Source organism: Microtus oregoni, unplaced genomic scaffold (assembly GCF_018167655.1).
Source record: "Microtus oregoni isolate MIOR12 unplaced genomic scaffold, Mior012 000041F_ref0000270, whole genome shotgun sequence".
NCBI classification, from domain to species: Eukaryota; Metazoa; Chordata; class Mammalia; order Rodentia; family Cricetidae; genus Microtus; species Microtus oregoni.
In genome coordinates, this window is record NW_024543208.1 from 14,868,345 (window position 1) to 15,012,523 (window position 144,179).

At 43.1% G+C, this 144,179-nt stretch overlaps 1 protein-coding gene across 1 annotated transcript; it reads left to right on the forward strand.

The window, feature by feature from the left end:
• Window positions 1-12,879: 12,879 nt before the first annotated feature.
• Tnc (tenascin C) lies at window positions 12,880-94,873 on the forward strand. Its single transcript, XM_041632451.1, is given in 30 exon segments — window positions 12,880-13,101; window positions 34,852-35,430; window positions 37,302-38,711; window positions 40,257-40,520; window positions 41,352-41,467; window positions 42,266-42,422; window positions 46,609-46,878; window positions 47,527-47,712; window positions 47,960-48,049; window positions 49,725-49,988; window positions 55,046-55,318; window positions 55,798-56,070; window positions 56,637-56,663; window positions 56,666-56,724; window positions 56,726-56,897; window positions 59,472-59,747; window positions 61,923-62,195; window positions 68,763-69,035; window positions 70,541-70,813; window positions 76,824-76,946; window positions 78,232-78,375; window positions 80,525-80,644; window positions 82,706-82,849; window positions 83,553-83,683; window positions 86,405-86,537; window positions 87,104-87,255; window positions 88,219-88,315; window positions 89,146-89,307; window positions 91,635-91,798; window positions 94,129-94,873. Coding segments are annotated over 29 exon segments (6,594 nt in total). The 5' UTR covers window positions 12,880-13,101; window positions 34,852-34,973; the 3' UTR covers window positions 94,240-94,873.
• Window positions 94,874-144,179: the final 49,306 nt, after the last annotated feature.

Sequence of the window (144,179 nt, forward strand, 5' to 3'; positions counted from 1 at the left end):
TCTGCAAGATGGTTTCCATAAAGCTTACTAAGTGCCCAGTGAGCAGATCCCCAGATACCACAGCCACATCTGCCAAGGTTGTTGATCTTAGTGGAAAACCAGAGAGAAACTGTATAGAAAGATCAGACCTGTTGGCTGTTTTCAGAAGTACTAAGGGACCAAGAAGCCATCATGGTACCACTTGTTCCTCCCAAATCCCTTTTGATGTTTTCCCTGGCTATGAAGGGGCAGACAGATGTGTGAAAAGTTCTGACGCAATATGTTAGGACAGTTTGTATGGTTATATGAAGCACTAGACCAGGACCTTTCTCCACATGGGTACTGAGTCAGGCTAAGCAGACATGGATGCAAACCTCTGATGTGGAAATAACCCTCTGTATACTATGAATTTGTTGTATTACCATTGGTTAATAAAGAATCTGCTTTGGGCTTATGGAAGTGCAGAATAGAGCATGGTAGGAATTCCAAGCAGAGATCGAGAAGAAAAGAAAGCAAAGTCAGAGAGAGACCCTGTACCTGCTGAAAGAGATAGACACCCCAGAACCTTATCAGTAAACCACAAGCCTGTGGTAAATTATAAAATATTAGGAATGGGTTAATTTAAGATATAAGAGTTAGTTAATAAGAAGTCTGAGATAATAGGTCAAGCAGTATTGTAATTAATATAGTTTCTGTGTGATTATTTTGGGTCTGGGTGGCTGGGAAAAGAACAAGCACCCTCCACATACAAATGGTGTGCCAACATGGGCAGGCTACATTTACATAAAACCTGAGAGAGCTTGAAAAGCTAGACACAAAACAGAGCTGAGTTAACCATGGCTTATTGGTCGTAACATTTTATCAAGTGGACTCTGTTTGCTAGAAGCAAGCAGAACCACAATTCCTTTAAGAGAAGCCTTCCCGTCTCAGCAGTAGTGGCAAAAAACTGTGTGGTTCCTTTAAGAATGCTTCCTGGTTTGTGCTAGTTGCATGAATAGCTCTGGATCTTTCAGGAGGCCAAGCACTTGACTGTGGGCAGTGTGCTGCAAGTTACCTGGTGACATCATGGGCCAACTGCTTACCAGAGTTGAAGTGGTAAGGATGTCCTCTACCCAGTGGTCCCAGTGTTGGCAGTAAAAGTACCTTTGCCATTCTGAAAGGCTAAGAGAGGCAGAGACACCATCCAGGGCCACTACAACCAGGCTGCTTATCATTTTAGATCACTCCTGGTCAGAAAATGGTTACAGATACACAGCAAAGACAGATTCAGACTTTTAAAAAAAGACCTGTGAATGGGTCACAGTGTTGGATAAATGTACATAGGCTTGGGGGAGAGAATAAAAAGAGTACAGATAGTCATAAAAAGAAGTAGTTTTAAAAAGATAAAGCAATGTCTTTAAAGAGACAGACAGTCAATGATGAAAGGGGTAAAGAAAAATAAGCCACGTAAAGATGGAAAATACACAGAGAGTCTGGATTGTGCATATTATTGTGTTTTCTTTAAATTTTTTGACTGTGAATGATTTAATCGCAGAGAGACATTATACTGTATGAACTGCTACGCTAAACCAACATATACGTTCTGAAGATAGATCTACTTTAAAATTTCGGTCTAAAGTTATGTTGCTTTGAAAAAGAGGTTCTACTTTTGTTTCCACAGAAGATAGAAAGCTTTGTATTCCTTACCACCTAACATAATTTGATCATGATTTGAGCAATGGCCCAGATGGTCTAACATCCATGACATTTTCATGACTGCTGACTGAGATAGACCTACCATACAGGATACCCCATGATAGACCTGATTAACAGTGCCTCCAATCAGCAGGATGTAGTCTACAGAACAACACCCAAATTTTCTAAATGATTGTTTACAAATGTTTGTTTATATTTAAGAAGGGATATGCTATAGAAATAAATACTTTGCATTGGTATGGATCTTGGTTTATTGATACAAATTTAAGGTCAATTCTGTTATATGTATATTTCTGCTCTTGATTAAGGTATTGTGTTTGTGAAGTTCATTTAAAAATATACTGTATAATTAATAAATACAAGACAATAAATATTTATCTATAATAGTCAATGTTGTAGTCACGTTAGCTAGGTTTTCTAGATATACAGAGATTTATTTCAGATGAATAGATATTATTCAAACCTTTCAAAGACTTACAGAATATGGCATTTAAAAAGTTTTAAGAACTTTTCATGACAGTGATACATATCTGTTTCTGGCAGTACCAATTACTTCAAAGAGGTTGATGGACATTGAAGAAACTTGTTATGAAATTTGCCTTCAATGTGATAAGGCTAGCCTTTTGGGTAAGAAAATTCCCTTGTTTGGAATGCTTGATGGTATGCTATATAAACTGGACATGCAGGACCCACAAAAAAAAAATGACTGCTCAACTTGCATAAAGAAGGTGAGATAGTCCTTCAGAGATCCTGCTTGATGAAAGAATCTGCCAGACGTTCTACAGGATACAGAAGAAAGTTACTGACAAACTGTGAATATAAGTGGAACTATCTTTCAAATCCTGCTTCATGAAAAAGATACTATGGCCCTAGAGGCTGAAAATGGATACCCCAATGTTACAGAAGAACTTAGAGTGACTATCCAGGCAGCAAGTTGTCTCTGTTAATTCTAGAGTTTTGGAATCTGCTCACTATGCACTTTCTGTTTACTTAGGTAATGTTATATCCTTCTAGAGTCTTTCATGGAGTTGAAGAAAGATAAATATAATTATAAAAGATAGATTAGCTATAAAACTTTAGACTCACAAAGATAGGAAAAATAAAGAGTATTTTCCTTAATTTGTCAAATGTAAATGGGCTAAATATTGTAACTATAATTCTTGCTTGATAACTGTTTGGTTGTATGCAATCTTGCTATGTTAAAGTTAAAACCTTCCTTTTTATTTAGAAAGAGAAGGGGAGGTGATGTGGGATTGTACTCTGTATGCTGTGAATATGTGGTTAATAAAAATTTTACTTTGGGCCTATGGCAATGCAGAATAGAGTAAGTGGAATTCCAAGCAGAGATAGAGCAGAAAAGAAGTCAGAGTCAGAGAGATATCATGTAGCTGCCAAAGAAGAGAGATGCACTGGAACCTTACCCATAAACCATGAGCCTCATGGTAAAATACAAAATAATAGAAATGGGTTAATTTAAGATGTAAGAGTTAGTTAATAAGAAGCCTAAGCTAATAGTCCAAGCAGTGTTATAATCAATATAGTTTAGTTTCTGTGTGATTATTTTGGGTCTGGGCAGCCAGGAAACAAATGAATGGTCTCCATCTACAGGCCTCAGCTGTCCCACAGTGTGTGGGATCGGTAGGCAAAGCTTTATGCCTCACTTTCCTGTCTCTGGCTTGAGCATAATCATCTCCTAGCTCTTCAGTTTGACAAAAATGTGGAAGAACCCTTACAGCTATTGATGAGTGTCCATTCTGATAAAGCCTACACCTCTTGGAATCAGACTGCCCCTAAGATGATAAGGATGAAATCTGTTGGTCCAGATTTCACCTTCTTTTCTGGCCTAACCCAATTCACGCAATACTGCAAAGCTCCTGCATCATCAGACCACTACAAAAACTGTCTGAGGATGAAGGTTGAAACTCCCAGGGAATTTTTCTGTTCTCTGTCCTCTGGACCACCCCATTCAACTAGCTTAAAGGAGCTGAAATAAAAGGGTATTTAGGAAAATACAGATTTGTATCATGAAACTGCATGCATGTAGAAAAATGACATCCCAAATTTCAAAGAAGATTAACACTATCTCTCACTGATAATCTCAGACAATCCAAGAAATGACCATAGCCCTTCTGTGCAGAAGACAGAAATAACACCTCAGCGATACTGTCCTTAGATTCATCTCTATTTGTGCCCTATCAAATTATCCCCAAATTTAGTGAATTAAAACTGTAGAAATTATTAAGAAATGTCAGGGTATAGGCATTGGTCATAACAGATGCCTGCTATAAATAGCTCTCCAGTAAATATGTGTCAAGTCTCAATGCCAGCCATCAAGATCATGGCCTTGTAGAGTAAGGAGGTGAGGGAAACATGGTGGGCAATGTGATAAAAATGAAAAACGACTGTGTGAGTGAGCACAGAGCAAGCAGTCCTTCTGCCTGGATGCGAGCACTCTGGAAATATTCTCAGAAAAACACCACAGAATAAAACTTAAAAATGTAATTTATCATGACAGTAAAACACATCTCCTCTTAGCAAATTGTATAGACAAAAGAACTCAGGCTTCTAAATTATCTCTTTAAATTTCAACTTTGATTTGAGCTTCTAATATCTTTAACAAGTGCCCATTTGATATCAAGACAGCAAGCTAGTGGGTGGAATAAATATGCCCAAAGTCACACAGTCAATAAACCACCCTGGAGCTTGAACTCAGTATCAAAGTTTGTTTTAGGCAGCTTCAACCACACACCTGACTTGGTTAGTTGTGAACCTGACTTATTCTATTGTGCGAGGCAAGCTCCCGTAGGTCTTCTTTCTCATTTGGTAACATCTTTGAGGGTTTGAGTTTTGCTTTTTTATTGATTTGTTGGTGGTTTTCTTGCTGTGTGGGAAAGTGAGAAGAGGTGACCATCAATAAAAATAGTCAAACAAGGAGGGGAAAGTTCACTCTAAGTGATTACTTTAATTGAATGACCCTCTGCATTGGATCTGAGCTATTTCAAATTATTTGAGAAGACTTCTGGCCACTGTAGATTCACAAGGGGCTTTGAGAAGAGTTCTGGCATGCTGAATGAATCCCAAGATAAAGAGGATGAGGCTAGGGGCAGCAGAGGGGAATATCATCACAGTCGGGAGCCAGAGAGGCTGACAGAAAGTGATCATTTGAGTTCCTCAAGAAAGCTAGTCCTGGCCGACATTCTACTCACTGTCTGGTCCATCTGGGAAAAATGTACTGTGCATAATAGACCATTAAAAAATAAGAATGACCTCACCTGGGGCAATCCTCCATACTCTGGTCTCCAACCACAACCTCCACCAGCAACTCATGAATGAGAAGCACAAACAAGCAATAACAAAGTCAGTCCTTAGCAGGAATTATTGTGCAGAGGGGGTGTTTATAAGCCTTCATCTTGCCCTCTCACATGGGAAAAAATGCTCACAGTATGGGGAAGGATATAACAATGCAAGATCAGATGGCAAAAATCATGGTGTCCTTGCCAAATGGGAAGATAAATTGCTATTAATTTATATGAGCATCCTCTGCCTTAATGCCTGATAGATTTTGGAGGCTCAGTTCAGACTGCAATGGCTATCTGCATGTGCAGCAGCCATGCTGGCATATGGCTCATCATTTCTTCTTGCTGAGGCCCCTTTCCTCATCAGTGCAATGAATGTGATGGACATTATAATCCAATGCTTCTTTATAGGTAAGGCCTAATTATAAAACATAGTATTTCAAATCGTCATGTCCATTCCATCATATATTCAAGAACTATTTCCTGAGATTCTGCAATGTCCACAGTCTTTATAAGCACAGAGACAACAGCCCTGATCACAGACCCACGGGAAGCCTGGGGTCTGGGAGGGAAAATTAGACATCCATGTGTAAGACTGCATCACTGCATCATGTGGAACTGACGAATATACTGATAGAGCTGAGCTATGTGATGGAAGCATTTTTGTTGTTGTTTATTTTTGTCTGTTTGCTTTTACAGAGTTTACTAGGTGATTTTGTCAACTTGACATAAACCTAGACATATCTGAAAATCTTAATTGAGAAAATACCTCTATGAGATTGGCATATAGGCAAATATTTAGGATATTCTCCTAATGACTGATGTGGGAGGGCCCATCTCACTGAAGGCAGCACCATGCCTCAGCTGGTGGTACTCTGCACTATAGGACAGCAGGCTGAGTGAGCAGTGGGAAGAAAGCAAGCCAGTTAGCAGCATTCCTTCATGGAGTCTCCATTTCTACCTCCAGGTTCCTACCTTGAATTCCTGCCTTGGCTTTCCTCAAAGATCTGAGTGTGACCTGAGAATGGTAAGGAAAACTAATCCTTTCTTCCTGTTAGCCATGGTGTTTTATCATAGTCACCAAGACAGGCAGAATCTCACCACATCACCCAAACTGCCCTGGGACTTACTATATAAAGAGGATGGTCTTTAACTCAGAGGTTTGCATGCTTCTGCCTCCTGAGTGCTGGGATCAAAGGGATGAGACAACATACCTGTTTTGGAAACATTTTTAATAAATAAATCTATACAGAAAACTTCAAAGTAAAATAGGCTCAGAAGCACATGACAAATGGTTGTGAGAGACAGACATGAGCAGATTAAATAAAGTTCAGCACAAAAAAAGGCTCATGTCTTGGAGAGCACATGACCCACACAGACCTATATTCCCAGAACAAAGGCTGAAAAAGGAAGCTGATGGCATTAGATGGCTATGATGAATTCCTGCATATCAAATGGAACAATTAGTTACCCCAGGGAGTCGACAGCATATGGTGCAGGAGAAAATCCTCACCAGCTATTCATCTTACTGGAAATAAATATCCACAGTCTATGAAAAGCTTAAACACACACAAAAGCAAATTCAATAAGGAAATGTGTTTGCAGAGGGCACTTGTTCATTTTCAGCTTCCCAGATCCAAAATAATCACTCAAAACCTGTATTAATTAAACCACTGCTTGGCCTCTTAGCTTGTGCATATTTCTAGATTACTCTTATGTCTTGAACTGACCAATTTCTATTTGTCTGTGTATCACCACATGGCTGTGGCTTGCCAGCAAGGTTCCAGCATGTCTGTTTCTGGTGGCAGCTACATGGCTTTTCCTGACTCTGCCTTTTTTCTCCCAGCATTCAGTTTAGTTTTCTCCACCTATCTCTGTTCTGCCTTATCACAGGCCAAAGCAGTTTCTCTATTCATTAACCAATAAAATAACACATATACAGAAGGACTTTCCACACTATTTTCCTTTTTCTGTTTAAATAAAAAGGAAGATTTTAATTTTAACACAGAAAAATTGCATATAACAAAACAGGTATCAAGAAAGAATTACAGTTACAACATTTATATCTACTTTACCTTTTATCATAACAAAGGAAAACTATAATTATAACTACTTATTATTTAACACCATCAAAGACTCCAGAAGGATATAATAGTACCTAAGTTAACAGGAAGAGCATTGTAAGCAACTTCCAAAGCTCTAGAACTGACAGAGACATCTTGCTGCCTGAACAGTCACCCAAAGTTGTTCTTTAACATTGGGGCACACATCTTTAGTCTACTGGCCAATAGTATCCAGCAGACTTTCCCATGAAGCAGGAAATTTCAATACAGGAAGTTTCTCCTGTATTGGCAGTTTGTCAGTCACTTTCTTCTGTGTCCTGCAGAATGTCTAGCAGATTCTTTCACGAAGCAAAACCGAAGAACCATCTCACCTTTAGGCAAGTTGAGCAGTGGTTTTTCTGTGGGTCCTGCATGTCTAGTCAAGCAGTTCAGAAAAGAGCAGTTTTTTGCCCAAATGGCTAACAAACTCCACAAGGAACCTCTTTGATGCCTGTCTTCTTCTTAAAGTAGATTGGTGCTGCCAGGAACAGATGTGTCTCAATATTATGAGAAGTCCCAAGTTCTTAAAACATTTGAAATGTCATATTCTGTAGTCTAACTAAAATATAACTCTATACATATAGAAAACCTAACTAACATGACTATAAGCTTGACTATTATAGATGACCCTCTATTAACCTATATTTCTTAATTATACATTACATTTCTAAATGAGCTACACAAATGCAACACCTTAATCAAGAGCAATATATATATATATATATATATATATATATATATATAGAGAGAGAGAGAGAGAGAGAGAGAGAGACCTTAAATTTGTATCAATAAACCAAGATCCATACCAATGCAAATTATCCATCTCTATAGCATATCCCCCTTTAAATGTAAACTAACATTTATAAACAATATTTGGGAATGTGGGCATAGTTCTCTCCAAACTGCCTCCTGCTTTCTGGTGGGTGAAGTAACTTTTGGGGTGTTCATGGTGATCTTTTGGGGGGTCTTGTCAATCAAACCACATTAGTCTGGACTCAAATTCTGAAGTTATGATACCTTTAAAATATATAGGTTTGTTTAGCTTAGCAGCCCATACAATGAAATTTCTCTCTGTACTTAGCTCCTTGATAGTCAAATAATTTAAAGAAAACACAATAATATGTATAATCCAGACTCTCTGTGAATATTCCATCTTTATGTGGCCTATTTTTCTTACTCTAGCTATTACTTTTTCTACAAGTTTATTATTTATTTTATTTTCTTTAATCCTTTAATTTATGACTGTACTCTTTTATATTACATTTACTGTCTCTTTACTCTTTTTCTTCTCTCTCCCAAACCTACATACACTTTTTCAACATACTATGTCTCATTTAGAGGTCTTTTATGCCTGAATCTGTCCTATTGTGTATCTGAAATCCTTTTTTGTCCAGGATGCCTCTTAAAATTCTAAGCCACATTACTAGATCTAAGATTGCTTTGTCTTTTGGCTCTGGCCAGTCCAACATAGCAGAGATATGCTCACTGCCACTGAGACTTCCAGGTAGGAGCCATGCTCATGCTGGCAACCAGTTGGCCCGTGCTGCCACCAAGTAACTTGCAGCACACTGCTCACAAACCCTATTCAAGTGCTCAGCCTCCTGAAAGAGGTAGAGTTTGTGCTGGCAGCATGGACCAGAAAGTGTCTGTTTCAGCTGATTTGATACCTCACAGGTTTTTTTGCTTGTTTTTTTAACCACTAAATCAGGAAGACCTCTCATTAAGGAATCATGCCCCTGCTTGCTTCTAGCAAACAGAGCCCACCCAAGAAAATGCTGCTACCAAAAAAAAAGCCATGATTAACTCTGTTCCTTTGTGTGTAGGATTGCCTTTCAAGTTTTCTCAGGTTTTGCATAGATTTATTCAGTCCCACGTTGGCACACCAATCTGTAGCCAGAGACTACCTGTTCATTTTCAGTTTCTCAGACCTGAAATAATCACACAGAAAATGTATTAATTAAATCACCGCTTGGCCTATTAGCTTATGCATATTTCTAGATAACTTTTACATCTTGAATTAATCCATTTCTATTCATCTGTGTATCACCACATGGCTGTGGCTTACTAGCAAGGTTTTAGCACCTCTGTCTTTGGTGGCAGCTTCATGGCATCCCCTGACTCTGACTTCTTTCTCCCAGCATTCAGTTTAGTTTTTCCCACCTAGCTCTGTTTTGCCCTGTCATAGGTACAAGTAGTTTCTTTATTCATTATCCAATAAAAGCAACACATACAGAACTTTTCATACCAGAAATGAGAAAAGGAGTTAAACACATAGTTCCCAAAAGAAGGAGCAATTAATATATTGGAACTGTTTAGCCTCCTTCACTGTCAGGAAAACAAACATCCACACTGCTCTGAGAATTCATCTGAACCCAGTTAGAATGGTTATCTCGAGAAAACAAAACCCAACAAATACTGACAAGAGTATCATATACCTAGTGGAAATGTAAATTCAATTGTCCAATAACTATGAAAATCAATGTTTGTTGACAGAGGTTTCTGCAGCCATTCGGTCACACACACACAAAGAAAAAAAACCCACAGAGGTCTACATTAATTATAAACTGGTTGGCCTATTAGCTCAGACTTCTTATTAGCTTTTATAGTAGCCTATAATTCTTGTCTGTGTTAGCCATGTGGCTTGGTACATTTTATCAGCGAGGCATTCTCAACTTGCTTCTTCTATGTCTGGATGACAACTGCAGACTGACCCTTTCCTCTTCCCAGAATTCTCCTGTTCTTGTCATCCTGCCTATACTTCCTGCCTGGCTACTGGTCAATCAGTGCTTTATAAAGCCAATACAACTGACAAATCTTTACAGGGTGCAAGACCATTGTCCCACAGCAAGTGTGTGTTGGGGAGGGTCACCAGTGAACTGAAACTAGGACTGCCATATGTTCCACATGGCAGTTAGCACACATCAGAGTCAGCTTACTGTGGAGATACTAGAATAGCTGCAGTGCTGACAGAACTAGTCATCATCCATCTAAGTGGCATCAACAGATGAGAGAATAAAGAAAAGGCCCAGTGGAGTTTTATTTAGCCAAAAAGCAGAATAAAACTGTGACATTTGCAGGAAAGTCGATGGAACTGGAGGCCACCATGTTAAGTGAAATATGTAAATCGAGAGAAAAAAAAACAAGTAAAAGGAGAAATATCAGGGATATTTGAGGACAAGGATAGGAAAGGCATTAGAGGGCTAAATATCAAAGTACAAACATTACTTGATAAAATTACCATATGCAGAATTAAAAATGGCCCAAGGGGACAGAATGAAGCCTAGTCTGTGTCTTCCTCACTTCAAGGCCAAGATATAGCTTTTTTCATCGCTTTTTGGAAGAAAATTCTTTTCGTTGGTGGGGAAAGGGTTTCTTGTTTTAGTTTGTTGTTAGTAGTTTTTTTTGTTGGGTTTGTTCTGTTTGTTTGTCTTTAAGAAAAGGTTTCACTCTTATTACCCAGGCTGACCTCAGACTCATGGTGATTCTCTTGCTTAGACCTCTCAAATGCCAGATTTACTAAAGAGTGAGCCCCCACATCCAGCTGAAAACACATTTTGCAAGTAGACTGCACTAACGATGTGTCTATGGTATCGTGATACAACTCTGTGGCAGCTGATGGTTGTATTCTTATGTGTCAGGGTTACTGGCTGTTTCCTTCCTCAGAATGAGTCTGGTCACATTACATTTGCTTTCCTGTGATTGGTTAAACAGTTTGTAATTGCTCTGAATCAATGATTGATTATAGAACAATAAGAATTATTGGGAGCTAGGGACCTGGGGACTGAAACATTCTGAGAAGAAGCCCTATTAATCACCCAGGGATTTTTTTTAGGAGACTCTCTCAACTTATTTAAATGCCTTGTTCTAATATATGTCATTAATTACAAATAAATTGAGTATGTATTTGTGTAAACATAGCTCATAGGACACATGGCATAATACACTTACAGCACTTTATTTGCTAACTGAGAAGACATAGCCCTGGGTCCAGAGGCACAGAAGCATTCACTGCTGGTGAAAAGACAGGCACATGCTACTGAAATACGTTTTGGCTGAAATATGGAATGAAAAAAACTCCCTAAACAACCAACATTTGAATCAGCCAAAATGGTTCGAAAGTTCAAATGAGTTCAAAAGTTCACGTGATTTATGACATAATGATTTATGTGCTTTCTTGCTGTCTGCGGGTGGAGGGTGAGTGGGTAGCTTTTTCAAAAAGTTCTAGAATCCTGGAGTCAATGCTAACACAGGGAAAGCCCAATCTTGATTTGCCTTTTTTCCACTGGAGAAATTGAGACCAACTGCTATGATGAAGGCTGAAGGGTGCTATCAAACAATATTACAGGTAAGTGGATTCTTGAAACCTCCATTACTAATTCTTAATTAAAATATAAGAAGTCTCTTCGAAATTACAGAACAAAGAAATGCATTTTCAAAGTTCAACATGGCAGTGGTGTCTGTGCTAATGTGTGACAATCTCCTATTTAAGTATCATCACTCACTATTTCTGCTCAGTAGTGGGTCATAGAGCCACGAGTTGACAATCCGTCTTAGGCAGAGACCACCAATGACATTGAACTACTGTCATAAATAAACCCGTGAGGGCAGCTTCTCTCTCCCTCCAACGCCTCCATGTGTCCTGTGGATACTCTAACTTGCTGAACAGCAAGGCCAGGAACGGCTTAGAAGCAATCTTCGACCTTAAAGATAAAGTTGTTACCATTTGAAAAGTATTAGTGACTTTTTTTAAAAATTTTATTTATTTATTAAAGATTTCTGTCTCTTCCCCGCCACCGCCTCCCATTTCCCTCCCCCTCCCCCATTTAAGGTCCCCCCCCCCCCCCCCCCCGGCCCGAAAAGCAATCAGGGTTCCCTGTCCTGTGGGAAGTCCAAGGAACACCCACCTCCATCCAGGTCTAGTAAGTTGAGCATCCAAACTGCCTAGGCTCCCACAAAGCCAGTAAGTGCAGTAGGATCAGAAACCCATTGCCATTGTGCCTTTTACTTAGCAGGGTCTCTTGAGTGTGGCTTCTGAGCTCTCAGTGCCCATAGATACTCAAAGTCACTGAAAAAAGTCTGGATTGAGTATCTATGGGCACTGAGAGCTCAGAAGCCACACTCAAGAGACCCTGCTAAGTAGAAGGCACTTAGCACTTGGATAAGTAACAGCAAAAAGTGGCTCCTGCAGGACAGGACACTGGGATCCGAATAATGATTCCTCTAGGCAGCTGGGCATGGCTGGCTCCCACTCCTCCAAGCTTCTAACATGGTCCCCAGCTGCTGAGAACTGATCTTGAGTTATCTCCTGGGGCCAAGAGAAACCTGAACTGCCTTGGGCTTGCGCAGCCCTCTACCTCCTCTTTCCAGGAACTGGACTCAACCGCCGGGCTTTTTCTGAGGTGTCACCCCGCAGCTGCTGCCCGGAGCCTAAGGGAACCCAGGTCGGGTTTCCAGCTTGCTGGAGTCCAGGAGCAGAGCCAGGATCCCGTTCCCTCTTGCTCAGCTCCAGAGGCTTCTGTTTCACAATTAGAATACTTGTTTGTGGAGCAAGGCAAAAATCACACTTCTCTAACAGCTATTCTGCGGAGGCGGAGGGAGCTGGAATTCCTACTCTTTTTTTTTTCACTATAAATTGTATGCAAATGGTCTGTTAGCTGGCTGGCTGCCTGGAGTGAGAGCGTCTCTCATGAGCTAACTCTGTTCCGCTGGGAGGGCTGTTCCTTTAACTTGAAAACTGAAAAGGAAAAAAAAAAAGTGGGAAAGGATGTCTGGAGGCGAGGCGTCCCATTACAGAGGAAGGAGCTCCCTATAAAAACCAGGCAAAGCTGGCTGCTCTGGCCACAGCCTGCCTACTGTCGCACGCCTCTCCGGCGCAGACACACATCCCAGCCTCTGGTGGGCACAAAGACAGTGGCTGGGGAGAGGCTAGGGACTGCGCCCGCCCGTGGGAACTTGCCACGGTCTCAGCCCAGGTACTTCTTCAGGGAGCCTGTGAGCCCAGCGACCTAGATTTCTCCGACCTGGAAAAGGTGAGTCTGTTGACCCCATCACTCAGGGTCTTCCTGATGTGCCCTTGGCATTCCTGGTACCCAGTAAGGTGTGGGTTTATAACTCTTGTTCTGTTTCCACCTCCGGTAACGGAGTGTTTCTCTGCATGTGATCCGATATACCCTAGTTATTTCTTGCTTGCCTTCCTCTTCTATTGTATTTGGTGTTGATCTGTCAAAACTAACTATTCAGAGAAACTTTTGGTAAAGTTTTTGTCTCTGCCTTTTTTTGGTGGCAATGTAAGACTTTTTCCTCTTAACCCTTTACCTAGTTGATTCTCACCTGTGGATTTTTCCCCTATTGAGTGTTAGAAAAATAGAGTTTGAAAGTGGCATTCACTCACAGCCACGAGGTTGAATGACAGAGAACATAATTGTATATTTAAACAATCTCAGTACTACACAGTATTCAGCTAACCCCCCCCCCATCCACCCCAATTTGGTCCTCATGATGTCCACTCTGTGGAAAAAAATAAGCGTTGGGATACCAAATGAGGCTATGAGTTCTAGGCACAGATGAACAACCTACAGGCTGCAAGAATAGACTTGGAGCAAGGTGCTAATCTCCAGTGGGAGGCTCCTGATTCACCGGCCTCAGGTGGGGTCTTGGCATGGTTAGAGGCTACAGGGCTATCCAGATCCCATGCTGCTCCCCATCAGGCTCTCTCCTCACTCTTCAGAGCAGGAACACCCATTTAACATCTTCCCAAGACATGAGAAGCCACCTTCCCTGTTCTGGAGTGTTTCTGCTTATCCCCACCCCCTAGGCTTTATCATTTTATCTTGCCAAATCTGAGAGTGCCTGCTAGCCTGGCAGGTATTCTAGAAGGAAGAAGTTGTGTTGGCACTGTTAGGAGAAAAGGTGGCAAACTGGGGCTGGATGCGAATGTGGAGTTCTGACTCCAGAAAGTCCTTGGGCATTACAGGCTCACGTATTTGGCTATGGGGTGCTGTGTGGCTAGAGATTCTGCTCTGTGTCAGAGGGCAAGCTGGACAGGGCCCTCTCTTTAAGGTTGAACATTTCTTTTTAATGCTTTTGTGGACTTCTTTTTCCTTACTTTTTAGAGCTTCCCCATGAGCATCTTAGAAATGAGAGCTGTTCCCCACCCTGGCCCCTTCTCCTAAGAGCAGGCCACATGGGGACTGGGGAGAGGTTTGTTCAGCCTAAATAAAGTGATGGGAAGCACTCCTGTTGTATGAGCGTGGGAAGCAGTGCGCCTTGGCCTTGTGCATGCCAAAAATCAGGAACCACATCTGGGCAAAGAAGGGGGTGCAGAGTGGGAATATTCTCTGGGTTGCCCCTGCTTCTTTCAAATGCCTACCTTTGTGCTCCCAGCCCCTCCTTACCCTGTCTCAAGAGGTGACAGAGTTTCTAGCCATGAGCTTTGTCATCACACAATGTGGGTGAGGAATTACCTCTCCTAGGCTCTGTGGCACTCACCTGGTATAGACAGGCTGGCTCTTAGAGGTGTTTCTATTTGTCTGATTATCAGTTCACAGACAGCTTCAAGATTAACGTTCTACAAACGTATGTCGAGTTTAACAATGGAAGTATTTACTAATAGAATTTGGAGAATATTGCAAGTTTCTGACAGGTAAACAGGAGGCCACTTGGGCCGATGTGAGGTTAAAGGGTCCAAACCTTACTGCATTGCTTCCATCCCCTGAAACATTTCACCAGATTGCAAACAACAGGGCACACAGCTCCGGATCTCACAGCCAGGCAGTGCTCGTTCAGGTTGGAGCTCTGAACTCCAGCAGCTATGGGAGTAAGGACAGGTCCCCAAATGAAAGAGGAGACAGGAATTTTAGAGGCAGAAGAAAGCCACTTATGTTAATCAATTTCAGTGATGGACATTGCCAGCAAACAGTTAGCCCAGTGTGTAAACTATAGGCTCCTGATGCCTCCTTGGGCATCACGGCACCAAAAGGCCACAACCTGTCTCTGAAGCATGGATGTACTTATGAGACAAAGAGACTCTGAGTGCATAGAGATTGGGTCTTAGAACTCAAGTGATGGGGCCAAAATCTAAGCCCACGTCTCTACTCCGAGGCATATTGTGCCTCTGCTGTGTTCCTTTTCAATGTGTCAGCTTCTTGCACAGCCCTCAGAAAGAAAGCACTTCCCTTGTGACTAAGTATGCTCCTGCAGGCAGACTGTGGCAACCCATAAATACAGCAATAGCCTGAACGTATAACAAGTATAGAAATTGGAAAGGGAAAGCAAGCTGACAGAATGAAAAACATCCCCCCGAATCCTACCCTTTCTAGTGTTCACAATGAACTAAAAACACCTCTTAGTCTCTTTGCCTGTATGTAATTCTATGAACTTACAAACTAGAGTTTTTGATGGAATAATATCCCCAGCTTTCACAAAACACAAAGGCTTCTCCATACAGAGGCTCTTTCCATTTGAAAAGAACTTGAGATACAAATATTTAGTTGGCTCTCAATATACAGTTCCTCTTTGACGATCAAACACAGACATAAACTGGCTGCAGTCGGGGCTAACAACATGAGACATGTGTGATGGGAAGGCTATGTATGATGACTCACCCAATTCTCAACTACATGAATTATGAATTAAAAACTCCATTTAATGGAAGGAGAAATTAAGGCTCAAGAAAATGAGTGGCTCAGCCAGTGTCATTCCATAAAACAGTCAGAATTGGCTGCAAACCCAAACTTTCTAAGGAAAACCCACTATTTTGTCTCTTGTGCCACATTGCCTCCTGATGTCGGGCTTGGCTAACCAAGTGCAGAACCCTACATGGTGTCCTTTGGGGAATGGCCAAAATAGCACAGAAGACTCCCGCTGGCATCGGAGTCTCTTGATGTCCCAGAGGAGCCCTGCAGCTATCATTTTTCATGTGCACAGGAAAGGTTAGCCGGGGGCGGAGCAGCTCACTTGACCGCCTGGAAACAGAAACTTTCAAGTTTCAGCTAAGAGACAGAGAGGGGAGGAGGGGAGGCAGCGAGAGGTAGCGGGCATGTCATTTCTAGTGACATGCCTGTTAGAAAAGTCAGCACACACTTTCCCAGACTGTGGAGATGGGACTTTAGGGTGGGAGAATGGAAGAGAACTGTACCTGAATCTTCTAAGGCTTTGTTGAGCTGAATGTGTGGCTTGAAAGAGGCTGCTGCGGAGGGGGAAAGGGCTATGCCAGGCGTCTGAGGATGAACCCCAGGACAGTGGGGGAGCAGTTATAGGCTCCAAGTTACAGATTCTGCCAAAGCCTCAGAGAGGAGGTTGTGATTCAAGCACCTCTCACTGTGGGAAGATAGTTGGGAATCCCCTTGAATCCCATCCCAGACCAGCCTGAACACCTTCAACATGTGGGAAACATTAAATGGAATCCCCATTCCAAGAAGGAAAACCCCTTAAAGTATAGTGAGCCTAGCTGCCTGCAAACTCTACTTCTCCCCAACACAAAGCACACTGGTGGCCTTGCCTACTATAAAATCTGCACACACTCTACGACTTTGTGTGGAGGAGAGACCACTGCATAGTAACCTGATTCTAGCCCCGGTGGCCAGACTTTTGCTAAGTTGTGCCATTAAATCTAGTAATCTTTGTTCTGTTTCCTTCCCCTCTGCTATACATACTTCCTAGACCTGAAGAGCCACCTAGAGTTCAGGGCTCTCATTGCCATCTTCGACCCTCCTCTATGGAACAAAATGCCTACGCTGAAAGTAGGTTGTGAATGGAAAATCCTTTCCATCTGTATTTTCACTCTGTTTGTGAGTGGAATTTTTTTAATATTATTTCATTCCAAGCCATCTCAGATGTTTGAAATTTCCTGACGTTCTCAAGTTATGAAATGTGGGCACTGTAACTCAAATAGCTTTGACTGGTCCTTTAACCTTCCTTGAACATAATGCCAAGAGACAATGGGTCAACGGTCACTTCCTACCCCAAAGGAGGGAAGGTGGCTTCTGCTAACAGCTGTAAAGATGTTCCAACATGTCTGTGACAGAAACGAATGAGGGATAATTGGGAAACTAACTAAATTAGTTACTTCGTTCATTGTCACAGCAACAAATATCTGTCAGAAAGCAAGTTGACAAGGAATGGTTTATTTGGCTTACAGTTTTCAGGGAAACAGTACATCATGGTAGGGAAAGCATAGTGGTAGAACCTGGAGCTGGTTAGTCACACTGCATCCATGCTCAGGAAGCAGAGAGTGAGCAAACCTCGTGTTCAACTGAGCTTTTCCCTATGCACGAAGTGCGAACCTCAGTCAATAGGATGGTGCCATGCTCACGTAGCATGGGTCTTCCCATTTCAACAAACCTGATCTAGAAACTGACTCTCAGGCATGCCAGAGGTTTGTTTCTAGACCAGTTTTCAAGTACTATCAAGTTAATGATCAAAATTAGCCAGCATTTGAAATTTTGCCCTATAGTCTTCCAATACTGTGACATTTTAGCACTTTCTATTATTTTCAATATCACTGGGACTCCTCAGTTCAAATGGTTGGAATCTGGGCTGCATCAGTTTAAGCAACTTACTCACTATCATGAAGACAGATGATAGGGAGGACCTCAACCCAAACTCATTTCCATGTGTCTAGAAGCTGGCAATGATCATTGGGGTAAGCAAGCTACGCCAGGCCCCATGCTTCAGCTTCTCCTGTCTTAGGAAGTTCACTATCTCCAGAGTCTATGTGCCTTCTGCGTACATCAGACCCTCAGAATATAATGCCCATGAAGGGCCATGCTATTCCCAACACAACAGGCGTTGGCTTCTAAAGGTGTGATGTTTGTCTCTTTCACAAGTCTGCTTCATGATTTACAAAGTTTCCCTATGAGCAGGACAGGTCTTCACAGCATGATATACACATGAATTGATACATTGTTGAAATAATTCTATGCAGATCACCTCATGCACTCCTAGCATATATAGAAGACTTTGCAGGAAGGTAAACTGAGTCTTTGTTAGTTGCATAAAGCAGAAAGTAAAGGCATTCAGAGCTCCTTCCCAGTGTTTCTCTCACTGTGCTCCATAGATTCTAAGGAATTAATCCAAGTTTCCGGATAACAAAAGCAGCTTAGAAACAGCTGGCTATTTGCTAGATAAATATTTACATTTTTAAGATTTATTTTATTTTTAATTATGTATGTGTGTGTGTGTGTATCCATCAGGGTAGGTGCACAAGGGGACAGTTTCCCTTGGAGGTCAGAAGAAGGTGTCAGATCTCTGGAACTGGAGTCACAGGCATTGTGAGCATTACTGCTTAAAGTCTGGAAACTGAACTCAGGTCCTCTGAAAGAGCAGCAAATTCATCTCTGTAGCTTATACTTGCATTTTTACAGAAGTAGTTAGATAAAACTACTTCTGTAAATGCTTAGATTGATGAGTGAATTATGGATGAGGGACTTTAGACAAGTATGTGGATACTGTGTAGGGGGAAGAGTCAAATTTTATCACCCAGTAAATGTGTAGGAGAGTTAAGATAACACTCGATGGGTTAAACAAAATGCAAGAAACTATAGACTGTGGGGAAAACATTAGTTCTATTCAAAACCTTAAGGTTACAGACACAAGCATGGTGTCAGGAGAGCATGTCACCTGCAAAAGCAACATACTGTGACTGGAAGGAGACAGCTCTGTGCCCTGCTGGATCATCTGCCAGTCAGAGACCCTTGCAAACACTAAATGTAAGCACCAGTCTATGAAATGATAATATTTAAAAAATAGAAACCTGTACAGTGGATAATAAAGCTACCCAGGGAGGTAGAGGTCTGAAGTTAACTACAAAGGTGCTTTGACATAGCAGAGGGAGTCTGCCGCTGTGGAGGACATGAAGCCAGGACAGCTCCAGCAGTGGGCAGGAGCCACTAACATCATACAGAAGTGGTGGGATGCAGAAATGTCACAGGACAGTGCTCTTGCAGATAGGTTACTTTTGCTAGAATTTACAGAATACCAAGCTGAAGAGGCTGGAGCTTACAGCTCGGGCCCCTAGGACCCTGGGTGATTCAGACAATGCCATGGAGAGGTGGAGAGGGACGGCAAAGGACCACATCCAACCTTACTTCAAGTACTTTTATCTGTTTTGTGCATGGAATTTCCACGAGACATAATTTGATGAAAGGTTTCTCTAGCACAAAAAGAAGAGGAGGAGGGGAGAAGGAGAATGTTTGTACAAATTGCTGACCTAATTGACATATTATTTTAAAGATGGTGAAGCTGAGATATGAAGGACAGAGAGCTGTTTCTAAGATGTCATGCCAGGTGGCACTAGGTCAGGGAAGAATCTTGGGTCTTCTGAATTTTTTCTTAGAATATAAAACTCTGCTGTTAACACATTCTCTTACAAAAGATGAGCTGTTTTATTCTCCAAACAGTGTGTGGAGTGAGCTAATGGCCCTATTACTTATTCACTAACCACAAATCAGTTGTCATAAAAAAAAAAAAACAAAAAAAAAACAGAAATTCCTTAAATGTCTTTTGGTCATTTGAGATGCATCTGTTGGGAATTCTTTGTTTCAATCTGTATGCCATTTTTAATTGGATTATTTGGTATTTTGGTGTCTAATTTCTTGAGTTCTTTATATATTTTGAAGATCTTCCCTCTGTCAAATGTGGGGCTGGTGAGGATCTTTTCCCTTTCTGTAGGCTGCCATTTTGTCTTATTGACCGTGTTCTTTGCCTTATAGAAGCTTTTCAGTTTCAGGAGGCCACACTTATTAATGGCTGCTCTTGGTGTCCTGGAGCTTAGTTGAAGAGAGGGAGGAAGAATCATATGAGCAAAAGGCTCAAATAATGATTAGAAAATGACAGAGAGAGTTGATCCGAGCTAGTGGGAGCTCATGAGCTGTGGATTGCATGAAACCAAACTTAACCCTCTGAATGTGGGTGACAGTTATGTAACTTTTGGGGGGACCCCTGGCAGTGGGACCAGGACTTATCTTCAGTGCATGAACTGGCTTTTTGGAATCCCATTCCCTATGGTAGAATACCTTGCTCAGCCTTGATACAACAGGGAGGGGCTTAGTCCTATCTCAACTTGGTATGCCAGACTTTGTTGACTCCCAAGGGAGGCCTTACTTCCTCTGAGGAGTAGATAGGGGTTAGAATGCGAGGAGGTGGAAGGTGGAGAAGGTGAAGGAGGGGAAGTGGGATTAGTGTGTAAAATTAAGAATTTTTAAAATAAAAACAGAAGTAATTATCTTATGACTTCTGTAGCTCTAGAATCAGAGCACAGATGAGCTGAGCTTTCCACATTCATGTGTTATTGCTGTTGGCCTGAGTTTGTTTCATATCTTAAGGTTTGACTAGACGGTTAGATTCCAGACTGCATTTATTACCTGGCTTCTACTCCTCATAGTTTCTAGACTACATGTTTCAGTTCCATGCTCTCTTAATTTCTTCTCATATGGGATACTTCAACAAAGCCATCTAACTCACCCAAGCCAGTGATAGAAGAGGAAGAAAGAGGAGGAGGAGGAACAGGCAGAGGAGGAGGAGCCGGAGGAGAAAGAGCAGCAGGAAGAGGAAGAAGAGAGAACACAGTCTTTTATAAACAGAGATGACTGTTTAGCTGTTTAGTTTTAGCTGAAAGGAAATGGTTAGGCTGTACCGCAAGGCAAGGCAATTCCACAAACATAAGGCTTGGGGGCAGGATCAGCGCAGTCTGTTTTGGGGGGCAGGATAAGTGCAGTCTGTTTTGGGGGGGGGGGCAGGATCAGAGCAGTCTGTTTTGAGTCAGCCTGCTGCAGTCTCTAACTATCCAGTGTCACCATCCCCTGCATCTTATTATAGATGACAAATTTATTCATCCAACCTTCCCTCCTATTAATGGGCAATAAGTAATTGTGACAACCACTAAGGTGAATTGTGTCTTAACTTTTTCAGCCATTTTTGAGGTAGTTATCATAGATCATTTAAGTATCCCAGATTTCCTTCAAAAACTAGATTTTTCCAGGACAATAATTTCAAATTTATCAGTCAAAGTTCTCTGAAAGAACAGAACTGATTAAATATCAAAAAGAGATTTGTTCTATCTATTGGTTTACAGGATGTGGTCGGAGAGGTCCAGCAATGACTGTCTCACTAGAGGGGCTGAGACTCCAGTAGCTGTTGAGTTTGTAAGAGTGGATATCTCAGCAGCCTCTCTGGTACTGAAGGTCTAGAGCATCCCTGGAGAACTGCCGGGCCTCGGTCTGTGCTGGAATCTCAGAGAAGTTGATTCTACTATTGGTAAAGGAATGCTTCGGATCAAAATGGCTGTATGTACCAGAAAGAGAGAGGATAAGCAGACAAAAAGTCCAGTTTTCTTCTCCCATGACCTTCCATGTGGGCTGCCACCAGAAGGTACTGATGTCAGATATAACAGGGGCAGGGATGCCTTCCTTCTTCAGATAATCTAAGAAAATTCTTCACAGGAATACCCAGGAGCTTGAATTTTAGTTGATTCCAGATTCAGTAAAATTGACAGGGAATAGGTGAAAAAGTCTCTTGAGGCATGCTCGATCTTCTATTGTTGTCTTATAACTTAAGGGGAGATAGTCTCTGTCCTGATGTCCTGAAACTCTGAAACAGTGAATCAAGATGAACTCTTCCTCCCTTCAGTTGTTTCTGTTGGGAATTTTGACCAAATCAATGAAAAAGTAATTAGTATAAGCCAAGCACTTCACTGCCCCACCCCATACCCTCCATCAGAGACCTCCATTCTCAATTCTCATTATCTTATAAGATTTATAATGGATCATTTATAAATGGGTCAGTGCAACAAATTCCTACCTAGGCCCCATGATACATGCATTCCCCTTCCATTTGTGTCACTATTTAGGATTATAAAGGTTGAAATATCTATGCCCAAACATTCCCAAGTAGTTCTTTTCTACAAAGAAAATTAACACCCCGAATTGACATTCAAGGTTTCCCATGATTCACCTCCAAACAGACTCTGTGCCTCAGCTATCACCATACTTTATACACCCAACCTCGATATATATTTTTTCTTACATAGAATTGCATTTTATGTAAGACCTAACTCAACTTCTTCAATTGTTAGTTCAAATGCCACCTCCTCCAGATACGTAGATATTCCTCCCCATCTCCTTTGCACAATTTGACCTTTTCTACTACCCCGTGTATCAAACTGCTGTTTCTATCCCACAGACCAACTCTTCCAGCAAGGCAGAGTTCTTAAGAGGAGATTTTTGTTCTGGTTCACCTGCAACTCAACATGACTTAAAGCTAACCTTAAATACCTGACTAAAGTTCTTATTCCTAAGACTCAAAAATCCCATTTCACATGAGGCTCATTTAGAAAAATTAGTCAGAGGTTATTTACAAGTTTCGTTTTTTGGGCTCACAACTACACAGGGTGATAAGATACCTTATGCCTTGAAGAAGCCATGCCAGTTCTGAGACAGGAAATCTTGTCAGGACACAGACTTCAAGGATTGTCTTTACTTCCAAAACTAGTCCCAAAAATAAGTGCTGTCATTACTTGGGGTTTAGGAAAAGCCAGTACCAAGGACAGAGGGCATCTGTCCAGGGCTTTGAGACTGAGTCAGAGAGGCTTTTGTAATAGTATGAATCAAACAGCAACTAGTGGGAGGAATAGATGGTCTCGGGAAAGAGATAAGGACAAAGATCTCCTTGTCTTTGGACATGGAGAAAATCACAACCCGTGCGAAGTGATGAATCATGATTAAGAGTGTGGCTTTGGCATCTGAAGGCTCTGAGTTCAAAATACTTGTGCTTGCTGTGCGAACTTTATTAAATAACTGCTCTAAGTTTCACTTTCCCAATATATATCAAACTGCATACACACACACACACACACACACACATAACAACACCTATTTCAGAAGGTCATGGCAGTTATTACATGTATTGTGCCTTATATTGCTTATCAAAGAAACTGGCATGTGGCATAAATGGTCATGGTCGTGGTCATGGAGGTTGGCACTGTTTTTGAAGCAGTTCTTAGTGCTAAGACCCCACTGGGTAAGCAGTTCTCAGATTGTGTCCTTTGAAACAGATTCTCATGAGAGTCACTTAAAGAGTGTTCTGTGACCAGTGAGCTTGAGAAACACTTGATAACATCCTGGAAATTTAGGGCTCATGCAGTCATTTCATTGTAGTGCTAAATGCTGACAACACAGTAGCAAAAACAATAAGGCAACAACCTATAATTCATTATGGAGGTGTCCTATCCTATGTGCTCCTCTATGACAAAATTTTGTGTACTAGGCAATGTGGAATCAATGGAAACCCACTTTCCTGGAAACTTTGAAGTCTTAAGGATAAAGTATCAGTAGATTGTGTGTATTGGGAATGCCCACATCCTGGTACATAGATTAAGATTTACAGCTGAGCCTTCACAGGATGGAAGAGACTAGGAAGCTCCCTAAAGCAATGTTTTGAAGGACATTGATTTCTAAACTGATGGGAGCTCTGACACCCTTTTCCATATGACATATGTCTTAAAATGTGTTGGACCATAATCTGGAAAACTCTACACCAGAGTACCAGGCTCCACATACTCTTAAAGGAACGTTAAATTTGTACACGTACATCTAAATTGACAGTGAAAAGCCAAACAAATCACTTGAGCCAAAACAGGCATGCCCTGGTCAGGAAATCTAACTAGAGAGGCAGAAACATGTAGAGTGTCATCCCAATTAGCAACTCTTTCTGGCTAAGGTACTCAGTAATCACAGCCAGACCTCAGAAGATTCTGGAACCCTGTCTAGGCCAAAGGGAACTTGCCAACACATACCCAGGAGCTAATAACCACTTGCACCTTGGCTTCAGTGTCCTCCAAAGAAGAAGCATGCAAAGTGGGAGCACCAGTCAGAGCTCAGAGAGAAAGGCACAGGTCAAACGCTCCAGGTTTACACACGGACAACACCAGACAGTTGCTAGGCGTCTGGGAAGTGGAAGGTGAAGGAATTCTTTTTCACTCTTCATAGTTTTCCTTACTGAGCAGCTCAAACTAAGTTTACACATTTTTAATAACTAAAGAAAAGTGTTTGAGGAGCTACCCCAGTGTGGCACAATGTAGTTGAACTTTCATATTTGAGATCCACAAAGAGGGCTTCAAAAACTGCTCCTGTTTCACAAACCAGTTCTTGAGCTACACCAGGTGTTAGCTTGACTTCTAAACAGGCAACATAATGAAAAAAAGGATTTATTCTGTTCACAATTCTGAAATCATCATTTTAGGAAAGTCAAAGCAGTTGGTTACATTACATTCAAGGTTAAAAGAAAGGAATTGGATCTAGGTTTGCATGTCTGTATTCAGATCACTTTCTGCACTCTTCTGCAATCCAGGATACTCTAGCTAGGGAATGACATAACCCATGATGGGCAGATATTTTGTCTCAAGTAACATAATCAAATGAACAAACAAACCCACAACCTCATCTATATAAAGTCCCTCACTGAGATTTTCTTCCTAGGTGACTCAGGACTGTGTCAAGTTAACAACCCTAATCTGAAATTTTTTACTCTCAGAAAAAAAAACATTCTTTCTTGCTGTTCTGTTGCTTTTGTTGCTTGTTTGGTGGGTTAGTTTGGTTGTTTGATTTGCTTTTGTTTTTTGTTTGTTTTTTGAGAAAGAGTTTCTCTGTGTAACAACTCTGGCTGTACCGGAACTCATTTTGTAGACTAGGCTGGCCTCAAACTCAGAGATCCTACTGCCTCTACCTCCCGAGTGCTAGGAGCTGATTTTGAAGCTCCCGTCGCTGGTGCTTCTCACTTGATCACCCTCTCATTTATTAACCTTCTCTCTGGGCCAACTGAAGCAGGCCAGACTGCTCTCAGCAGCTCTAGAGATCTGCCGGAGATTTCGACATTTTAGTTCACTTGGCTTTGTGCCCTCTCCTCGAATAAACAGTAAATGAAACCACCATGGGTACCCCAGTTTCCCAACTTCATTCTTCCTCTCTGTGGCCCTAACAAGTGCATTCACTTAATGAAACTGAGTGTGCCTCCAATATATGTTAGTTAAATATTAATACCTTAGAGCAAACAATAAATCTTCTTTCAAAAAAATAACGTAGTAGAACAAAAGGAACCTGAACTTTGGCATCATGAGACGGTGCCCTTGATTCTGATTCGAGTAGCACTGACCTGATAACTCCTGGACAGTCTCAAGCCTGCTTCTGAGAGCAGGAAAATATGAACAATGTTCCCAGACTGCCTAAGCTTGGATCATGATGAGAAGGTATTTGGAAAGGACCAAACACCAAATAAATAATACTGATTTGTTCCACTTTAGATGCTGGGATTTTTTATCCTGGCCAGGTGGAGCATCATCTCTAGCTAACATATGAGGTACTGAAGAGCGGCGCTCTAGGTTTGCTCTGGCCCAGGACTGGCCTCCCTTGTGTGCCATCAAACCCAATCCTGTGACGTACTTCAAACACAAAAGAAGCAAGTATGTTTGGGAAACACGCTATAAAGAATCTTTGTGGAGGTTTCCACAAACACATAAAAGTCTCTGGAAAATCCTGAAGTAAAGAAATATGCGTAATTTGTTTGCTTTAAAATAGCATTGGCTTTAAAAATAGCCTTTTCCAAACAAGATTAACTAGGAAATACCTTTTGCTTAGCAGTAATACCGCTCACATGCCACAGATTACATGTTAGGGAACATACTCCTGTGTTTGGAAAGCCTAAGCCTTAGCTTACACTTATCTCTATTTTTCCGGCTCCCATGCAGCTTCAGGAAGACTTTTTCCACTGTCAATAGTATTTTTGAGGAGAGCCAAACCCTGGATTCCTTTGAAGTTAGTCCTTTGAACTTAGTCATGCAAAGCATCCTTTGACATCACTAAATTGCTGCGAGAAAACTGAGGGTTAAGAAGCTGCCCCTGATTGGTGAGTCACTTCACCTGGATCTAACTCTGTGCTGCCCTTTTTTCTAGCGAGGTGGCCTCAGTTTCCTTATCCTTGGGGAGCAAAAAGTAAAGGAAACCATATCAGGGATCATAGCGTGGAGCCAGTGGAATAGCCCGTATAGGGCACTGGAAGCACAGATGTTTCCAATCAGTGCTGCTGCTATTATTGTAGCTTTTAGGTGATCCCATTTTGAGAGAGGAAAAGGAGACTCTGTGTGTCTGCATGCCTTTTCTAGGACCACACTAATTAATTACTGGAGTGGACTTAGTTTTCCATGGCGTCTGGTTTCTTGCTACCAATCTTAGAGACCTATTTTTACTTTGAGAGTCGTCTGCTCTCAAAGTGTGTCAAGGCTGGTTGACCTTGATGCTTCCCGGGTTTGCTAATTGTCAGTGTTTCTCCCTGGCTCCATCTGACAGCAGACCCCAGTCCAGCAGAATTCCATTCATTCAGATACCAGGACTACCATTTCAGAGAATGTTTCTAAACATTCTAGTTCCCAAATGCCAAATAATGAGCGCATGTATCCACACTGCCCTGTTCCTGGGTTGCACTTAATGGCCTGTGTCTCCTGAATAAACAGATTTAAGTTTTTACCCCTGGCTCAAGTATTTGAGACCTGAGAAAGAGCCAACTGCATTTTTTAAAAAAAAAAAATCTGGTGGAAACAGAAAATAGAAGAGTCTATTGTTCCAGGAAAAATAAATTCAAATTTATTTTTGAAATGCTTTTCCAGAATTTTATAGGAATCTATAGTATTGCCATTCGATCAGACCCACTTATTTTCTTTTATGTCTAGGCAAGAAGCACAAGACAAAATCTACTGCTTTGCAGAAATTTTATTTCAAAAATTGAAACCAGACCACAGCAAGGTAGCTTGTGGTCTGAGTGCATCAACGGATCTAGTCATTTCTCATCTGGGCTGTTCGTAGGTATACTAAACCACAAATATGAATCTCATTATTGTGCCTAGATGGAAACATTTTATGGATTAAAATTTGGGGATTTAATTTGGTTGGTAATGAAACTTCTTTTCAAGGAGTGGGAGGAGCCACAAAATACCACCAGGGATTCATCCAAATCCTTTATGAAATTCCTTTCATAAAGTCAGTATACTATTTGAGTCTCTTTGTATTTAATATTGGCCATTTTGCTTGAGTCTAAAGTAGAAAGCTAAATCTGGTTAGACAGAACTACTGCCAAATTAGCAGCAGTTCACAGATCATTACAACCTAGAGACTTCTAAAACTGGGGTTCACTGTACTCTAGGTACAATCTTTGGTGTTGAATATACAGAACTAGATTTCTCATATGACGGCCCTTGCCTTCATTGAACCAAAGTCTCTATATAGTCTAACTCTATATGGGCAAAGTGTAACTATATCAGCCTAAATAAAAATAAAATAGACACCAAACTCTCTCAAAATCTTTTCTAAAATAGTACTACTCAGCCAAAACGGCAGGACGGAAGACAGCCAACTTCCAGTAATGGAGGTTATTTTAGTTTCCCTTGAAGGACAGATTAAGTCTGTCCACTCAAAAGTGGGGAAAGTGGGCTTTCTAGAAGTCTTTGAGACACCAGGAACCCTCTCCAAAAATAAGTTAGACTCAGCAGCATCTCAAGGGTCCCCATCAGCTTGCTTCACTGGGCAGCAGCACCATCAGGCTCCACATCAGCACCACAGGGATTTCACATACTCCCCTTCAGCCTGCTGTTGGTAAGTCAGGTTGGCAGAGCAGCGGCTGCTCTCACTCACTAAGTCCCTTCTCTGGTCTCCAGGGCTAAGGGGCATGAAAGGTGAAGAACTCCAAAGGGCATGGGGTCATACCTTCACTCCTTAGTGCCATCCCAGTTTGCATGTGACATAAATTAATGCCTCCATTTCTTCATCTGCAAAATGAGTATAAAATTTTTACTTTGTGATTCGGAAAGAATTTGAAATTTTGTATTCAAAAGGCTTAGCTCATATTCTGGGAAAATACAGTCAATAGCTAAAACATGATAATCTTTTGTACTTGTATTGTCATTGGTATACTTCTTCCTGATTTCCAAAGCCTCTGCAGTGAGTATTTGGTTCACTACACCTTTCCTCCTCCAGTTAGCCCTCCATAAGCTCCTTAGTCAAGAGCACCACTTCCTTCCTTAACTCTTTTACTGATACTGGTGCGGTCTCTACCGTGTTCATGCATAATCTAATTTCCACAATGAGCTCTGAGAACAGGACACAGCTCTTTACTCTGTCCCTCTTCCCCAGTGTCCTGCACACTGTGAAGCCCACAGCGAGTAAGAAGAAATTGTCGCTGGAAAGAGTCTCATCATACCTGCTCTTTCTGTTGACCCAGGCCCATGCAGCATGTTTATAGAGGTGCTTGAGAGTATTGTAACCGTTTAAAACAGCAATGCATGGGTTTAAATCAGTTACACTTGTCACTGTTCAAGAGCAGACTTTGAACTTTCTCATCATAGAGAGCACATTTGTGTGGGCTCCAGTCGTATCACTAATGCTTAACTCAGGGCACGGAACATGGTAGAGATTTGATAAGGATGGATGGGGGATGGGATAAAGTCATACAGAATCAAGAATTCTAGAAAGTTCTTAGCATATTAGCCCTCCCAGTTTCTTTCCCTGATATTTGTCTCCAGAGACCATTAAAATGGACTTCAGCTAAGCATTAATGGGAACTTTTCACATGTACTTCCTTGTTTTTATTATTTGTATTTGGTTTTTGAGACTATAATTATAATATTTATCCCTCCCCTTTCTCCCTTCAAGTCTTCCCATATATGCCTCCCTACTCTCCTTCAAATTCATGGCTTTTTTCGCTGTAATTTCATGCATATATGTTTATATACATATATATATATATCACACATTCCTAAACACAGCCTGTTCAGTCCATATAATATTTCTTACGTGTATGTTTTCAGGGCTGGCCTTTTGGCACTGGACAACCAATCAGTGCATTCTTCCCTGGAAAGGATCACCTCTCTCATTCCCAGCATTCCTCAGCCTTTGTGTAGGGTTGAGGCCTCCTGGGCTTTCCTTGTCCTCTTTTTTGTGGTCATTGGTGTCGTCTTCATTCAGCTCACATTTGGTTAGTCCTGTTGGTGAAAGTTTATGGCTCTAACTTCTGATGTCACTAGAAGACACAATCTCACAGCAAACTCCTCTCTCCTCTGGATCTCACAATCTTTTTACCCCCCTCTACTGTAATGTTACCTGAATCTTATGTGTGGGAGAGTTTTGTAGATAGAGCCATTAGGACTGGGTTCCACAACTGTGAATCTTGATTGGTTGTGGTCTCCATCTGTTGTAAAGCAAAATTTCCTTTGCTCTATTTTTTTTTACTTTTCCCACTTTTACTGAGGAAGAATTGAAAAGCATTGATGTATAATGTGATTGTTAGATAGAAATATTACCAGTTTAAATGTAATAACCATATCCACTACCCCACATAGCTGCTTTCTTTATATAAAATCTACTATCTTAGCAAATTCCAAATATACAATATAATCTTACCAATCCCTTTCACCATAATGGTTCCCATAAATAAGTATATGCTATGGTAACTGTATATGACCACTTAGGGTAATATATGCAGCATGACAAGGAAGTCATTATTCATCAGCAACATCTGCATGTGTACCATGTGCTTGGGTACCACTGTTTTGCCACCTCTAGGCTCAGTGATCATCTACTGTTGGTTGTAATCTCTTCTCAAGTGTGATTTGGAGTCTATAACCTCATTTCTGTCTGCAAATGGAAAGCACTGTAAGGCTGGGCCAAGTGTTTTCCATTAAGAGAACAGTTTTTGAAGGACTAAACCACAGACAGTGTGTTCTGAAGAAATTGCTGGCCCAGTATCATGGACAAACTTCCCAGCAGCAGCTCTCAGCCTCAGAGAAGCCTTGGCCAAAGTTCTGACCTCCCAGAAAAGAGCTCCACCCAAATCATTCACTCCCTTGTTTCTGCTACTGAATTAGACTAAGGCTAAGGGAATCCTGTAGCCACAGTCTTTTCATTCTTCTAAGGTTTCAGATCGTCCCTGATGCTAAGCTAGCTGAAACGCCGAGGGCTGTACACTCAAGTAGAGGAAACCCCAGTGGAAGCAAGACAGATGATTCAGTAAGTAAAGGGGTTTACAAAATAAGCCTGGCGACCTGAGTTCATCTCCATACAAACCATGGAAATAGCCAGATGAAATGGCAACAGTATGTAATTCCAACACTCCTTCAGCAGGATGAGAGACGGAGGCAGAATTACCTAGACATTCATGGACCAGCTAGTACAGTATGCTGAGTGCAGCAGAGAAACAAGAAAAACCTTGCCTCCAACAAAGTAGAAGTTGACAAACGGCTCACAGAAGTCAACCTCTGCCTACCACATGTACACATATGCATGCATATAGACACAGATGCACAGTTAAATAATTTTTTAATAAAGGAAGAAGAGCAAAGATAAAGGAACTGTGACCTTTGGCCATTTTCACATTTATATTTCCTTCCAGTAGAAATCTGCTTCTATGTCTGCTTCCTTGCCTGACATGTGACTTCATTAATAGCAGTACAGAGATGTCCATCACTGGTCTCTGAAACTCTACTAGTCCTAGGCTATCCCAAGGCCTATTATCACATTCAACTCATCTCTATTGAAAGAAAGAAAAGAACAAGTCATTTGTAAATAAATTAAGTGACAAGTCTCTGGGACAATTGGCAGTTCCGCTGACATATTCTTGGGTGCCAATTAAGGCACTTGGACCATATCTCAAATTGATAATGACTAGCCAGTGCTGAAATTTAGAGCCTCGGCATTCAGAAGGGTTTTGTCAGTTCAAATTTTATTTCTAGGTTTTTTTCACCCAGAGTGTGCTGGACTCACTCAAGGGAGGGGGTTAGATGTCCTTTGAAAACAAATCCAAACTAAAAGTTGTTTCCTGACTCCTAGTTCTTCCTAAGGAATTCATGGATGTTGGGAGGGACAAGTGGTGAGAAATTTGTAGACCAGTTTCAAAGCCTGTGTTAGCAACCCCGTGCTTGACTGGTCACACACAAGAACCTTCTCTCCCCTGTAAGCCAGAAGAAAATTTTCCTGTAATACCTTAAGTCATCAAACTGATGTGGAAGCAAATTATATCTGCATTTAAGAAATATGGAAGCACCTTTGTCTATCCAAGTCAAAGATATTCCATGTTTATACCTAAGTCAAAAACACATTTCATGAGCTACTAATCATGATGCCACCAGTAACTAATTCAGAAGTGTGCCTCCAATCATGTAAGGCTATCCAGATAAAGATGATACATGCCTAAAACTGAAATCCTGTGTTGATTATTATCTAGCTGTGACCATGGAAAATATTCAAATATTAATTACTTTACCTCACAATGATCTTCGGCCTATAGAGAGATATCTAAAAATAACCCTTAATTAATCCCATGCTGAGTCTTAAAGCTTAAAATCTCCATGTTCGAATGTGAGCATTCTTGTCACCAACTCTGCCATCCATCAGGTACAACAGCACTTGTTTCTTTAGGGGCATGAAGACAGCCCCACACCTGGGTCCCTGAGCTTGATTTAATATTGGCTTCCACAGCTATGAATAAAGAAGCACAAGTCATCAGCCTCCTACAACACATGATCCAGGTCCTTTATTACTAGTTACTTCCCATAAATATAAGAGTCTAGGTGGCTGGAGAGATGATGGCAGCATTAAGAGCACGTGCTGCTCTTTCAGGTGACCCAGCTGTGGTTCCCAGCTCCCATGTGGCAGCTTATAACCATCTACAACTTGGGTTGTAAGAGTTACAACTCCCTCTTCTGGCCTTGATGGTCAACAGGCATTCATATGGTATATTGAGGCATTTGGAGGTAAACATTCATGCATGTAATAATTTTTTTCAGTGATAATCATCTATCTGTGCTTTTAGGGTCTTTGTAGGTTAAATTGTTCTTCCTGAAATTATGAAAGCACAGTTATCTGAACTTGACCCCCCCCCCATGTCTAACCTAAATCTCTCAAACTGCAATCTCCACTAATTTCTCCAAAGCCTGCCTTCACAGGAGACATAAACCAGCCAGTTGTTGGTATGCAGAACATTGTGCTTTGCTAACATCATTATTTCTCTCTATTTCTACCCCCTAGACAACATATTTCTACTTTCTAACAAATTTACCTGCACAAGGCTTACTTTCTCATACACCAGTGATTTCTATAACTTTTCTGATCTAGGTCCAAGTTGCCACTGAATTTAGACTGGATTCCACTGAGAGGTCAAGTTTTGGCTTAAGCAAAAGGAATTATTGGCATATATTCTTGCTAGGTTGTGATCCCAAGAGTGCAATAGAATGACAGAATGACATGTCTTCTTGCATAAGTGTTTATAATGGGCCAGACAACATGCTCAAGCTCCAGTACAGATCTCTAATCTTTAATCCCCTCTGGTGTGTGTGTGTTTGTGTGTGTGTGTGTGTGTGTGTGTGGTGGTGGTGGTGGTGGTGGTGGTGTTGGTGGTGGTGGTGCTGTTATTGTTGCTGCTGCTGCAGAAGAAGCCAGAAGTCAATCTCAAGTGCCTTCCCCAGTTTCAGTTTCCTCAGGAGCTCTGGAACTTGCCGATTAGGCAGGGTCTCGGGGATCTATAAAGATGTGCCCCCATGCCCAGCTCTGGGGATCAAATTCAAGTCCCTGTTCTTTCATGGCAAGTACTTCACTGACTGTACCATCTTTGAAATCATTTTGACCCCTATCTTATAAATGAGGTCATGGGTTAGAGGATAGCTACCTTGCCCAAGTTACTGAGCTTGAAAGAACTTAGACGTGTTTTCTACAACACTAGAGCTGTGATTGAGCTTTCACAGGTCACAGAAGCATCCCAGTCCTCCAAATCCTCAGAGCACCATGAGCTGATGTGAAAGGCACCCCTCAAAGGCATTGTTCCTCGGCTACACAGTGTAACAGCCTCTTTCTTCCCACATTATCCTTAAGTCTTAATTTGGGGCCTCAATCAACAGCTCAGGCATATGCCTTAAGCAAGAAAACCACAGGTAACTTTATGTCAAACATAGATATGAAGTTATGTATGTGAATCATTATTTTTAAGTCTTAAAATCAGCCTGAGTTTAGCTAGGCACTTATATTTTCAGTCAGTAATTCCTCAACTACCTTTGACAATTCCCCGCTCCTATCTCCTGTCTATACATATGAATGGCAATGTGACAGGTGAAAGTTCCCCACTCCTATCTCCTGTCTGTACATACGAATGGCCATGTGACAGGTGACAATTCCCCTCTCCTATCCCCTGTCTATACATACGAATGGCTATGTGACAGGTGACAGTTCCCCTCTCCTATCTCCTGTCTGTACATATGAATGACTATGTGACAGGTGAAAGTTCCCCACTTCTATCTCCTGTCTGTACATACGAATGGCCATGTGACAGGTGACAATTCCCCTCTCCTATCCCCTGTCTATACATACGAATGGCCATGTGACAGGTGACAGTTACCCTCTCCTATCTCCTGTCTGTACATATGAATGGCTATGTGACAGGTGACAATTCCCCTCTCCTATCTCCTGTCTGTACATACGAATGGCTATGTGACAGGTGACAATTCCCCTCTCCTATCTCCTGTCTGTACATATGAATGGCTATGTGAAAGGTGACAATTCTCCTCTCCTATCTCCTGTCTGTACATATGAATGGCTATGTGACAAGTGACAATTCCCCTTTCCTATCTACTGTCTGTACATACGAATGGCTATGTGACAGGTGACAGTTCCCTGCTCCTATCTCCTGTCTGTACATATGAATGGCCATGTGACAAGTAAACGAGAAAAGTTAGCAGCCAAACTGCTTGAAGATAACTTTCTCCACATTTTGTCTCATATTATCCTCACTACTTAAGTCTCGCCCTTTCCAGTAATTCACACTCTGTCATTCCTTGGACACTTCCTTTGTTTTTCACAGCCATAAGCAATTTACTCCTGTACCCAGAAAACAAACCATTGCCATTGTTGTTCATTGTTTCCTAAGCACTGAAGGAATCATTCCATTTTCTTCTTAGTCCTGCTGCTAAGTCTGAAAAGAGTACACATTTGGTCCTCCATTTATTTCTACCACCCACAGAACTTGGGTTGCTAGAGAAAGTCAGTATAAATTCAATCAGTACTGGCCAGTCTGAAGCCCATGATGCTCATGGACACTTGGTACTCCATCAAGCTCTTCTAAAGCCAAGACTGTGGGGTGAGGAGACAGGGATCTCAGGTGCACAGAAGGCAGGCTATGGAAGAGCCACGTGACTAGGAAGAAGCAGTTAGAATTAAAACCTCATTTTTCCTCTGAGTTCTTCTCCTTACCCTATGTCTCCCGTGACAGAGAGAAACAGCACTGCTTACCTCAGCTTGGAGACTTCACTGAACATCTCCCGGAGCTAAAAGCCTTCACAGCACCATAAAAATTCTCTCAGAAGGCATGACTGGTAAACACTGAGAGACAGTGAATGGCTTCTACATAACGTTCTCATTACATCAGTCTTTTAACCCTGCTGTTGGCCATGATTTTCAGTGTAAAAGTGAAATAAGGCTGGGATTAAATAATTCACCCAAGTGCCTAGAGCTACAGGGGAGACACAAACCCATGCCCGCATTATTCTAACATTTTCTCTTGTTTTTTTATTCTCTACTGTCTCCTTAAATTTCCAAAAGTTGAATAATGACTAACATTCCTTAAAAATTATAAGATTCTTCTAGAGGACATAAAAGCTTCAGACACGTGAGACATTAAACTAAAGTTTACCTGGAATTGCAGTCATTCTACAGCATGCATTAGTGGCAGACACATGTAACTATTGTTTCCTTTATTTACAGATCGTTCTTCCAAGAAGACTGGGGCATCCAACTGTATTCTGTTAAGTACATCTAAATATCAAATCTATTGGAAGTTAAGAATCCTATAGATCTAAGGACACTTAGCCAATCCAAACTCCATCATGGGGGCCATGACCTGGCTATTGCCAGGCGTCTTTCTAGCTTCACTTGCCCTCACTTCTGAAGGTGGGGTCCTCAAGAAAGTCATCCGGCACAAGCGACAGAGTGGAGTGAACATGACCCTGCCAGAGGAGAACCAGCCCGTGGTGTTCAACCACGTCTACAACATCAAGTTGCCCGTGGGCTCTCAGTGTTCAGTGGATCTGGAGTCACCGAATGGGGAGAAAGACCTGACCCCCATGCCAGAGTCCAGTGGAAGCTTCCAGGAACACACAGTGGATGGAGAAAATCAGATTGTGTTCACACACCGCATCAACATCCCCCGCCAGGCCTGTGGCTGTGCCGCAGCTCCTGATGTGAAGGAACTCCTGAGCAGGCTGGAGGAGCTAGAGATGCTGGTATCGTCTCTAAGGGAGCAGTGCACCATGGGTACTGGCTGTTGTCTCCAACCTGCAGAAGGTAAAAGCTGGGGTTGATTGCCCCGTTTCTGTGCGAATGGGGGGGAAGATGAGCATAAAAGGATCTGAGCGGTTTCTAATGCTGGTTTCCTGAGAAACTAGACAGTCAAGGTGTTCATTAAAAACATAGAGGTCACGTCAATGTGGAGAATGCAGCCATCCCTCTTCTGCTCTTCAAAGGGTCATGGTAATAATAGTTCTGCATCAGTTTTCCAGTCTTTGAAAAAATCTGCTTCTTAAAACCCTATTTCACTTTAATTGTATCTTTTAGGTTTAATGGTCTGGAGAGTTGGCTCAGCAGTTAGGAGTATTTTCTCTCCAAAGGAACTAGGTTCTATTTCTATCACCTACACGGACACTCACAACATCTGTAACTCTATTCCCGGGGCATCACCATCTTTATCCAACCTCAGCATACACCAGGCACTCACGTTGTACATGCGCATGCATGCAGAAAAAGCTCTGTCTACATACAAAACGATAAAATAAATAAATCTAGATGTTCAAATATTTATTTATTTTACTATTTTGTGTGTATGTCCCCAGGTGAGTGTGTGCACATATGTGTGCGTTTACAGGTATGCACTCTCATATGTGTGCATTCAGGCCAGAAGAGGGCATGGGAAACCTTTTTTTATCACTCCCTGACTATTCCTTTGAGTCAGCATCTTTTCTTGAACCTTGGGCTCTCATTTTCTCAGCTAAGCTACAAACCAGCAAGCCCCAGCGCTCCCCCATCTCTACGGAGAGATGAGATTATGGGCATATATAAGACACACAGCTCTTAGGCACTGGGATCTGAACACTGCTCCTTGTGATTACATGGTAAGCACTCTTAAATGTTGGGCCATTTTCTCTTCAGTGCCCAGTTTAATTACATCTCAGTCAAACATGTTTGACCCTGAAATCTAATTCTTAGTTACCCAAAAATGTCTGAGAAAACACAACATTCCTTCTCCCAAGGGCACTCTCTCCAGGAGACTGCAGTAGCCTTGACAATTCATTCTAGCCAAGCAAAGGATACCAAGGGGGTGAGGTTCTCAGGGTCCCGCTGAGTTAGGTCTTAAAGAATCTTCCACCGCCCTGTGTTCTTACAAATGCACGTTTCTACCTGGGTGGGGCTGAGTCTGCCCTCATCAGAAGACAGTGTTGGAAGGTGATAGGAAACAATCTGACGAGGTGAGGGTGGTTTGGTCAACGCTCGTTTATGCAGCCACCTCTAGCACTAAACACGGAGAGTATCTTGTATGATCTTCCAAACAACCCTTCAAGATAAGAGTTATCATCCCTCTGTAAATAAAAGAACTGAAATTTTAAAAGTTAACCGGCTCTCACAGGATAACTCGATGACAAAGGACAGAGACTTTGGATGTTCCTGGTTACCTTCACTTCCCTTGAGGGATATCCTGGGCCATTGTGCGTCCATTCCAGGCATTCTGATGCTCTGAAGTTATGTTATCTCCATTCCCCAAGGTCCTTAGATCTACAGAAGCTTTAACTTCAAATTAGATATGAGCATCTGTTTCTACCACTTAGAAATACTATCAGAAAGGACCTTGATAATGATTTGAAGAAGACCTGACCACCATAGGCAAGGAGTGTTGTGGGACTCTAGGCTCCTAAGGCAATTTCTAAAAATTTATCTTTAATAATAAACCAATTAATTTTCCAGCCATCAACTCCCCTGGGGGGAAATATAAGCAAGAAGATACAGTAGGTTTAATGAGAGTGTGGTCGAATGTGAATTCCATATTTTTCTCTCCATGCCAGTTGATGCCTAAGGATGCAGTGAATTTGGGTCAGGGTTTTCCATGTGAGTACAAGAAACTGCTCTGATGATACTCAGCTCAATGCCTGTTATCTTCACCGCAGGCCGTCTGGACACCAGGCCCTTTTGCAGTGGCCGAGGCAACTTCAGTGCTGAAGGATGTGGCTGCGTTTGTGAACCAGGCTGGAAAGGCCCCAACTGCTCTGAGCCCGAATGTCCTGGAAACTGTACCCTCCGAGGCCAGTGCCTCGATGGACAGTGTGTCTGTGACGAGGGCTTCACTGGTGAAGACTGCAGCCAGCTGGCCTGCCCCAATGACTGCAATGACCAGGGCAGGTGTGTGAATGGAGTCTGTGTGTGCTTTGAAGGCTATGCCGGGGTGGACTGTGGCCTGGAAGTCTGCCCAGTGCCCTGCAGTGAGGAGCACGGGATGTGTGTGGATGGTAGGTGTGTGTGCAAAGATGGCTTTGCTGGTGATGACTGCAACGAGCCCCTGTGCCTCAACAACTGCTACAACCGTGGACGGTGCGTGGAGAACGAGTGCGTGTGTGACGAGGGCTTCACGGGTGAAGACTGCAGTGAGCTCATCTGCCCCAATGACTGCTTCGACCGCGGCCGCTGTGTCAATGGCACCTGCTACTGTGAGGAAGGCTTCACGGGCGAAGACTGTGGTGAGCTCACCTGCCCCAACAACTGCCAGGGCCGTGGCCAGTGCGAGGAGGGACAGTGTGTTTGCGACGAGGGCTTTGCTGGTGCGGACTGCAGTGAGAAGCGGTGTCCCGCCGATTGTCACCACCGTGGCCGCTGCTTCAATGGGCGGTGCGAATGTGATGATGGGTTCACGGGGGCTGACTGCGGGGATCTGCAGTGTCCCAATGGCTGCAGTGGGCATGGCCGCTGTGTCAATGGGCAGTGTGTGTGTGACGAGGGATACACTGGCGAAGACTGCAGCCAGCAGCGGTGCCCCAATGACTGCCACAACCGGGGACGCTGTGTACAGGGCAAGTGCATCTGTGAACAAGGCTTCAAGGGTTTTGACTGCAGTGAGATGAGTTGCCCCAACGACTGCCATGGCCATGGCCGCTGTGTGAATGGCATGTGCGTCTGTGACGGTGACTACACTGGGGAAGATTGCAGAGACCGGCGCTGTCCCCGGGACTGCAGCCAGCGGGGCCGCTGTGTGAATGGACAATGCATATGTGAGGATGGCTTCACTGGCCCTGACTGTGCTGAGCTCTCCTGCCCCAACGACTGCCATGGCCATGGCCGCTGCGTGAATGGCCAGTGCATCTGCCATGAGGGCTTCACTGGCAAAGACTGCAAAGAGCGGAGGTGCCCCAGCGACTGCCACGGCCAAGGCCGCTGTGAGGACGGCCAGTGCTTCTGCCATGAAGGCTTCACAGGACTGGACTGTGGGCAGCGCTCCTGCCCAGGTGACTGTAACAACCAGGGACAATGTGTTTCAGGCCGCTGTATCTGCAATGAAGGGTACACAGGGGAAGACTGCTCTGAAGGTGAGTTTCAGCGTGCTGGCATCAAGTGGTCCTGATTCTGTATACACCTGATGCCTGTCAGACAATATTTGGTTTTATCAGCACACCAATTCTTTTTATGCATCCTATTAGTGTATTTCTGATAAACATATACTCTTTCTCTGACTCTTTGAGGAGGTTGTGGTCCAACTCTTAGCACAGGGAAATCTGGGCTCAAAGGCTCAGAGAAGTGGTATTGTTCTCCAAAGGACTCTGAGCTGGTACTTAAACTTGTCTACCTCATCTGTATTGATTCTCCCATCCAACGCCCATTGCTAAGTGTTGGCTTCCTTTCCTTCTAGAACTGCCTTGAGGGGAAGTGATAATCAGCTGAACTGAATAGACGTTGCTGTTAAATAAGGGGAACCTGTTAATGCAGCCTGCTAAAGAATAGTTACTGGTTACTTGGGAATTAGATCTGTCCCTTAAGTTTTCTTGTGTTACTAGCTTTATCCAATGTCTGTGAGCATCTCCCAAAAGAAGATTGTTTCTAGAAATTAGCACAAGCAGAGAGCTAACATGTACAGTGTGTGTTGATGAAACATGGGGTAAATGAAACCCCAGCAAGAACAAAAACACCCATGGTCCATGACAATCTCTGTTTTTCTCTCATCCTCGTATCATGACAGAGAACATCTGCCAAATGTAGATAGGAACGAATAAATAGTTTCAACATCTAGTATGGCTGAACTGTGCAAACTTAGCAAAGAGATGTGAGCTCCAAATCTGATGTAGGCAACTGCAGGAAAACCTTTGGGCCTCACTGCTGACATCTAAGGAACGAAAGAGTCTGGTTAGACAAGCCCTCCAAGACTACTCACAGGAAGCAGGCTGAGATGCTGTCCCATGGTCTAAGTCTGAGCGTGGCCTCAGAAAGTGGAGAAGTGGGGGAAACTACACCACATGCCGTGCTAAAAGCAACACTCTTGGTCGTCATGAAGACAGTGGACCAATGGGTTACAAAGCTACTTCTGATGGCAAACCCACCAGATCTGCAAGCCCAGCCACTACAGAGGCTGAGAGAAAAAGATCTCAAGTTCAGGAAAGAGAGGAGGGGAATTTGCTTATAAAGAAAACAACAGAGCTCTTTTAAATATTATTGTAAATTTATTTATTTTATTTTAGGTGTATTAGTGTTTATCTTACATTTATGCATATGCACCACATGTGGGCCTGATCCTGCAGATGTTAAAATAGGACATCTGATCTCCTGGAGCTGGAGGTTAGGGGCTGTTGTGAGTCACCGTTGGTGATCCTCTGCAAGAGCAGAAGACCTAAAGTCTCTATCCCATTGGTTGATAGAACTCTCACCCTAGAATACACAGGACTCTAGGTTTGAACACCACTAAAAAGATGAACCCAAACGAGAATTCTGGCTGAGTCTAGAAGGTCTGAAGAACATGTTCCAGGAAGAGACAACTTCACGTCTGTATCTCAAATAGTAAAAGAGACGTGTTGAGGGAATTAAACCCATAGGACTCTATAGGTGTACACTTGACTCCCAATGTCTTTTCTTATCCCTTCCAGTATCCCCTCCCAAAGACCTCATTGTGACAGAAGTAACAGAAGAGACTGTAAACCTGGCATGGGACAATGAGATGCGGGTCACCGAGTACCTGATTATGTATACACCCACCCATGCTGATGGTCTGGAGATGCAATTCCGTGTGCCTGGGGACCAGACTTCCACCACCATCAGGGAGCTTGAGCCAGGAGTGGAATATTTCATCCGTGTGTTCGCCATCTTGGAGAACAAGAGGAGCATCCCTGTCAGTGCCAGGGTTGCCACCTGTGAGTAGGCAAAGGACTCTATACCTGGCCTTGGCCTAGCTGTGAAGCACTTTGCACGCTGTTTTTAGTGCTCAGTATATGCTAACAAATCTCACCCAATGAGGCAGAAGCATTCGCCTGAGGAACGCTGAGGAAACTGAGGCTATGTAATTTATCATCTTGTCTCAGGCCCACAGCTAATGAAGATGGAGCTGAGCTTTGACCTGGGCAGTCTTGGAAAAGAGTAAATCTTAGTCATCTCGCCACTGTTGTATGGAGTTCTGTTCTATCAAATTCTCTGTCTGTTTCCTGCTGCTCCTGGAAGAGTCTAGCATCAGTGTAATGACTTTCATGCCTGAATAGCAGTCTATGGCTAAAAACCAGCCCTTACTTGCTTAGTAATGACAACATTGGTCTCTCCTTCTGACTATTACACTGCATGCCGGGAGTCAGGCCAGCAGACTTCACAGAACACATCATTCAGTACTTGGTGCATTCCCCAGGGCACACACAGTTCGTTACCACCTTCTCTCAGAAATAGAAATTATCTCAGTGCTTTGTGTAAACCCTGTCCTGGGCCACGATGTTATCAGTTCTCAAGTTAGATGCTGGTCTATGTCTGTCTGATTCCAAACAACATTGCAAATAGACAGTCACAATATTAGTATAATAGGGACTTTCACATTTTCTTACAGTATATAATATGCCAGAAGAGCCTTTAAGTAGACCACAGATCTGGTTATCAACCTCAAAGTAACAGCTGTTCATCACAGGTTTAATGGATCCCTAACTGCATGGCCTTTACCAAGCACGTTGTCCTTTCTTAAGTCCTATTTGTGCTCTTCCTTTCAGACTTGCCTGCACCCGAAGGACTAAGATTCAAGTCTATCAAGGAGACATCTGTGGAAGTGGAGTGGGATCCTCTAGACATTGCTTTCGAAACATGGGAGATCATCTTCCGGAATATGGTGAGGGGCTCCATGGTGGAGGAACGTCTGACATTCATGTCACGCAGCTTCCTCAGCTGAATATGGGAGGCTGGGCACTATCATTTTGTGTGTTCACATACATATCTTAAAAGGATTCCAATGTTGTTAATAAATAAAAAAAACACTTAGGGATGAGAATCCAAGCAATTGTAAATTAAGTCATCTATAGGTGCCATCTTACAAATCTCTGTTTGGAAGCCACAGAACCAGAGACAGTCTGTCCCATACAGTATCTCCTGGCATTTTGCAAATTTGAGAAAAATCTCCCCAAACCCCAAAGAACAGTTAAAGCAAGTTGCTGGTCATAACTTGGGCCCTGTTCACAATTATCTGTGAGAACATGGACAATCTACTAACTTGTCTGACGATGACAAGTCAAGGAAGGGTGGGTGGTGACTCCCACTCCTCCATGCCATCTGATAGGGTGAGCCCAGGTGTGTGCAGGAGGAAGGGATGGACTCAAGGAAGGGTGGGTGGTGACTCCCACTCCTCCGTGCCATCTGACAGGGTGAGCCCAGGTGTGTGCAGGAGGAAGGGATGGACTCAAGGAAGGGTGGGTGGTGACTCCTACTCCGTGCCATTAGACAGGGTGAGGAAGGGATGAAATCAAGAAGCATCTTTCTTATTTCTGTATTCTCAGCATCTAACTTCTCAGTCTGCTGGGAGGCAGAGGAGACACCCAGTGAATGAGTGAAACAAAAAGAAGAACTGAATAAAGCATGGGAATGAAGGGTTGTCACAGCTTCTGAATGTTAGATCTGTGCTTCCCTCTGACAGAATAAAGAAGATGAGGGGGAAATTACCAAAAGCTTGAGGCGACCAGAGACCTCTTACCGACAAACTGGCCTTGCTCCTGGGCAAGAATACGAAATATCTCTGCACATTGTGAAAAACAACACCCGAGGCCCTGGCTTGAAGAAAGTGACCACAACCCGTGAGTATCACCTAAGACCTGAGATAGGGCTGTGTCTCATTACGCCTTCTGGCTTACAACATCTGACGCAGCACCTGCATCAGTGAGAATTTGCTTACTACTACAAAGTCCATATGGAGAGCCTCAAATGATAATTCTTCAGGTTTGTGATTTGGCATTGGGCTCAGCTGTGTAGGGTTTGTCCTTGACAGGAATCACATATGCATCTTTGTGGACTGGGACTGCTGTGTTTAGGATAGCCACCTGTGATCCTAGAACTCTGGAGGCTCAGGCAGGAGTACTCAAGGACACCCTGAGCTCCATGCTGAGGTCCAGGATTGTGTAAGCTACAGAGTGAGACACGGTCTCAAAAAACAAAAACAGGCCGGGCGGTGGTGGCGCACGCCTTTAATCCCAGCACTCAGGAGGCAGAGGCAGGCGGATCTCTGTGAGTTCGAGACCAGCCTGGTCTACAAGAGCTAGTTCCAGGATAGGCTCCAAAACCACAGAGAAACCCTGTCTCGAAAAAACCAAAAAAAAAAAAAAAAAAAAGAAACAGAAACAAAACATAGCAAGATGGTGATTTCCTGCTCTGTGAAGTGTTGTCGTGTTGGCGTGGCTGTGGAATAGACTCCAAACTGACATTTCTATCAATCCTGTCAGAGCAAATTCTCAGGTCAGCCCAAGTGTGAGAGACATAGAAACACAAGCATCTCCTTTCTGAAGCACCCCAAAGTCACATTCTCAGAGACCGTAGGTGCAGAAGGAGAACTCACTGAGATTATCACACATAGAAACACAAGCATCTCCTTTCTGAAGCACCCCAAAGTCACATTCTCAGAGACCGTAGGTGCAGAAGGAGAACTCACTGAAATTATCACAAGATGTCTACCACATTATCTCATTTAACGCTAATATCAAGTCTCCTGTGACAAAAGCGAGGCCTGTGTTGTATTATGTATGAAGAGCAGTGACCAAGGCTTGGAGGAGTGAGTCGCTTTAACACCATGCAGTTCAGACAGTCCTGGTCATGCCTCCAAGCATGGCTGCCTTTAGAACCAGCCTTGATTATACGCTGACTTTTGCAGAATGTTGATTTCATGTCTCAGTAGAAACCTAAATAAAATTTTACTTGAAGGTCTGGAGAGATATTCCAGTCAGATATTCCAGCAGTGACATAAGAACCAGGCATGTAGCTAAATAACATAATCCAGAGCTGAGGGGTGGAGAAAGGAGGAACCCTGCGACTGGCTGGCCAGGCCAAGGCTAGCCAGAGCCCTGTCTCAAAAAGCCACACACACACACACACACACACACACACACACACACACATATATCCAAACATACATAATAATATATACTCACACTTTCACAAAGTCTCTCTCTCTCTCTCTCTCACACACACACACACACACACACACACACACACACACACATACATACTTTTACAAAGCCACATACACTCATACACAGACTCACAAACACACATTTTTCAAACACATACACACACATGCACACATATACACAGCTTTTACTTGGTACTAATATCCTTAGAAAATCTTGGGGTGAAATAGGATTTAACACAATTAGAGACTTTTATGGGATATAACTGAATTTGGAATTGTTCTAACAGGAAATTTTTTTAATAAAAGATAAAGGAAAAATAGAGAAAACAGTCTACATTGTTGTTTAGTAAGAAAATGTCTGATTTTCTTCAAGAGAACAGACGTGCCAACTCTTTGAGAAATTGACTCTTGTTGGCAGGGGCTTGCTGGGAAAGCAATGGCAAGAAGGAACACCTTGCGCTTGTGTGCTTGCACGTTTTGCATAGCTCAGGGCCAATTCAGGAAACCATGCGCTTTGTGAGCTAGTGTTTTCCATCATCCTGACAAGAGCTCTCTGTGGTAGGTACAAGGCAGGTACTGACAGGAAAGGAAACCGTCAGATCAGCAACAAGGCAGTGGGAAGATCAAGAAAATGCTTATCTATTCTAGGGAAAGCATACTGGAGAGACAAATGGCTTTTCTTTTACCTACCTTCTGTTCTTTAATCCAAATTTGAGGCTTGCTTGCTTTATATTCTGCTTATTAAGGACAAATGGCCAGCCTTTGAAGTTCTAGAACATGGAAATACCAACACTGAGGGACACACACTTTCTTGTTCCTTTTGCACAAGTTTCTAAGATTTTCTCTAGAAATTAAAGAAACTTAACCTTGGTGGCAAAACATGTTTGATTCTTTCTCTCTGACTGATTGTAATCTTTCTTGACACGTAAATGCTGATAAGACCCATTGTCCTGGGAAAGTGAGAGGGTGGGTGGTCCTGAGTTTAAATTCCTTCTCACCATTCTCAATCACTTGAAAATATCCCAGCTCTTTAAGTCTTGGGTACAACATCTGGAAAAATGGGTTCATAGCGTCATTCTCATGAAGTTGTCACAAGAATGAGGCACTGATGGCACAGATCCATGAGTCAGATGTGCAGAGTGATGTCAGTCTTCGTTTTCAGTATCCTTAGCCACAGGCTAACCTCCTTAGCAGTTTATGTGGCTTTGCGACTGACAACTGAAAGGCAAGGCAGTGTCACCAACCATGATAACATCATTTTCATGATTTGTGGACTCATTAACCACTAGCTGATACATAACCACTTAGACTTCAAAACTGGACCATGAAGCATCCTCATAATCTATCAGATTATGATACTGGTACTCTTTCCATACTCTGCATGAGTACCAACTGCCTCTGTTTAAAAGTGCTCATCAGATGGATGATGAGAACATAGACTAAACTACTTTAAAAAAAAATGAAGACCCACATTAAATGCCCAGGATGGCCTAAGGATCACAAAAGCCAAACATCGTTTTCTGAATGAATGTATGACCCAATCTAAATGTATCCAAACTGTAAAAACGTCTGTAACGAGCTAGTGAGATAAGTGTGCTATCGCAAAGCTTTCTCAGGGAAGTAGCAGCTACAAGTAGGGAGAATATGTGCATCTGGTTACAACAGGGATAATGAGGCTCCTGGCTAGGCTGTAATTTACAAGACACATTGGAGAGGATGGCCAGGAAGGGGTTAGAGGAGGAGGGCAGTCTCGGGAGATGAAGCAAAGGACCAGCATTGGGGGTACACAGGTGAGGAAGCATGGCATCAAGGTGGATGGGGCAGGAAATGAGTTTAACAGGACCACACAGGACACCCAGGATGAGGAGACAAAAATGGGCAAGACTTGAAATAACAATGACTCTTGCCCTAGTTCTTTGTCAAAAACAACTTTAAGGCTCGCAAAGTGGCCCAATTAGGGCCTGAGAACTTGAATTCAACGTGCATGTCCCACATGTTGGAAGGAAAGAACCACGCCCCAGCAGCTGAACTCTACAAGTGTGCCATGCTTGTGCATGCCACAGAGAGAGAGAGAGAGAGAGAGAGAGAGAGAGAGAGAGAGAGAGGAATCAATGCAACAAAATGTTTCAAACCCACCAGGACAATCCATTGTCTCATGCCTCTGCTCCATGATCCTAACAGAAAAGTTGTCTGTCATCCTGGAAAGTCTTGTCTAATAACTCAGACATGGCTGAGGAGAGAGCTCAGTTGGTAAAGTCTGTGCCTTGCAAACAGGAGGACTTGGCTTCTCATTAAAGAGCTGGATTTGATGGTGTCCTCTTGCAATACCAGTTCTGAAGTGCAAGCACCTAGAGATAGGTGGATCCCTGGAGCTCGCTAGCTTATGTGGTGAGCTTCAGGCCCATGAAAGACTAGGCCTCAAGAAAATAGGTGGGTTTCCCTGAGGAATGACACTTGAGAGTGTCCTCTGGCTTCTGTATATATACATACACACTCACACATACACACACTAACACACACTCACATTCACACACTCATTCACACACATTCCCTCAGTTCAGCAGAACAGTAGCTGCTAACAGTAGTGGAGATGGTGGCAGCAGACAAAGGAAGGACTTCCGTCATGGAACTGCTGTGTGCCAGGCTCCATTCTAGATGCTTTACAGGCTTTGTCTCTTTTACTATTTGTGAAACAAACACACAAGCCCTCAAAGTAGATATCACAGTCCCTCCATGTGACTTGTCAGACAGAAACCAAGACTCACAAGGGCAAAAGAAAGTAAGGACTCGTTATGAACCAAATATCTTCCATGGTCTGTGGCAAAGCACTCTGAAGCTACTCTTCCCCTTGTTGCTCACAGGCCTGGATGCCCCCAGTCAGATCGAGGTGAGAGACGTCACAGACACCACAGCCCTGGTCACCTGGTTCAAGCCTCTGGCTGAGATTGATGGCATCGAGCTCTCCTATGGCATCAAGGACGTGCCTGGAGACCGCACCACCATCGACCTCACACATGAAGAAAACCAGTATTCTATTGGGAACCTGCGGCCTGACACCGAGTATGAGGTGTCCCTTGTCTCCCGCAGGGTGGACATGGCAAGCAACCCTGCCAAGGAGACCTTCACCACAGGTGAGAACTGCCCCACTGACAGGTGCAGAAAAAACAGGACACCAGCACAGAGAGTCCTGCTCCATTCTACCTGTGAGTCCTCTTAGGCTCATGTGACCTTGAAGACAGTCAGGATGGCCTTTCCACCTCTGTGTGCATATGTACATACATGTGTACATGTATGAGGGGGAGAGAGAAGGAGAGTAAGGGGGAGGGCTGGTCTGATACTCCCGACAAATTCCTAGTTAAAATGTAGTGGCTCGGTGGTAAAGCATTTGCCTGGTATCTTAGCAAATGGCATTACTTCAAAGGTGTGCATCCCATACATGCCTTACTGGAGTTTAGGAAGAACCAGTGGTCATCTCTAAGTTATTAAGAATCCACTAAGTCAACTAAACAGTTTTCCCACTCACTCACAGTTTTATTTTGGGAGCTTTCTGTTCTTCCAACACAAAAAATGGAAAAACAAATGCAGCTGATAAATCATTGAGAAAGGAGCCATGCCTGTGCTCTTGGTTTAATTCCTGTATCAGCTGCCAAGACAGGGACTGTGGGGAACTCTGACGTTTCCATCCATGGGCAGGTGCCTTCTGAACCTCTGATAGAAATGTCAAATCTACTATCCTGGTACCTGGTGTAATACGAAGCCTCCTTTCTCTTCCTAAACAGGCCTGGATGCACCCAAGAACCTTCGCCGTGTCTCCCAGACAGACAACAGCATCACCTTGGAGTGGAGGAACGTCAAGGCTGACATCAATAGTTACAGAATTAAATACGCACCTATCTCAGGAGGTGACCATGCTGAGGTTGATGTTCCCAAGAGCCAGCAGGCCACAACCAAAACCACACTCACAGGTGAGCTCTGACAAAACAGGAGCCAGCGGCCAGGTGTCCCTCTTTTTCAACCTGCCAAAGAGAAGGGAAAAAAAAAAAAAAAACAGCTTCCATCCATTCCTCTTGCTGTCAATGTTCCAAATTAGTTTGTAACAGATGATGGTCGTACAGAAATCACAGTGACCAGATTCCAGCCTGGGTCACTCTTAGAGTTCCCTGAAACCCTGCCCGCTTCTAGAATGATCCCTACCTACACATTCTCTTTTAGGTCTGAGGCCAGGAACTGAATATGGCATTGGCGTTTCTGCTGTGAAGGGAGACAAGGAGAGTGACCCAGCAACCATCAATGCAGCCACAGGTGAGGTCCATGGAAGCCCCACCATTGCTGAGGTAGACAGAGCAGGCAAGCCAGGGCTGCTGAGAGAAGTGTGTTATAAAACATAGAAGTCGGAGGAGAAAGGGGTCTCTAGGAACACGGAGCCCAAGGGAACATCCTAACACAACTCTCTAGAGAGGGAAAAGAATAAAGGAATTTGAAAGAAAAATTGGAATCAGACCTTATAAAAGGCACAAATTTTTATTTTGTCAACCTACCCTTTCAAAATAGCTAGTTTAATTGGAACAAATATGAAGTTTACCTTTAGCAACCGAGAAAATACCTCTAGCAGGCAAATATTCAAATATCCATATAGACAGTGCAGCCCCCGGATCCCACTGTATCCTATAGCGCAGCCTTGGATAAAAACCAGCAAGGGCTAAAGGATTTGGAGCCACTGCTTCTTTCCTAAAGTGTACTACCCCTCTGCCTCCCAGCAGCTTCCAGCTGACCTGTCCTGGCACTGTGAAGAGAGGAGAGGCCGGGATGTGTGAGATGTAGATCATACCTGGTTGCGTTTCCTTGGGATACAAAATCTAGCTGTACATATACATACATCATCTTTATTTATGTATACTTATAACATATCCATATGTATGCACTGTGATTTTGAGACAATTGTAGATATATATGCAGTTAATGAGATATCATTCAGAGATACGTCTGTACCCTTCACTCAGTTTCCCTCAAAGCAGCAGATTGCATAAAGAATAATTCAATTACTGGATACAAGCTCTTGGCTTTAAATTTCAGCAGTGTTGCGCACACTGTGTATCTGCATATATGTGTGTATGTGCATGCATATGCGTGTGCATATATGTGGACATGTGTGTTAGTTCTGGACATCTCATCACATGTAGGTTTGCAAAGGTATGGACAACAGAGACTCAGAATCATTGCACTGCATCCTGAGTACCCATGTTGGAATATCTCACAATGACCACTTACCTGTTGCCCTTTCTGCATAACCCTGAGAATTCAAATAGCACTCTCCATCACAGCTGTAATTTCACCATTTCCAGACTTAAATAAGTGGAATGGGGCCAGAGAGATGATTCTGTCTTTAAAGGCTAGGCTAACAACCAAAAATATGAGTGGGATGTATCCATCCACCTGGGCTACAGCAACGAAATGCCTTAGACCAGGTAGCTTTATTAAGAGAGATCTCTTTCTCACAGTTTTGGTGCTGACAAGTAAGGTTAAAAGGGCTAGAAAATCAGTTCCTATTGAGGGCTCTCTGTCTTGTCCATTGAGATGTCTGTCTTGACTCTCTCTCTATTCAGGTGACAGAAGGGGCTGAGATCATTCTGGGTCTCTGTGGTTAGGCCACTGAACCTAACCATGGTGACTTATGATGACCCTCACATCTGAATAGCATTCTTTTGGGCACTAGGTTTCAATATATTGGTTTTAAGTGTCATTTTTTTTTATCCTTTAGCATTCTTGAGACCAACTGTTTGTCTCTTGGAAGTGCTTTCTTAAGTAGCATTTCATAATTTAGATAAACCACTCCACTTTCATTTTCCCCCAAATCCCGAAAGGTAGTGTGCAATGAATGGCACCTGTCTATCAAAGGTCAGTCAGGCAACAGTCCTGCACCTACACAACCTTTTTTGATTTGCAATCTAAAGCAGATCCCTCTTGATTCTCTCTCCAGAAATTGATGCACCCGAGGACTTGCAGGTGTCTGAAACCTCACAGGACAGTCTGACTCTATTCTGGAAGACACCACTGGCTAAGTTTGACAGATACCGCCTCAACTACAGCCTCCCCACAGGCCAGTCAAAAGAGGTCCAATTGCCAAAGGATGCCACCTCCCATGTCCTGAGAGATCTGGAGCCAGGGCAAGAATACTCTGTCCTTCTCACTGCCGAGAAGGGCAGACACAAGAGCAAGCCTGCATATGTGAAGGCATCCACTGGTAGGTCACCCTGAGCTTCCCCAAGTCATCTGCTGACTTTGGGTGGCAGAGCTTTGCATCTGTCAGAAGGTCTGAATGTGCTGCCCGAGGGCAAAACATGCTTCTTTCTACCCTCATGAAGTACTCTCTGCCACACTGAAAGGGCAGCTTCCTTGACTTTTCCTCCTGCTGTCAGTCAGCTGAACCAAGCTCCCTCACCACGAAATGTTGATTGTTCAGTATTTCTAGCTGTAAAACACAGAGAGCAGCGTTGCCTTCTTCATGGTGCTTTTTTCTCTCTTTTCAGAATGGTGTGTTCTATGGAACTCTTTACATCCCTTAGTTCTCTTCCTTAATCTAACAACAACTTTATTTTTTTTTTCATTACCTGAAAGATGCCTGGGTTGTTGGGATTCGTTATTTGGACTTCCTCATTGGAGTGTTTTTATTACAGGTCTCTTGCTTTCCTCAAGGTGGCCCCGGAGAGTCACACTTGTCCCCAGGCTGCCCCAGAACCCTTCACACCTTCCCTTTGTTTCCAGTCACAAAGAGGTTCCTGGCTCTCTGGGGCTGATCCAGGTCCCTTCCAACTGTGTTAGCCTCCCCACCAATCTTCCTTCCTGTCACGTTTCTTCAGGAACTGAGCTGAAGAGAGAATCTGGCAGGAAATAATGTTTGTTATATGAAAAATGACACATTCAATTTGAGCCATTAAGTTCTCAATATTCTTTAAGATTTGACAAGTGGTAGTCTTCGCTTCCATTTTCATTAACAAGCATTTATTAAGCAATAACTGCACACAGTCCACCCTTAGATGTTAGAGAAAGAGTGTGCCACATGGTCATCTGTTTCCTTACCTTTCATTTGTCTTCCCTTGCAAGCATCCCTGACAGCATGAGCCTCTCACAGTAGAAGAAGGTAGGGAAGTAGAATTAAAAACAGATTAATCTCAAAGTCCAACTTCAGTAATTCCGCTTCACATGTACTTAGTATAATGTTCCAGGTGACCTAAAAATGAATCAGAAATATAAGAAGGAAGAAAATGTTCTTCTCCTTTCTCCTTTGTTCTTCTCCTTCCTCCCTTCTCCTCTTCTCTACTCTCTCCTCTTTCCCAGAATCATTATCAACCCCAGAAGGGAACTCCAATCCTGCAACTTTGGAGTCAAAGGTAGATGTTGCAAGATAGTTCTTATCTGTGGATGCTGTGAGAGAGCAGAGGATCAGTGGCCCTCATGTGCTTTCTCCAAAGAATCCCGATGTTCCAGCCATAGCAGTGGCCCACTTGCAGGCCTCTTCCATGATGTAGCATCATATTGAAAATATAGTTAATCTTTCTACACATAGTACCACCTGCATGGCTAGCTTGTTCCAAAAGAAATGAAAATACAAAGAACTTTTCCATGGGATGGGTGGGCCTTCAAAATTTGATCTCTCAGACCTAGCTTCCAGGACGCATGTCCTTGGCCATCATGTGACAATCACCTTGTATGTTCGCCCAACCTGCCTTCTCCTTCAAGCCTTTGAAGCTTTTGTTATACTGGTCTCCAGTTTTCCACACAGCATTCTCTCTATTCTCTCTAGTCTCATTGACTTCAAGTGTTATTGAAAACAAAGGCATCCTCTGAACGCTCTGTTAAAGTCCCCACCCTGGTCTATATCTGATGCCTCTCCAAGGTTCCTTGGACACTTACTGACTTGAGAGTGGCAGTATTCACATCATTGTCCCTGACCTCCTCCTCCCCATGACCAGAATGTAGGGACGGTCTCCTTGGTCTACTGTTGCCTGCAGTGACTGGAACACATCCAAAGCCAGGGTTAGTGCCACGAATATCTGCAGCGATCCAGCAGCCCTGGAACCAATATCACCACATTTGGTGTCTTTTTTGTCCTTCTCTGCTTTAGCAGCTGTTTAACACACTGCAGGACAAAGGAGCAGGGTAGTCGTTCTTTAAGCCTGTTTAATATGGACATTACAAAGAGAGAGGATGAAATGAGGGAGGAAGGGAAGCAGAGAGATCAAAGGAAGGTGAAATAAGGAGAAAGGCAATGCTCTCTTTCAGCATGGAGGAAAGTTAGTGTGGCTAGCCATATTCTCTTGTCTGTCTCCCTCCTCTCAACTCTCCCGTCTTCTCATCTCTTCTCTCAGTTTTTCCTCTTCTCATTCTTCTTTCACATTCTCATTAACTAAACTCTGCCTAAAGCCAAGGCTGTGAGTTCATTGTGAGCAGTAAGAGACACAGAGGAAGACAATAGGCAGAAGCCAAGGCCATGAAGCATATTTCCACAACAGTCTAGGACTCACCACTGAGACCTCAGTGACTCACAAGTAGTTTTGTTCTGAACCAAAGCTTCAGGCATGGTATTAGAGAACAGTTTGCTCTGATTTACCATTTTGATAGTCTATGGAGCAAACTGAAGTTCATTCAAATATTTATCCTGTCAATGCATGCAGAATCCAACAGAATAGGTGCATTCAGGAGAGAAAGGTTCTAGAAACAGTGCCATGAGATGAGAAAGATGCAACCCGTACTCAAAGGATGCAGTTCTACTGTTGCAGACGCAGGGAAGAGGGGAGAGGCAGGCGAAAGTTTCTGCACCCCAATAAACCTCTCTGCTGACATATAATTCAAATCAGACCAAATCAAACCAAACTGCAAAAAGCCCAGATTTAATTGATACCAACGCTCCTGGGTAGCCTGGTAGCACCCAGAGAGGTGCTGGGGAAGGAAGACAAGAAAACCATGAGTTTGTTCTGGGGGGGGGGGGGAGCAGTTTAAATACCCTGTGGGAGTGGTCTTGAGCATCTCTGGGGGGGGGGTCATCACTTGGCAGGCTTTCTCAGAGGTGGAGTCCGGACTGAGGCAACTCCCAGGGGAGGGGGCTTGGGATAGAACTTCCACCCAAACATTCCAGACTCTTTGGATATATGGATGCCAGGGGCCAGGGTGACGCTTCCACCCAAACATCAGGTTCCCATAACCCACCTGCCAAAGGAGACAAAGAGTTCAGAGTAATCTCAGAAGAGGTGCCCTTGGGCTGCAGTCCTCAACAAACAAAAGGAGGGGAGAGTGGGGAGGGGGCAGTCTCTTTTCCAGAAGCTTTGAACAAAATCTGTGAAAATCAGAGTCATGGGAAGCTTCATAGTCATGAAACAAGCATGGTCCTGCTGTGTGCCTAAGAGGAAAAACATGGGTCCCGAGGCTTGAGGCTACATGGTGACAGCTGTAGAATGTGGATGCCCTGGGCCTTTGGCTTCATTCTTGGTAGTTACTGAGAATTACCAGAAAACCCCAAGGCAGTTATACTTATATATTTATACTTTGTATTTCAAGTATGTTCTCTCTAGAAAATGAGTTTGGAACATTTGAAGCCTTGTGGTGGTCTTCAGACTTGCTTTTAACCTTCTCCTTGCTGTAGGAGAATCATTCCCTCACACATACAAAGAGCAAGTAGGCTGCCAGTCAGTGGTCACCATCTATACAATGGTGGGAATCTGAAGGGCTGAAGAGATGCCCAGGGATTCCTCGCTGCAGCTGCTCAGCCCACCCTGAGCACAGATGACACAGACTTGGAAATTCTGATTTTCTAGCCCTGCTGACATTGCTCAGAGGGTAGATTCCGAAGCACAGCTGTGAGAGGACAATATCCTTTTCATCATGAGTTGCCAGGAAGGCTGGGGTGCAAGTAGCCAACGGGAACCCTTGGCTGATGCTGCAGTGAGCCCACAAGTACATCATTCACACTGGAAATGAAGAGTCAGCACTTACATACAGCTTCCAGGGTTCCTACTTCAACTCTTGCTGCTGCATCTTTATTCAAGGCACCCACACACACACCCTTCTCCCACACTGGAATTCCTCTGTCATTCACATAAGTTTATTAGTGGAAGTTTAGGCTTTTACTTATCTGAGCATGTGTTTGATGGCCAGATGAGGGGGTGGCCTACCAACAGTATCCGTTGTAGATGTGATCACACACCACTCAGATATAACAAGTCATAGGTCTTTCTTGATACATCTATAAAAAATAAGGGGAAAGGTGGAGGAATAGGTAGCTACCAAAGCTCCATTTCTAACACAAAAATTCTAACACACTTCTATGCATCATGGAATATCATCCTTTGGATTTTTTTTTAACCAATGATTTCCAGATGTAAAAGCTGGTATCAGGCATCAGGCCAGATGTGGCCCACTAGTTTGTCTGAGTTTATGTACCCATGTTCTAGGCCCTGGTCATGCAGGGCTCATTGGAAATCAGCAGCTACGTAAACAGGAAAAATGGATTGTTTTTTTTTTCAAAGGAGCCAAGGCAGTTCCTACCCTCCCATTTTCAGGATCCATTTCCAGAGAAATCTTTTTCTGTAGGTCATGCAGGGTCCACACAAACTCATTGCAAGCAAATGACCCCTGTAAGGCAGATTTGGACAAGGGAGACTACCGCATTTCTGTGTTCTGGAGACAAAGATGGTGAATCAAATTATAACACAATCTGATAAATTGCTTCTCCCAGATCCCAGGCAATAAGGAGCAACCTTCCAAAAGTGTGTCATCTGCCTCAGTTCAGCGGTAGCAGTAGTATTAACTTATCCCTACTCTCCTTTGAAGTGGTTTATAAAAACTGATCTGAACTCCAAAAACAAAAAGTCAAAACTAAACTGCAGCAGACGTCTCAGGAGAGGTCAAGACAGCACAAGGAGAAGCCTAAGCAAACCTAAGCAGACACAAAATTCAAAGTGCTGGACAAAGACCCAAGAACAGCTGAGGCTAACTCATTGTAATAAAAACTACTTTGCCAAATGAAAACTGAGGTGTGGAGTCCAGCACACAACTGTCTAGCGTTTTCTCTAGGACATTTGTCAATAGGAAAGTGTATTTCCAAAAGAAAACTCAACTATGTACAAAGGTAAAGTCAGTACTGTACTAACCTATTTATTGCATTTGATGGAGACAGCACTACTGGGCATACGGTGACAGCAGCTTGGCACAGACTCTATTGGTTTTGGCCAGTGCATTGTTTGGGTTCTGGGAAGGCAAGCTTTGAAGACTAGTATAATTGACCTTGTCTCTGTCATTGTTCAGAACGAACACCTTCCCTGCAAAATCTTACCGTGACTGAGACCGGCTGGGATGCCCTCAGACTCAACTGGACAACAGATGACCTGGCCTATGAGTACTTTGTTATTCAGGTGCAGGAAGCCAACAAGGTGGAGGCTACTCACAACTTCACAGTGCTTGGCAACCTCCGGGCTGCAGACATCCCGGGTCTCAAGTCTGCCACTCCTTATAGAGTCTCCATCTATGGGGTAGCCCGGGGCTCTAAAACACCAGTGCTCTCTGCTGAGGCCTCCACAGGTACTTTCTACCTTTATCTCTAAAACTTCTGTTTTCCCAACAGGAAAGTGACCAAGGATAATCATACGCCATGACATTGGAGTGGCCTTGCCAGCCACAAGCTATAGTGTCATGAGGTCTGATGCTGGAGAGCCATGTCATCAAGTAAAACAGTCCCAAGGCCACGCTAACATTTCCCATAGGCAACGCATTGCTGCTGTACGGAGTTCACCATCTGGGACAATCCAAGCATGCGGGACCATGATGATTAAGTGCTTCAGTCAAAAAAAAAATTAGCCCAGAATTGATTCCTGAATTTTCTGAAATTTAGGACTGTTCATCCCTACACTCCCTCTTTTGCTCTTTCCAAAGCTTAGAGAGTTGCATGGTGTATGTTTGTCTAAAGAAAGTCGTGTTTTCAGGGGATATAGAGCCTGCTTGTGATCAGGATTTCCTGGGTCTAACAACATAGTTTAAACTCATTCTTTATCCTTCTCTAGGGAGAACTCCCAATCTGGGAGAGGTCTCAGTCTCGGAGGTGGGCTGGGATGCCCTCAGGCTCAACTGGACAGCCCCAGAAGGGGCCTATCAGAACTTTTTCATTCAGGTGCTAGAGGCTGACATGGTCCAGAGTGTCCAGAACCTTACAGTCCCTGGAGGACTGAGGTCAGTGGACCTGCCTGGGCTCAAAGCAGCCACTCGCTACCGGATCAGCATCCAAGGGCTCACTCAGGACTCCAGCACAGACCCTCTCTCTCTTGAAGTCTTGACAGGTATTCTAGACTCATTCACTCCTTTTCTCCAACCCTTGTCTGTGCTCTAGAAGAAGCAAGTCTGTAAGCAGGGTTTACCCTATTCCATTTTGGGAAAGTACCAGGGGATCGCTGTTGCTTTTTTTCAAGTGCCTTATCTATTGTTTGGCCAGGTCCTGCACTAACCCTAGTAGTTTTCCATGAAAATTCCACCTACTTTTCTTTTTCAAAAATGAGAACTGACTTATCTTGCAAAGTAAGTTTCAATTATAACATCTAAAAAGTTGGAAAACACAGTTTGTAAGTGAAAAATAAAATCTATCTGAGCTCATTTTAAGAACACTTAAGAGCTTCCCATAGCCCTATTTGTGTGTAGAGAATGAAAGTTTTGAGCAATTCTAAAAACTGCCTTTTATTCCCAGAGGCTGAAAGAAAAACATGGTTTTAATGCCGACAACTGAAATGTACTCAATACTGCAATAAATCAGTCTGTAGTCATCCCTACTTTAGCCAAAACCCATCTCATTTGAACTCCAGAGTACAGCTCCTTTTTAGTAACTCCATCTCTGTGTCCTCACACAGAAGAGATTCTGGTCTGGGCAACCTCACAGTGACAGGCTTAGCTGGGATGTCCTCAGACTGGACTGGATCACACTAGACAGGACTTATGTCCAGTTAGTTTATCACCTGGGTCAAGGAAGTTGACCAGGCAGAAGGAGATCATCATCTCACCATTTCTGGTATCCTATACACTACAGAAATCCCCAGGGCTGATATTCCCTTCACAGTAACACTGTCTGGCGAAATGATGGACCTCCATACTAAACCACTTGTTGTAGAGGTCATCACAGGGACATGGCGCTTTCTGGACCAGGGATGTAATATAAGTCAGCCTGTCCTTAAAGTAGGAAAAATTCCTCATGCATTGGAAGTCTTACCTGAATATGATTGGCACATTAGTCTGTGACTATCAGGTCTGGGCTAGAATTCCATATTACAAACTGAATATTTATTTCAGGATGTATTGCTTTGTATCTCTGGGCCTTCTTTTCTCATCTTCAAATTAAAAATAATATTCCTGCTTTAGAATCCTGCTGTGAGAAACAGGTAAACTAAGAAATGAAAGAACTTGACAAAGTGTCTGTCATGTAGCCAGTTGCAGTCAACAGCTAAGTTTATTGTAGTGTTGTTCAGGGTGTCCTAGAGGAACCAAAGTTATAGAATGAGTATATGAAATTTATTAGAATAGCTTACAGGCTGGAATCCAGCAGTGACCATCTACCAACAGAAAGTCCAAGAATCTAATAATGGATTCCACAAGGCTGGATGTCTCAGTTGGCCTTTATTAAACACTGGACTCCTGAAGAAGGAGGCTCTAACTCGCCAGTGCGAGTGAGAGCAGGCAGGCAGAGAGGGAGGTTCCCTCCTCCCTCTGCTCTATATGGATGCCAGCAGATGTGGCCCGGATGAAAGCTGGGTCCTCCCCTCTCAAATGGTCAGGCTTGAACGTGGCTCCTCCAGCTTCATGTATTTTATTTTTAAAGAATAATTCCTCTCAGGTGTACCCAGAGGCTTGGGTTTTTATAATTCCAGTTGCAATTGAGTTGACAACCCAGAATAGCCACCACAGTTGTAAAACCAATGCTGGTACAGAATAGCAGAGGCAGCAGGCTCCCTCAGAGGCAATAAGTAATACTTAGTTCCTAGCCAGACCTCTTCAGATCTGGGAAATGATCTAGCCATCTTGACCAAAAAGTGTCTAGGACTCTCTCTATAAAAGACACTTGGAATAAAAACATTTCCAGGAAAGGACAGGACATTTAAGTTCAATGTTTTTCATTTAAAATGAAGGGGGAAAAAAGGTTCTACTCAAATTGTCCATTGAAAATATGTTGTTCCATCTATCACAGAAAGCTATGTCTATTCATAAGGGGTCCAGACATAGCTCCCAAGGGGGCTGTGGTGAGTGATCAAATGTGTGGTGGCAAAAAATGTTGATGCTGACGTCCATGCATGTGCCTAGGATTTTGATAATGCCACCAAATTACCAAAAGTTTTCTTGTACACACACACACACACACACACACACACACACACACGTGTGGTGTGGGTGTAAAGCTGCCCATTGCTGTAAACATATAAGAAAGATGTGACCCCTGCACATTTGTGTACACACACACACACACACACACGTGTGTGGGTGTAAAGTTGGCCATTGCTGTAAATATATAAGAAAGATGTGACCCCTGCACATTTACACACACACACACACACACACGTGTGGGTGTAAAGTTGGCCATTGCTGTAAACATATAAGAAAGATGTGACCCCTGCACATTTGTGTACACACACACACACACACACACACACACACACATGTAAACACACTACTCCCACTCTGTTTCAGAATGAGAGCCTGAGACTGCATTGAGTTCAAAACAGGGACATTTTCCTTACCCCAAATTCATACTTTCTTAATTGGCAATAATGACCGCATTCTTACACAATAAAACAAAACTAATGGTGGGCCCTGCTTTGTACCATTTACATTTGCACCAGTTAGTAGCACAGAATCACTTTTAATTAAAAGTAAGCAGGCTCATTTCATCCAGCCTTGCTTTTGTGACATATGCTTCAAGCCAAAAGTGAAGAAGGTTGGGACAGTGAGAGCCAAACCAGGAATCTATTGTGTAACCTCATGTCCTTGAAAGCTGAGAAAAGCTCAGAGAAACCAGCACACCTGTCAGAACTTGAGACAGTGCCTGGTTCAGAAGTCTGAGTGCAGTGCAGGTAGCCAGCCACAGACGATCTTTTAGAGCTTCAAGTAATAAAATGAGGCGTCAGCCTCTCCTGCGTGACTGGGATGTTCCAAAACACATCAGCGGGCTCTATTTTTGAAGTTGCCATTTATCAGACACTTGCTATGATTAATGTATGATATGAAGATGTTGAAAAATATTAAGTCATCATCATAGAACCTAATGTGATGGTTCTATTTCAAACTGAAGGCTCAGAGAGAAAGCAAGATTTGCAACCTGACACAGTTTGCCAGTGTCAGAACTCTAACCCGGGTCTACGGACCCCCAAATCCTGTGCTTCTCACTACTCTACTTCCTTAGCCCATCCCAATCCCACCTTTTCCCCGCTGCCCTTCGTTACTGCCTGTGCATCCCTGCAGACTTCCGTGGTTTTGCCTCTCAAGGAGGCATGATGCAAAATTTCCTTTGCTGACTATTTTCAACTCTCTTCAACAAAACTATAACCAGAGTATCAAAATATGAATACAAAAATACCCAGAGACCAGGCGTTACCAAAACCACAACATTCTCTCTCCTCTTTTGCTTTCCTGGAGTTGGGTTGCGGGCATTTGACTTTCCTGCTCAGTTTGCAGCACTCACTGACAGAAACCTTTCTGCCTTCTTCAGAGGAGCTCCCTCAGCTGGGAGGCTTATCCGTGACCGAGGTCAGCTGGGATGGCCTCACACTCAACTGGACCACAGATGACCTGGCCTATAAGCACTTTGTTGTTCAGGTGCAGGAGGCCAACAATGTGGAGGCTACTCAGAATCTCACAGTACCCGGTAGCCTCCGGGCTGTGGAAATCCCAGGCCTCAAGGCTGACACTCCTTATAGAGTCTCCATCTATGGGGTGCTCCAGAGCTATAAAACACCAGTGCTCTCTGCTGAGACTTCCACAGGTATCTGGTATCTTCCCCGCCCATGCCAGTCCTTGTGCTTCCCTTCTCTCTCTCTCTCTCTCTCTCTCTCTCTCTCTCTCTCTCTCTCTCTCTCCAAGAGCATTAGCTTTTCTTTATGGCTGAGACTTTTCCATGCATGGTGCATGCTCAGAGCCCTTTCTGTGAGCTCTTCCTTCATCCCATCCCTTGGCCACAGCAATGATGAGTCATGTAAGATACTGCCCCTTCGGCTCTCTAACACCCACTCTCTCAATTTACCTGGCCCATCCTACAATGACATCTCTGAATGAAGGCCAATGGATAACCAGCCTGTAGGTTTTAACTCCTATCTCCATGCCTGGTAAAGAGAAAGCCCATCCTCACACATGTGAATTTTGATAGAGCACAGATCATTTATTTTAGTGACTCACTTGCTGTCTGAAAATGATACTTCACTATTTCAAAATCCCTCCTTGAGATGGGTCCTACAGGGCTTATACTTAACCAGTGATTCTTTTAAACTAAGTGAGCAGAAGAGAACTGAATTACCCTCATGTAGGCAATTCTCTCAGAAGCAGAGTCATTGTTAGAACAAAAAATGACTTAAATAGCTGACCAAAGAGAGGCAACGTACAATCTGGACTTGAGAATATCCTGAAGAGAACGTTTTCAGCAGTAGCCCTTGGAGCAAGGAGTATCCCAGGCTACAAATGAAGCAGTGCTAAATTCCCTTTTTGCTCTGTATAAGAGTTGCTCCCTGAAGCACTGGTCCTGGAGTGGCTACTTTCCAACCCCCACACCAGTGGTGCATTCTGGTTTACTCATCACCCTCTTCCAGTTACAAATGCTTTCCGCATTCAATGGCCTCTGGGAGTCTGCCCAAGTGAACAGCCCTTCCTAACCCTGTTTTCTGCGGCTCATCTTACGGTGTGCCCTGATGAGTGGCTTTCCAAGAGACTGCTCCCCTTTTTATATTACCGCGAGTAAACACTCACAGACAATGTTTACGTCTCTGTTGACTCTGCGATTTTGCCTCGCTCATTCTGAGCACCGTCACTGATACGTCCTCGAAACTCGGGCAACGGCTGTGTGGACAGTGACCTCAGAATGCCCGGACACTGCAGTTGAGGCTGTCCTGAATGCTCCTCTGGGTTCTTGTCTAACATCCACAAACGACTCCTTCCCAGAAGGCAGAGCAATCACCCACCACTTCTGATCTTTCCTGCAGATCTTGTGGTTTGGATGTCGCCTGTATTCTGTCTTATGGTAGCAACATTCTTATCTCTGATATGTTAGCCTGTAGAGGAGAAGGGCTGTAACTCTTCTGTGTCTCTGAGATTAGGGGTCTTACTCCTTATTGCACAGATTGTATCAGCTTCACAAACACTCCTCATGTACACCCCTTGCAAGCCAGATTGCTACCGCTCAGAAAAGCAAGAGCTCTGGCAGGACATCTCCTAGGCAAAGTGTAATTTCTTGGATAAATGGCCTGCTGAACTGTTTGGCTCGGCTGTCTTGGAGGGCAATGCAGGACTAGCCTTCTTGGCCCACACAGACACAAGGAAGAGAGGACATGCCTTTTTAACAGACGATGAGAACAGCTAGCTGTCCCTTATCTAAAGTATGAAAAATTATCAAGAGTTGTTCTGAGAGGTGAGTGGATCCTCTCAAGTGCCAAAATCTGAAGCCTCAAGGTCCCACTCAGGGAGGGCCATGGTGTCAGAATTACTTAGCACTCGTTAGATAGATAGGCACCCTCTCAAAGCAAAGAACGGCTAAAGGGGGAAAACGCACTTGGTCCCTGAGGGCAGCTCAAGAGCCTAGCAGCTGTCAACCCTCAGGACCCTGAGGCAGAGCTCTGGGAGGCAGGTCCAGCTAAGACAAATCCATTCCCACTACAACCAGCCAGCTCATCTCCTGTCCTGAAGTGTCTTGCCAGGCCTGATCATGAGTGGCAAATGTAGAGTAGAAAAATCTAATAGCTTTATCTTCCTTGGTTCATTTTTCTCTTAACAAAAACCTTTTCTCTTTCATTGCCACTGACTTTTACTGGTAGCATCGCTTGGTCTTGCTGTAGCCTTAAACCATCAGATCTTTCTCCCCAGGCATGATTTGTTCTATTAACCACCTCCACCTCAAAACACAGCCAAACAAATAATCAATTTGTTTCTTCTCTCCTAATTTCTCATTTTTCAGCCAAAGAACCTCAAATTGGAAACTTAAATGTTTCTGGCGTAACTCATGAGAGCTTCGATCTCTCCTGGACAGCGACCGACGGGATCTTCGACATGTTTGCTATTGAAATTATTGATTCCAATAGGTTGCAGCAAGCGACAGAACGTAATATATCTGGTGCTGACCGATCTGCCCACATCTCAGGGCTCCCCCCTAGTACTGATTTCATTGTCTACCTCTCTGGAATTGCTCCCAGCATTCGGACCCAAACCATCAGTACCACAGCCACCACAGGTACATGAGCATTCTCTAGTTTCTGACACTCTCTGCAGTCTTTGTCAGCAGGATGAAGCCACTTCATTTCATTGGCCACTGAGGTACAAGCCATGGAATACTGGTTTTCCTAGGTCGCTGGGATACACCATTGCCTAACAAAACTCTCCTCCCACAGCCATCTAAGTGGAACGTTTTCATGAATCTATGTGTCTGATTTATCAGCAGCAGATCATTGTAAATACTATATGACCCTTTATCCAAGTTGCCATAAAGCATTTGAAAAAAGGAACTCTCCCCTTTGGTAACTTCAAAGTCATCATGAGGATTTTCCAGGGCTTGCAAAGATGTCTCTTCCAGTCAAATTTACTTTTTTTTTCCCCTAGCATCTTTGTCGTCCTAAAGTCTTGAACAACCTCATACCAAATTATCTTCATGATTTCAGGAAATTTTCAAGAGTATCCTGCTTATTTTCTTGTTTGTTTCCTCTATCTGAAAACAAATGAAAATAGAAGAATAAAGGTAGTTAACTAATCAGATAAGCAGGAGGTAACCACACCGTTCACATCACCTCAACCTCAGTACCAGATGGAGAGGTAAAGATGCCTCTGTCCAGAACATTGAGAGACGTGTAGCAAAAAGGAGTTGATAGTCATGTTCAGATAAGGAGAAGCCCAAGGGATCAAACTGCCCTGGCTCTGGATATCTAACCATGGCATGTGTTCTGGGCCAGATGGGTTCTGCTGTGCAGATGAGGGAATCATCTGTGAATTAGGAAGGAGAGCTTTGTACTCTCTAGCAGTATTCTCAGTACATTTGAGGAAATACCTTCTCTTTGCAGTGATTAGCACACCACACACTAGAAATGCATTTATGTGTGTGTATATAATGTATATATGTATATATAACATATATATGCGAAAATACAGCTTTTTCATTATAGTTCACAAAAGAGAAACTATTCTGGGGAACCATCAAAATTACCTTCTACTTAGGTCACCAATGATCGTCAGAGACCCCATGTGTATGCTATTTTAGACTGCAAATTATTATCAGGGTTGTCCCTAGAAAAGGGGAGCCACAGCCCATTCATGTTTAAGTACAAAAAAAAAAAAAGACAGGACAAAAATCAGTTGACTACATACACTTGCTTTGAATTGGTTCTCAACAAAGAACAATTCTTATCTGAAAGATGGAGTCTAAAACTTTATGGAATTAGTCTCTGCATTTTAATTTTGACTATAATGGTGACTTAAATGGGATTTTCATATATAATCTTCTTTCTTTCATAGACAACTTTCTTCCTAGCCACATCCCTACCTCAAATATGACCCCAGGAGCTTGCCCTAGCTTCTTACAGAAGTTACTTGTTTTGATCATACTCTGTCCTGGGACATCCTGAAATTCTGCCATCCCTAGCCTTGAATAAGCCTTCCTCGAATTGCACTATTTACCTGCACAGGCCACGAGCCAGGCAGCATGCTCAGGTCCTGGTGGGCCACACAGCACAAGTGCATCCCACAAGGCAGGCAGCATGCAGCACAGGGGTTCTTCCGTCTGTATGGAGCCCCTCTGAGCAACATTTTAAAAGTCAGCTACTACCCGTTATCATCCTCTCACTTCTTACTTACAGATCTGTCTCAATTTGATAGAAGCATCTAATCAGAGCTTTACAGCTTTAAAATAAGAAACTTGGGAGTCTCAATGCTCTTCCCTGCATAGCCACTGCCATCTGCTTGTATTGAGTTGACATGACTCATTTTGTTTCAGTTCCTAAACCATCTTTTCCTCCACTCCTCATAGCGCTCATTCTAATCTGGCTCTGGCCTTTCTAACCAAAGTCTCCTATGTCTCACTCAAAGGAATGTCTGCATGCTGTTTGAGGTCAAAGTGATCTATAGTTGCTTTCCATCTGCCAGGATTTTATTTATCGGGGGCCTTAGACTGTTAAGAAAGAAACTCTAAATTGCAGCCGAAACCTCATAGGAAGACCCAGTTTTGGCCATCTTGTTCTGGAGATGTCTCGTTTGTCTGAATTCGTGACAAATAGGCTGCTCTCTTTTGACATCTGCTCTGGCAAGCCTGTGCTGTCACCCACTGTTGTCTGTTCAAAGCACCAGAACTTTCTTCCCATCCATCAGCTTGTCAAAATCACAGTGCATGCAGTGCCTGTTCCGAGCATTAAGTCTTTAAACGTGTCTGTCTCTTTTTGAAGCAGACAGCATGTCAGGGAAGTATTTGTAAGGGTTAGAAGGGGTGGGAGAAAAGCGTCCCTTGTTTGCATGGAATGCTGAACACACCCCGACTAGCATTCTCTTCCTGGGATGTGTCTGACATCTCACATTGCAGTGCGGTTGCATCCTCTGGGCATTGGATGAAGGTAACACTAACCTGAGAACCAAGCATCTGCATGATGACACTGCCAGTCGTCTCACAGTCACATGAGGAGAGTGATAGACTCTATATTTAATTCAGGAGATTGCTTCTATAGCAAAAGATGGTGGAGATCTGCATTCCATCTGGAGGACTTTATTCTCCCTGTGGGTGGAAAAGCTTGCCAATGTGGTGGTGAAAACTTCAGCATTATCAGCACCTCAAATTGACAGGAAAGAAAAGCCACGCCATGTAAGCTGTTTCTGAGCCAGATTGGTTTGACCCTTAGAGACCTTGGAGCACGTATGCCATGCGGCTTTGCAGTTAAAATTTACCCAAAAAAAAGCCCATTCTTTTTTTTATTATTGATTTTTTTTATTGAACTCTACATTTTTCTCTGCTCTTCTCCCTGTCTCTCCCCTCCCCTTCAAACCTCCCCCCAAAGTTTCCATGCTCCCAATTTACTAGGGATATTAATCTTTTTCTACTTCCCATGTAGATTAGATCTATGTAAGTCTCTTTTAGGGTCCTCATTGTTGTCTAAGTTCTCTGGGATTGTGATTTGTGGGCTGGTTTTCTTTCAACCCCAGATTCTATTAATAGCTCAGTATTCTAGGAATACTGTTTCTCTTTAAAATGCAGTCTGGTTCGACTTACTTCACATTATTATTGCTTAATAAATGAGGAGGAGGCTGGTCCCACATACATCTCAGGAGATACTAGCTATGAAGGGCTATTGTGTTAAATGAGCTGCTTGCTACTAACTGTTTAAGGGACAAGCGAAGTTTTGCCTCAACACAACTCCTTTTTTACAAACATTCCATTATGTAAATTCCCTAATCAAGGAATTTGGTGCTTATCTTCATGTTTTCTACAGCTTTTGCATATACCAGATGTTTATTAATGGGAATCATCTTCATTTACATAGCATTTGGAGTGAGGCATGGATTTTCCCATTATACATACATGTAAGTTTCCAATGCCCTTGAAGAAATTCCATATACGTGTGGATATTAGCCTTTAATTTGTGGAGATACACACACACACACACACACACTCACACACAGTGTATTTACCATATTTTCTTGCCAGTTTATCCACCAATGGACTAGAGTTGCTATGCAATATTAACAATAACAATGACACTAAATGCAAGTTTCTAACCCTGAAAAGCAATGCCACTCCTGAGAAGGAGAGGGCCATCAAAACCCCTTGTGGGAGCTCTTCACACTTGTCTAAAGCTTCATGAATCTCTGGGCTCGTTTTATAGGATTTTTTATCCACACTGTAGAGAGTCTAGATAAAGAGTAAAATCTACATTAGTGGCGATCTAGAGCAGGAATTTTGTCCACAAATTGTGGCAGGTAAGATGTAAAGGGCCTATCCTAGTATCTGAGAAGTTCAGTAAATACTATAATTTGTCATTTAAAAAAACTTGCCCCAAGCCAAACAAAAAACTTATGCAAAACAGCCAAGCACAACAAACTGACAAGTTCAACCTAGGAAGGCTGGTCATTTGCTAAACTTTACCCACCTATTAAATTTGACCTGTGACATTTCTTTGAAACACATAAAGACATGATGCCTATTTTCTGTCCTGGTCCTACCTAAGTCAATGGTAACGGCTGCCATGGTTTCAGAAAAGGAAACCTCAAAGAATGGTTAGAAATTCTATTCTAACAGTAACTCTCAAGACACAAATGTGGTCTTCTGTTTTCACTAAGCCAGTCCCTCCTAGAGTCTAAATCACCATAAGGAAGATATGTCAATAAGTATAGCTCAATATGTATGGTAGCTGAGATCAAGCCTAGTTGATATTTAACCTCTCTCGCATCATCTTGCCAACATAGCCTTGGCAAGTTGCAAATTTATTTGAACCCCAATTTCCTCATGTTAGGGAAGAGAGTACCCACTGGTGCTCTTGGCCGCCTATGTAGGAATCTAGCAGACATGGGTGAAGTAACTGCCTCACATTCTCTGGGTATTCTAGAAGTGCTATGTCCCTCCTGTTGTCTCCCAACAGTAAAGTGGTCTTGTTAAAAATAAACAACAAGGCTGGGGTGTAGCTCAGAGTTAAAGTCCCTAGCCCATCATGAGTAAGGTATTAGATTTTCTCATTATTCCTGTACATAAGTAACTAAAAGAACCAACATGCCTAGATGAAACAGTAGAAGGACTTCCTCTTAGTAGTACATTGAGTGTGTGGCATAAGATTTTAAATTGTTATTTTTTCAATCATCAAATGTAAATTTAAGCCATTTCATAAGTAATGTAGAAAGAACAGGTGTGAGTAGAGAGTCTTAGTACCCCAAGAACACAGATCCCATCAGGCCCTTACTTGTCACCTTCTGTTGGGCCTCCCACAGACTTGAGAGAAGAGAGGGAGGCTGAAAGAGGGACACTCAGGAAGGAAGAATAGATCCAGTTACAGTGTTGTTTCTGCTAATCCATAATGTGAATAGACTCTACGCTTTGAAAGAGGCATACCAAAAAAGAAGACAATGAATAGGAAAGACTAGGGGTGTGGGTGAGACAAGCGTTCATCTGAATAATTAGGCTGAAAGTACCTGTTTTCACTGGAACTCACTGCTTGGATGGCGCAGAGTTACAGAGGCCAGCAAGAAAGTCAGCACTTATCTAAACAAAAGCAACATCTGATACCCTTGCTTTACAAAGCAAGATGGTTTGAACAGTAAATATAATTTCATCTTTGCTTTGATAAAGCTACAATTCTTGGGAAATCTTCTCATGAAAAAATATCCCACAAAATAAACTTCAACTGCTTCCAAATACACACAGGAAGTCTAAGGCAAAGCAAAACTTTAGTCTCCGCTTCCAGGTGAAGGAATCCATTCACTTATTCACTCTGATGCCAATTACTTCTTTTTAAACATTTTCTTTATATCCCAGGGGTTTGACTGTGGGCTTTAATTCAAGGTTAGTCAGAACTTTGAAACTTCTTAATTAGCTGCACAAAAGAAAGGAAGGAAGGAAGGAAGGAAGGAAGGAAGGAAGGAAGGAAGGAAGAAGTTCTAAGTTAGATGCTGCTAAAGCAGACCTGGACATAGAAACCCCAGCCCTGTCCCCTTTGATACAGTGCAGATACATTCAGCATTGCTGTGTGCGGTTGTTCTGGAGAAGATGCATTAGGGCTTCTCCTCCAGATTTCTCTATGCCTTAGGATACAAATGGAAAGAATACTGAACTCAGAGCAAGAAGCCCATGTTGGATCCCAGCTCATCCATGTACTAGATCTGGGACGCAGGAAAAGTCTTTTCCCATCAATGAAATGAAGGCTAGCAGGCAGGTGGCAACACCTCCCATACAGTATCATTGTGTTAGACTGGATCTTCAAATGAGAGATATTTCCAGAAACTTGGCTACCGTAAGGTCACTCTTTGGGAAGGCCAAATGGTATGTGAAAAGACCCCTGGCAACTAGGAAAGAAGCTTACCTGAGACACAGATGTTGGTGATATGGACGGACAAAGCATGGTAACGGAGGAACAAAATATGCTCTTGCTCTCTAACTTCACCCAGGAAAGGAAATAGCACAAAAAGCAGCAAACCTTAGACTCTCTTCCTTGACCATAAGCATAAACTGTTAATTTGGACAAAAAAAAAGACAACAAATCTTACTGGTTATTCCCGTGATCTTAGCTTATGAAGCTGTACCATTCACAAATTGGCCCAAATGACTAGACTTAAAATAAGAAACAGAGTAAGATATAAAATATACCAAAAAGAAAGTATGCTTGCAACAACAATACTTCAGCATCAGAAACTGCAAAAGATAGATGAATGTCCAAACTGACACAGGTGTCATGTTTCTAGAGTGAGAAGTACATGACCTGAATTAAGATCAGCCGAAGACCTTGATCCATTGGGTACTAGGGTGAGATTCGGGCAACTCTTTCAACCACTTAAAAACGTTTTTAACCTATGAGTGGGGATCGTATTTTCTGCATAATATTATTGAGAAAAACACCCTACATAACACAATTAGGTACCGAAGACATAATTTCTAAATGTTCCTTTCTGAGCATTTAACTCATGAGATGACTGACTGGGAACCTGTCAGGGTTTGTGAAGTCATGAGCATTAGCTCACGGGATGATTGATAGGAGTCAGTCTATCGCTATTCACGGGGTCATGTGCTGCCCTAACCAAACCAGTGCTGCTAACCTGAGTCGTTTTCACTCCTCCCTTCTTTCAGAGGCCTTGCCCCTTCTGGAAAACTTAACCATTTCCGACACTAATCCCTACGGGTTCACAGTTTCCTGGACGGCATCGGAGAATGCCTTTGACAGCTTTGTAGTAACGGTGGTGGATTCTGGGAAGCTGCTGGACCCCCAGGAATTTACACTTTCAGGAACCCAGAGGAAGCTGGAGCTTAGAGGCCTCATAACTGGTATTGGCTATGAGGTCCTGGTCTCTGGCTTCACGCAAGGGCACCAAACCAAGCCCTTGAGGGCTGAGGCTGTTACAGGTATTTCAATTCAAGAGAGCCATATGCTCTTGTTCCGTGTAGTCTGTCTACAGGGTCACTGTGGTTTTAACATGTTGTCTGTATTCCCCATTTAATCCACGAATGTGACTTGCTCTTTCATGATTTCCCTTGTCTCAAAATATCTAATGAGTACTCACTCCTCCCATTCCAGAAAGGAGAAGGTCGAAATGTGTCCCTTCAATGTTTCAAGTCCTCTAGTCCATGTCTTGCCTATAGCCCTGACATGCTTACTTCATTGACCTCCCTTTATGCTCATCCTGGCTGGTCCCCAGCTGCATTTCAGCCTTCTCAAAAGAAATATACCAATGTGTATATTTTGAAAAAGTATTTTAAAATCTTTGCTATCTCAAAGTCTCAACCTGTGACATTAGCCAACTTGCCTACTTGTCTTCTCATTGGAAACTAAATAAAATGTATTAAACTCATCTTTTATGAAAACTAATATCAGAAAGGTTCTTCCACATAGACTAAATTCATAATGTTCTCAAGACTAATACTTTCTATAGAAATATTATATTAATGATCTTAACAGTCAAAAATCTGTGTTTCCCAAAGTATTTCTGGAGAAAACAAGCTCTAGAGAGTGTTCAAAGTTCTCATTAGATGACATTTCATTTTTGGATAGGTTGGAAACAGGATCTTTGACCACGTAGGCTTTTCAGAAATCTTACTACAGATCTTGCAGGGAGCTGTATTCCCCACTCTTGTTTGACAAGGAATGCTTTGTAAAGAAAGGGGGGTAGAAAAGGAAGTTTGCTTTGAACACTCTTTGGGAAACTCTGCTCCAGATTTATTTTGACCTTGAGTTTTGTCTAGTTACAAAAATGAAACCCTGGGTACAAAGTATATATAAATATATTTGAAGAGGTTCCAAGCCTCATTCTACCACCTAAACACTTACCTAATGGCTAAACTAGCAGGAAAATAAAATTGACAGAAACAAAAGTAAAGAACAGCAGCTTTCTTCTGTAGACCAGCTCCTGTGAACAAAGCCAAAAGACCAGAATATTTTGAGTCATTTTGCTCAGGCTCAAGGGGAATATAATCATCAGAATCGTTATGGACAGTTCCACAAATCATTAAAGCTGGTTTATTTGTCTTTTCAAAAAGAAAGGAAAAGGCACTAACAGAGGATTGGCACTCAGCCACTGGTAGACAAAGAGCAAATGTAAACAAATCATGGCTTTGAACTTATTTAATAACTCATGGGCAGAGCCAGCGCTAAGTCCAGATGTGGATTTGTGCAATTACTTTTAGACAAAACTCACAGATGCAAGAGTATGCTTGGCTTGTATTGAATGTGTCAACTCCATGTCTTTCCTCTCCTTGCCCTACTAGACTTATTAATATGAAACCGTTTTCTTTCCTGGTATCTCAGGAAACCGAGGTGCCACTATACTCTGTATCCCAGCAGGAAGAAGCTTATATGGACTGCTGATTAATGCTCTGTTTCCCCCCCTCTTCCGCTGTCTTCTCTCCTCTAGAAGCTGAACTGGAAGTTGACAACCTTCTAGTTTCAGATGCCACTCCAGGTGGTTTCCGTCTGTCCTGGACTGCTGATGAAGGGATATTCGACAGTTTTGTTCTCAGGATCAGAGATACCAAAAGGCAATCCGCACCACAAGAAATAACCCTCCCTTCCCCCGAACGTACCAGGGACATAACAGGTCTCAGAGAGGCCACTGAGTACGAAGTTGAACTCTATGGAATAAGCGGTGGAAGGCGATCCCAGCCAGTCAGTACCATAGCAACAACAGGTACTGTAAACAAACAGGTGCCATAGTAACAACGGGTACTATAAATAATCAAGAAAGGAGGGAGGAAACTCAGGAATCCTCTTCCTGTAGAGCTCCATAATTACAGGAGCTTTTGGTGAAGGCAGGTTGGCATTGGGATCCTAGTTCCTTCAAGTATAGACTGTTCTCCTAGACTGTGTGGGCAAGGCAGGGTGGTGAGGATGCAGTGAGTTAATTCATGTAAAACCCATAACATGGCACCCGATACACAGCAAAGGCTCTGTGAAGGAGAGCTAGTTCACAGTGTCTCTAATATATTATCGTCTTAACAACTACGGGACATTTTAAATTCCAAAAGCTCTTCCTTCTCTCTCACAGTATATACCCAGAACACAATCCTCTGTTGTTTGGTCAAATATTACAGTTGCACTAGGTGAGGGACAATGGACACAAGGATTAGTGTTTAGAAGCTGTCCCACACAATCCATAAATACCACGGTTAGCAAACTGAAAGATGGAGCTGGTAAGACTAGCAGGTTGGTCTTCCTGAGGTTCACAAAGTTGAATGGACACTTTTTAAAAAAAGGTCAGCGCCCTCTAGAGGAGACATAAACCCTTTTCACTATCAGCTATGCCAAGAATAAAGGAAAAGATGGTTAGGTGCACAGTTGTTATAGTCATAAAACTTATGTGACAATTTAGAGGTAGAAAGACAGACCTGGAAGAATGGTGATATTTTTAGAAAACTGGGGTAAGAGTCAAAATAGCATTCTATAGACCAGCAAAGGAACCAGAGGAAGAAGTCAGAAAACCCCAGGGAAAGGGGTTTAGAAGTGATTAGCTACATACGGAGGAACAGAATCAAGAATCTGAGACCCAGAAAGCTAAAGTGTTGTGCCTAAGCTCATTCTGCTATACCGAGATTATTTGAGTGCTATTGAAATTATTTTAATGAGCAAACCAGGTGACTGATAATGGATGAATATATATACTTATTGTGTCTGACAGGCACAAAGCTTATTAGTCCCAAGTCCCTATTCTCTGCATTAAGACATGTTTTGCTGTATGGGAGTGTAGAGGTGGGTTTGTGGTGAGTGCGAGCGTGTTCATATGTGCACATATGTGTGTTTTCACTTATATGCGGAAGCCAGAGGTCAACTTCAGGTATCATACTTGCAAGCCATCTACTCTCTCTCTCTTTCTCCCTCTCCCTCTCTCTCTCTCTCTCTCCCTCTTTCCCTCTCTCTCTTTGTCTCTTGTGTGTCTCGTGTGTGTATATGTGTGTGTGACAGAAATGGAGAGACAGATATAACATAGACAGAAATATACTGTGTGCCCATTATACATGTGTGATATGGTATGCACACAAGTGTGAGCATGCAGGTGCTAATGCCTTTGTGTGCACCAAGGCCAGGAGAGGAAGTGGGGTGTCCTACTCTATCATTCTCTATATTGATCTCTTGAGACAAGGTCTCTCACTGACCCTGGAGCTGGATTTCCTCCATCAAGCTACAGATAATTCCCCTCCATACACACACACACACACACACACACACACACACGTGTGCACCCAACACTAGAGTTATACACACAGGGCTGGGCCCGGCTTCTTATGTATCTCCCCCAGCAATTTGATTATAAGTGTGACACCATGCCAACTCTCCACATGGCTGCTAGGGTTGAACTCAGGTCAGCATGCTTATTCAGTAAGCACACTACAGTCTGAACTATCTTCCCAGCACCGAGACAGATATGCTATTGTGTGAAGAGACAGGATGGAACAAGCTGAAAGAATCTACCCACAGAAACTCTAACACTACCTGCAGACGTAGTGACTGCATTAATTTGGGGAGGAAAAGCACGGCTCCTCTTGCATGCAGTATCCCCACCTCATGCACAGCTGGCACACTGCACATAGTTGCCTTCCAGAGTACCCCACCCCAACTTTGATCTCCTTCTCCCTGTGGCTGCACAGACTGACCTCGGTTTATAAACACTGCTCATCAAAGTTTACTTCTCATCGCTGGTTTTGGTTTGCATATTTTTTTCTCTAAAAGCCCCATAGTTCTAAAGAAAAAAGATTAAGCATGAGTTGATTTGCTTTCTTAAGAACAAAGATCAAGGGCAAAGCCTGCTTCTCTTGGGAAGACCCCCTCTTAGGGTCCTCGCTGTGGGATAAATTCACAGCCAGTGAAAAACAAGCATGTGTATAGGTACACCATGTGTAACAATGCATGTGTCCGTGTGTGCCTGCACACACATGCTCTGGGACCAGGAGAGGCCAGGGTAGGTATCTATCTGGAAACCAGCTGTCCACACTTGAGTACCTAGGGCAGCAGGGAAGGCAGTAAAACCTAGTGGTTAGCCAATGGTCTCTGAGCAAACTTTCAGAGCCTAGTCATGTTTCTCCCACTTAGCAGCCATGGGACCTTGGACAAGTCTCAAGCACCCCATCTGGAAAGCAGAACTTAACTCAAAAGCCAGCATAAGATTTAAACATGGCACCAGCAGTGACTAACTCTTTCCTTGCCCGTGCTAGCTATTACATGATGGTTAGTTGTAAGCTTTATTTTTAATAGACAACAAAAGGCAAGAGTTAAAAGACTAGAACAGAGAGATATAGACTATGTAGCTACACGGTGGTTCTCTCTAGCGGCAATAAAGATTATCATTTTTTTTTCTCTCCAGAAATGTACAAATACACAAAATTCTACATACGCTAAATTCTTTGAGCACTATGTTTAAACGTATCATGCACGCTTGCTGTTTTGTGCTGTGTGCTCATGTACTGAGATAACCCCATGGTCATCACTCAGTCGTCCTACCTATGGACACTTAGCTTAGTATTTGTGTTGTTCCTCTGTCCCTACACTTGCAGCGGCTTCTCTTCCCAGCTGTGCTCAGACCTCCATAGAGAGATACTTCCTCATCCTCTAGGAAGAGAAATGCTGCCAGACCCTGCACACAATCCTGAAAGTCCCTTCCAAATTAGGCAAGCAGCCCAACAACAGAGAATAGCAACTCCTGCAGCCCACCAAAGGTGCTCAAAGTAGGAACCGGAAAGCATTTTCTTGGTCGGTCCCAGTCTCTCTCAGTACACATGTCTTCCTGGAGCTCTCTTCCAGTCCTAATGCCTTAAGTGTTATTGACACCCTTCTCAGCCTCCAGAACAAAGTCTCCACTGTAACAAGCCCACATCTCCCAATCAGGCCCCCTCTGAACCCCTCTGCCCCATGTCAATCAAGATGGACTTGAAGCCACACCATAGAGCTGCATTTCCATCCTTTGGGAAGCCTGATCAGCTTATTTCAGAAATGCCCCTTAGCAAATCTCCTTCGATATAACACAAGCTTTCCATGTCTGATGCCTCTGGTTCAGAGTCATGCCTTTTCCCAGGAAGCATAAGGATGGAAACCACCGACTGAAAAGCACAGGCTTTGTGCCACATACAGCTAGGCACATTACGAAATGTCCAGTACACAGGCAAACCAAGACAGAAACATCTTCAGCCCCATTTCACAGATGTAAATATTGAGCCCCAGGGTGCTAACGTGTTTGTAAGGGGTAAAATCAAGGTGGAACTCTTACCAAGGTTATTTCAACTTCCAAGTTCTTGTCCATAAACCCACCAGCTATCCTCTTAACTGAACATAAACTTAATGCATATTAAGTGACCAATACAAATTTGTAGATAGGGAACTGATTCTAAATGGTTGACAATTGCCACTGATGAAAGGCATTCACTATCGATTTCGAGAAAGGAGGTTTTATGTGGAGAGCAAGTGGAAGCCCTTTTAGAGCTTTTTATTTCTTTAACCAATTCCTTGTATTTAGCTAAAGGAAGTTCTTTTTTTTAATTGAGTCTAATTGTAAAGAAAGCATTACCTAGGCCTCTACTACTCAATGTGTGTGTGTGTGTGTGTGTGTGTGTGTGTTATGAATGTGTATTCATACATGTGTCACCATACATGTTTGAGAGATGCAGGTGCATGTGTGTGCTCACACTTACTGAGCCAGAATTTGGTTGTCATCCTCTATCACCCTCCACCTTATATGCTGAGGCAAGATCTCTCCTTAAAACCCAGAGCTTGCCAATCCAGTGGGTCTAGCTAGCTGAATCACTTGGAGGGAAGGGGATGTCTCGCCTCTGTTTCCTGGAAACAGGGTTACAGCTTGTATGTGGATACTGGGCATCTAAACTCAGACTCTCACATTTCTGTGTTACCTATTAAACCACATCCCCAGCCCCTTCCCAGCTTTTTAATAGATGTGATTCCATTGTTCTGTGCTTAACTTTCTGTTGTAGGTCTCAAGACTAGAGGACCCTATTCATAGCAGAAAGTTGTACACTAAACCAACAAATACCTAATAAGTTCTTTAGTATGAAAATATCATGCCCACTGCTCCTGCAATTCCACACCTACTGTGACATTGTTGCAGATGATACCTGCTTGTCCTCTTACTATCAAATACATCCCCATGAGTACATAATGGATGAGGTCACTGATTCTTACAGCGTTTAAGACAGTGTAGATAATGTCTCTGTTTTCTGGATGAGAAAACTGGGATCCAGAGGAGAAAGCTTTGTCTATAAGACACAGCTTCTAAAACCTACACTAACCAGCAAGGTTTCCAGTTCGGACATGTCAGTGGATTGAGTAGGCATAGGGAAATCCTCCAAGACAGAGTTCATGTACACCAGTTGGTCTGCTCTCAGCTAGACTCATCTAGAAAGTTCAGGGTAGTAGGCTTGGGAAAAGGTCACCAGGAGAAAGAAAAGAGAAAGGACAATTACATCTAGTGAATTCTCCGTGTGCCAGAGGCTGTGCTAAGGGTTTTACACCCATTATTCCCACTAATCCTCAGAACATTCCTGTGGGTACCACTTTCCCCATTGGAGGGATGGAGCAACCAATGTAGAGGGGAAGAGACTTGCCCCAGGCTGCCCGGCCTTTCAGTGGCATTTGAACAATTAAGATCTTGTAGGTTCCTGAGACTCTGTGGTCTAAAAAAGAAAAAACCTTGCCATGGACAGGGTGAAATAAAAAGTAAAACAGGTAGGCACAGAGACTCACCGAAAAAAGTTGTGGGAGGACATAAGGAGATGCTTCTGATTAGAAAAAAAAGAAATGGATAAGAAAAAAGTTTTCTCCCCAAATCTCAATGTGTTTCCAAACTTAATGAACAACAGGGTTGAAGCAGGGAAGAGGCGAGGAAGCAGGCAGACAAGAGTCCGGAAATTGTTTTCTGAGTTAGCACGTCAGCTGAAGCAGGCAGAATCCTAAGTCAAAAAATAGAGAGAAGCCAAAGGAAACCAAATTTGGGGAGGACAAAGTAAGGCAGCAGACATGTCCCCTGGGCATGCACTTTCTACAGGTCTACTGGTGGGAGCTTTAGTGATGACCTGACCTGATTCTTGGCTTTGGATCTCCTTGAAGATTCTGGAGTGGGCTGTCAAGACTAGTTTCCAAGTCAGCTTAATTTCCGGATGTCAGGCTGTTCTTGGCTCAACTGCCCAACCACTGATCCAGAAATGTCCCATTGGAAGAATGTTGGTGAGAGAAAGGAGGTTTACTTTGGTCCTCTGTATAATGACTACAACTGCATTTTCAGCTCAGTCATAAAATGAGGAGTAAGCCATGTAATTTGGAAAGAACTATGTGCTTTTAAGACTTAGCATTAAAAAGAAACAGAAAACAATGGCATGAAAAATACTAAAAATAAAATCAAAGAAAGTTGTTTGGATTTGAGGAGCACTCTCCTCACTTCTGTGGAAGCCACAGGCACGCTAACATCCATCTTTGGTGAAGTCCACAGTCACTCCTGGTCTACACAGTTGCTGTCGCTGTCTCTGCGGGACATTCTGTTTCACGTCACAGGGTGACCATGTATCACAATTCTCTATTCCTAAGGCTTGGTTCTGACGCCAGCTCCAGATACTAAGTGCTCCTGGGTAAGAGATCCAGGAAAAACTACTGATGGACAAGATAGGTGATGTTTCAGGCTTTCTGTTTTGTTTTTGCCTTGACAGCCATGGGTTCTCCGAAGGAAATCACGTTCTCAGACATCACTGACAACACAGCCACCGTCAGCTGGAAGGCACCCACTGCCCCAGTGGAGAGCTTCCGGATTACCTACGTGCCTATGACAGGAGGTAGGGACCTAAAGATGAAAGAGGGTGGGAAGTGCATGCAAGATGAGGATTAAATAGTGAATCCCATCCTGGCTGTTCTTATCACACCCCTGCCCAAGCATCATGGCTAGTGAAAACCGCTTCTCTCCTGATCATCTACACTTCCTTTGGGAAGGTCTGTAAGACATTTTGGAAGATACTACCTTAGGAAAAGGTCTTTAGGAAATTTCTGGTCTTGAAATTGTAAATTAACAACAACAACAACAACAAAAAAAAAAACCTTGAAGGCAATGGGACCCAGTACTGTTTGAACTCAGAGGAATTTATATCCTTTTTCCTCTTTGATCACAGTCATCTGGAACACTTGCCTACGATATGTGTTAGGTTTTGCCCTTGGCGGCCACATCTGCCAGGCTCACTACAGACTTAGCAAAGTTAGAGCCTAGAACACACAGACTTTAATGACGACTTCAGGAAAGTATAGTTCAAACACAGTGACTCTTAACCTCCCTAATGCTGTGACCCTTTAATACAGTTCCTCATGTTGTATTGACCCCCAACAATATAACTATTTTCATTACTGCCTCATAATGTAATTTTGCTACCTTTAGGAACTTCAATGTAAATATTTGTGTTTTCTGATGGTCTTAGGCAGCCCCTTTGAAAGGGTCTAGACACAGGTTGAGAGCCACTGACCTAGTAAGTAGTAAGCTGCCTGTTGTCACATGCTTATAAAGACAAGCTTGTTGGTAACATCAACACTGTAATATCTCTCTCCATGGGGAGCTTGACCAGCTGGTTTGCAAATTCTTCCCCAGTCCTGAAATTTTAAGAAATATCAATTCCAGACTCCCTAATAAATTTAAGAGCACAGACTTAACTGGGACCATCTTTATATCATGAATAGAATCTAAAGCAAGGAAGAAATGAGCATCCTAAGTGAAGTCAATGAGTTAATATGGATATACGCTACATTGTAAGCTTCCCACAGAGTTCATGGGCTGAAAAAATAAAGAAAATAAAACTTAAATCATGCCAACACCTTCCCGAAAGGAAACTTGCCATTTTTAGTATACTGTGACCTCATGATTTTTTCCTTTCCTGACTGGGTTTTTGGCATCTGCAGCAATGGAAAAAGCATTATACAAAAAGTAAGGTCTTTTCCTTCATGCCAGAGGGTGAGAGAAGAGAAGGGCACGTCAAAAAAGTGAGGTTGCATAAAGATATTATCTGTAAGTTGGATTTGGCCATGATGAGTAAGTGTGATGTAGTCTCCCCTCCCTGATCCTGCTTTGCTGGTTTCCAGGTGCCCCCTCCGTGGTGTTGGTGGATGGAACTGATACTGAGACACGTTTGGTGAAGCTCACCCCTGGAGTGGAATACCATGTCAGCATTATTGCCATAAAGGGCTTTGAAGAAAGTGATCCTGTCTCAGGGTCACTAACCACAGGTGTGTGCAGTGATCAGCGTTCCATCCTTGCCCTTAGTGTGATGACTCATGATGGAGAGTTGCAGAAACTTGCTCTGGTGGAAAAAGCTGGAATTAGAACACCCAGCACCCCCCTCCGGCTCATCCTTAGCCTCTAATAGGTTGGGCTGCCCCAGAGACTCCATTCGACTACTGTGAAAGGGTCAAGTGTAAGAATCATACTGAGCTGAGCTGAAAGCCTGAATCTTCCATGTGTTAGCCAAGCAAGCTTCCAGCTAATTTCTGAGGTCCATTTAAGCTCTCTGTACAATGGATACCATTTTGCCTTCCTCGTCAGTAAGCATAAGTGCGACTTCACTATCAGCTCATCCCCCCCCCCCCATGCCTGGGAGCATTGTGAACAGCCCAGAACACATGCTTGCCCTGAGATGGGATGGCGAGAATTGTGATGCAGCTGTTCTCTGTTGGGCAGGTGCTGCATAGGAGACACTATTGACAAACACTTTGCATTGCGTCCTCACTGCTGCGTTCATTCCCAGCTTATAGAAGAGGCACACGGGAGATGCACAGACTGCAAAGTAACAAGACTAGAAATGTGGGGTCAAACTCAAACATAGGTCACTCAGGCCAACACTATCAACCATTTAAAATGGAGGTTGTTTTCCTATTGAAATCTAATTTAAGGATAATAGATTTTATTGTGGGAGAATTAAGTGGAAATTTTCTCTTCAGAAGTCTTTGTCTCTAAACAATTTATCCTTTGAGATATAACAAATTGTCCAACCCAGTCCATTCAGTGATCTGAAAAATAGGCCCCCAGGAAGTTTCAAAAATATCCAATTCCATACAAGAGTTGGAAATATACAATTAAAACATCCCATCTGGACTCAAAGTTCTGTCTACTTTCCACTCAGACTTCTGTTTTCCCAAATAAATCTTGCATTCATGATTCTCCACAGCAACAGACACAAAAGCTGGGTGTGTCTCTTCCCAAGACCTTATTGTCACTACCAGTTAAAGAAGGGTCTGTACACACATGACGAAGCAGGAAGACACTTGGAGGGGATTGTGTTGGTTTGTCACTTCCTGACTTAAGACAGTTCTCTGTGCTCAGATGCCAGCCTGTGACCTGAGCTGATGATGACCGCTGCCTCCTAGGCTGTTGAGGCAGAGATTATGTGATGGGATAGAAGTAAAAGAGAGAGATAACACATTCAGGTCAACTTTCAAGGGAGAAACACTGAGCAAGGAATGAGCTCATTTAAAAGAGGCCAGAGATTAAGACCTTTGTCAGTACAGCTCATTTGACAATAACCCCTAAGGGCCAGAGAGGTTGCTTGTCTTTTAAGAGCATCCATTGTGCTTACAGAGAACTCAATGTTGATTCCCATAATCCACATCCGAAGCCTGAAAAACCGTACTCACATGCACACACCCCATACACACACTCACACGCACACACAAGTTAAAACATAAGCTTTAAAAGCTCACCCCTAACTTTCTTTTGTTATTGTTGGTTTATTGAGGCAGTCTTACTATATAGCCCTGGATGCTATCAATTCACAATCCTCCTGCCTCATCCACCAAAGTGCTGGAATTACAGGATAAAAAACTTTAATAAGTATATCATAAACAACTGAAATCCTAAGAGTCTCCCTTCCCCTTTCATTCCTTACAGTAGCCACCACTGACAACTGAAGCCAGTGAAGTGGCCTTCCCAAGGACACAGAGACACAGGCAAATGAACCACAGTAGAGTTAGATCCCAGAGACCTCTGAGTTATTATATAAAAGACTCCCTAACTATAAATATCACCCAAAGCTCAGAAAAGTTTCAGGCAGTACTGACCATACAAATCTTCCCTTCCTTGGAAAAGGGGACAAGACTCGTGATGATAACTCTTGTCACACATTCAACAATGTTCAGGATCTGACTATCCATAACATCATGTATACATCAAAATTGCACCAAGGAAATAACCAGCCAGTATTACTATGCCCATTTTACAGGTGAGGAAATGGAGCTCCAAATTAATACACCATCAAAGGAAGGAGTCATGATATATGCTAGGTTAGCCTGTTCCACATGCCTGACTCTGTGAACCATGTGAGCAAGTGTCCTCTGAAATTATCCTCCAACATGACGAACCCTCTCACACATTTCTTTTCAGCTCTGGATGGTCCATCTGGCCTGCAGACAGCAAACATCACAGACTCAGAAGCCTTGGCCATGTGGCAGCCAGCCATCGCCACCGTGGACAGTTATGTCATCTCCTACACAGGAGAGAGAGGTAAGTCCTGTATCATAGACTTTACATTCTGACGAGGGTTTGTCTGCTGAAAACTCCTCCCATTCTCCCTTCAACAGGCCCCAGGTTGATAAAACTTAGTGGCGTACTGGAAAAGCCAGTAATATCCTTGCATCCTCCACTGCATCCTCAAAAGAGTTAGATAAGCCTTTCCAGGGGAGAAAAGTAGGCGCAGCGGGAGCTTCTGTGTGTTTTTCTGACCCATCCCTCCTCTTCTATGAGACTCTTCAGTTACTCTTCTCATTGCTGTGATGGAATGAATAACTGATTAACTGAATGGGAAAAGGGTTTATTCTGGCCTATCATTCAAGAATATGATTCCCATATAGCAGGAAAGTCCTGGCAGCAGGAAGAGAAAGAGCTGCTGGTCACATTGTAGCCACAGGCAGGAAGCAGAGTAAACAACTGTATCCACAGGCAGGAAGCAGAGTAAACAACTGTATCCACAGGCAGGAAGCAGAATAAACTGTAGCCACAGGCAGGAAGCCGAGTAAACTGTATTCACAGGCAGGAAGCAGAGTAAACTGTATCCACAGGCAGGAAGCAGAATAAACTGTATCCACAGGCAGGAAGCAGAGTAACAACTGTATCCACAGGCAGGAAGCAGAATAAACTGTATCCACAGGCAGGAATCAGAGTAAACAGAAAACGGGGCAGGCAACAAGACCCTAAGGCTTTTCTCAAATGGCTCACTTCCTTTCACAGGCTCCACCTCCTCAAGGTACCAAAACCCTCTCAAGCAAGGAAACATAATTCTCCGCTATAGGACACAAAGAATCCAATAGTCCTGAGTGTCACTGTCAAGGCTTTGTTGCCTCCAATTGGAGGCCCTGGGGTGCCTAGTCTTCTCCGAGGCTACTGGAGGACCTAACTCTAACAAATTTGATTGAAAACTCTGATCTTCCCCTTCCTTTCACTCAGGTTACCAGTTTACCCAGTGGGCAAGTTGAACTATTTTGCTAAGACCATCAGCCAAACACGGCCATCAGGAAACAAATCAAATACAATTGCGAGAGAGAAAAAAGAGCCCCCTTCAAATAAACCCATCCATACTTTTATGATGAGTTATTCTAGAAAGGGTTCTGGTATTTCACTTCCCACATTTCCTATCTGATGGCTCCTCATTGTTTGGCTCTCACCGACACCATCTCATGACACCATGGGGGACTCTGAAAATCTAAATTTAGCACTGGAAAACCCTAAAAAAATTCTTTGTAAGAACAGCAAATCTGAGGCAGAAGGGAAAATTCAGTTTATCTCTTTTTCTCTTTCTTATTCCCTGCATGGAAACTCTTCTGAGACAGGGGTGGTGGTGTTGCCTCCCCTAAAACATCAGCTAAGGAGGGAATTGTGACATTTTAGATCAGAACTAATCAGGAGTCTAGCCAAAGAGAGTGGGGCTTGTTGATAATGATGCCAAGAAACCAAGATGTGCAGTTTTCTAGTGACTCCCAAAGGTTTAGCATTTAAAGCCCCATGACTTGAAGCCATGGTCTGAACAAAGCAGCGTGGGAGTCCCCATGATTATAAGACTAATAGTTTTACCAAGGAACTATAATTCTCCCCATTGGAATGAAGGAACCAACAGGCCTGAAAGCCACTGCCAGGCTCTTGTTATCTATAATTGTCACCCCTCAGCCTTGAGGATTCAGTGATCCTTGACTTGGCAACATTTGGTACTTTATAATAGGAAGCATACACAGAGAAAAAGGAGAGGATCCAGAAATGGAACAAGCTGAATTTGAGTTTAAGTAGCCCAAGACTCAGAGATGCTACCTGCAACTCTCCTATAGCTTATTCCCGCATCTCAAACACAACACGGTTCCAGCCAGTACACCGTGCTGTGTGGGTAGACATCTCCCCGTCTTCCCATCTGTTGCCTGAAAACATGTATGATCCATCTTTCGTCGTGTGAGTGCTCTAGAGAGAGAAGGAATATGAGCCATCTCCAAACAAACCTGTTTCGCTGTGGGGTCACGGAAGGGTTCCGTCTCAGAAGGAGATGTGCACTCTGTTTGACACATATGTATCTTTCACACTTAGTGCCAGAAGTTACACGCACAGTGTCTGGGAACACGGTGGAGTATGAGCTACAGGACCTGGAGCCTGCCACAGAGTACACACTGAGGATCTTTGCAGAAAAAGGCCACCAGAAGAGCTCTGCCGTCACTACCAAGTTCACCACAGGTACCAAGACAGCTGGAGGGGAAGTCTTCCTTTCTGAATCCCCCACCCGCAGCCTGCATCTTCAGCTGCATCCTCTCCCCTGCCCTTCCTCCTTAAGTCAGGCCCCTGCAATGCAATTACATCAGCATGAGTTAAATTCACCAGTGCCCACTCAGTCAAGACCCAAAGAAGCAAACTATTTCCTCTTGAACTGAAATGACCCAAGATGATGACAGGCTATTTAAAGGAAGGCTTTCAAGTGGAAAAACTTCCCTACTGGCCCTCAACTTGGTGTGTAATGACCCATGCTCCAGGCAGGGAAATAGTTTTTAAGAAGTTTTTAAGGCTAGTTTTATTAGATTTTCACTGGGGTTTTGTGTATATTGAGATTTTTATATAAAATTTGAGGAAATAAAGGATTGTCTCTTCTGCTGGGATGAGGGCCATTATGAGTATTTCTCAGTCCTCTCAGTTAGAAACAGTAGGAGTAATGATCTCCACAGCTCCTTTTTCTCTTCTACTTCAACCAAAACCAACCAGGAATAGGTTGGGCTTATGGACACTTGGGGTGACAGGACTCATATAAACTTTGACCTTGGAGATTGTTGGTTCAACTTCCTCATCTACACAATCAAGGAGGTTAGGAAAGGGACGTGAACCCAGTTCTCTTCCTACTCTCTGCTCCACATCTGGTAACTCCCTTGCTACACACTTTCTTCTCCAGACCTCGATTCCCCAAGAGACTTGACTGCTAGCGAGGTTCAATCGGAAACTGCCCTCCTCACCTGGAGACCTCCCCGGGCATCAATCACTGGTTACCTCCTGGTCTATGAATCTCTAGACGGCACAGTCAAGGTATCTGTAAATCTCACATTGCTGTGATAAACACCTGCATAATTGTCAAAGGAGGAAAGAATTGCCTGAGGCTGTTTCTCCACTCCAACGCAACTAGGAATCTAGAAAAAACTAGTAGAGACTAGACATGGCACCAGATCTTGTAAGTCTGCTCTCTCGCTTCTCTTCCTTTACCCAGACAACATTTTATAAGACTTGATATTTTAAGAGTTGGGCTCAAAGTCATTTAATGTTTCATCAAGGAAACACCAGCAGCATCTTTTGTATCTTTGCCACATGTAGAGGCAAAGTGGCACATGCCTGACCTACTATGATGTGCCTCTAACTACACCTATTTTAACTCTGTCTTCTCCCCCATGAACTTTTCTGTATTTCTAGGCTAACTTGCTTATTCTATGCATACTCAGCATTTTCCACCACCACATGTATGTTCTGTAACATCTTCCCTTTAGCTGAGAAATACACATCACTGCTATTGTAGTCTACAGTTCATATTATGTTTCTTCCAAACTTCATTATGCTGCAGTTTGACCTGGTGTGGTTTGGTCTTGTGTGGTCTGGTCTGGTCTCCCTTTTTCATGCTAGAAACCTTGTCCAAGTGTCTCTTAGTCTTGGTTTACCCTTTCATACTTGAACCAAGAATGAAGAAGTCGATTGGAAGTCGAGCTGCACATAAGGGTTTTGCGATACTGTGGTTCACCATAGAAATTAGCTGTGCATTGGCAATTTGTGGGGTCATCCCATAGAGCTTGAGTTCTTACTGTGCACATTTCACTTGATCTTACACTTCCAGTTGGTATCTTGACCTCCTCATCAACTGATCCTGGTAGATGCGAATCCAGAGCCTCCGCTCTAACTCGGGTGCTCTAGAGAGTGAACCTCATCCTTGCATCTGTCCTGGAAGGGAACAGGGAGAATGGGGAATCTAACAATCTCTCATACAAACCTTCTAAACTTATGGAACCTTTGTTGACTCCCATCCCACACTGCTTGCAAAGGCAGCTCTGCTGTTATACACATGCATCAGGAACTTGCTGGATGCTTCAGCGTATGTCAGCCAGCCTCTGGTGGCTCTGCCCATTCCATTTAGTCCCTAGCTCTCTCTATTCTGGCCCTGTGGGAAGTGTTTTCTCTACCAGCTACCTTCTGCCCAGCAAGGTTCATAGGATCCACCTGTTTCTCTCTTTCCTCTTCCCCTTCACTTTTATAGTTTCATTCCTTATACTTGACTCACTTTTGGCAGGTATAAGAAGTAAGTAGAGGCATATTGATATTTCCAGTCTGCCATGTTTAACCAAGAGTAGACACAGTTCTAGTTTCCCCACCTCTTCTGGAGTTGGTATTCCATGGATAATTCCACATGAACTGAAGCTGGCCCATTATCTTCATGCATCCCTGTACATACTTTTAGATAAGTGTGATGCACTCCCAGACACCCGAGGTCTTCTCCAGGTCTGGGTTCTAAGATCATGCCTCAATGGCTCATGGGTCACATTTCAGGCATCCTAGTTGCTTAGAAGACTGAACACAGAAGCATAAAGAAGAATGAAACTCTATCTGCAGGCGGTTGAGTGAGCCTGACTTTGTACCTGAAAGTTGATCCCTCCCCAAAGACCATATCTGAGGCACACACAAAGTTCACTGGGTCTCTGTCATTGAGTGAACACTTAAGAATCATGGATAAGGTGCTGGGAGACCAGAAGGATGTGACACCATCCTTTATCACCAACAAATTATGGATTGGGAGCAAGTGTCTCAGATTATGTTTTTTTCAATTCCTGCATTCATTCCCAGTTCCTGGGAAGTTTGAGAACCTTCCAGGGGCCTCCACACTGACCTATGACTAATTACAGTCAACAAGCTATGCTGATGGGTTGTAGAAAGCAGGGTTGTGTTTGGGCTGCCAGGATGGAGATTGGATTCAGTCTCAGCCAACAAGGTCATCTGCTAATAAGAATTGGAACCTAGTAAGCATCAGACAAAGTGATCTTCTACACACTGAGCTCAGCCACTAATCTAGACAGCAACCCAGGGACCAGTCACAAGCATAGTGTGAGTCACACATCTGTCCTTTGGGGGTCAACTCAAGCCTACATCCTGGCCTACCTACTGGGCTAGCACCATCATCTTCTGACTCAAGAAATCCTAAACATGACTCCTAGCTTCCTAGATATACATCTGCCTCCCCATCCTGTGATATTCAGTAAGTCTGGGTGGGCTAGGGCCCAGGTATCAGGCTGTTTTGAAGCTGTAACAGAAAGAGCCCTCTTTAGGACTGCTGACCTAAATATTCTAAATATCTCTCACCCCTTGTGCAGTTCACCTTACCATCAGCTTAAGCTTCTTAAACCGCAACAGGTTAGGCTTATTCAAAAACCTTTCCAACATCCCCATTTCTTTTAAGGATACACTGTGAACTGCATAGTGTGTCCTTAAAGGTATTTTGTAATCCCTAATCCCTCTCTGCTAGTTTCCACTACCCCTCCCATCTGAAACTAAGTGTAGTTGAAGTTTTAACTTTCTCCACCTTTCTGCCCCCAGAACCTTTACTCATGAAGCACCCGTATCTCTGTCATTCTAGATGTGCACATGGAATCTGGCATGCAGTAGGTACTGAGTAGATTTCTGTTGAGTGTATGGATGATTGTATGGATCAGTAAAAGAGGGCTTCTCTACCATGAGACTATCTGGGACCAAACTGATTCTTTCTCCTGCCCACAGGAAGTCATTGTGGGACCAGATACCACCTCCTACAGCCTGGCAGACCTGAGTCCCTCCACCCACTACACAGTGAGGATCCAAGCATTGAGTGGATCCCTAAGGAGCAAGCTGATCCAAACCATCTTTACCACAAGTAAGGGGTTCATTGAGGACACAGTCTTAAGGTTTGACCCTGTAACAGTGAATCAACCTTCTGCTTCCTCTTCAACTTCTATTTTACACTTTTCAAGCAAAACTATCTAAAAGGTACCAATTTCCTACTAGTGCTTGGAAGCCTGGGAATGTGGGTGTATGCAAATAGTTCCAGACATCCTGGTGAAAGGCAAAGGAGGGCTACTTAGAGTTCATCTAGATCCAGGCCTTATCTCCATTTACTTACTGTGTATAGCATAGAAGTTATCTACCTTCTAAAAGCCTCAGTTTTTTTCATCTTTACAATGTGATCAAAAACCATCCCTTCTTCACAGGTACCATGTGAGAAGAGGAGGTATTGTATTTGAGTTCCTAGCTCAGTGTGTGACTCTACACTGTTGTGTTTAATATATATTCCCTCTCCTTCAGCATGAAGGAGCACTGACTTAGAGAAGCAGATGTTTGCCTTTAGGATAATGAGCCTCTGCCCAGCTGGCCAGCAGTCTGTTCTGGAAGTACCCGCCCCTCCCTCTGCTCCCAGAGTCACACTTTCTCTTTATCCTGCAGTTGGACTCCTGTACCCATTCCCCAGGGACTGCTCTCAAGCAATGTTGAATGGCGACACCACCTCTGGTCTCCACACCATCTATATAAATGGTGATAAGACTCAAGCACTGGATGTCTACTGTGATATGGCCTCGGACGGAGGTGGATGGACTGTAAGTACCACAGTAGATTCTAGAGGTCCCCGACAGGGCAAGGGGAAATGGGGAATATCCTCCTCGCTGTATGTCTAACATACATATGCATAAGATATTGCAAGATAGTCCCTGTCACATGGACACCCTTCATAATTCCTATTTAAATAGAAAAGAAGGGCTGTAGATGTAGCTCAGGTAGTAGAGTGTTTGCCTGGAATGTACAAAGTTCTGAGTTCAATCCAAGAACTGCATAAAACCAAGCATAGTTGATAAATGTCTACTTGTACTCAGGAGTTGGAGGCAGAAGAACCAGGAGTTTAAGGTTATCTTAAAATATCAGTTTGAAGCCATTCTGAGCTATCTGAGACCCTGAGTGAAAAAAAAAAAAGCAAAAGAGAAGTGGGGTAGAAATGTGGAACACTAAAGAGTGGGGGGAAAGAACTGTAAGTTAAAGAACGTAGCATAGGAAATAATTGTTTTATAATTTATCTATTCTGTCCTTTCTCAAACAACTCTGACAGCAGCGATGCTGACAATCAAATCTACTGCTTATATCAACCAGCACCTGCTGAGCAGCTACTCTCTACCAGGGATATGTTCAGAATTTCCGAATTTATTTCTATCCCATGGCCATGTTGGCTGTATGGGATATATTACTGTACTAAGAAGCCTTGTTTGCAAGTCGTTGCCCCCAACCTCTCCTCCACTGTCAACATCAGGGTCATGTTTCATGAAGACTGATGAGAGGCACTGAGGCTACACTGTCACCAGAGCTAAGTAGTATTCCAGTCCCTAGTTTCCAGAAGACCTAAACTCAAGGCAGGTAGGGGAAAGCATGGTGTATCCAAAGTCACACGGCAAATAAGCAATGAACAGAGCTGGAGATTGGTGCTCTTTCCACAGCCTGGTGCTCCTCCTACCAGAAAGACATCTTCTCTTCCCTTCCATCATTTAAGTGTACCCACATACATTATGTTGTAGGTTTTCCTGAGACGCAAAAATGGACATGAGGACTTCTATCGAAACTGGAAGGCTTATGCTGCTGGGTTTGGAGACCGCAGAGAAGAATTCTGGCTTGGTAATGCAGCCCTGAAAGCTTGAGTCAGATATGCCTATTTCTGTCTTCATCACTTGTCCTACTGCAGTGAGCAACAGGGAACGTTAAGGATTAGATGAAAAAAAGTTTTGTGGGAGATACAGAATGTTGAGATAATTACATGTTCTAGGTCATAAAAACAAAAGTGTTAACAAGACAAGCCTCGTGGGTCAACCTAGCATTAAGTCAGACACTAAACCACTTATAAAACCAACCTGACTGCTGCCATGGATTGCTTTCCTCTTGAGCTCCAGACACAGAACAGGTCTCATGTCTCACAGTGACAATCGCTCACCCAGAACGTCCCAGCAAAGAGCAGAAGTCCTATCTTGCTCATGAGGAAACAGACCCTCAAGGAGGTGTTATGGTTTATCTCTGGGAATCTAGCAAATATCATAAATACCCTGTAATTCAAAATGTCCAAGTTCGTATTATAGTGCCACCATCCATCAGGGACACTTTCCTGCAAGCTACCTGCACACAGCATCATTCTCCGCACCATTGCCTGACTGAGCCTGAGACTTCCATCCCAGTGGTATCCATTGCTTCACAGCAGTTAGGAATTTTAAAGTGTGTAAGTCATGGCCCTCTGAGCTTCATGATGTGATAGGAAGTATAGAAAGTTGATAAGCAAAGGCGTTGAACTGTTTTCTATGAGGCTCAGAAACATGACATTTGTTTTTTGCCTGACATCATATCAGCTACAGAGAAGGTTTCAAGCCTAAATCTGTGTGATACGCCCCACTGCTGAGTGTTCCCAGGCTGCCTTGGTCACCTGTGCTTTCTTATCAGTCCTTGTCTGTCATCCACAGGACTGGATAACCTGAGCAAAATCACAGCCCAAGGGCAGTACGAGCTCCGAGTGGACCTACAAGACCATGGGGAGTCAGCCTTTGCAGTGTATGACAGATTCAGTGTGGGAGATGCCAAGAGTCGCTACAAGCTGAAGGTCGAAGGATACAGTGGAACGGCAGGTATGGGTTAGCTACACTGTGAGGCTCTGAAGTCACAAGAGACGTCCTGTGGATTCCTTCATTCACCCTTCCTTCATGTCTTCCATTCCTGATCCATCCACTTACTTGAATCAATAGATATTTGAATGTCTTCTGTATGCTAATTCAGAAAAGCTAATATTAAAAGGGTTTGGCCAACATCTGATCTCTGAGATGAATAGCAGGTCAGAAATCATGTCAACTATGACTGAGTTATAATGACTCTAATTTTTTTTTAAGAAATGTGTTTCTTGTTCCTTTGTAGCTAATTGTTGTAGAGTGATGGGAAAACGGTCTTCCAAAGGCTCTATCTTCACCAAAGCCTCCTCAGTGCTTTCCTGTGATAGGCACGTGATGTCTATGAGGATGTGCCAATGTTAAGATTTTGCCATAACCAGGTGTCAGGGACACAGTCCAGATAATGTGTTTCTTATAAGTTTCCTGGTGATGCCCACATTCCTGGCATGGCTAGACTCTTGACTGACTGGCAAGACACCTTTTGTTCTTCACCTAGATCATAACCCTAGTTTTGAAAATGTCTCTGACTTGAAGTGGTTTTGTATAGTTTTCTGGTTCTACATTAGAGCAGCAACATGTAAGGAAGCCATTCTTATCCAGGCTATGAGGTAGAACCCATCATTGCAGGCATTTTTTTTTTAACTGGGCTGTTCCCCCAACCCCATTGAACCCTCCCAAATGTCTTTTAGTAAAATGACATAAAGATGAGGAAATGTCTTAGGAAAATTCAGGAATTTGTCCAAGATGCTCACAGAAGTAGTGTGTGTGCATGTGTGTGTGCCTGTGAAGAATAGTGGTAACAAGGAGGGGCCAGGTAAAGAATGTAGACCATGCATGCCATGGCTCTTTGGGTGGTCCTATTCTATGCTTATGAAAGCAGGAGACAGATTTGCAACCTCTCTGAGAGCCCTTCTAGAATGGGAAAAGTCTTCACCTTTTACTAATGGGTCCCAAAGCCAGTGAAAAGGGGACACAAAGCTCTTTTGAGATGCAATTTGGTAAGAAGGAAGAGAAATAGTCAGGAGTGGAAGTTATTTTAGTGCTTACATGCCTCAAAAATATCTGACGCTTTATCACCTGACAATAAATACCTCTTTGGTTGAGATCGCTTGAGGAAAGAAGAATCTTGTTACATGGCAGGAAAACCCACCAACCAAGAAGGATGTTGCCTGTGTCTACTGTTTATATCTCTGATGAAGGAGAACACTCTTTCCCTTCTCTCAGAGTAACATCTTCAGGCTGTAGCTTCCTATATGCTTTGGTGGTGGTGCCTCACAGAAATATTCATCAATGATTTGCCGGCGCTCTGTATGTTGTGGATAGCATCATTAGTTAAAAGACTCCTGAGATCCTTTGACAGCTTGCTCCAAGATCTCAGCATCAAATACCTGGATGTCTTAGAATGCCTACATGCAATTACACGGTTTAAGAGTAAGGAGGACCCAGACAATATTCCCAAGTAGCGTATATGTAAATGAGGTTCTTACATATGAATCAGGTAACACCAGCCTGGTGGTAAACACTTTTATAAAATGATTATGTGATACCCAGGCTATCTGAATATTTAGAGACTGAAGGTTTTATTAATGACTATAGCCAGATATCTTTGTATATGAAGGACAAGCCCACTGTTACTATTTCTGTTTTGTTTATTGGCACACAGTCTCGCTATGTAGCCCACGCTGTTCTCAGATGTGGGCTTCCTACCTTAGCCAACCCCACTCTTATGTTGAGATTACAGATGTTCCCCACCAGACCTGACCCAAACATCATTATGAAATGCAAAGTTTCTCCTTATCCCCATCGGTCTTTTATGCAAAGAAAATGTAGACACATCATGAACAACAACCCTGGCTGCTTGTATGCCAGTCTCCCTGTCCAGAAAAAAAAATTCACATCCAGTGTTAGAACAGCAGTGTGAGGTAGACAGAATTTATGGGATGACTGCATTTTATAGATGAAAAAACTGAGGCTTAGAAGAACGCTTGGCTTATGTCAGGTCACAGTTAGAAAATCAAAGAGATGGGACTTGAATGGAACCTTCCAGAGCCACCTGCAGCATTCTTTCTTACCATAGAACAGTGCTTTTCTTCAGAAATAAGTGGCGAGGGTGACACTCATATCCCAAGCTTCCATCCTCATTCTGGAATTGAGGCTCAGTGCCAGCATACCCATGGGTCTTTCAGTTGTTACCTCTGGTTCTGCCCTACAAAACCTCAGGGGGTAGTGCAGCTGTGATTTTTGGGAGGTCTTTATTCTCTCTTCTCTTTCTCACTTTTACTCTCAATCAGGTGACTCCATGAACTATCACAATGGCAGATCCTTCTCCACCTATGACAAGGACACAGACTCAGCCATCACCAACTGTGCTCTGTCCTACAAAGGAGCTTTCTGGTATAAGAACTGTCATCGTGTCAACCTGATGGGCAGATACGGGGACAATAACCACAGTCAGGTGAGTAGTCTGTGACAGCCCACAACTGACAAGGCTAGGGAAGCAAGATGTGGGTCAGGGAAGGACACCTCATTAGAAAATTTGTTATCTTTCAACACAGTGAGGAATCTCAGGGACAAATCATCTAAGATAAAAACAGCACATATTAACTCTTGAAGAGCTCAGGAAGAACTAACCACTGCCCAAATAGGTCATAAATATAGAATTTCCCTCAGATAAAAAACTCTGTAAAGCTAATGAAGGGGAACACTATTTCAGGGAAGCAGGGGTAATGTAGACCCTGGCAGAGTTCAGGCCCACAAGTGTCTTCAGACTCCCAAGTAAGACATGGAATGAAGCATGAATTTCAAATTCCCCTTGTTTTATTAAGGTACCTACATCCTTTGACAAATGGCTCTCCTGATTTTGGAAGCATGGCTAAACCCCCATATGCTTAAGCCCCTGATTATTCCCTGAGCCCCATACACTCTCATACAACTCCCACCATCACAGAATTTTGAACTCTTTAGAAAAAAGTGAAGAAACCACACTCAGAAGCCCACCTTGCTGAGCCCTGTCTACACTAGCAGCCAAAAAAACAACAGCAAATGGGGCCAGCTACTTAATCATGACTAACCCCAGAACTGGCTCGTTCTGAAACATCCATCCCCTCCCCCAGGAAGAAGGGACAAGTATGGTCTCTAGGTCACATCATGTTTAATCCTAACCAGGTCTCTTCAAGATCCCAGTGAGTACACTAGCCCAGGTTATATGCCACAGTCCCCAGCGCCTGGTAGGGTGCAGGATAGCAGCCTCCTGAGTGTTTGTTGTTTTGTTGCTCTTGATTTCAGGGTAGGGTATTTTGAAAAATGCTGCATGGGTAATTCTTGACATGCAGCAGGTACTAGGGACTGCTAGGTTTTATTATTAAATTTGCCAATGTGCTTATGACTTGATCAATTGAATACTAGAAAATGACATCCATGAGCTTAAACGTAGATCTTACCTTGACATAATATTGCTTTTCAAGCTCTCTGACCTATATATCCTGTGCTTGTAATCTTCACTCTATGGAGAAGCAGGGAGTGTTTTTTCATGTATGTTACAGAGGAAGCAAGAATGGAAAACTACCTCTTTACATCAACTCTTGGCTCTATCCATCTCATTGCCTAGTCCCCTAATGCCAGTGTGATACAGAATAAACAAAATAAAAACCTTTAAGTCACAAAAAAAGAACATGTTTAATTCCAGCAAGCAGAGGCAGGCAGATCTCTGTGAGTTTGAGTCCAGCCTGGTCTACAAGAGCTCCAGAGTTACAGAAAACCCTTGTCTTGGAAAACCAAAAAAGAAGAACACATCATTTATTTTCTCCTTCAATCCAATTTTCAAAGCAAAGATGGCATCAAAGGCCACAAAGAACTCACAAGAGCTCAGATCTACCTCTGGCTCTCACAGACCACCATGTGACCTCTGTGAGGTCTTTTTTCCTCTCCAGCTTCAGATCCCACCTTCAAGGATTCTTGGCTTCTAGCCAGCCTTGAACTTCTTTTGAAGCAAAGAGAGGTCAGTAGGTGGAACAACCTGTCAGGTTACAGGACCTCACTGTAACTGTGTGGTTACTGTGTGAAATGAACCAGCCACTCTCAGATCCCACCCTGCTTCAGGCTTAGAGATGGATGGCCTCCTACTACCAAATGCCAAAAACTAGAATCAAACTAAAAGAATCTTGTAATTTCTCTCATCTCACTAACCATTGCTTTGTCTGGGGACACGTTCCTTGTAGTTCTACTCGGAGCAAAAGGTCAGTGGCAAGGGGTGATGGCCTTCAGAAATACAGCCTGAAACTTTGATGGCCTAACCTGAGCATCCCCTGCATACTCTTGAGTGCAAACTCAAACATCTCTAGGCCCTATGAAAGAGACACATGGAGAACCAAGAGGCCTGGGTACAAATGGTGTCTTATAGAAAAATCTTTGTATTTCCTTGAAGTGAGGGTCCCCAGCACTGAGCCAGCACATCAGCAAACTGACTTATCCTTCAAGGATCTTCCAAGGTTGACAGTGGTATGTGTCAAGAAAGCTGAATTACATGTAATAAAGCTGAGTCTTGATCATTATTGTCGCACAAGTATATATTAGTGTGTGTGACTCTAACTATGGAGTAGGTTTAGATCCAGCCTGCCCTTTTGAAAGTTTTCACAACACAGACCAGAAAAAAAGAGCCTAGAGACAGCTGCCTGTGAAAGGCAAAGTAGTCATGAAATCTGTTTGGATAACTAAATGGTGATGATCCACAAACAGGTCTCCAACTGGAAACTAACCCAGAGGGCTCTGGGGTTTTTTTTTTTGCAGGGTGTTAACTGGTTCCATTGGAAGGGCCACGAGCACTCAATCCAGTTTGCTGAGATGAAGCTGAGACCCAGCAACTTCCGAAATCTCGAAGGCAGGCGGAAGCGAGCATAAACTCCCCGAACAACCGAGTGAGAGAAGAATGGTGCCCAGAGAAAGGAAAGAAATTTTACCAAAGCATCAACAAGGCCGGTCCAACAGTCAAGCTCTCCCTGGGCATCTGCCGGGTGTCTGATCTGGCCATGGGTCACTGAGTCCCTGGAATAGGCCCCTGCAGTTACTTCCTTTGCACCAAAGACAGCAGTCTGCAACCAGTTTCTGCTCTCTTGTTTGACGAGCAAAGCCTTCCAGTGATAGCAACACAATGAGTTGGGTTTTTTTGTTGTTGTTGTTTTGTTTTGTTTTGTTTTTTACTTCTCTTGGGTGGTTCTGGGAATGGAAGAGGGGTAGTCTGGCTCTACAGTGGATGTAGTCATTTTTGCACAAAGCCGTATAATTAATTGTTATTGTTTGGGGTAACAAAGATAAAAATGTGTGTAATTGAATGTTACCCCCTCCTCCCTGTTGGTTTGTACATTTCATAAAACTGAAGCCAGAAAAGTGATACTGTTTAAATTTCGAGAACATTAATATTATTAATATAATAATGGTGGTGGTAATAAAGAAAACTGAGGACTTTTTAAGAGATGTTCCCTTCCAAAATGCATCTGATTGTATTTTTTTTTAATAAAAGCACAAGTACTTTCGAGGTTTGTCTGTGATGCTGATTTTCATGGTCAAGTCTGGATTTCCCCAAAACCAGTGTATCAGAACAAAGGGAGGAATGTTGGAAAGCGGAAGGAAGGGAAGACAGTGCTCAACTGCCAGGGAAGAGGAGAGAGGAGACAAGGGGCATGGAGGGAGGGTCAGCAAGAATTCCACAAGGTTGAAAGAACTTACACTCTAAGATCGAGCTCCGTGCTTGGCATTTAAATGATTTGTAATTTTCTTTTTAAATTATGATTTGTCTTTTAAAGACACCATGCTGTCAATTTTCTAGAGCTGTCTAGAAACCCTACGGACACGAAGGGAATGATAACACAAGCACACTTCTCAAATTCTACCATGCCCAAGATCCCTAACTTCTCTGAGCCTCTACTTCATAATCATAAGTGATATGCCCACTTATTGTCTCATAGTATTTCCATGAAGAATAAACTTAGCAGTCATGCATGGTACTTAACACATACTAAGGCAATAAGTGTATGTTATCTCTACTATGACTGTCTATGAAATGGCTCATAGTCTTGGCTGATGCTGCTTACTCAATTAAAAAATGGAACTCTGTTTAGACCTGTGTCTTTGGCCCCAGTGTGCTGCTCCCTCCCTGGCCCCTAAGGAAAATCTCTCCTTCTTGGTCCTTGGTGTGCCATGGTGACAGAGTTCTAGTTGCAAATTAAAACAGTAAGTGGAATTAAGCTGTTCAGTGTTTTGGGCACTCTTGAATCTAGAAAAGATGCCTGGACCATCTCCTTCTCCCCCTTCACCGAAGGCCCTGAGAGGAAGAGAGCTCCAAACTCAGCCCAGACACTTCTCAGTGCCAGCACTCCCACCCAGCCCAGCAGGCCCGTGCCTGCTCAGTAGTGCGGTGAGTCATGGTCACAGACAGTGACATTTCCCTTCAAACCAGGCACAGGGCAATTCCTAGCTCTTCATCGTAGAGATTCTCAGCAAATTGACTTGTTTAATGGAAGTGTTTGGGCTGCTGGACCTTCTTCAAATGGAATGCAGTGGTTCAGAAGCCAGGATGAAAGGAATTCATGGCTCCAGCCAGATCCTTTGCTGCCGAGTTTATCTTGCTTTAATAAATGCTGTCTTGTTATATACACAATTCGTGTTCCAGATCATAAGACCCATCACCTGCACCCCAGCCATAGCAACGTTCTTCTGGCTGCACAAACCCAAATAAACCGATCTCCGTAACAACCAGGCTTTAAGTGGGAGGCTTAACTCTCCTTTGACCACTGCCACTGTCTAAGCCCAAACATCACCCCTCTTCAGGACTGTTGGTAGACATAGCAGTTAAAGGCCTCCTAAGACCCACACAAGAATCAAGCCCTTATTAGAAAAGAGGCCACATCAGACAAGAGTCCTTAGTTACAGTCTTAAAGAGAGTTTAGATGCCCTTGAAGGAAAACTGGCTACCAGAGGGTTCTAGACCAATTGTTCAAAGCCCAACACTGTTGGTCCTTCAGTCTCCAATCCTGTGGCTTTTCCAGGCAACTGCCTGCATCTGGAAGTCTCTTAAAACTATACTCCATACTCGAGGTCACGTCCCACTGACATGAAGCAGACAAAATCACCACTGACATTAGCATCCAGGGTGTTCAGTTGGCCCTGACGCCTTTGCCTCATCCACTCTCCTCATCTTCCCTGCTTCATGCCACACTAAAAACTCCAAAGTTATTACTGTAAGATATACAAAAGCCTCCCAGCTTCTTAGAGAGCATGGCAAATGGGAGGCACCAGCATTCTGTTGAAGCGGGGCTGAGGGTGGGGCAAGCTAGGGAACTTATCTGTCTATTCCATCTCTGTGCCGACACTGTAAGCTGACATAGTCTCTCCTAAGGTTCAACAATGGCCAACTGACTGTCTAGACAACTCTCTTCCCCACTGAGGTTCAGATAGTTGACCCTGCCATTTACCTGCTCTAATCAGAATGTTGATTCTGCACAGAGACTTGGGGAGCTGTGTTGGCCCTGTGGTTCTGCTCCACTGGCAAGCACCTTTGATAAAGTCTCTTGCTCTGATTTCTCACGGACCCCGACAGGTGGCTCACTCTTGGGACTGCCTGGATGTTTGGTGTCACTGATAATCCCATGCTTCTCCTATACACTGTCATTTGTCTCTCTTCTCTCTTTCTGTAGTAACCATTGGTCACTTAATGAATTCTCAGCATCCAAACTCCTATCTGTATCTATCAGACTTCCCAGTGGCTAAGGATACTGTAGTCTACCATGAAAGCCATGGGGAAAACATTTCATTGCCCACCTGATTGTCAGTTAAATACTCACAGAGGAACTGCTATTATTGACCAAGGAATATATTAATAAAACAGAGGGCCCCAGGATTGGCTTCCCCATAGTATTTATCGACAAGGTCACCTAAGCAGTGTCTAGCAGGGTATTCTACTGGAAGTGCCACAAATGCCCAGTCCAGTTTGCTGAGTTGAAGCTGAGACCCAACAGCCTTTTTCTCACATACAGAAGGTAGACATCATCTCCATCCGAAGCAGACACTGCCCCCTGTGCCTTCTGGAGAAGTGTTCTTGAAAGACCTGATGGGAAGACTCCCCTGATGCTGTACTCAGCCTTGACAAACAGGACTTGCTTGGCAACGCCTAGATCAGTAGAGCATAAGGCAGTATCTCTTTGAGGGCATTTTATGGAAGACTAGATAATAGGGTTATAACTCATAATTTAACCCATTGATGGCTCAGACTTTGAACAGACTATTAAGAGAAAGTTCAACAACGGAAGTGAGATGTAAATGGGAAAGTTTAGCATTCAAAGGCGAGACCTCAGCCATGGCCCCTTCCTATTGCACTCTTCCTCTGAGCTTCCATCAGGATGTTATGGCGTTCTTCCTTAGAGCAGACTCAGAAACAATGGGTCCAGCATACCATGAATGGTGCTTGAATATGCAATGTTTTCCATGGGCTCATAAATTTGGACACTTGGCCCCCAGTTGGTGTCGCTGTTGGCAAAGGTTGGGGAAGCCTAGGAAATGAGATCCCAGTGGAGGAAGCTGTTCACTGAGGGCAGGACTTGTGGTTTCATAGCCCATCCATTCCTTCCTGTTAGCTCTCTGGTCAGTGATTGCGGTTGTTATGTGACTGGCTGGCCTTCTCTTGCCGCCATGCCTTCCCTGTCATGATGGAATGTGTCCCCTGAAACCATAAGGAGGAGCAACTTCTTTTCTGAAGTTGCTTCTTGTCGGCATGTTGCTGTAGCAAAGAAAATTTAAAAAATAAAAGAAAAACACTACAAATGGAACCCTCCCAAACAGGGGTGCCCTCGCACCTTTCCGACATTGGGGGCTTTTTTCAGGTATTGCCACAGTGATACGGACACTAAGAAAGGAACACAGGCCCTGAGATCTAATTCTGTAGGAGTTCATCAAGTGAAAGAAGCAGGGGAACTGGAGAGTATAGCATATCTGCAGGCCAAACACTTTCCTGCTGCTGAGATTGCCAGAGCTGCCAGGGCAAGAAGAGCTATATTAGTTACTTGTGCACTGCTGGGACAAAGTACCCAATAAAAGCAGCCTAAGGAAAGGAAGCATTATTCTGGCTCACAGATTGGGACTGCGGTCCTCGTGGTGGGTGGGGAGGCTGTGGTAATGGCAGCAACAGGGGATAGAAAGCAGAAGATCGCAGCACATCTCCAGCAAGGAGCAGAGAGACACGGATGCTGATGCTCAGCTAGTTTTCTCCTTGTTTCTACTTGATCCCTTCCAGGATCCCAGCCCATAGGAGGGTACTGTGTACTTTCAGGATGCCTCTCACTCTTCAGTTGATCCTCTCTGGACACATCCTTAACCTAATGAAGCCAGCAGTGGAAATTAGCCAACATAGATACCTAACAGAAGAGCCTCCAGTGAGTGTCAGGGACCACACGACCCTCACTAGGACAGAACAAGAATTTTTAAAACCTGTTTTTGCTGAATTCAATGAAAAACTGCTGGAAGATGAGTATTACGTTCAAGCCCTTTTCACTAAAACCGTTTTATGATGCAGCTTGGAAGTGGGCTGGAGGTGTGGTGATGAACTTCAGCCGAGCGGGTTGTGCAGATGGAGCATGGGATTCAAGGGCAGCACCCACAGGTTTGGGACTAGCTACAAAGCGCTTCTCCATGCCTGCCCTGTTCTGAGCTGCTTGCAGTAATTACCTGGGATTTATCTGTCAGAACTCAGGTGTTAGTTTCTATTTGGGCAGCCCAAATAAGGGCATGAGAAGCAGAGTGGGAGCCTCATTCACTTGAGAACAGGGAGCCAGCAGGGTCCTGAGGTGCTGGCTTTGCTTCTTGGAAGTAGGCTAGGTGAGAAATTCTCTCATGGTGACTGTGCTTAGCATGAGGCCTAGTGGTGAGGTCAAGGTGAGGCCTGGATGGCCAGAGTGAAGTTGGTGAGGAACAGAGGTGAAGGTGTTGGGAGGACCTTGACTTAAGACTTAGTGTCTACAGACTGCAGCTGGGAGTGACTGAAGCTATTGAGCCCAGATTAGCCCATGGCTAGCCTTGCTCTCTAAGAAGTGCAGTTTTTCATTAGAAAGGTGCATTCCGGTCCCTCTTGTCCTTCCACCTTGGGAACACTGCAAATGCCACATGCCACATGAGCTTACTGCCAGGGTTTGTGCTAGTGCCTAGCATCAGCGTCCAGCAGGGGCTTCACTCTTCTGCTCTTCCTGACACCCCAAGAAACCCACAGATGAACTCGGTCTCTGGAAAGGAAGCCCAGTGAGGTTCATTTGGGAATCACCCATTCCCTCTAGGACTAGAAAGTAAAGCTTAATAATTTACGGTAAACACATACAGAATAGGGGGACTTCAAATTAAGTAGCTTCCATATGCACACCCCACATTTTAAGTTATAGGTTGGAGATATAAGTCTCTGGACAGGGAAATGCTTCCCCCAAGTTCACCCAGACCCTAAATGTAGAGTTTGTGAATGCGTAAAATGGGAATTAAGAATTGTATCCTGATGAAATAGGGGACCTGTGGCTGAGATGAGATTGGTAGTATTAACAATGATAAAATAGAAAACTGCCCACAGAGATTTCTGTCGCACCCAGCTTTTGAAAGACAAGCTGAGCAGCTTGAGTAAGTAAATCAACCACCAGGTGGCAGCCTCCTCCCATCTTAGGAGGGCACTGACCCTGGGTGTCCCTCAAGGCAAGGGGACTAGACTGGCAATTTGTAGACATCTCTGGGCAAACAATTTCTTCCCCTCCAAATAACCTTCTCCACAGAAATCTCCAATAAGGAAATAATAATATGTTTATGTACACTTATAATATATAAGGGAAGACCCAGAAATTTATAAGAAACCTGGCTGGCTACCACTACTTTCCCAATTCCCCCATCTGCTTTTTATCAGCAAGTGTATCTGGGGTACAGGAGCATCTAGTGAGAGGAGGTGTTTCTGGACCAGCAACCGGTTTCCATTCTGATTCAACAAGGACCCCACCACCATCGCCACCCCGCCAGGAAGAATTACCATTCTCTACAACCTGCTGAGTGACTGATTCCTTTGTACCCAAAGCCCATTTCTGGTTTCCTTTTATTTGCTAGTCCCCTCTTGTTGGTTATAAGGACAACCTGTGAAACTGTCCTGCCCTATCTTTGACCTCTTAGGAATCAATGAGATCCCTAGCCCTTTTCCTCCTCTTTGATTTTATGGCACAGAGTGAGACATATGAAAAATTATGAGCCTGACTTGTCCTCATTGCTTTTGCTATGCCTGATGCTATTGGCTTTCTCTCCATCCATAAAGCCCTATTTAAGCACTGGTCATCATCTTGAGTAGCATGAACAGTGATCTTGACTTCATAGTCAAGAGCCCTGCATCCTTAGTACCTGTCTCCTAGAACCAATCTCCTTCTTAAAGGACTATACAGTGTTCTCTTCAAATAGTCATTTTTGCTGCTCTGTGACCCAAATCCTCTGATGCTTGCCTTCCAGTTCATAGAAAAGCCCACAACACAACAGTGGTTTTGAAGACACCTACTTCCCTGCCATATGATGATCCGGGTATAATGGCTTCCTGCTATGCTACTCAGCAGGCACAGCAGTGGCAAGCTGTTGATCAATAATGTTCTTGCACAGGTGCAGCTCATTTCGGCTTTGGGGCATATTTTTTTTTTTGGAAGGGGGATGAAGGGAGGAAAGGGTTTATTTGGCTTACACTTACAGATCACTGTTCATTGTCAAAGGAAGTCAGGACAGGAAGTCAAACAGGACAGGAACCTGAAGGTAGGAGCTGATGAAGAGGCCATGGAAGGTGCTGCTTACTGGCTTGTTCCCCCATGGCTTGCTCAGCCTGCTTTCTTATAGAACTCAGGACCACCGGCCCAAGGATGGAACCACCCACAATGGGCTGGGCTATCCCACATCAATCACTAATTGAAAAAAAAAAACAGATATTATGGGGGCATAAGATTCCCTCCTTTTAGGTAGCTCCAGTTTCTTGTGTCAAGTTGATACAAGACTAGTTGAGGCATGTTCTGATGACACTTTCATCCCACTCCACGCCCTCACCGCCCCCCCCCACACACACCACACACCATCCACAACACTCCTTTTTCCACAGTACAGTATTTCCACCTGTTTGTTTGTGTGTACACTCTCTGGAAATAGTCTCTGTCCATGTTTCCTGTGCCTTGTCTCTAGCACCAAGGACAGAGCTGCCGCCACATTTTCTACCTTTACTTGTTTACTGGCTGAACACAGGTGTCCCAGGAGGAGGGCCTAGCTGTTCTACTAGCTTTACTTTGTCTAAAAGTCGAGTGCTGACTGTATCTCATATCTCCAGCTCACAACATACAGCTGAAACAAAGAAATGTGATCTTAGTGCCACCTGTAATCAGCGTGGATTTGAACTCAGATCAGGCTCACCCATGGCATGAATTCAACAAAAGGAAGTTTAAGAGGGTGATGTAAAAAAGCAGTCACACAATTGCTGTGTGAGAACTTCTAGAGACAGTCTTCTCGCCAACAACTAAATGGTCCTCCAGTGGACAATCCAGCAGAAAATCAAAAATGGTGGCAGGTGGGGGAATACTACTGATCTCAATGTTTTCTAAGAAAGAGAACATGATACACACAACCAAAGTAAAGTAACTTCTCTCAGGATTTTCCGTCCTCATGGTCCCTCAGGTGCAGCCTCCCAGTTTCAGAACAAGGAAGCAGCATTTCTCAAGGATCAGAGGGAAGAAGGCACATTCACTGAGTTCTCAATGGGCTTGATGGGAAAGGTCATAAGAAGATGAGGGGAGGGAGAGGGGAATTCCCAAGGCATAGCTTCTGTTTGTTGTGTTCTCAGGAGCTCCTTTGGTCAAAGGAGGCCTTGGCCATCCCCGAAGGCATTCGTCTATGCTCTGCATCGACTTCCTGGCCTCTAGGCTTTCTGAGCAGCTAGCAGAGGAGAGTAAGAAGAAGCCCTAGGTGTATGAAAAAAGCTTCAGAGTCAGAGAGAGAGAGAGAGAGAGAGAGAGAGAGAGAGGAGCCTACTTCACAGAGGCTGACCACCATGTTCCTCTGGGCGCCCCTCAGGTGAACAGGAGGCCCAGGTGTGGACCGATGTGTCACCCACAAGCCCAACTCAAAGGTATTAGGAGCTTTCCATGCAGTGAAACTGATGAGGACTCAAGGAAGACGGAAGATTGATGGATTGTAGTTTGCTGTGCTCTGACTGACACTCCAGCACCGCATGACTGTCACATCTGCAGGGCTGCCCTTCTCCATTGCCAGGTCTCAGTTATCCATGGCTGTCACATCTGCAGGGCTGCCCTTCTCCATTGCCAGGTCTCAGTTATCCAGCACTGTCTCTCCACTGGAGCACTTCACTCAGGGAGCCAATCTTCAATGCTGCATCTCCAGTTGGAGGGAGGAACCATCCTATTACGATGTCTTCATTGAAAAAATCAATTTAGAACACCTGCCTGGAAGGTAATTGAAAGAATTCAGAGATCACATCAGGCTTCGTAGAGAAGAGGTTCACACTTAATTGACAGCTGTGGTTTTGCATTTCTCATCCTTAGAATGAAGTATATTTAAATCTACCTCTTTAGAAAGAGGTTGATGGAACAGTGAACAGAGACATGGTGTTTGTGGTAAAACAATTCCTGTTGTAGAAAAAGGAGACTCATCTGTTGAATGACAGAGAAAAATGGAATCTAATTAGTGAACTCCACAAGAGCACATGCCCTAAGTGAGTAAGACTTGGAAGGACCAAACTCACGCAGATTCTCATGGCAACTGCATGCCCTGCAGCGGCACTGAAAGGGCTTAGATGCTAGTGATGACTCGGAGCAGAGCAGATGAGCCGGCAGAGCCTTTATCCCCAGCCTCTGGCTCAGCTCCTAGTTGCATAAAAGGTGCTAAAGATATTTCTGCTCCAGGTTTTCAGCCTCCAGCCTGCATCCCAAATGCAATGGACTGACAGACAACATGAAGACTGGAGACACATGGAAATTCGGGTGTTCTTCTTTGGAGAACAGAAGATGTCAGACAGAGCCCTTCCCCCAGGAAGCATGTCGGCGGGAGCCACACTCACAAAGTGAGAAGCCCTGTCACTTCTGGATTCAGTCCATTTTCCACAAACATGCTTCGTACTGGGGAACGGGGAGGTAAAAATTGGCCAATCCCAGCAATCCCAGTCATGAACACTCCCTGGAGCATGTCTCTGTCTCCTGGGCCAGAATCACTTCTACATGAGATTATTCTTGGGCAACTTTTTCTGTTACATGAACCTTTTCAAATCTCACGTACGAAGATGCAGGGATCTTAGGACACAGTCAAAGGTGTGTGTCTATAAAGGAGAATTTGTTTTGTAAAAAGACCTAAACATCCTCCTCCCAGCCTCAGTCACCAGAGAATCCTTTTTCTTCTACACCTGATCCACCAGGTATTCAATTGGAATTTAAGCCACTTGATGCTTATCTTGTAATAAATGTTCTCAAAGCTAAGACTCGAGTTTGGGTAAAATAAGACCCTTGACCATAGAATCAGGAAACTGCCCACCCTGCCAGACAGTGAGTGTGTGGGAAGCAGGGATTATTTCTTAGAAGTCTTTGTGACAGCCGTCACTGGTGACGAAAGTAGCTCTATACTCATCACTGAATGCAGTGCAAGGGTCCAACTTTCTGCTTCTACTACAGAATTAGCCATATTCATCTGGTCAAGCTACATAACTTCTTTGGATCACAAATGTTTTCTTCTATAATTCAGAAATACTAATAACTGTCTCATGTGACTGCAATAAATACAATATCCATACAGTGTCCCAGACACTGTCTTCCATAGAGTTGTACTGTAGTAAATGGCAAATAGTGCCTCACCTTTCCCCCCAGCAACCATCCTCACACAGGGTGATCAATATGCATTTGACCAGCTGATCAATACGTGCAACTAATGTGAATGCTTTCAGTTAATTTAAGTGGAAACCTGGAGGGGTCAGGTCAAGTGCCTTGTGCCTTGGAGTTGCTTTGCTCAAGAACAAGAAGCGGGCAGAGAAAAGCAAACATAAACTGTAAACACACTGCTCAGTGTCAGACGCAGCCAAAGTCATTTCTCACTCCCACCATGCCTTTGCATTTGGTATTCTAGTCATGTGAGTCGAAGGCCCAGATCCTCCAGAGAATCACATAAGATGTTCACTTCTAACAGCTTGCACTAATAAAGCAGAATGTGATAAATTACACTCAGAGTCACAAGTGAGATTCCTGCTGCATCTGGTCCTGCACTCAATCTGACCCTCCATGAATATATTACTGCAGATGGTTATACATTCAGTGCTGCCGAAGAAGCCAAATGGATGCCGGGCCAGTACTTCCTTTGCTACAAGGAAAGCAAGGACAGAGTCGTGGATGTCTTTTTCAGTCAGGCTGGCTCAGGTCTGTAGTGTGGTCTGTTCATTCTAGTTCCTTCCACAGGCTCTGTTCTCCTTTTCATACCAATGACGTAATGCTGCCCTCCTTTCTACACATAAGCCACTAGAAACTAAGCAGGGGACTACTTAAAATATGAAATTGTGCAGCTTCTCATTTTGAAAAATGTCCTGAGTGCTTCTTGTTTAGATTTGCTATCCTGACATGAAAGATGGTGCTAAAAATAAAATGGTGTCTGATTGACAGCACTCAATGTTCAAAACTCATTTAAACGTCATCACCATCCTATAGTCTCCAATATACAGAGCAGGAATCTGAGGCAGGTTAGACCAATGGCCCTGAGGGGGTAGTTTGTTTCATGCAATCAGAATTAAAATGAAACACGATGACTTAAAACCTCATTATGTAAGAAGTGGCCGTGGCTCTGAACATGATTCATAAGCAGCTAATGGTGGAAAGATCGTCAGCCTGCACAGCCCAGGCCCTGTGACAATGACAAGGGGGGAGTCCTCTTTCCTTTGGTTACTTGCATCTCCTCCACCATGAGGGCCACTCAATCTCAGTAACAGAAACCAAGAGGTTATTTGTTGTTATCAGTATATTTGGAAAAGAAAATATCCAAAAGGCAAAGGGACATATGCCTTAATGATTTCTCTGCCTGCAAGGTAGGCACGTCACTCTGCAGTCTCCCCTTTAGTGGGGAGATGGTCCCCTGCAGAGAGCAGAACTGAGACAAGAATCATGTAGTCACTGTAAAGTGAAACCTGTATCCTCAGCTCCCGGAATGTGTCACACTGTATCAGAGACGCTGGCCTGATGGAGGCATACATTGCTGTCTACTTGTTGCCCAGAGATTCAGTGCTGATAGAAGATGCCTCACATGCATTTACATTCCAGACTGTGCAGAACACCCGGGGCAAGCTCAGGCTGTATAAACACCTCTACAGAGGCTGTTCATTTCACTTTGAGTCAAGACTCAAAAAGCCCTGCTTCAGGTCCTGGATTTCTGTTATGTTTAGATTTGGAGGAAACAAATTTAGATTTGCACCCAGAGGACACGTTTAGATTTGCAACCACACAGACAGGCATCTGTATTAAGGCTATAAGGAAGTAATCACTTCCCTCAGACTCCAATGACATCATGAACATTGCTACACCAAGGAATGGGGCCCAGATACAGAGAAACACTATCAAGTTGCTCTAAGAACCTCCATGCCAGCCTACCTCTGCCTGCCTGGTCTCTGGAAGCTCCTATACCTGTTTCCCACGACTCTTTGCTAGTTGGTTTCTGAGCTGTCTATGTGTGACTCTGTACAATTCCTTTCCATCACTTCCTAATGTCTTCTGCCCCACACGTAATAATCATTTGAACCATACTGTGCCATATTATTCATGCTTCTTTACATAATTAAAGAATCTGACCTCTCCCTTTACATAACTACCTAAGTCAAGTCTGCCATTAGTCTTGTTTGAACCTATGCCATGACATGGACACACTGTGGACTCGTAGGTTTTAAGCTACTCTGACCCAGATAAAAAGAGGGTCATAGGAAAAAATTGTCATGGGACAAAAGAATCATGGTAGCCACCTTTAGACAGGATGTCAAGGTAGTTGTCTTTAAAACTGGGACATTTGAGTCTAAACTTGTGTGACTGAAGGCACAATTCTTGAAAGAGGCCTAGAGTGGGAACCAGCTCACTAACAAGTTAGCTTCTGCAGACATGTAACATCTGCAGGTGTCATGCATCACATGTGAGCATGCTCCCTTTTAAGCATGCACCTATGTCTCTCTATTTCCCTGCCTTGGGGCTTTCTCAAGAGCCTGGGAACCCGCTGAGCTCCAAGCCAGAGTCATTTTAGAAGTAAATAATTAACAGGGAGCCTTATCTGGTTTGGAGGAGAAGCAGGGAAGGAATTTCACAGGCTTCTATCCTGAGCAAGACGATTCGGAGGCACTATCGACCTGCAGAGCCAAGGCTACCCGAAACAGGAACGAAATGACTACGTAGCCCATGCCGGCCCTTTTGCTTTTCCTGTCTCTCTCTGCCCACTCCACCACCCTAATCTTGGGACCACCTCCCATGCTCTGGTCTCAGGCTCTGCTTTCACACCTAATGAGTTCAAGAGGAAACTCATTGTGGTTGGAACATATGAGACTCAAGATCAAATCGGAGAGGACACTATGGGCTAAACAGTAAACAGCCCCTGGAAAAGCTTTAGACTTCAGACCTCAGTGCCTGGGTAGTCACCAAGGAAGAGTCTTCCTAGGAACTGAGCAAACAGGACTTCAGATGGAGTGGTCACATGGGAAGAGAAGGAAGAAACATCAGCTCTGTCAGTACCAGAACTAGATGGAGTATAGTACTCAGATAAACTGGCCAAGGTTCAGGGTGAGAATTGGGACCAGCAGGGATAAGCCACTGAGTTCATGGCTACTCACAGAAGCCGAGCCAACAAGGAAGCCACAGGATGAAGGTCTGACTCAATCATTATGCAAGAGCCCAGCACTCATCTCTTGCACATTGGATATGCTATGAGAACAACCGCAGCTTTCCTGAGGTACCTGCTTACAGTTAGCATACTAAGCAGTTTTCACAATGAGCTCATGTAGACCTCAAAACAGTCATGTGCGTTATTCTCCCCGTTTTATGGATGGAAAAGGTGAGGCAGGGAAGGGTTAGAACCAAGAGTTACTGGACTTCATGTGCCATCCTCTGATTGTTAACTACCCACCAGAATCTGAAGGCTGTGGCCCCAATTTAAGGTCAAGGATCAAATGAACCTATAAGAACGAAAGCAGCAGAGGAGTGGGCCTGGGGGAGGTAAAAGCTGTTTCTTGGTGATAAGATACAAATCCAACATGGATCTGAGCATCCTCACAGTAGGGAAGATTCTCACAGCAGGTGTCTGCTGACCAAGCACTTTACAGCCACCCTTCTGTTCATAAGGAATGCTTCTCAGATGTTTTTTCATCTGTCACCCACTTTTACAAGGGAGGGATGGATGCTCAGCCTCCAGTCATACAGAATGGAAATTACACCAGCCTTATGTTCATGGGTAAACAACTACAAAACACATTCTGATGCCCAGATTCACAATCCTGAGAGGGAACAGATACAGCTAGGAGATTCCCATTTCCTGAGGTTGCAAAAGTGAGGAGCAAGGATGTTGAGAATCTGGGCCAAGTGTTAGAAATAATGACCACAGGGAATAGAACCAGTAATAGCCATTTCTGCTGGTGTTCTGCTGCCAGCTCTTCTTGATTTTCCTTAAGCTCCCTGTTCTCTTGAAACACTGAATTTGCAGTGTGTGGGAGGGAGGGATGGGGGAAGAATGCCTGTCTCTTTGAATAACTCCGCAATTAGAGATCAAACGCACAATGAGTGTTGGCCTGTGATGTGAAGGAGAGGGTTTATATGTTACAGCACCATTCACTGGGCTTACAGAGCTCTTGGTCATAGCAGCAAGCCTACTCTAACTACTACAGTCTTTCTATATTCTGTCTGCTTTCTGCTCTGACCTGCTTTTTCTTCTGGTCCAAAAAATTCATCATCGTTTGGATCTTCTTCCATCTGGCTCTTTCTAAACTAGACTTAATCATCAGCACACTCTTTGCTTTATATGTTCTTCCAATCCCCAGTCTTTGCCTAATGTGTTCCTTCGCTACTCCTAATATCAAAGGATAACAAAGACACATACAACTCAGTTCTCTTCCTTACTAGTGAAACTGAGCTTATCAGAAAACTTAGTGTCTTACAGGAGACCTGGTACTGACCTTAGCTTGGTGCCTCTTACATGACATCATTCTGAGAACATTTCCTCAACTCCATCTCTAAAATTAAGAGTTTGGCCTCAGTAACATCAAAGCATTCCTGGTAGCATTGTCAAACTCTGACAGGTAGACCCAGAGTACAAGACAGAAAGATGTGCGTCAAGCCGCTGAAGCTGTGGGATCATCAGCCAAGGTGATTTCCCCAGACTCAGATGGGGAAAACGGCTTACTTACTAAACGGGGTGAGGGTGTTGGAGCTGATGTCATGTCCATATAAGAGGAAGATTGGCCCGTTTCCATAGATCAGAGTGCTCTGACTGAGTGCTGGCAAAGAAAGTTAATGAGGCTATGGGCTCCGGATTTGGGCACACATGTTTTCCAATCACACCTGGATGTGTACTGGAAGGACTCGGTGCTAACCTTGTAAAACGGTGCACCCTGCAGTAAGTGGTAGAGAAGTCACAGTGACAGGCATGGCAGTCGGGCCGGGGATGCCCTTGATTATTATCATGTTAAAGCAAGAGATGAAACTCGTCGGGGAAATCAAGGTGAGAGACACAGACGGCTCCTTTCCTCATCCATCTCAGCACCATGTGCCAGACACTGACATTAGAGATAAACAAAATGTAGCTTTGACCTTCAGCATCTCCGCATCTAAGCTTAGAGAGCAACATATACGCATCTTACTGATCCCCTAGTGAGATAGCCTCCTCAGACGAATGAGAAGGGCAGCTCAGCTCTTCTGTTATAGAAGCATGGCATGGGAGGTGTCCACGAAGATGTCTCCAGAACTTCTGAATGAAGTTTTTAAGAAATAGGAAAAGGTCAATAGGATAATAAATAAAATATAACATTTGACTAAGATGATTAATACTCAGTTACTCAAAGACTAAAGTTACAAGAGATATTCAGCAATCATATGTGTGTACAATTAAGTATCACAGCTTTATTTGTGTTTTTCATGGATACACACATTTGAACACATAGAAAGATGTTTGTGGTCTAGAAAACTCCAAGTCATGATCATGAACCTGCAGCATCCAAGAGGAGAGGGAAATTAGGCCTAGGAACCAAGAGAAGAGCAATACTCTCTGCAGTCTTCAACTGAGAGTTAAAGACTAATGGGAAGCAGGACAGAGCCGTGTGTCGGCCTGCGTGCTGGTAAGATGTGTGGCACCATGGGAAACAGGACACTAATGGGAAACAGGACACTAATGGGAAACAGGACACTAATGGGAAGCAGGACAGAGCTGTGTGTCAGCGTGTGTGCTGGTAAGATGTGTGGCATCATGGGAAACAGGACAGAGCCGTGTGTCAGTGTGCGTGCTGGTAAGATGTGTGGCACCATGGGAAGCAGGACACTAATGGGAAACAGGACAGAACCGTGTGTCAGCGTGCGTGCTGGTACGATGTGTGGCACGGATGCTTTGCACTTTCCTGTGCTTGTAGCATTCTCACCATTACAGGGATGACAGCGTGGCAATGGGTGTCCAGAGAACTGGTGAAGGTGCCCTCTATCAGCCTCAGCCAGCCATGGAAAGACTTCCTAAACCAGCTCAAAGGGTGGATAGGACAAAACTTGTGTAATGGGAGTTAATGGGGAGCACAGGCGAGCATGCCGACAAGGGCTGTTAGGCAGTGCCAATGTTTGTTATGAAACTATGGAGACTTGGGTTTTAAACTTGTGGCTTCACTGCTTGCTTCTGGGGGAAATTCACAAATGCAATCACACTTCGCCCCTGATGACACTGCTGTTTATCTCATCAACCCAGTACTTGAGTTAAATAAAATAAAAAACAACAACAACAAAAATACCTTGGAATTCTATAAAATATCCTTAATCCCAGTACTCAGGAGATAGAGGCAAGCCAATCTCTGCAAGTTTGAGGCCAGCCTGATCTACAAGAGCTAGTCCATGGCAGCTTGAGCTGTTACACAGAGAAATACTGTCTCAAAAAACAAAAACAAACAAGCCAAACTAAAACGCTGATTCTCTGCATCCACACCAGCTCCTCCCCAAGCTGGCATCTGGTACTCTGGAAGCATCAGGACGCTGGGGTGCAAAGCCTGTGGATACTGGTAACCTTGGTCTCCTACACTGCAGACTTCCCTGCTGGTGTTTGGAACTGAAGTTGATGACGGGGGAAGATTTGCATCTTCTGTCTTGCACCTTTTCCCTCTCTTCTCAAAACTCAGCCACTCCCCACCTAACTCTGCCCCTCTGTTCCATACCTGTCTGAGATGAGGCTGAGGATTCCTCTCCTCTCCCCAGCAGACCTGCAGATTTCTCGACAGAACCGTTCATGTCACACACACCTGCTCCATCTCCCAGCTCCTTACAGTCTGAGCCACAATGCACAGGTTTGAGAAAGCTGTCTGTGACTGTTGAACCTCTTGGTCTTTAACATGGTCTAACTCTTCCCAGGCCCTCCAGTCTACCAGTCTCTTCTGCAGACTTGGAGCCTGCCAGCCTCCTCAGGCCCTCTACATCTCTCTCCAAGATCTGCTTATTCATCTATCTATCTATCTATCTATCTATCTATCTATCTATCATCTATCTATCTAGCCTCTATCTATCTATCTAGCATCTATCTATCTATCTAGCATCTATCTATCTAGCATCTATCAATCATCTACCTATCATCTATCTATTTATCTATCAATCATCTATCTATATCTATCTATCTATTATCTATCTATCTATCATCTATCATCTGTCAATCTTCTGTCTCCTCTCCCTCTCCTCACACACCTCATACACACAATATCCTATTGGTTTATTTTTCTAAGTAAATATTTTTATTTTTTATTTAGTTTGTATGTGTTCAGTGTTTGTAGTCTATGTGCACATGGAGGCCAGATGTTATCAGGCATCTTCCTTTATCCTTCTCCACATTATTTATTTGAGACAGGTATCCCACTGAGCCAGGGGCTCATGAACTGCTTACGTTGACTAGATAGCTAACTATAGGCATTCTCTTGTCCCTGCCCCATCATCAGGAAGTTAAAAATTAATGCCACTATGTTCAGATTTTGTGTGGGTGAGGGGGACCAGAATTTGGGTCCTCATGTTGTGAGGTGGGCACCTGCCAGCTTAGCCATCTCCCCAGCCTGTATTTCAGTTTGAGTCTATTTAACAACTGATGGCTCTGTCTCCATAGGACCCCTATCAACATAAGTTAAGCCAACTTTGTCTTATAATAGTGTACAAAGGTATGTGTCAAGCTTTCAATATGATAAACGGAAGATAAAGGAATTTAACACTTTAGCGCTCCTCTATATGATCCAGTTTTCAAGACTATCATCTTACTAAGGAGATTTTCATGGTTAGTGGTAACTGTTAAGTTGATAAATCTAGAATTTCCTTCAAGGGTATACTGTTTAAATGATGTGGGAAAACTCATCTTAATTGTGGGTAGCAAGCAGATCTTGAACAATACAAAAGAAGCAAGAGCTAATCACTAACATGCATATGTCCCACTCCGTTTTCTGATTGTGGGCATGGTATGACCAGCTGCTTCAAGCTCCTGTTGCCTTGATGTCCCAGCATGATAAACCTGGAACTGTGAGTCAAAGAAACAAACAAAAATCCCTTCCTCCCCCTTGTTGCTCTCATCTGGGCCTTTTATCACAGAAGTTGAAACAGAGCTCCAAATACCCCAACTGGAGGGAAAATGTGTGAAGTTGCTGTAAACTGGTATTGTGATTCCATATTATGACCTTGGACAAGTCTTCTCAAATCTCTGAACTATATGTTTTAGAAGATCAAGAGAATTCAGTGAAACTATGCATACGAAGGACCTCCTGATGCATGCCGAGGACTCAGTTTACCATAGGGAGAATTATTAGTGTTTGAAGGTTTTACCATGCACCAATCAGAATGTCAAAATCAGTTATAATCACAGTGTCGATAGAGTGTCCAAGCCCAGTCGCCACAGTTGCTCACACAGAACCGGCATGCACGAGGGGGCTTTCACGTGGACAAATCCCAGCTGACTTCTGAGAACTAAGTGGGGGTGAGTTTGGAAATAACATTCAGTTGTCTACCATAGGACTGGTACGAAGTAATAACTGCCGCACCTTCCTCCATCTGGCATCCGAAATGTAGTGATTCTACTTCAGCGTGTCTTTGATCCAAAAGGGTCTGTCTGGAGCCAGCCTCGCTGTCTGGTAAGGACTGAGAAAACCGTAAAGCAGCTTCACCCTTGGACTCTGGGGAGGATGGGAAAGTCCCTTGGAAGCCCAAAGAGAACAGAGGCCAAACAGTGGGCTTTTTCTGAGCAAATATTTTGAGAGAAACCAAAGTGATGATGCTGTGGAAGAGAGAGTGGGGCTGTCCCCTCACACAGAGGCACGCCGATGAAAACAGGGATTTGCACCGATGAATCATCGTCAGTCCTCTCCCTAAGAGCCTTCACTAGTGGCAACACAATAAATACCAGCTCTCCAAAATGCTGACAGCTCTTCTAGAAATTGCTTCCGAAATTGAGGAAGGAAAAGTTAGTGTGGAAACTCGGGATTCATGCCCCTGCCTCTGGTGAAGGATGGGTGGTTCTAACCCTTGGATGAGGTTGTACCTGTGATTCCATCCTTTCTTCTCTTACTTTTTTTTTTTTTTTGGTTTTTTCGAGACAGGGTTTCTCTGTGGTTTTGGAGCCTGTCCTGGAACTAGCTCTTGTAGACCAGGCTGGTCTCGAACTCACAGAGATCCGCCTGCCTCTGCCTCCCGAGTGCTGGGATTAAAGGCGTGCGCCACCACCGCCCGGCACTTTCTTCTCTTACTTTGTGGGTGGGAGATTCTTGCTCCTCCATGGTTTATGCCTATGCTCAGGGAGAAGAGCCTCTGGTCAGAATGAAGGAAAGGGAAAGTGACTAGCGCTTTGTTTTACAGAGCTCCAAAACACAGGCTGCTCTTCAGTGTTTGACCATGAAAAGGTACACAAGGGTAAAACATATAGGAGGGACGGGGGGAGGGCAGGGAAGGAGGGAGAAAGAAAGAGAGAATAAAACTCAGGGAAATCCAAGCAATGTATAGTATTCATTTCAGCATCCTGGCCTCAACTGAACGACGGTAAAAAAACACCTTTTTGGGAAACTCGACAAAGGGCCCATGGATTCACTCTGTTAGTTCTGTTTTGTAAAACAGCTTTATTGATAAGTTATCCACATACCATAGAACTACCCATCCGATGACTGCTAGCTTATTCACTGAGTTGTGCACCCACCTTTCATACAAGTGGGATTATAAAAATACACAATCCTCTATGACTGGATTATTTTAGCTAACATTCATTACAGAATGCATCAAATACTTCATTTCCTTACATTACTGTATAATAGTCCAATGTACAAATAAACCATATTTTGTTCATCTAGTCAGTATTTGGTGAGCATTCAGGTTTTTCTCTTTGGGAGCTATGCGATATTTTGTCACTATGAATATTCCTGAACAGATTGTATAAGTCTGTGTCTTTGTGTGTGTGTGTGTGTGTGTGTATGTGTGTGTGTACATGTGTTTGTGTGTGATAGAGAGAGAAAGAGAGATTTTAATTCTCTTGGAAGTAGAACTTTTGAGTTCTTTCTTTCTTTCTTCTTTTCTTTCTTTTTATCGTAAACTAAATCCAAGAACACATCTGAAAAAATCATCCACCATGACCAGAGATGCAGGGATGGTTCAACATATGAAAATCTGTCAGTATAATCCACCATATAAACAAACTGAAAGAAAAAAATCACATGATCATTTCAATAGATGCTGAAAAAGCCTTCTGCAAAATTCAACACCCCTTCATGATAAAAGTTTTGGAGAGAGCAGGGCTATAAAAAAACATACCTAAATATAATAAAGGCAATTTACAGCAAGCCAACAGCCAACATCAAACTAACTGGAGAGAAACTTAAAGTGATCCTACCAAGGACAGGAATAAGACAAGGCTGTCCACTCTCTCCTTATCTTTTCAATATAGTACTTGAAATTCTATCTAGAACAATAAAACAATAAAAGGAGATCAAGGGGTTACAAATCAGAAAAGAAGAGGTCAAATTCTCACTATTTGCTGATGATATGTTAGTATAAATAAATGACCCCAAAGATTCTACCAGGGAACTCCTACAGCTGATAAACACCGTCAGTAATGTAGCAGAATACAAGATTAATTTCTCAATTCTTAATCATAGCTCTGTTTAATCCTTGAAAAAATGCCATAAAATGTTTACCAAACATCTTCATCGTTTTTCACTCCATCAGTGGCATATGGGGCTTTGGATTTCTTCACATCTTCATTAACAATTCCTTTTATCTATCTCTTCTAGTATAACCATTTTAGTGAGTTTTAGTAGTTTAATGAGCAGTTCTCTCATGGTTAATGAAGTTGGGCATCTTTTCATATGCTTATGAATCATTATTGTGTTTTATGGGAGAACTATTCAAATAATCCTTGTCCTCTTTTTAATTGTATTATCCATCTTTTGGTTAATGATATCTATTATTTCTTATAATTATATGTGTTCCTAGATTTATCTCAATGAAGATTTTAATTTGAATTATAAAGGTATTTTAAAACGCTTAAAGTAGAAGGGAATCCAGGACAAAAAACTAAATCATTTTCATTGAAGAATATATACCAATGACTGTAGCACATGAAAATGTCTTCAGCATCATTAGCCATAGGAAATTCAAGCTTATCAGCAGTAAGATATAATTGTACACTGATCAAAATAGCTAAAGTAGAAGTGAAGAGAAAGAACAAGGGGTTGTGGAATATGGAAAAACAGGAGCATCTGCACTACTGGGGAGAGCGGAAAATGGTGCAGCTACCATGTAGAACCAGTTATCAGGCTATTTGAAAAAATCAAGATATACAACAGCCATGCAACCCAGCAAGTGTGCTTTTCTGTACTAACCCCTGAGAATTTTGTACTTCTGTTCGCACAGAAATGATGTGGGAGTTCCTTCTGTCTATGTGTTGCTTTTATTGGTTAATGAACATGAACTGCTTTGAGCCCGTGATAGGATAGAGCAGAATTAGGTGGGGAAAACTAGACTGGATGCTGGGAGGAAGAATGCAGAGTCAGAGAGATGCCATGGATCTGCCACCGGAGGCACTTGTGCTGAAATTTTGCTGGTAGACCATGAGCTTGTGGTGATACACAGATTAATAGCAATTGGTTAAATTAAGATGTAAGAGTTAGCCAATAAGAAGCTAGAGCTAATGGGCCAAGCAGTGTTTTAATTAATACAGTTTCTGTGTGGTTATTTTGGTGCTGGGCTGCTGGGACATACAAGCAGGGCCTCCTCCAACAGAGAAACCCTTTAGTCATTGTTCAGAGAAGCTTTATTCCCAATAGCCGTGTGTCACTCATTTTTCTCATCACTGTACCCAAGCACCTCGTAAGAAGCAACTCAAGGGAAGGGAGGCTAACTTGGGCTCACACGTCAACCTTTCATGGTTGGGAAGAAGTGGCAGAGTTCCCAGTGGCTGGAGCATGCAATAGAGGCCATTCACATGAGATGATGGGAGAAGGGGTGGTGTCACCTTTAATGCCACCTCCAGCAAAGCACTTCTGCTCATAGGCATAGCACTCAAAGACCCACAGCTTTCCAAGAAGAACCTCCAGCTGTGGACCAGGAGTTTAAACCCGTTAGCCTATGGCAGACACTGTGCATATCAACCACAGCAGCAAACAAACCAGAAACTATTCCCATGCTCTTCAACAGACAAATGGTCGAATGCACTATGTGGTACACCCATACCACAGGGTTACTAAGTCAATTTAAGAAGTTACTTCTGCGTGCATGCATGAGAAATTAAGCTGAGATAAAAAAAGGTGAGGCACATAAGGACACATGCTGGGTGCTCTAACTTACATAACATCGCAAATGACAAAATTACAGAAAGTGGGCAAGCGCTTGTCAAACTCACAGATTTGCCAAAGATTATAGGAGAGAGAAGTGAGTGTGGCTATAACGGACAACTCAATGAAACAGAACTACGGCATGGTTCTGCACTTCCAGTACACTAATATCCGTGCCCAGGCCTCCTGTTACCTCGTAACTTTAAAAGATGCCAAAGGCAGTAAGTGTGGAAATGCACCAGATCTCTAATATTATTTCTAAAACACAAAAAACCACAAGTTTGCCAAAATAAAAGAAGTTAGTTCTGGAGCTTGTAAGATGGCTCAGAAAGTAAAGGCCCTGTACCCAGGAATGATGATCCATCTGAATGCCGTTTCCCAGAATCCACATGGTAGAAAAAAAAACCCACTCCTGAAAGTTGTTGTCTTATCTCTAGAGTACACCCATACCTCCCAAAGATAGACAGATACATGATAGAGAGATAGATGGATAGATAGATAGATAGATAGATAGATAGATAGATAATAGATAGATAGATAGATAGATAGATAGATAGATAGATAGATGATAGAAAGTAGAAAGATAGATAGATAGATAATAGATAGATAGAAGATAGAAAGATTAGATAGATAGAAAGATAGATGATAGAAAGATAGATAGATAGATAATAGATAGATAGATAGATAGATAGATAGATAATAGATAGATAGATAGATAGATAATAGATAGATAGATAATAGATAGAAAGATAGATAATAGATAGATAGATAGATAATAGATAGATAGATAGATAGATAGATAGATAGATAGATAGATAGACAGATAGATAGATAATAGATAGATAGATAGATAGATAATAGATAGATAGATAGATAATAGATAGATAGATAGATAGATAGATAGATAGATAGATAGATGATTGATAGAGAGAAGATAGAAAGATAGATAGATACATACATACATAGATGATGATGAAGATAGATAGATAGATGATAGATAGATAGATAGATAGATAGATAGATAGGAAACTAACTATGACAGAAAAACAAGTAGTATATTTTGACTCTGTACAGCTCCACCAATAGTTATTATTTTCTTTGAGGTTGTGTTAACATGGTCAGTTCTCAAATGTAACATGGAAATAATCCCTAGTGCCATAATTATACCAGGAAAAATAAAAATTATGCAATCTTAACTATCAAGGAACTAAAAGTATTACTATAACTAATTCCGTAGTATCTTATGTCCCTTAGCAGTTGTCTCAGTATCTCAGGCATCCACTCATCATTCAGCTTCTCCAGTTGCATACACAATTGCTGTGTGCAAGGCAACAGAGCTGATGAAGACGCTCACACCCCCTATGGAGGGTCCGGGATTAGAGGGAGACCACCCTAACAGCCCTCTTGGAGAACAGCCCTCTTCTCAAGGCCCTCTTGGAGAACAGAGACTTAGGACAGTCCACACTGGAGGAAGCAAGTCACAAGCTCTGTAGGCTTTTGGAAACTGAAGTAGGAACGCTGCCCTGGTTGGCTGAATTTCTACTTGACTAAAGCTATGCTCACATGATAAGCAGGATTGCCCTCCAAGGCTGGTGTAAGGACCACACATGCCACCATTCTGTTATCCTGATGGTGCTGGTGCCAATTCCATTAATTCAGCCAATTTCACTTAGGGCCGAATTGTCACTTCCTTACTTTTCCCTCCATTAAATCAGTTCTCTTCTTTTTGTTTATTGAAGGAAACAGGCAGAGATAAACATGTCTTCATATCTTAACATCTTTAAAAGCAGCATGCTTCTTACAATCAATGGTGTTGATGGCTTAGTTAGTATAATTATTTATCTTTCTTAATGGAATATATAATCAGGATGTTTTTGTAATCAGTGACATTTTAGATTTTATTAAATATGGAACATCACTTCTTTAAAAAGAAAATCGACATTGCTTATTAATAATAGAAGGCACCATTTAAATAAGTACCTTTTGTTCAATTATATTTTAATTAAATTTTCAACATAATTAAATTTCAGCTAGAGTGTGATGCCTGCAAACAATTTAGTCCAGATCTTCATTTTTATCTAATAGAAAAAAATAGTTAACAAAAGAAGACAGGTAATGATGGCTTCTGAATACCAAGCTGAGAGAGCCTGTAGTTGCAGACACTAAATACCTCCACATTACTGACAGTGATGTCTGTGAAGCACTTCTAACGTCCTGTGTCCATGACTTTAGAGTGGCCTGCTTTAAATCCATTGGAAAAGGTCAATGGAGGGCATTCATTGCTCAGCACTGCCTTCAGTGGCTGAGAGTGTGTGACAATACACAGAGCACCCCTAGGAGGAGGTAAACGTGGGGTAAGATGGCTAGGCAGTTAGAAATGGGGGTTAGAAATTCATCCAAGGGAGTGAACGGAGTCTTGGAGAGTTGAGTGATGGAATAGAAAAATAAATGTAGTATGTATTAACCCATTATCTAGTAATCTAGGTAAATATATCTATGGACCATGTTTAATGTTTAAAATATATACATTATTATTATAGAGAGAAGAGACTAAAGGTTTAGGGAAGAAAAAACAATAATTAAAAATAAAACAAAAATGTCTGGACCAATAATAACACTGTCTGTTATGGGCATATGAATAACACAATGATCTATCCATACAAAGTATGACTACGAGTATGAACTACGCAGGAGAGTGTTGAGGCTCAGCAGTTGGTACTCAGTAAGTGCCTATCAAAAAGGAAGCTGACTCGTGTCTTCAAAGCCCTGGGCGCTAGGTTCCCAGTGGTCTCCCGTAGGGGAATACCACTGTCCTATCAACCATGGTATTTGTGTCTCCCCTCTAGAAGCATCTCAGATGTCCCAGCGCCTGATTCACTCATCCTCAGGAGCCTTTGAAAGACTTTCCTGGAACTGACTCATAGACCCTGGGGCAGACACAACTAAAAGTTGCTTAGTGACTGAGTCACGGTGTTGTATAGATGGGAACTATAGCCAGAGGGGGCACAGGGATCAAGCAGAATCACTTAGCTCCACAACTAGAACCAGATTGTTTTCCTTCTGTGTGCATACATTTTCCCCCATCTACATGGATGATCATCACCCTCAGCTGACTTGTCAAGTAGTTCTGAATTTCTATCCTTGAGGGGCCAGTTATTTATATTTATGGTTTTGCCCAGCAAGTTTGGAGGGGACAGAGTTGTTGAAGGCCAGAGAGTTGCTATGAAAGCAAGGAGTTTCCAAGGTGACAAAGTGAAAAAAGAATCATCCCATAATATCATTCCCAACACTTCTATTGCTGAAGATGAGCTGTTTCCTGAAAGCTTAGGTGAAAGAAGCTGTCCGTGGCTGCCTAGAAACTTTTCCTCATAAGGCAGGGGAGAGGAGTGGGAGGATGTAACAGAAGTGGTACCAGGTCTAGGCAGGGACAAGCACCATCCTGCGGAAGTCATCCCATGCTCACAAAGTCCATGCCACTTTCATCTTTTTACCATTGATAGAATACTGAGCAGGCACTGCAGTGTGGAGAGTTTCAGTGGCTGTGTGTATAATCTGAGGTCCTCATTCTCCACATGGGAAAGGACTGGGTCACCAGCATAACTCTAAGGCCAAACTGACTTGAATTTGACCTTTAATCCTGGCAGGAATTAATTATAAGATTGATCTTCTTAGATGATGCTTAGAACAGCCCAGATTGTAATTCATGCTCTGGCCTGTGTAAGTGAATGATGGGAGTGACAAAGAGGAAGATGAAGATGATGATGATAACAATATAATAGTTATGATTGCAACAAAGTAGGAAAGAGAGGGAGGAAAGAACAGGAAAAAGAGGAGAAAGAAGATAAAGGAGGTAATTAGTGAGGGGAGAAAAAAGAGATGATATTGGCAAAGGGGAAGAGGCATTGAAAAGGAAAGGGGAAGTTGATTGAAGAGCTTCCATTGTGGTACAGAGAGGAGGACAACTCTGGGAACTTGGATTTACAAAGACAAAGAGGTCATCACATACACTCAGAGAATTCAGATAAAAAAACCCCAAGACACGGTCAGAAAACTCTCTAAGACAAGACTCTTACCTTTTTCCTCATCTGGCCTGTGCTTTTTTGAGCCAACTAAGACCAACAACAGTAAGCAGCTGTTGGGAAACCCATGACCACCACCACACCAGGTACTGTCAGAAACCTGAAAATGAATCAGTACCATGTCTTCCCTTGGGTATCTACAGTCTATTGAGCTTATGGGAAGTTACCAAAAAGAAAAGAGAGCTGGCGTCTACTCTAAACAAGTTTTGGGCAGAGTTTGGTTCTCAGGCAAAGAGGACACTTCTGCCAGAGATGCCCTGGAGGGGACAAATGCTTTGGCTCTGGGGATCTGAAAGAAAGCTCAAAACCCAAGCCGAAAAAAAAAACTGAATGTAGGCACGTGTAGCTGGAAATAGCATCATTTAGAACAAGCCTTGGGATGACAACCCCTACTGTCTTGCCTACCTGTGTCTTCTGCTCAGAATGCTTCTTCTGAAAGCCTGTTCTTAAATGTCAGACATCAAGAAGTTACACTGGAAGCAACCTTCCTTCTAAAAGGAAAATTCAGGCAAAAATCCAAAAGAGAAGGAAAATAATAAAATGAAATGGAAAGGAAAAATGAATACAAAGGAAATAAGCCCTCAGCTGTAGTCTGAGTGGACAGACCAGCCGGCTCTGATTAAATGTCTACAGTTTTATCTCACGCTAAGATCCTTGCTACTAGGAACATCCTGGTAGCAGTTCTGGGCAATGTTGAGAGGTAGGCAAAACTCTGCAAGTCCCAGGGCCCCCAGCAGAAAGTAGCAAGGGTTTTTGTGGCTCCAAATCTGGGCCATTGTGCACCAAGTGCTCATAAAGCCACATCAATGGGTGAGGGTGGGTTGCTAGGTCTGCACTGAAAGTCCTCAGTAGCCACGGCTCAGAAGGGGAGAAAGGGGCTCCCAGTACAGCCTCCTGCTCCCCAGGGGACCAGGTACTTTCCTAAAGAGAATGCATCACTTTGTTCTTCCTGTGCTTTTACTGTAAACTCTTGATTTATGGTGCACCTCAGAGAAAGGACAGAATAGAAAGACAGAAATGGGGAGAGAGAAGGGCAGATGATTTGGGCTAAGAAAAAACTCAGTAAGTAGCCACATATAATTATACATTTGCTATGAATGATGAGTCTGCAGTTGAGAGTCAAAGATGAAGGCTAAACTAGAGAAAATGGCTTGCCCATTTGTGGTCCAGGAAGCTGATAGAACAAAGATGAAAACCTCAGCCTTCTGACACTTTGCTCTGTTCCTTTTCTAGAACATTGGTGTAGACATTTTGCTTGAATCCCCATCGAATACAAGGCCTCAGTGTAGGGGGGTCTCAGAAAGAAGGGAGGAGGGCTATAGGTACTGAGGCCCAGGCATGCTTATAGAATATTTGCATACTCTAATGCTAGCCATGCACCAAGACATAATGGAAAGAACTGAAATTTTCCCTCGCTATTCTCCCACCTATGGGGGTGAGACACTTGCCCAGCTCCATCCATTTCCTGGTAGAATAGGAGACGAATTAGAAGTCAATGACCAGGATGGATGAGGTACAGTGGCAATCAGTGAAGATGTTCTGGTCTTCAGGTGAACATGTGGTCACTAAAGGATGACATGTCACAAGGCTTGTGTTGAGAGGTAAACTGTATGATCCTGGAAAGCCAATCTTGTGACATTCTTGGCATATTAGGAATATAAATGATGTCATGTTTTACTTATTCATTCTGGTGCTCTAATGATTTTCTAGAGTAGAAAAGCAATAGATGGTGAATACAGAAAACTTGGAACTGATAAACAGGGAAATTGTTTTGAAAGGCTAGCTATTACTCATAGAAGACAATGACAACTTGGAATAAAACTCTAAAATCCTGGCCGTGCAAACAGTGGGCCCAGAAGAGCTATATACTAAGTAAAAAGAAAGAGGTCATAACTACAGGTTGAAACCTTTGGGTCCTAATGAAAAGTGAAAACCTTACCAGCTCATTTCCTGTTTGTGAGTTTGTGGAGAACCACACCCAAAACCATGAACAAAACAATACCTATCCAATACTTATATTCTAAAGCACTGGGACCCTAGGCAAGCCCAGGGAACAGTGGGCCAGCATAATCCCATCAACCACCGTCCAGCTTTACAAGAAGTCTTCCAGGCGATTCCTCCAGAGAATGAAGAGATGAAGAACACCAAGGCTCTCTGGAGACAGAACTCCCAGGTGGGAAGGGTTTTCTTCCTTCCCTCATGACTTCACTGGTGGTGAGAGGGTGTGCAATTTTCTCAATTCAGTCCTTAAGAAAGACCCTCAGAAAAGTACACAGAGCTCTGGGCCTATAGAACTTGGTGGGTTTGAACCTGAGCAAATAAGAAGATACTGGTATCTATTGAGATCCTCTCAATCTCAGCTTACTGCTGGTGTGGGTGTAATTCCAGTTCTTAGGATTCTGAGGCAAGAGAGTCTGGAGTTTAAGGCTGTCCTGGGTTCCATAGTAAGAACTCACTCCAATAAATAAATCCCAATGTCTTTTCCCCTTTCTAGTCCCCAGAGTGAGCATAAGCAGAGACATTAGTATGTATCTACACTGTGCAGTTTATCTTCATGGCCACCTGTGCAGACAAATGCAGTTCATTCTTAGTCACCACCATAAAGAACACAGTCACGTTTTGTTTACTCCTTCCTGTGCTCTACTGTTCTTCTAGACGAGAAAAGCAATGCATGATGAACACAGAAAACTTGGATCTGATAAAAGGGGACTTTGTTCTGAAAGACTAGTTATGGTTCAGACCAATCACCTGGGCAATCACACACACTGGGTAGGCGGAGCAGAAACAAGACCAGGAGAAAGCCTGAGTGTAGACGAAAATGGTTCTAACACATGGATGGTGGCTGGAAGCTGGGCTCTAAAGCCCAAGTTGCTCTGGTTACAAACACCAAGCTTTTGGTATATTGCCAATAAGGAACTTGTCAAGACAGCAGGTACGTTTCTGCTGAGAGGACAGACTTGCCCCCTGTGTCGTGCATTCCAGTAAGCTCCTTACACTGCATAAACATATATGGTGGGAACCTGAAGCAGAGGCTTACGTTACTGCATTCAGACCACCAGTCCACAGACCATTGTCATCCAAAGCAGTCCAAGAGAAAAGTTACTTTTAATAAGGAATAAAAGGTGTGTTTGTTTATTTTAGTAAATTTTCATGCATCAAGCATGTGTCATTCAGTTAGCCCTGGATGAGGATACCCTGAAACATCAACAGAGAAATGTCAATATATGGAAACTGCCTGACACACAATCACTTCCATGTCCTTCCATAGAGTTAAGCATCCTGTGTAGTTGAGTATGAATGGGCTTTCCTCATGGGAAACACATAAGACAATACATTAAAGCACCCATCCCGTCTTTTCTTTTCTTACAGCAGTTATATTATTATCTCATTACTTTTTGCTTGTTTCTTATTAGTGTACATGCATTGTATAAAATGATGAACTCAATTCCATTTCATCCAATCTTAAAATGTTATGATGGACCCTTTCTATCCCAAAGTCTATCTTATACTTTCCTGTCATATTTCATATGTGTGTAATATCTGAATTATATATTTATACATGTATAAGAATCCACAACTGAGGCTAAACATCTCTTTGTCTTTGTGATTCTGATTTGCTTGCCCACACAAGATGGTAAACATCCACATTCATTTTCTAGAAAGTATTATGTCATTCTTGTCTCTTTTATTTTTGTTCTTTTATCTTCTGTTCTTGTCCTCCAGCCTTCTGCCATCAGCAGCTGACTGAGCAAATTAAGACCAGTGAGAGATCCCGCCCCACTGCTGCTCTGTCCCACTGTAAAGAATCTGCACATCTGCATAGTACACAGTGAGGCAGAAGGGAACGTGGGCAGGGAGCGTAGGTAGCTCTGCTACTGGGCTCTGAGCCCATGGAGCCCATGAATGGACACTGGTTGGTTATAGTCTCAGAAGTATGTGAGCATACTAGAAATGGTGCTCATCAAACAAACAAGCAGCCATTGATGCAAAGGTGAAAGAAGTGTTTTTCCGTTCACACCTCTTCATTCCTTTCATTTTCCCCACACCACCCTGAAAAATGCAGTTTAAGGATTACATGCTAGGGCTAGTGGGCAGCTGTGGCAATCAACCCTAAACATTTCTTCTAGGTATGTGCTCAGGAGGCATATTTTACCACCCACACGGGCCTTGGGGACACCATAATCCAAGTTGAGAGCCTCCACCTAGGTGCCTGGTACTGGGCCAGAACAGCACAAGATGGAGATCCCCAAATACCAATGCCTCTACCTCAAGCAATCCAATCTCAGAGATTGGAAAAGCACATCTTGGATGTGGGTTAGTCCTAAGCAAGGTTAATATTCTTCTGCTCCCATGATACTATTATGCATCCCATCTATTGCTCAAGCATGCTTATAGCTATTACCTCCTTTGCTGTTAGAACAAATACATGAGGTTTTACTGATCAAGGGCAGGTTCCTCACCATCACAGGTGAAGAAACATCAATTAAGAGGGGAAGCATTTTGTTCATGACCATGACATTAATTCATGGAGTAGAACCAAGGGCAGAGGGTTCACCATACAGGTGGCCTACTGAATCAGGGCAAAATAGCTTAGACACTCATCCATACCCCAGAGTATCCAGCTGCACAACTTGTTTTAGTACCTAGATATTGCTTCCTATTGAGTATACGGAGCCATGGTATCACAATCCACACATCCTATCTCAGTCCTGAGTAATATATAAGTAATGATGAGATTATTGAAGAAAATGTGACTTTAATAAATAGATAAATCTAATCCATATCACTCACACTTTAAATAAACACTCAGTATAGAGTATATGTACCAAATTTTGCAGAACTTTTCCTAGGACTTACTTGAACTGAGCAGAACATAGAAGATTCTTGCTAGTGTTTCACATCTCTGGAAATTCACCTTAAGTCAACACTCTGGATCTCCTGGCATATTTTAGTGTAGAAGTATACAAATATATTATTTCACATGAGGTTATGCAGTAATTATGTTAATAGACAGAAGTAGATGTTCATTGAGAAGAAAAAATGTAACTGTGCCAATTATACATGTACGTATAAGCACATGCATGTGTGTGCACATTTATGCATTGTACTGATGTAAGTTGTGTAATTCCGTGATTCCCTTTTGCTGTGCTTGTGATTCTGGCACCCACCTACTATCTGTTCACACTCATGTTCCCTAGTCAGCTTGATGATAACCATTTCTCCTTAGACAGTGCAGCATGATCATACGGGGCCCAGGGATTCTATTTGGCCTAAGACACAGAAAACCTGATGTTTCGCATTTTCTTCCTGTTCTTTTTGTGAGCCTCAATGGTTACATGACTCGTGATAGTGACCCATTTTAAAAGTAGACAGGTCCTGTGGGCTACCAACAGCCCAAACGGAGATCTTCTTACAGGGGACATCACAGTATCAACAGACAGATAAAACAACTCCTTGACTCCTAGTGTGTGTGCAAAAGGTGGGGTCACACACGGTGTTTATAGGGTTGTTGATTTAGATTTAAGTGTTCTGGGAAAGTCTTTGTTGTCTAAGAGTATAGGACTGCTAAAGGCCAGGAGACTAGAGTCCAAAGTGTTGTTTGGTTACTATATATTTAGTAAGCAAGAAGGTTTCCCTGCTGACCAATTCACTGCCTTGAGAAGGATGATACATACTGGGCTGAGTATCCAATCTCCAAAAGCAAAATAAATAGGCTTCTATGAAGTACTCTAGGTTAATAATTGGTTTTCACAGATAGATAGATAGACAGATAGATAGATAGATAGATAGATAGATAGATAGATAGATAGATATTGCAGCCCTCCTTTCCCAATCCTAATCACTGAACAACATGACAAGTATTGTTACCTCTCATGCTGGATCTAGAACACAAACCCAAAGAAAGATAATTTGTCTGCCTACTAAAGAGTCATTACTGTAGAGAACAGAGATCTATGCATATTCCTTAGAGGGAGGTGACCACTAGACATGTAGACCAAGCTGTCTTAGAGAGTGACCATTTTCACTAATAGGACAGTGTGATGGCCTTTGTGCAGATGTATTTGTGAGACAGGGGAAGAAAAGTGGGGATATAGAAATGGAAACAGAAGACAGGTGATATTATCAAGTTGTACTTCTCAACAACATGAAACACGGCCATTGGACTTGATCAGACTGGAGGTGAGTGTCAACAACATGAAACATGGCCATTGGACTTGATCAGACTGGAGGTGAGTGTCAACAACCCCCACGGGATATTTATCAACAGTTGCCAGAAGTTTCGGTCATCTCCCAGAATATGGGGCAGGTAGAACAAGAATGCTGCTCAAGTCTGACAAGATTCAGAGTAGTCCAATTCTCCTGGCAGCAAAGGAATAGCTGGCCCTAAGTATCAATACTGCCAAGTTTAAAATTTCTGAACTACAAGAAAATAAAAAGTCACACCTTGAGATACAGTTGAGAATGGAGGGGAGAGACAGGAAGAGAAGAAGGCCTGGGAACAAACCATACTGTGCATGGGTTTGGCAATGAGGTGAAGCATTTGCCTGCAACATTAAGTATGTCAAATAGACGTGGGTTTTATTACTGTTTGATAATATCCCCCTATGGGTTTTTGTGGTTTCTTGTAATTCCTTTTTTCATATAGCCAGAAAATTTTTAATTTTCTTATGTCATCAGCAATTTAAAAGACAAGCACCTCTAAAAATAGAACTGTATGAAGACCAGATTGTTCCCGTATTCTCAGACACAGAACTGCACCATGACAGAACAGGATGTACATACTATAAGTCATTTGAGATATGTTGCCAACTTGACTTCCAGAAAGATTCCTCAATATGCACTTCCACTATCAGAGATGAAGAGATCAAACCCGAAGCTAGAGTCAGTCAAAAAGGCTCAAGGAATCATCCCCCTCATTGTTCCCACCCTTCCTTCAAAGATAATGTCTATCCAGAAGCATTATACCACTATGGGTGCCCCAGCCTTCCAAATTTCAAACCCCCTCATAATGGAGCTTTTGGAAGGAGCTGAAAGGTGAGAAAGTAATCGTTTATGAGGTGATGCCTTTGCAATCTAACTTCCAGAGTTACTTTCCTCCTGGGAGGTTTTTTTTTGAAAGAGGAAGAATTAGTAGGTGTGCTGTACCACCCCCACCAGTTAAAATGGAGAGAGAGCCAAAGAGGAGCCCATGAGATTTTCTACACAGAGTTGGGGGAAAAGATGAAGCTAGGAGCCAAATTTTTTATTCTGCACCATATTTGCTGAGAAAATAAAGATTAGAAAAAATCTGAACTTGTGACCTTCCTACAGACAAGGAAATTGGACTCGGGGGTTAAGTTGCAAAACTGGTGCCAAGAGGTCCATGTGACTTGGCTAGGAGTTCAGAGCATTTGGTTAATCTTCGATGAACCGGAAAATTAATAATCTAAGATTGCTTGTTCATAGGAAACCCCAGAGGGAAAAATAACATTATCATTTATATTAGTTCAATCTAAGTTAATCAGAGGCCCTTTAAAATAATTTATGATATATACAAGAAATCTGGTACTCTAACAGACCCAGCATTGAAGCCCCATGGGATAACCACAAGCCACCTACGACTGTTGAACACTGAGAACACAGCCAATTAAAATTGAAATGTGCCATGAGTGACCAGCTAGATTTCAAGCACTTGGTTTGTAAGATATCTCACCAATAATAGTTATGCCAACAATATGGTTGAGTTCAATAAAGTGCGTTAGTAGGCTGAGACTAATTTCACATGTTTGTTCTTTGCAGTCTTTACTATGGCAGCTCGACAATTTCACATGTCTATGCAGGGCAAATCATGCTTTCTTCAGTCATGTGGGCTTGGGCTACTTGCTAACTCTGTGTTTGAGGCATACTGACAATGCCTCAAATGGACAGGATTTTTTTACTTCTTTTGTTTTTTTTTTTGAGACAGAATTTCTCTTTGTAATAGTTATAGCTGTCCTGGAACTAGTTCTTGTAGACCAGGCTGGCCTCAAACTCACAGAGATCTGCCTGCCTCTGACTCCAGAGGGCTGGGATTAAAGCCGTGCACCACTATCACCCGGCTCAATTGACAGGATCTTACAGAGGGAGAATAACTTCCAAGCGTTCCTTCAAGGCACTGACCCTGCCTGGATCTATTAGGACTGCTGGTTAATATTGCAGGTTTGCCATTCATCCACAAGCCTCCACTCCAGTGTCAGCCTAGGAGCTGAGCAGTTAAGATCAATGGTTTTCTAGCTCCAGAAAATATTTGGAGTGAGGTAACCCAGACATAGAAAGACAATTATCACATGTACTCACTCATAGGTGGTTTTTAAACATAAAGCAAAGAAAACCAGCCCACAAATCACAATCCCAGAGAACTTAGACAACAATGAGGACACTAAGAGAGACAGAGATGGATCTAATCTACATGGGAAGTAGAAAAAGACAAGATCTCCTGAGTAAATTGGGAGCATGGGGACCTTGGGGGAGGGTTGAAGTGGGAGAGAGAGGCAAAGAGGGGAGCAGAGAAAAATGTAGAGTTCAATAAAAATTAATTTAAAAAAAGGAAACAACAATAAAAACTGGGGAAAAAAGAACAATGGTGCTCCTTGCCAATACCTGTTTAGATGGCCATGTGACCGATCTGGCTGACGGGGCAAAGGGGTTGCTGTATATTAACCATGAGGGATGCTGCGGGGCAAAGAGGTTGCTGTATATTAACCATGAGGGATGCTGACGGGGCAAAGGGGTTGCTGTATATTAACCATGAGGGATGCTGCGCTTTTCTTAGCTCTTTATACTTTCCTACCTTTTGACAAAATTGTGAAAGGATTCTGAGCTCTTCTGAGTTTCTTAGAGTAGAGATAGAACTCCTTGCCTTGCTGGAGTTCTACACAGGAAAAGACATTTAAGCCATTGTTTTGTGGAGCTAAATTAGCCTTAATCACTACAGATGACGGGAGTCACCTCTGCTTAATCCACACACCCACATGTGACTCTAGGGATCAAACTCACACATACTAGGAAAAAGTTCTGTGATTGAGCTATGCCTGATTAACAGGTTTACATTGAGTAATAATATTAAAAAGGGCTAGGAAGCAACCAAATTCAGACAGCAACTTGACATGAGAGCTCGGTCTAAACCCAGAGCACATATTTTCCCTTCCGTATCGTGCATGACACTCAGTTATCTTATCCAATTTACATCTATAAAAATACCTTCCAGTTGATAAGGACATAGATAAACTCTTCCCCTTTGGATTCCAGAGATAAGAATCGCAGTTTGCTCCTGCAATTGGCGTCCTCAAGTGTTCTCCTCAAGCAAAGTCATGTGCAAACATTCCCTGGTGCAAATCAGCTTCCTCGGCCATGAAATAAGCTGATCAGTGGCATCTTGTTGGAGGCACACAAACAATGAAATGTCATCCTGGTGTCACTTGCTTCTTCCCTGAACTTTCAAACCCAGTAGGAAGGGCTCAAGCCACTCCGTGCTCCATTGAACACCAAATTCTGTAAGACCCAGAGCTTTCCTAGGAGAAACAAGCCTGAAGATTTCACAAACTGGTTCCAAGCTGCCACAACTGGACCAGGAAGTCAAGCCCTTCCTCAGCTCCTGTGTTCACATACAGGCACAGAACATGGATGGATGTGCAGTACACGATACCACTTCTAAGAAACTAGGAAAAGAATACTTAGCAACCAGTCCCCTCCACCAAAGGCGACCTGCAAAACCCTGTACACAGTGTCTTCAGCTTTGCCCCCGAGTAATCCTCAGCAATCTACCTGGTCCTCCTTTCTGTAAGGCCCCTTGTTCTCTCCCAGTTTCACTAATAAGAAGGCACAGCCATGTCTTGAAGCCCCTTATGCTCTCAGACTGCATGACTCCACTACAGCTTTTCTCTGGGGTTCCTATCACACACCCCTTGGAGTCTCACCTACCGCTAGAGGCTTAATGCATGTTTCCAGTGAAAAAGATCCTTTGTGCTCTAGACTCGGCATAATGTTTTTTCCTCTTTAACCACGAATACACATGTTAAAGCCATATCCCTCAACTTGGTGGCAATTAGCGGACTGTCATTTCTGGGAATGGGACTAGGTCATATGAGGAGAAAGGTGATAAGTGGAATTAGTGCCCTCATAAAACAAATCCCAGAGAATTTCATTGTCCTTTCAACCATGTGTTAAAACTCAGGAAAAGTTTAGATATGGGGGCAGAAAGTATACAAGAGCAGGATGTCAGGGTGGTAAAGGGCCATTCTCTAGACTGGATACAGCCATTGCAATCACTAACTTACAAAGACTGTTGATGTATGCATTAGGGGCACACAAAACTAGCCCTCTCAACAATCAGTCGAGAAAGAAGGAAGATCATGGAGCACAAATCTTTACTTCTGAACCAGTGGTTATTCATAGAAACTGGGAAAGGGAAATTATTAACTACAGTGAAGTACCAACCAGGTTCCAGTCAGTACACAATTAACCAAGCCCATGATCACACTGATGGTCCTAGTTGAATACCACTGGGTCACAAAACAATAGACAAAAATTCAAGGGAGATACATGGGGAAGAGGGGTTGAACAAGGGTGACAGAGAGGTTGGGAATGAAAGAGGTTAGTTTGTATTGAGTACATGTGCAAAATGGCCTAAGAACAAATTTTATTAATATATAGAGGCTATAAACTAGAAAACAAAACAATATGATAACTCCACATGCTTCTTTGTGGAAAAGGAACACTTGCATATTCCTCACTGTAGGATACAGGCTGAGACTACAAATTGAGGATGGGAAGGGTCAAAATATCCTTTTACATGCCCTACAAAGTAGTTGTCTCTCTTGAGTCTGTCGCAAACAAGAGGTAAGCCAGTCTCTGTGTGATGGACACAGTCTCTCTCCCAAGGCAGTTCTGACCTTCTCTGTGTGTTGTCTTTTCTCCTAATTCCCTAGTATGACAGATAAAGGGCCAATATCAGCTAAAATTTCCATGGCATGGGTACATTTTAAATGTTTTAGTTGAGAACTTAAAACCTTGGGAGCCATCTAATTCTCCAGTTTGGAGATTTAAACAACTTTGGTCTCCAGATTTAGACAGCTCTCTGGGCAGCAGTTAACTCATAATGGAGAAACCTTAATCTCACTTCCTATAAGCAATCCCAATTACAAAATGTAAGTTATTATATTTCCCAATCTGAAACCATACTAAACAGACTATAGGTGTTGGCTATGGTAGCAGAGGACCAAATGAACAACAGCTCAAAGTACCATGTCATCTGTGTTTCCAAAGCTAGCAATGCCTTCCTCATCATCAAACACTTAGATACTTCCCATCATGCTTACCACAGTCTCCTTCTTACAGATGTTACGTAGTACACAACCCACTGCCTGGCTCTCACAAGTCAAGTCTGTATCCCAGTTACTTTGCATACCTTTCTTGCTCAGTCCCTCTAGCCAGGAATGAATTGTATGGCTGTAAATGTTCACAAAGAGGTTAAGAAACACAGCTGTGTCCACAGCAACCACTGGCCCATCTGAAATTTACCACACCTAAGGCAATTGTTTGACTCATGAGTATCTTCCAAAGCCCCACGTGTTAAAGACTGGACTGCTGCCAGCTTATGGTACCAATGGGAGGTGGTAGAGCCTCTAAGAGGTGGGGCCCATATGGAAGGGACATAGTCACTAAAGGCATGTGCGTAAAGGGATGTCTGAGACAATAGCCCTTTCTTCTATATTTGTCTCCTTGCCACAGTGAGGTGAGGCAGTGCCCAAGCTTCTTCCATGATATATTGAGTCAGTCAACCATGAACTGAAAACAAAGATCAAAATAGGTTTAGTTTTAATTATTATTTCTCCTTCTAGGTTAATTCCCCAAGAACTTTTTCACAGTAATAGAAACATGACTAGCACACTACATGTATGTATGTAGTAATATATGAAGGTAATCTTTTCAAGTTTTTAAAGTATTGGCGTCCTCACTGAGTCCTCATTCCAGACAGTGACATGCGATTTAGAACACTGCATTTTGGAACCTAACCTGCATATGGATCATCTGGTATTCTTATTAAAATAAAAAATTGTTATTCAGTATTATTGAGGCAGTGCCCAAGATCTTATAGTCTAGAAAGTCCTTGCTGATACCCAAATAATACTCATTTTATTTAAGATAATTGGGTGCTTTTAAAATTTCATTATTACTGCTACTTCTATTTTAATTGCCCATGTTTCCTAAACAAATCAAAGTATTTACACTTCTGCCTCCTTTAATATTTTTAATCATTTTTTATTAACACAACATTTGTGCAGGTTTATGAGGTGCAGTGTGATACCGCAACATGCTATGTGAACTAAGATCACATAGTCACTATACTGGTAAAAGTAAAATGCTGCAGTCCCCTAAGTGGCAGTAGGCAGCGGGCAGTGGGTTCTGAGAGTAGCCAGTCCCAGGCAGGGATGATGTAGTTCCGGGAGTGGCTGCAGTGAGCCACAAGTCCCAAGCAGGGAGCCGCATGGTGGGTGAGAGACCTCAATGGGTCAGCCAGTCCAACGAGGAGAGACAGACAGATGGGCACACCACAAGACCACACCACAGGTCTCCAAGGGCAGCTGGTCCCGGGCAGGGAGCCATGCTGTGGGCAAGAAACAGAGACATGGATAGGCATGCTGTGCAGAGTGAGGTTGGATACTTATTTAGTGGGTTATGGAGGGGAAACGGGAGAAGGGGAGAAGAGCAGAGAGAGGGGCAGAGAAAGAAAGAAGGGGGAAGGGGAGAAGGGAGAGACAGAAGCTGCCTCTTTGAGAGAGAGATGGGAAAGAGAAGGGCTCAGGTTGGAAGCTGAAGATCAGCTTGACTCAGTAGACAGGGAAGGGAGAGGGCTTGGCTTGCCTCTTAAATGGATAGGACAGATCATTATACCCACATTCTTATCTTACTATGTGTCTGGAGCCTCTGACATTTTTCACAAAATATTTAACAGACTATTGCAAACTACACTTCACATCACATTTTGAACAGCAATAAGTCTTAGGAAGATGTGCAGGACAATGGCTGAATGGGTAAAGGTGTTTGTCACCAAGCCTGACACCCTGAATTCAGTCTCTGGGATCCACATGATAAAAGGTGAGAACTGAGTCCTGAAACTTGTTCTCTAGCATCCATATGTGACATGTACATGCATATATACTCACTTGCACATGCACACAAATATAATAATAACAACAACAATAATAAATGTTACAGCATCTTCATGCTTTCTTTCTTTTTTAAGTGTCTAAAGAGATGTGAGGACTCCATAGAACTGAGAGATGCAACATCAGAGCTCCCCTATTTTGGTGGACCAAACATACAGAGTTTATTATATCAAATTAGACTGATTTGTGGAAGTTAAGATTTAGTTTTAAGGAAATTAATCCTCATGCAGATAAGTAACCTTTAAAAGCCCAATATTTCTGCTTTTAAAAAGTTGGCTGATACACCAATACTTAGACCCACACCTGTCCTACCTGCATGATGTGCTGCAGCAATGGTTGTCCAGAGATTGTAGGGGTAACTAACTAATGGCTGGTCCCAGGCCAGCCACAAGAAGGAACCCATATCAGACACTGCCTGGATATCCAGAACAGAATGCTGGATGGCTCAGAGACCTACAGTATCAGAGAGGCTTCCTCCAGCAGCTGATGGGAGCAGAAGTACATGTAAGCATTAGGTAGAGCTTGGGGAACCCCATGGAAGAGAGGGAGGAAGATTGTGGAGCCAGTGGGGTAGAGGACACCAGAACACAACCCTCAGAATCAATTAAGCAGGGCTCATAGGGGCTCACAGAGACTGAAGCAGCAATCACAAAGTCTGCATAGGTCTATGCTAGGTCCTCTGCATACTGTGGTTGTTTAGTTGGGGTTATTGTGGGACTCCTAATAGAGGGAGTGGGATAATGGACTAAACCTTCAAAGCTGCAAGTCAGCCCAATTAAATATTTCCCTTTATAAAAGTTTCCATGGCACTGCTGTATCTTCACAGCAGTAAAAACCCTAACTAAGACAGAAGTTGGAACCAGGGTTAGGTATTACTGTAATAGGCCTGACCATGTTCTTTTTAGAGGAATTTAGACCTTGGTACTTTGGGTTAGGAAAGCAGTGGAATCCTTTAAGTGCTGCTTAATGGGCCATTCTAGTAGGAGCATGGAAGACAATGGTGCTAAGGGTGATTTGAAATGTGAGTGGTCAAGAGGTTTCAAAAGAGATGAATTTTAGTATACTGCCTAGAGAGTGTTCTTGGGACATTTTGGTAGAGAATGCAATTGCTTTTTGCCCACGTCCAAAAAGTTTGCCTCAGGCTAAAGTAAAGAGATCTGGATTAATTCCATTTGCAGAGGAAATCTCGAAACAGGCTAGCATAGACTCTGTCACGAGGTGACTAGTATTAATTCTAATGACTTTATAATGAAAAGGAATAAGCTGAGCAAGTAAAAATTCAAACTGTACAGATTGAGAAGAAAAAAGAACCAGGAAGTATAATGGAGCTAAGGCTTGTGTTTGTTCATTGAGATAAACAGATTAAGAAATAGAACAAAGGGAGTGGTGACCTCAGGGCAAGACCCCACCAAGCTAAACTTCCAGCCAGTGAAAAGGAATTACAGAGCAATTTAGGTTCAAGTGTGGTGGTGCACACCTTGCCTTTAATCCCAACACTCAGAAGGTAGAGGCTGGTGGATCTCTGAGTTTGAGGTTGACCTGGACTACAGAATGAGTTCCAGGACAGCCAAGTTTAGACAGTGAATGAAACCATCAAAAATAGAAAGCTGGTAAAGATATAATTGAACAAGGCGGCCATATTTCTGGCTTCAGAGTCAAAGATCCAAAAAGGGATTATAGACTCTCATTCTGCAACTAAAGAAACCTGCCGAGGCTAGACATGTGGCAGGGGTGTCCCCGCATGGATGCCCAGAGAGGCTCCTGTGTGAAACTTTGGAGACCTAAAGATGTTATAGATGCCAGAGCTGTGGTGTATCTGCCAAGGAAAACTGCTAACAGGGAGTTGAACCAGCCCATGAAAAAAAAAAATGTGTTGCAGTCAACAAAGCTGAAAGGAGTTGGAGATCTGAAAAGCATTTCTACATCAGAAATAGATAAACAGTTTCGAGTTTGCCAGTTTTGAGCTGGTTTTCAGTCTTGCTTTGGTCCAATATTTCCTCACTATCCTCCCTTTCCTTCATTTTGAAATGGTGATGTAATATATATCCTGTGCCATTATATGTTAGAAGTATGTGATCTGCTTTTTCATTTTGATTTTACAGGTGATTACACTTAAGAGATTGCTGTGAGTCTTGGAAGAGACTTTTGGACTTTTAAACAGGCATGAGGTTGTTATAGACTATGGGGTTATAGACTATGTTATCCACTTTGAGATTGTTATAGACTATGGGGTTATAGTCTATGTTATCCACTTTGAGATTGTTATAGACTATGGGGTTATAGTCTATGTTATACACGTTGATATTGTTATAGACTATGGGGTTATAGTCTATGCTATACATTTTGAAATTGGATTGAATGCATTTCTACATTATTGTATGCTTACAAGCCTATGGGAGCCAGGGAGTGGAATGTGATGCTTTAAATAGGAATGGCCTCCATAGACTCAGGTGTTTGAATACTTGACCCATAGGGAGTGACACATTAGGAAGTGTGGCCTTGTTGCAGTAAGTGTGGCCTTGTTGGAGGAAGAATATCACTGTAGGGGCAGGCTTTGATATCTAAATGTTCAAGTCAGTTGACTCCTGATGCCTGTGTATCAAAATGTAGAACTCTCAGCTCCTTCTCCAGCACCATGTCTGCCTGCACACTGCCATGCTTCCTGCCATGATGACAATAGACTAAACCTCAACTCTAAAGTAGTCCTAGATAAATGTTTTCCTTTATAAGAGTTTCCATGGTAATGGTGTCTCTTCACTGCCATAGAAACCCCAATTAAGACAGGAAGTGTCTCTGACTCTTTTGTTTGCTCTTGGTATTTTTTCCTTCCTACTAGGTTGGCTCATTAAGCCTGAGTTTGAGGGTTTGGCCTGGTGAGGTCAGTATGCAGAGAGAGCTAAAATTGATGTGTCCAGCTTTTAAGAGCTTCCTAGCACATGTGCACAGGGGGATGGCATGGTTGTGTCATACATAGATGACAGAGCTCACATAGGGCTCACACAGCTGCATCATACATGGATGATACAACCATGCTGTGTTGTTGGTCATGCCTGAGGGTTGTCCACACATGCGCAGTCCTGGAACCTGGAAGTGTCAGCCATGTTGTGGTTGAATCATAACATTCCACCTTTTTGTTTATTATAAAAATTTGGGGCATTGGGGTCTTTAATGGGTGGGAATGGGACAAAAATTTGGGGAGTTGGGGGTCTTTAGTGGGGTGTTGTAAGTCTCTTGTGACTGCTTTCTGCTGCTTTTGTGGCTGTCATTACTGCTTTTCACTGATTTTGTGGGCATTGGAGAGTTGAGATGCTTGACCACATCCTGGGGTGGCTGATTACTTTTATGTTTTTCCCCAGGCTCTGTGGAACTGGCTGGCTGGCAGCTTGAACCTCGCAAGATGCTAGAAAGGCAGAAAATTATGTCTGGAAAAAAATTTAGATCCTAATGATTAAGGGAGGAGAGTCCCAAGATGAAAGATAGAGGGGGGCCTTTTGAGGGGTAGAAGAGGGAATTTTCCAGGGGTTTCTGAGACCAGGAATGATAAGGGAAGAATTAAATGATACTTTTTCCGGGCAATTCTGGTTCATTTAGATAGGTCCAATTGGGTCCCTGGAGCTTATGAAAAAAATGTTTGAAAAGAAATAAATTTTAGACATATTAAAAGCTTATGATTATGATGGTATAGTGTTGGAATAGAAGGCAGTGTAAAGGAGGGAGAAAAAGAAGGGGGAATTATTAGAAAGGCAAGTTATTAGACTCCTCAGTATTTTACCTGAAGCAAATCTTAAGGCACTTGTTCTCTTTAGCATCATGGTATTACCTTAGTATCCAGGAGACACTGCTGCAGTCAGTAATAAACCTGTTATATTAAAGTCTGTTTTGTGAGTTTTTTGGAGTCTGGAGTGTGAATATCCAAGCTCGTTATTGTTTCTTACCACCTGGGCCTTTGGCAGTCTTTGTACTTCCAGCTCTATGTTTAGTGATGGTTCCTGTAATAACAGTTGAGAAGTTAACTAGAAATTTAAGTATGACATTGGAGATATAGAAAAGTTGGTATGGCAGAAGAAAGAGGAAGAGGGAGAGTATATGGAGTTTTTTGCACAGGAGGGTTGAGTGCAGTGATAAAACTTTTATTTTTCTGGAACTGGAGAAAGGGTGGCTAATCTTGGTGTCCTCTGGAACTTAAGGGAGCACAGCTCTGTTTGAGTTACCATATATGACGGGGTATCTTGAGCTGGAAGAGTAAAAGCCTTAAGGTGGGACAGGTAGATCCAATGAGAGAATTCCTTGAGCATGGCAGCTGTGGGGCTTACAAGAATTACTTTAAAGGGGCCCTGCCATTTAGGAGAAAGGGGTGAGAGGCATTGGTCTGATCTCCTATTTTAATTGGCAGTGGGCACATGGTTGAGGTAATGAGTAGTCAGTAAAATCCCATAATAGGGAGTGAAGATGAGTTAACAGCAGAGTAAGCAGGTGATCAGGAAGAGGAAAGATTTTAGGTGAGAGACCAGAGGTTAAAACTGGCCGCCTATACATGAGTTCAAAAGACGAGATGAAAGGGGGGCTTTGGGGGAGAGCCCCAAGCCTAAGAATGGCCTGAGGCAAAAGTTTTACCCAGTCAGTGAAGCTCCTGTGACATCTTAACAAAAATATTTTTTAAGGAATGGTTAGTTCTTACTACCTTCCCTGAAGACTAAGGATGGTATAGGATATGAAAATGCCTGGGAAGTTTAAGAGCCTTAGATAAAGTTTGAGAGATCTAGGAGGTAAACTCTGGGCCATTATCTGACTGAAGAGAGGTTGGGATTCCAAACTGGAGGATAATTTCTTGGAGAAGAACATCAGAAACTGTCTGGGCCCTCTTATTAGGGGTGGGAAATGCTTCAATCCACCCAGATACGATGTCCACCAAAACCAGGAGATATTTAACTCGTCTGACTGTGGGCATATGAATAAAATCCATCTGCCAATCAGTTCCTGGAAAGGGAGCCCCTGGCCTGGTAAGTGGGAAAAGAGAAGCTACAATATTTGGTCTTGGGATCTGACTGTGTTGACAGATTTTACAAGAGGCAGTGATAGCTTTTAAGAACTCTAAGTCTTCAGAGGTGGGTTGGAGGTGAGCTTTGACAAAATGAAACAGAGCTTTGCTGTTAGGATGAAAGAGTTGATGTAAGTAGGACAGAATTTTCTGGGTGTCAGTGGGTGTCTGTGAGAATGTGGGCTGTACTGTATGAACCCCCTGAGATGATTGAGGTAGGTTTAGGCTCTGGAATGCTGCTGTTCTGGCTGTTTGGTCAGCCCGGTTATTTCCCTTGGAAATAATGGAACTGTTGGTCTGATGAGACTGACAGTGAATAATTCCTATAGCTGCAGGGATATAGGAGGCCTTTAACAGGTCCATAATGTAATCAGAGTTAGTTATGGGTCCTCCTTTTGTCGTAAGAAGCCCACACTCCTTTCAAATATCTGTGTGGGAGAGGAGGATATGAAAAGCATATTTGTAGTCTGTGTAAACATTTAAAGACTGTCCCTTTGCTAACTGGAAGGCACGGGTAAGAGCTATCAACTCAGCCTGCTGATTAGTGGTATAAGCAGGGAATATCTGTGCCTCCACCACCTCAGTATCTGACACTGTAGCATAGCCTGCTTTATGGGTCCCTTTCCATAAAAAGGAGCTGCGATCTGTGTACCAGGTATAAGTGGTATGGGAACGTTTGTCCGCCTATATATGTGAGGGGTGGAGCAGTAGGTCCTCTAAGGTTTCTATGCAGAAATGAGGTGGGGAATATTTCATGTTGGGTTGTGGTAGGAGATTTGAGATATTAAGGGGTTGGCAACATTGGAAAGTGAGTGTGACTTCTACTAGTGCCACCTGGAGGGAAAGAACTCAGGAAGGGGGTACGGTTTGTAAACCTTTATAAGTTAAGATGTGTGACAGATGGTGGTGGGAGAAGATAGGGGTGGATGACCCAAAGGTTAGTTTCTTTGACTCATGAATAAGAAGCTCAATAATTGCTAAAGCGTGTATGCAGGGTGCCCAGCAAAGAAGCTGGTGAGGTCCAGCTTCTTTGACAGGTATGCTACAGGTGCAAAGGAAGGTCCCAGCTGATGTCCTATAACCCCACATACATCCCTCCTTCTCTGTTACATAGAGGGAGAAGGGACAATTTAAATCTGGGCAATGAAGAGCTGTGGCCTGCATAAAGGCTTGCTGGAGTCTCTGGAAGGGTTTTGTAATGAGATGGAGAAGGGGCTCGTGCAGAGAGCCAAGAGCTGCCTCGTATAAGGGACAGGTAAGGAGAGAAAAAGAGGGGATCCAGGAGTGTAGGAAGCCAGCTATTCCTAGAATAAGACCTGTTCTTTTGTATAAGGAACTACAAGGGACTGAATTAGCTTTTTTTCTGTCTAGGGTAATAGCTTTTTGGGTTGAGGTAAGATATAATCCCAAGTAAATGACTTAGAGGTAGACAGTTGGACCTTAAAAGGACTTCTATAGCCCTTGTTAGAAAGGAAATTTAAAAGAGCAGAGGAGTCAGATTTGCTGCTCTCCAAGAACGGACTGCAAAGTAGAATATTGTCTACATACTGTCTGAGTTTAGACTTAGGGAGAGACAGTGAGAGTAGATCAGAAGCTAAAGCCTGACCAAATAGGTGTGGGTATCCCCAGAATCCCAGGGGAAGGATGGTCCAGGTGAGCTGTGTGAGAGGTGAGTATCAGGGTCAGTCCAGGTGAAGGCAAAGATATTTTGAGATTGAGAGCTGAGAGGAATAGAGGAACAAAGCATCCTTGAGATCTAGAAATGAGAAGTGGGAGGTTCCTGGGGGGACAGTGGAAAGAAGTATGTAAGGGTTAGGCACTACAGGATGAAGAGAGACTACTGCAGAGTTAATGAGATGGAGGATTGAACCAGATGATAGGTTCTGTTAGGTTTTTTTAACAGCAAGTATAGGGGAATTAAAGAGAGAAGAGGTGGGGTGAAGTAGCTTTTTTAAAGAAGATCAGAGATAATAGCCTGGAGAGAGGGTGATACTGAGCTTGGGTAATGTACTTAGTAGGATCTTGTAATTGGCTAATGATGGGGGAAAGATGTTTAGCAACAGAGGGGTTTTGGGTATCCCAGACTTGGGGGATCACCTGAGAGGCTGGTAGAGAAAAGACACATTGGAGCTGGGAGGTTGGGAGGCTAGAAGGAGGAGGAGGAGAGGTACTGGTGAGTGTGGAGTAAGATGAATGAAAGGATCAAATGAAATGGAAGCTCCTACTTTTGCTAAAATATCTCTTCCCATAAGAGGTACCCGGCAGGTTGGCACGACTAAAAATGAATGAGTAAGGTAAATATCCCTAAAAACACAGTTAAGTGGTGGGGTCTGCTGAGGTAGATAAGGCTGTCCCCTTGCCCCAACAATAGGGAAACTAGGAGAGGTAGGCCCCCAGAATTTCCTCCATACCAAGTATATGGCTCTGGTGTCCAAGAGAAAGGAAATGGGCCATCCTGATACTGTGAAGTTTACCTGTGGCTCCCTGTTACAGATGATGGTTTTGGTCCAGTCAAAGGAGCCTGGGCAGCCTCACTTGTCGATGGCCAGACCTACAAGGTTAACTTGGGAATTTTCTGGGTTTGATGTCTCCATGCCATGATGTGCACAAGGACAATCGACTGCCCAATGTCCTTCCCTATAGCATCTTGGACAAGGTCTAGTGGGACCAAGATGAGGATTAGGGCTTGCTCGGTCCCAGTGACCAGTTCTACCATTTGAAACATGGGTCTGGTGGTTCTCAAGCCCCAGGGGTAAGGGAGCAGCAAAGACAGCATGGATCAGGCAGTCTGTCACTTAAGCTGGTCGGAGGGCTGTGGCTAGCACATGACTGTGATGATTGCGGGTTTTGTCATTCCTTTCATGGTACACCTTTAAAGCCAACTCTAAGACTTCCAAGGGTCCTTTCTCCAAACATCTAAGTTTGGCCTTAATGTCAGGGTAGCACTGAGAGAAAAATTAGTCATGAGTAGCTGTCTGCCTTCCATGGTTTCTGGATCTAAGTTAGTATTTTGTAACAGGGCTTTAGTGAGGCATTCCAAAAATGCAGAAGAATTTTTTTTTATATCTTGAATGACCTCTGAGAGCTTATTATAGTTTACTGGCTTGAGGGCAGCCTTATGGAGACCTGCCAGAAGGCAAATGGTTCCTGTTTAGGGACCGCTTCTGCCCCCTGGGGATGCGTTGCATGTGTTTGGTGAACTTGTTTGCATGTAGTCTGGCCTGCTCCCAATCTTGCTTGTGCTCTTCAGGAAGTAGGTTATTAGATAGGATCATATAGATATCAGAAGCCAGAAGAAGGTATCAGATCTCCTAGAGCAAGAATTGAGGGATTTTCTGTGACATTAAATGTGAACTCTGAAATATCAGCAAATGTTCTTAACTACTGAACATTTCATTATACTTCTTCAATCTAAAAATACATTTATTTCACTGGTTTTAGAAAATACTTGGCCATTATCCCTTTAAATGCTACTTTTGGTGCATTCTTTCTTATTTCCCTTTTCAAAGCCTCACATACACCAGCACTCCTTGTTATGTCTACATGTCTTCTGATTCCTTGTAGTGTTTCCACCATTTTTAGATGTTCACACTTATGTATTGATAATTTTTACTCTGCCCTATTGCAGATAACCAATTCTCTTTCTGTCCAATCTTCTTTTGCATTTTATATTCTGATAGTTCTATTTCATTCTTTTCTGTATGTTATAATACGTGGGTGTATTTATTGCAGTGTATTTTCTTAGAAGTATTAGTCACATTATTTTACAATATATAGAATATATTCAACTGAATCTTTCATTCACTGCTTATTCTGTACATAACCTCTGTTTTCTTTCTTTTTTTTATGCTTGTTTTTATTTGAAAATAGGGTATTTCTGTGTAGCACAAATTAGCCTTAAGCTTTTTATCTTCCCACTGGAATTTAGGTATGTTTGATATGTTTAGCATATTTGTATTGAAACGGCTAAGTCTCTAAGTGATGTAATCTTCCAGAGAGAGTTTGTCCCATCTTAAGTACCTGAAATGACTCACTACAAATTAGTCCAACAAGAGACTGGCTAAAAGTTGAAGCTGAGATTTGCTTCATCTTCAAGAGGATCCTGGCACAGAGAAACTAGCATGAAGGACATGTGCTAAGAGGAGATAAGGGGATGAGCATTTCCAAAGGGAGGGACTTGAGCCTGAGCAGGAGGAGAACCTGGGCTGCCTTGCATGCTCAACCATGCCAAATGGGAGCTCTAAACCTGGGGTGATGCTTCAGAGAGATTTAAATATGTTCTATCAGGGGCCAGACTTTCAGGTTCTCATTTTTGCCATTGGTACTGGATGCACTTTGACACTAACAGGGAGTGTGACCATGACCTTGGCTAGGGCTGTTCTTTCCTTCACAGAGAGCATGGACTGATGAGCGGTATTCTAAACTTCTGAGGAGATATTTCTTAGTTCTGAAAAGGAATTGGACACCACTAAGTATCTATTCTGCCCTGCCAGAGGCCCAAAGCAATGATATTATTAACCAATGATAACAAAGCACATTCACAGCATACAGAGAGGAATTCCACATCAACCCAACGTCATTGTCTAACACTAGGTGCAACATTGATCAGTAGATATAGCTTGCCTAATGAGTAGGCCGTGTGGATGGTCTTCTGTGGAACTTCCATCTTCTTCATCACTGGTACTTCTTTCATGAGCCCACTTGTCACACTAAGGTGACAAGCCATTGCCATCAGGTTGTTGGGTCATTCCATCTACTTCATTTTACATGTTATGCAAAGATCTCATTTTCTGCCTACCCTCAGGATCTTAGTCTCATGTTTCTCATCTTCCAATATTTCTTTTTTCTGACCCCTCCACAAATATCTAAGTTACCCTACCTCTGTTTGCATAACTTCTAACCTTGAGTCACTACTTTTTCTATGTAATATGGACAGATGACAGTTGTTCAAACCTCTGAGCATGTGAAATTCCCCTTCCTACTGTTTTCTACGGCCATTTTGCAGGTGTTTTCCATTCCAACTCAGATTCAGGTAGCAACACAACAACATACCAAACAGTTTTTCCTCTGTGAGCCAATCATAAAGACTTCCTTCCAACCTCCCACTCATTTTAGGCATTTGTTGGTATAAACTGGGCCAGGGGATGCCAGTCAGTGCAGAGGGGTGGCATGTAGGTCTGAGCCACCTAATTGTGGGGTTTGCTTGCTATGTCTTATTACAAGTATATACCTTCATTGCAAATGTCACTTCTGGATCACACTGACTCATGTCAGCATTATCCACCTTCTTCTGGGTGAAGCCCAACAGAAATCAGGCTTGCAGATAAAAACGGCAATGCTGGCCACAGTCATGGTGACTTGGCTCATGATAAACTATCCCCTCTCTACCAACAATATCATAGGAAATATAGGTAGAAAACAGAAACTTATCTAGAATTCTCCATTGCGAACACAGATGTGCTATACTCAGTGTCTAG